Source organism: Rhinopithecus roxellana, chromosome 8 (genome assembly GCF_007565055.1).
Source record: "Rhinopithecus roxellana isolate Shanxi Qingling chromosome 8, ASM756505v1, whole genome shotgun sequence".
Lineage (NCBI taxonomy): Eukaryota > Metazoa > Chordata > Mammalia > Primates > Cercopithecidae > Rhinopithecus > Rhinopithecus roxellana.
This window is the reverse complement of record NC_044556.1, coordinates 5528071-5671038: the sequence shown is the minus strand read 5'-3', so window position 1 is coordinate 5671038 and position 142968 is coordinate 5528071. Positions and strand designations below refer to the sequence as shown.

The 142968-nt window shown below is 46.6% G+C and overlaps 3 protein-coding genes and 2 pseudogenes across 12 annotated transcripts; all 5 read right to left on the bottom strand.

Moving 5' to 3' along the window:
- Nucleotides 1-27981: 27981 nt before the first annotated feature.
- On the bottom strand, nucleotides 27982-54859 carry ZNF562 (zinc finger protein 562). Of its 3 annotated transcripts, XM_030936613.1 has the most exons (7): nucleotides 54366-54858; nucleotides 53983-54068; nucleotides 37166-37319; nucleotides 35837-35925; nucleotides 33837-33963; nucleotides 32380-32486; nucleotides 27982-29084 (listed from the first exon to the last, which is right to left on the bottom strand). In XM_030936613.1, the coding sequence occupies exons 3-7, from the start codon at nucleotides 37188-37190 to the stop codon at nucleotides 28152-28154; spliced, it is 1281 nt and encodes a 426-aa protein (XP_030792473.1). In that variant the 5' UTR covers nucleotides 37191-37319; nucleotides 53983-54068; nucleotides 54366-54858; the 3' UTR covers nucleotides 27982-28151. The 3 variants fall into 3 exon arrangements, with proteins under 3 accessions (XP_030792473.1, XP_010372107.1, XP_010372105.1); XM_010373805.2 differs by lacking the exon at nucleotides 53983-54068 and having other exon boundaries at nucleotides 37166-37267; nucleotides 54366-54859; XM_010373803.2 differs by lacking the exon at nucleotides 53983-54068.
- A 6857-nt stretch (nucleotides 54860-61716) lies between these two features.
- On the bottom strand, nucleotides 61717-63068 carry LOC104670525 (annotated as a pseudogene).
- Nucleotides 63069-68195: 5127 nt separating this feature from the next.
- On the bottom strand, nucleotides 68196-69679 carry LOC115899191 (putative zinc finger protein 812; the record flags this gene model as incomplete). Its single annotated transcript, XM_030936611.1, is given in 2 exon segments — nucleotides 68196-69414; nucleotides 69416-69679. Coding segments are annotated over 2 exon segments (654 nt in total), but the record flags the coding sequence as incomplete, so codon positions are not given.
- Nucleotides 69680-69805: 126 nt separating this feature from the next.
- LOC104670524 lies at nucleotides 69806-78923 on the bottom strand (annotated as a pseudogene).
- Nucleotides 78924-98556: 19633 nt separating this feature from the next.
- On the bottom strand, nucleotides 98557-122480 carry ZNF846 (zinc finger protein 846). 8 transcript variants are annotated; one of them, XM_030936859.1, is made up of 8 exons: nucleotides 122230-122480; nucleotides 109536-109711; nucleotides 109075-109153; nucleotides 105839-105928; nucleotides 105084-105168; nucleotides 103897-103980; nucleotides 101309-101391; nucleotides 98570-100155 (listed from the first exon to the last, which is right to left on the bottom strand). In XM_030936859.1, exons 2-8 carry the CDS (start codon nucleotides 109682-109684, stop codon nucleotides 98866-98868), a joined length of 1860 nt encoding a protein of 619 aa, XP_030792719.1. In that variant the 5' UTR covers nucleotides 109685-109711; nucleotides 122230-122480; the 3' UTR covers nucleotides 98570-98865. The 8 variants fall into 8 exon arrangements, with proteins under 8 accessions (XP_030792722.1, XP_030792719.1, XP_030792718.1 ...); XM_030936858.1 differs by having other exon boundaries at nucleotides 98571-100155; nucleotides 103897-103983; nucleotides 122230-122479; XM_030936857.1 differs by having other exon boundaries at nucleotides 98572-100155; nucleotides 105084-105210; nucleotides 122230-122478.
- Between the last annotated feature and the right edge of the window lie 20488 nt (nucleotides 122481-142968).

Genomic DNA, 142968 nt, shown 5'->3' with positions numbered 1-142968 from the left:
TTTAATTGGGCATAAGGACAGCAATGAGGTGTAGCTGTAGTCCAGGAATAGTCAGGGAAGCAGATAATTTAGTTAAAATGTCTCATCCTAATAAGGGAACTGGGCAGGTAGGGATAACTAAAAAAGAGTGCAAAAAAGAGTATTGTCCAAGTTGGCACCAGAGTTGGGGAGTTTTAAGGGGTCTAGAAGCCTAGTTGTCAATACCCACAAAAGTCACAGGGGCAAGGGCCCTTGAAAAGAAGGTCATTTGGAGTGGGTAGCCCCCATATCGATTAAACAGGGGGTAGACTTACTCTCCACCGTAAGAGTTACCGGAAGCGCAGCGTCCGTGATGGTCCAGGGGGCTTCTGAGACTATCTGGCAGCATCAGTCTTCAACTGCTAAGCCCAGGAGATCTGGAAAGGAGTCAGCCAAAGAACGCAAAGAAGGTTGGGTTTGAGCTCCAGGAGCTTTTTTTTTTTTTTTTTTTTTTTTTGAGGCGGAGTCTCGCTCTGTCCTCCAGGCTGGAGTGCACTGGCCGGATCTGGACTCACTGCAAGCTCCCCTTCCCGGGTTTACGCCATTCTCCCGCCTCAGCCTCCCGAGTAGCTGGGACTACAGGCGCCCGCCACCTCGCCCGGCTAGTTTTTTGTACTTTTTAGTAGCGACGGGGTTTCACCGTGTTAGCCAGGATGGTCTCGATCTCCTGACCTCGTGATCCGCCCGTCTCGGCCTCCCAAAGTGCTGGGATTACAGGCTTGAGCCACCGCACCCGGCCAGCTCCAGGAGCTTTAAGAGCGGTAGCAATGTGAGTCAGAGTCCAACTTCCAGTGGGGGGCCCAGACAGACAGAGCATGGCTTAGGAGGAATCCCAAGATACGTTGCCACTTGGCGGCTTCTTCTCAGTTACTGAACACCTTGAAGGCGAGGTTGATTAAATCCTGCTGTGGGGGTTGAGGGCCAGAATCCAACTTTGTTTTTTTTTTTTGAGACTGAGTCTCACTCTGTCGCCCAGGCTGGAGCTCAGTGGCCGGCTCACTGCAAGCTCCACCTCCCGGGTTTACGCCATTCTCCTGCCTCAGCCTCCCGAGTAGCTGGGACTACAGGCGCCGCCACCACGCCCGGCTAGTTTTTTTTTTTTTTTTTTTTTTTTTTTTTTTTTGAGACGGAGTCTTGCTCTGTCGCCCGGTCTGGAGTGCAGTGGCCGGATCTCAGCTCACTGCAAGCTCCGCCTCCCGGGTTTACGCCATTCTCCTGCCTCAGCCTCCGGAGTAGCTGGGACTACAGGCGCCCGCCACCTCGCCCGGCTAGTTTTTTGCATTTAGTAGAGACGGGGTTTCACCGTGTTAGCCAGGATGGTCTCGATCTCCTGACCTCGTGATCCACCTGTCTCGGCCTCCCAAAGTGCTGGGATTACAGGCTTGAGCCACCGCGCCCGGCAGAATCCAACTTTTGGAGTCTTTTTTTTTTTTTTTTTTTGAGACGGAGTCTCGCTCTGTCGCCCAGGCTGGAGTGCAGTGGCCGGATCTCAGCTCACTGCAAGCTCCACCTCCCAGGTTCCCGCCATTCTCCCGCCTCAGCCTCGGAGTAGCTGGGACTACAGGCGCTGCCACCACCCCCGGCTAGTTTTTTGTACTTTTAGTAGAGACGGGGTTTCACCATGTTAGCCAGGAGGGTCTCGATCTCCTGACCTCATGATCCGCCCGCCTCGGCCTCCCAAAGTGCTGGGATTACAGGCTTGAGCCACCGCGCCCGGCCTGGAGTCTTTTTTCTAATATCAGGAGTGGTTTGGGTGATAAAATGCATATTAAGGATAAGGCGGCCTTTTGGCCCACATGGGTTTAGGGCTGTAAAGCCTCTAAGGGCAGCTGCTAAGCGGGCCATGAACTGGGCTGGGTTTTCGTCTTTACCTTGGGTAGTTTCCTTTAGCTTGTCCTAATTAACAGCGCTGCATGCTGCTTTTCTGAGCCCCTTGAATAGTCAGGAGACCATGTAATCTCGCCTAGCTACACCTGGGGGGTCCGTCTGGTATCGCCATGGGGATCCTCTCGGGCAACTGCCCTGGTGCCCTCTTGGAGGTCTAGCTCATGAAGATGGCAGGTGTCTGCATAGGACTGAGCTAGAAAATAAACTCTTTTTCGTTCATTTGGGGACAGGGTAGAGGTCAGGATGACATTTAAGTCACACCAGGTTAAATTGTAGGACTGAGTTAGATATTGGAATTCCTGTATATATTTAGTGGGGTCTGATGAGAAAGAGCCTAATGCTGGCTCATTTGGGAAAGGTCTGATAGAGAAAAAGGCACATGTACCCTGACTATGCCTTCAGCTCCAGCCACCTCTCTAAGAGGAAATTGTTGGGAAGGTTGGGAAGAGATAGTCGTAGAACAAAACTGTAAGCCAGACCAGGTGTGAGGAGGGGAGGTAGTAGAAGGGTTATAGGGTGGGGGAGTGGAGGCTGCAGAAGAATTGGGACCCCATTTAGCCTGACATGGAGCAGTTGGGGGAGGAGGAGAGTGATCAGAGGGGTCAGTGGAAAAGTAGGGTTTGGAGGACTCTGAGCTTGGGGTGGAGACCAAAGGAGCAGATGGGAGAGAAAGAAGGAAAATCTGGGACAAGTTGCATTGGGAGCAGAGACTAGGGAGGGAGTGAAGTGTAAAAAATACCTGGACATAAGGCACCTCAGACCATTTGCCCAATTTTCGACAAAAATTATCTAGGTCTTGTAGGATAGACAAATCGAAAGTGCCTTTCTCTGGCTTCTTGGAACTATTGTCGAGTTTGTATTGGGGCCAAGCAGTATTACAGAAGAAAATAAGACGTTTAGGTTTTAGGTCAAGTGTTAAAGGGGTTTTAGGTTTCTAAGAACACAGGCCAAGGGGGAAGAGGGAGGAATGGATGGCAGAAGGTTTCCCATAGTTGAGAAGGTAAGTAAGTTTAAAGAGGAAGTTAGAGACACGGAGAAATGGATGTGGGCAGCTACCAGGCTTCCAGTAGGCATCCCTGACTGAGTCCTGGACTTTAATGTGGGTAAGCAGCCAAAGCAGGTGTCCCCACAATTGACCTGCCACCAAGGGAATGTGAGTGAGTGATCGAGGCAGGCATCCGCGCGGTGATCAAACACCAAGGGAAGACTGTCTTCCCAAGTCTGTGACCAATGTCAGAGTCTTTGGATGCATGGAGAAAGTGTGTCTCCTTTTTGTCTCTACCAGGTGAAAGAGATGAAATGAAAAAAAAAACAAAAAACAAAAAAAACTAAAAGGCAGAAATGAAGTCCACAGGCAAACAGCCTAGGCGGCGCCCTGACAGCCTGGGCGGCGCCCTGAGCCTAGTTAAAGATCGACCCCGGACCTAACCGATTAGGTTATCTATAGACTCCAGACATTGTAAGGACAAACGTTGTGAAAGTCTCTGTCCTGCTCTAATTACCGGTGTCTGCCACATATCTTAGTTCTGGGCCCGGTACAAACACAATCCTCTATTTTGTCCCAACTTCCTGAGCCCAACACAAACACATCCCCCCCCCACACATCTCAGAAACACCACCTAGAGAGCCCCTGATAAGGTCACAACCGTTTGTAGTTTTACTAAATGCGCGGGAACAAATAGAAAACTGTTAATTGTATTAACCAATTACCAGTTGTAATGCTGCAACCAAAAGAATTCCTTTGTACCTCTGTAACCTTACATATCCTGTATGCATCGGGCTATAAAAAGCAGGCACATGCATCATTCGAGGCCCTCTTGTATGTTGTAGAACGGAGGGACCAAGTTCGAACTTGCATTAAAGATCCTTGCCGCTTGGCTTTGACTCTGGACTCTGGTGGTCTTCTTCGGGGAACAAACGGTCTGGGCATAACACAGGAAGGGAGAGAAACTGAAATTGAAAGGAGAGAAATTGAAGGGAGGCGAGAGAGGTTAGGTAGAGAGCAAAGAAAGCGCTTACCGAGTGCAAAAAACCGCTTACTGATTCGAAATTAGTGAGACGGTCCTTGGGCTGGCTGGTCTGATGACCCGAGGTCGTAGGTGGATATCCTCATGGAGGAAGTGTAAGGACAGGGGACGGGTCTCCTGAGGAGTTCTGCTCTCCTCTGTTTCAGCACAAAATGTTACACACGTCTGAGTAAAGATACCACCAAGCAGGCTATGTGTGAGCAACAATGTCTGTGTATTACATCCGGGTGCAGATGGGCTGAGTCCCACAAAACAGTCAACAATGGGTGGTGGGATTATCATTAGTTCTCATCGGTTTGGGATAGGTGGTGGAGTTAAGAGCAATTTTTTTGCAGGCAGGGGGGTGGATGTTACAAAGTACATTCTCAAGGGCAGGGAGGATGTTACAAAGTACATTCACAAGCACAAGGGCGGGGATTATCACAAAGTACATTATCACAAGGGCAGGGGCATATCACGATGACTTGACCGTGATATGGCCAGCTCAGGGGACCTTACAGTTCTGATGTTTAAAATCACATTCTTTTTTTTCCTTTAAAACAAAACAAAACAAAAAAACAGGGCTTCACTCTGTCACACAGGCTGGAGTGTAGTGGCGTTATTATGGCTCACTGAAGCCTTTACCGTCATGTGCATCCATGTGAAGAGACCACCAAACAGGCTTTGTGTGAGCAATAAAGCTTTTTAATCACCTGGGTGCAGGCAGGCTCAGTCCAAAAACAGAGTCAGCCAAGGGAGATAAGGGTGGGGCCGTTTTATAGGATTTGGGTAGGTAAAGGAAAATTACAGTCAAAGGGGGGTTGTTCTCTGGCAGGCAGGAGTGGGGGGGTCACAAGGTGCTGGGGGGGGAGCTTTTTGAGCCAGGATAAGCCAGGAAAAGGAATTTCATAAGGTAATGTCATCGCTTAAGGCAAGGACCGGCCATTTTCACTTCTTTTGTGGTGGAATGTCATCAGTTAAGGAGAGGCAGGGCATTTGCACTTCTTTCGTGATTCTTCAGTTACTTCAGGCCATCTGGATGTATTGGTTCAGAGGCCTGACATTTACCTCCTGGGCTCAAGCAATTCTCCTGTCTGAGTACCGGGGACTACATATGTACACCACCACATCCAGCTAATTTTTAAAAATATTTTTTGTAGAGAAGAGATCTCTGTATGTTCCCCAGGCTGCTCTCGAACTCCTGGGCTCAAGCGATCGTCCCTCCTTGGCCTCCCACATTTTTGGGATTACAAATGTGAGCCACTGTGCTTGGCCCTTTATTCTTTGACATATTTAATTTTTTAAAAAATCAACAAAGATAGAGGGAAAACCCAAACTAGAATATGAATAGGAACAATCAATCTGAACTCTGTATCAAATAGGTAATAAGACCATGTAACAGCAACAACACAGCAACAGTTTCTGCCTAGACATTAGAAATAGAGGCCAGGCACAGTGACTCACCCCTGTCATCCTAGCATTTTGGGATGCTGATGCAGAAGCATAACTTAAACAGGATTTCAAGACCAGCCTGGGCAATGTAGTGAGACACAGCCTTGACCAAAAAAAAATTTTTTTTTTTTTTTTTTTTTTTGAGACAGAGTCTCGCTCTGTCGCCCAGGCTGGAGTGCAGTGGCTGGATCTCAGCTCACTGCAAGCTCTGCCTCCCAGGTTTATGCCTTTCTCCTGCCTCAGCCTCCCAAGCAGCTGGGACTACAGGCGCCCGCCACCTCGCCCGGCTAGTTTTTTGTATTTTTTAGTAGAGATGGGGTTTCACCGGGTTAGACAGGATGGTCTCGATCTCCTGACCTCGTGATCCGCCCATCTCGGCCTCCCAAAGTGCTGGGATTACAGGCTTGAGCCACCGCACCCGGCCAACAAAAATTAAAAAAAAAAAAAAAAAATTAGCTGGGCATGGTGGCACATGCCTGTATTCCCAGTTACTCAGAAGGCTGAGGTGAGAGAATTGCTTGAGTCCAGGAGGTTGAGGCTGCAGCTATTGTTTTAACCAAGCGAGTTAGAGAGAAAACGCCACACTTTGAGATGAATTCAGGAGTCCTTTATTCCAAATTCTCTGGGCCCCAAAGAAGGGGCTAGATTTTCTTTTATACTTTGGTTTAGAGAGGGGAGGAGGATTCTAGCTGTAGCAGTCTTACAGAAGTGTAACAGACCAAAAAGTTAAAAAGACAAATGGTTACAGGAAAACAAACAGTTCCAGGTGCAGGGCCTTTAAATTCATCACAAGGTGATAAGCATGGGGTCTCTGGGTGTTATGTGCCGGACAGAAACGTGGAGGCTTTATGGTGCTATCTCTCAAGTGAATTCCTGGGAACTGCGGACATTGCTTGCCTTGGTGCCTTATCAGTTAATTGCACCCTTTGATATTTTGAGAGTCAGCTTGCACAAGTTAAGTCCTTGAGGAAGGGGATGGGTAAGGAGCCCCTGATGTCTTGTAAATGAAGGAGTCTAATGGAGTCCGTCCGTCCGGTTTTCTCAGCTAAGGGAGAGTCTATTCATTTTAAAACAAGGTGAGGTATCTAAGGGAGAGTCTATTCACGTTAAAACAAGGTTGGGTAATTACATTCCCCACTTGTGCTTTTGGGGAATCAAATCATTGATTCCTCAGTTATAACAAGGGGGTCACTATTGGGTTTTAAGATACACAAGTTTGACGGAAGCTATGCGTTGCTTTACAAAGGTAAGAAACCAGTTTAATATACATGGCCTAAAGAGTGAGCCTAACAGCAGGAAGAGAAGGGGTCCAGCTAACCTAGTGACTAGTTAGCCATGGATTCCAGTTAAACATGCTTTGATACCAGGGAACGTTATTTTCTCATTCTTGTTGGCGTCTATCTAGATTTTCTCGAACCTTTTGGAGGGTACCCTTTATGACCCCAGACTGATTGGCAGAGAAGCGACAACTTTCTCCTAGAGTTGCACATAAACCTCCTTGGAAGAGGAAAAGCAGATTTAAACCTCGGCGGTGTTGAAGAACTACTTCAGCCAGAGACTCTACCTGGGTATGCAGTATATCTACGGCTGACTGGAGGTTGCTCAAATCAGCATCTACCTGTTGAGACAGGGACATTAGTCTAGTTCCTCCCTGAACCAGGGCAGCCATGCCGATGGCTGATCTGGCTACGTTAAGGCCGGCCAGGAGGGATACAAGGAGTGGGGTGGCTCAGCGAAATCTGGGATGTAATTCAGGGGAAGCGATGAGAAGTTGTCCTTCTGGCCTACTGTACATGTATACCTGGGGAAGCACGTGAACTAACAGGCACAGGAGAGGTCCTGGTTCAGTCCTATTGATGCAGCAAGTGAGACCTGAAGTGCAGGCTAGCCAGGTATTGTTAGGTGCCTGGTAGGAGACTGAGGTGCTTAAGGAAGTAAGCAATGACTGATTACAAGTAGTCTGAAAGGGAGAAGCAGGTAAGTTATATCCGGTGCTAATTAGACAAGAAGCGTTCCCAGACACGTCTCCTAGTGTGAGGGTACGGGGTCGTGCATGACAAGAAAGAGGGCCACTTTTAAGTATGGCTTCTACTGCTAATCCCACATAATAAGGGGGCTTGGCCTTTAGACATAGCCAACAATCTTGAGCTAGTTTAGGCTGGGTGAGATTAAGGAGGTGATCCACGCCGCCTAGAATGGACATCAGGCTGGGTTGGAAATGTTGTCGTTGTAGCTGGGGTTTAGGAACTAGGAATGGCGGTGGAACAGTTAAATCAACCTTGTCTGGGTGTTTTTGCAACAAAGGGTCACCTAGATCAGTTAAAGGCCTAATTGGCTTAGGAGGGCTCCATGAGACCAAGATTTTCTTCTGGATGGTGAATATAGTTCCAACATCAAATCCTGGGATATAAAGCCTTAATCCTCATGACATGCCGTATACCATTGAGCTAAATTAGGGTTATGACGGTTATAGTAAGAGGATTACATTTTTTTTCCAGTACACAGTCTAGGACGGGAAGCACGAGCTATGGAAAGAGTCAAAGATCAGGTTGAAACGCCGGGCGCGGTGGCTCAAGCCTGTAATCCCAGCACTTTGGGAGGCCGAGACGGGCGGATCATGAGGTCAGGAGATCGAGACCATCCTGGCTAACACGGTGAAACCCCGTCTCTACTAAAAAATACAAAAAACTAGCCGGGCGAGGTGGTGGCGCCTGTAGTCCCAGCTACTCGGGAGGCTGAGGCAGGAGAATGGCGGGAACCCGGGAGGCGGAGCTTGCAGTGAGCTGAGATCCGGCCACTGCACTCCAGCCTGGGTGACAGAGCAAGACTCCGTCTCAAAAAAAAAAAAAAAAAAAAAAAAAAAAAAGATCAGGTTGATCCCCCAGAGTAAGTAGCTAAAGTTACACATGTCCAGTCAGGGCAGAAAAACTGGTAAGTATCTCGACAACTAGAGTCAGGGTGATTTCCAGGACAGAGTAAAATTCAACATTTTGGAGTCCTTTTTCTGCACCTTTGGAGCTCCCACATACAGTCTGGCTCCCGGAGTGTCTAAATCCTGCAGCAAGGTTGATGTTCCCTGCTCCCATGACCGGCAGATTGCGTTGTTCCTCTTGGGTATGGGCAGGTTCTGAGAACAAAGCACATACATTGACTGCAAAAGAGACTTCCTTGGAGGTTCCTGTCTTCCAAGTAGTGTTTGCAAGCGCACGTCCTGTCGTGAAAGAAGTGAGGAGAAAGAAATAGGAAGGCACAAAGGGCATAACAGGTGGAAACAAACAAGAGAGGTAAATAAAAAGATTAATCTAATGGCTTCACTTGACTTAGGTGCAGTTTTAAGGGACCTGGCCCAGGCTTGGGGACCTATGTTTCCTGCTGGGCTTTGTTGGCCTTTTGATACGGGAGTGATGAATCGAAGCAGGAATACCGTCCACCTTCAGAGCCGTCGGCGTGGTGAGGATGACAGTATGAGGTCCTTTCCAAGCAGGAGTGAGTCCTTCTTTCTGGAACTTTTTTTTTTTTTTTTTTTTTTTTGAGACGGAGTCTTACTCTGTCGCCCAGGCTGGAGTGCTGTGGCCGGCTCTCAGCTCACTGCAAGCTCCGCCTCCCGGGTTCACACCATTCTCCTGTCTCAGCCTCCCGAGCAGCTGGGACTACAGGCGCCCGCCTCGTCGCCCGGCTAGTTTTTTTGTATTTTTTAGTAGAGACGGGGTTTCAGCGTATTAGCCAGAATGGTCTCGATCTCCTGACCTCGTGATCCGCCCGTCTCGGCCTCCCAAAGTGCTGGGATTACAGGCTTGAGCCACCGCGCCCGGCCTCTTTCTGGAACTTTTTTTTTTTTTTTTTTTTTTTTTGAGACGGAGTCTTGCTCTGCCGCCCAGGCTGGAGTGCAGTGGCCGGATCTCAGCTCACTGCAAGCTCCGCCTCCCGGGTTCACGCCATTCTCCTGTCTCAGCCTCCCGAGTAGCTGGGACTACAGGCGCCCGCCTCGTCGCCCGGCTAGTTTTTTGTATTTTTTAGTAGAGACAGGGTTTCACCGTATTAGCCAGGATGGTCTCGATCTCCTGACCTCGTGATCCGCCCGTCTCGGCCTCCCAAAGTGCTGGGATTACAGGCTTGAGCCACCGCGCCCGGCTTTCTGGAACTTTTTAACAAACACCAGGTCACCTAGCTGGAACAAGTGGCAGGGCCCTTTCTAGTCAGGAACTGGATTGGGATGAGCTCCCCAGATACATGGCTGGATGATATCTATTACTTGTTGGAGAGACTGCAGGTTACTGTAATAAATTCGCTTGTGATATTTCTGCTAAATGGATATCCCTTAGCTTAGGCAAGATAGGCGGCACCATCCCTTACATGATTTCAAAAGGTGAAAACCTAGCCCGGTAAGGAGTGCATCTTACTCTAAGAAGGGCTGAAGAAAGGAGTCTTACCCAATTCTCACTGGCCTCTAAGATCAGTTTTGTAAGAGTGCTTTTTAGGGTGCGGTTCATGCGTTCTACCTGCCTAGAGCCCTGGGGTCGATAGGCACTATGGAGCTTCCATTGAATGTTTAATGCCTTACTGACTGACTGAGCTACGGACGAGGTGAAGGCTGGTCCATTATCAGACCCTATGGCAGCAGGCAGCCTATGTCAAGGGGTGATTTCATTGAGTAAAACCTTAACTACCATGGTGGCAGTCTCATTTTTGGTGGCAAATGCCTCAGTCTATCCAGAAAAAAGCCAACTAGTACCACAAGGTATTTGTACCTAGCCCAGTGTGGTTTTATTTCTGTGAAGTCAATTTCCCACCTTTCTCCTGATGAATCTCCTCGGAGGCGGTGGCTTGAGCTGGGTTTAGGACCTTGCTTGGCGTTTACCTGAGCACAAGCCGTACACCGGAGAGCTGCTTGGTTCGCTAAGTTCTGAAGGTGGGGGATCTTGAAACGTCCCCTTAGGAGCTGGGCCAGTTTTACTCCTCCTAAATGGGTGGTAGAATGTAGGTGACCAATTAAGGTTTCCCTGAGAGCTCAGGGTATGAAGATTCAAGAGTCAGGAAGAATCCACCAACCTTCCTGATTTTTACTGACCTGGAGATCCGAAGCCAGTTTTACTTCCTCTGCTGAGTATACTGGATGATCTGGCAAGTCTGACTGTGGAGAGGACACTGCAGGCAGTAAGGTTAGAGGCGCGACTGGAAGCCACGCTGCCTCCTGGGCTGCAGAGTCTGCCCTCTGGTTACCACGGGCAACGTGTCTTTTGCAGTGAATTAGAGCGACCTGCAGAGGGAGCCACCTGGCTTCAAGTGGGGCTAGAATTTCTTCTTTGTTTTGGATAGTCTTTCCTGCTGAGGCGAGTAGCCCACGCTCTTGATAGATGGCTCCGTGTACATGCACAGCAGCGAAGGCATACCTAATGTCACTGTAAATGTTAGTAGGTGTGTCCTTGCCTCATCAGAGAGCCTGTGTGAGGGCAACCAACTCAGCTCTCGGAGCTGGGGTGCCAGCTGGTAGCGCTTGGGCCCACAGAATATCCATCTCCATAGTGATGGTCGCACCAGCCTTTCAAACTCCCTGCTCAAGGAAGCTGCTACCGTCTGTAAACACGGTGGCCTTTAAAGGCACATCTTGGAGATCAGGTCGGCAGTTTCGGTGGTCTCTAACAATTCCTGGCAGCCATGGACAGGTGTGGTGAAGTCTGGATCTGGGAGTAAAGTTGCTGGATTTAAACACCTTGTGGGAGAGAAAGTTAAATGAGGCTGATCTAATAGTAAACCGATACTGTAAAATGGGAGCATTTGACATCCATTTGTCAGAAGCACTTTCCAGTAAAGTCTCTATGGCATGAGGAGCTGTAAGGGTTAAGTTTTCACCTAGAGCCAGTTTATCAGCCTCCTGAACTAGGCTTGCTGTGGTTGCTACTGCTGGCAGGCAACTGTGGCACCCGGAGGCCACAGCGTCTAGTCTCTTGGTCAAATAGGTCACTGGGCATCGCCATGGCCCCAAGGTCTGAATGAGTGTATCCCTTTAGCAACTCCCTGGTTTTCATGGGCAAAAAGGTGGAATGGCTTTGACATATTTGGTAGGACTAGAGCAGGGGCTTCAGTTAATGCCTTTTTCAGGTTTTGGAATGCCTGTTCCTCTGTGTCAGCCTAAATTAACAGGCCACTCCTTCCTGTAGCAGTATACAGGGGCTTGGCAATCTCCGCGAACCCCGATACCCACAGGCGACAGTATCCCATGGCCCCCAGGAACTCAAGTACCTGTCTCTTGGTGGTGGGAGTCGGGATTCGCAGGATGGCTTTCTTCCGGGCACTGGTGAGTGCCCTTTTTCCTTGGTTTATCTCGTACCCTAGGTAGGACACTCTGGGAAGACAAAGCTGGGCCTTCTTGGTGGAGACCCGATACCCGAGCTCCTGAAGGAGGTAAAGGAGGTCCCTAGTATGTTGCAAGCAGTTGTCAGTAGTTTCAGTAGCTAATAAAAGATCATCCATGGCCGGGTGCGGTAGCTCAAGGCTGTAATCCCAGCACTTTGGGAGGCCGAGACGGGCGGATCACGAGGTCAGGAGATCGAGACCATCCTGGCTAACACGGTGAAACCCCGTCTCTACTAAAAAAATACAAAAAAATTAGCCGGGCGAGGTGGCGGGCGCCTGTAGTCCCAGCTACTTGGGAGGCTGAGGCAGGAGAATGGCGTGAACCCAGGAGGTGGAGCTTGCAGTGAGCCGAGATCCAGCCACTGTACTCCAATCTGGGGGACACAGCGAGACTCTGTCTCAAAAAAAAAAAAAAAAAAAGATCATCCATGTACTGAAGAAGTGTGCGGTTACGGTGACTGGCTCGGAACGGTATAGGATCCTGCTGGAGGGTTTCCCCAAAGAGGGTGGGGGAATTTTTAAACCCTTGAGGCAAACGAGTCCAGGTCAGTTGGGTGGTGTCTCCTAAGCCAGGATCTGTCCATTCAAAACCAAAGACTGGTTGGCTCTTGGGGGTCAGAGGAATAGCAAAGAAGGCATCCTTTAGGTCAAGGACAGTGTGTACTGTATGTTCTGGTGGGAGCAGGCTGAGTAGAGTATAAGGGTTAGGGACAGTTGGATGGATTGTAACTGTTCACTTGTTAACCTCCCTTAAGTCCTGTGCCAGCCAGTAATCATTTGTAATCATTTGTTCTGGGTTTCTGGATCAGCAAAAATGGAGTATTCCAGGCGGACTGACATGGTGTGAGTATGCCAGCTGGTAACAGTCACTGAATATGGGGATCCATCCCCTGCCTAGCCCACTGATTCATAGGATATTGCTTTACCTGGACTGGCAAGGAAGTGGCCAGGAGTTCTACAACCACTGGTAGATGGGGCTTAGCCAGTCCTGGGGGGTTTGACTCAGCCTAAACTCAGGGAAAGAGTGTCTGTAAGTCCAATAGGAGAGGATTAGTGTTATTCTCCAGTGGTTGTGATGGTGAAACTAAAAAACGTTCCTCCAACAGAGGGATAGTTAGCAGAAGTTGAGCAGTGGGGGACGCTGTGCTTCCCAGTGTAAGGTGAGCCCAAACTCACTTCTCATGAGTATGTGACACGATATTCCTGAATAGTTCCAGCAGCCCCTTGTACAGTCACTCTTTTATTAGAGACACTGCCTAAGGGTGTCTGCAGTACCGAGTGTTCTGCCCCGGTATCTATTAGGAAGCGTACAGGCTGGCTCCCCACTGTAGTGGTCACCATGGACTTCCCTATTTAAGGGCACGGGAAAAGTTACAGGATGACAGAAGAGGTGAGCAAGGAGGTCTGCAGGGTGGCTATTTTGAATTCACCACTGGTCTAATGTGGAGGTGGTCCAGTCACTTGAATGTGGGGTGTGACAATCTAAACATCAGCAACTTTTATGGTGCCAGGAATCCTAAACAGGCAAACGTTTCCCACACTCATTCCCTTAACAACACCTGATTTGTTTCTGACAGAAAAGGCAGGACTGGGATGGCCAGCCCAAATGACTCAAGAGAAATTTAACCTCCTGTGATAGAAAACCAGCACTGAGGACCTTGAAGAAGTCCTTGCCCAGATGCCTTAGGCAGTATTGACAACCTGACATATGAAACTTTGACAAACACTAACAGGATAATAAATGCCAAACCGGACAATAGACAAAACAAAAACAAACAAACAAAAAAAACAAGCAATAGACCCTAGGGTATATAAACGATTATGGCAACTTTTTCAGAGTTGGGGGGGGGAGATGGGATCAGTCAGATGCCTGCCTGGCTGCTCCCCCTAAGGCGACTTAGGCTCTTCTTAGCATTGACAGGCCAGTATAAACCCCCGGTTTATAAATCGAGCTATGCCCGATGCTGCCTTAAGCCTTATGAGGTCACCACTGAACTGCAGGCGAGGGCCCACTCGAACTCCGTAGCTTTCGCCGTGGAGTTACAAACTGGAGATTCAAGCACAAGCCCTTGAACTCCCCATTCATGCACACATTCACACAGTTTATGACAATTTTTCTTATTCTCGTTCTAAACAGAGGTCTCCGGGAGACCTGAACGAGAGGAGAAGAGATAGAGAAAAAAGTGGGAGGCAGACAGAGAAAAAAAGAGGGGGAGAGAGTGACAGACTAGTCTTAATGGAGAGGCCGGCCTGCCAGAAACCAAGACTCTGTCCTCCAGCATTCTGGAATATGGACAGAGTCAGAGAGAGATGCCCTCATCAGGGACAGTCCCCTCTCACCACACCAGAACCAAAGACGCCTAACGGAAAACCAAGGCTCTGTCCTCCAGCGTCCTGGAATGCGGGCAGAGTCAAAGAGAGACACCCTTGTCAGGGGCAGTCCCCTCTCACCAAACCAAAGTCAGATCTGACTTACCTTCCCGGGACCAGAAGTTGAGGACTCAGAAGCTGAATTTTGTGGGCACACACTGGTAGTCGATCCGTTCTCCTCCGGAAGACGGTCGCCTATGGGGACCTGGAACATTTTCAGGTGGCGCCCCCCCCCATAAGCCGTCCATCCATCCAGGGTAGCCTGGAGCGAGCCTGGCCCTCACCCAGTGGCAAATATCTCGCTGCGGCCTCCAAATATTGTAACCAAGCAAGTTACAGAGAAAACGCCACACTTTGAGACAAATTCAGGAGTCCTTTATTAACCGGGGACTGAGAGATGGCTAAAGCATGAAATTCTCTCAGCCCCAAAGAAGGGGCTAGATTTTCTTTTATACTTTGGTTTAGAGAGGGGAGGGGAATTCTAGCTGTAGCAGTCTTACAGAAGTGTAACAGACCAAAAAGTTAAAAAGACAAATGGTTACAGGAAAACAAACAGTTCCAGGTGCAGAGCCTTTAAATTCATCACAAGGTGATAGGCGTGGGGTCTCTGGGTGTTATCTGCCGGACACAAACACGGGGGCTTTATGGTGCTATCTCTCAAGTGAATTCCTGGGAAATGCAGACATTGCTTGTCTTGGTACCTTATCAGTTAATTCCACCCTTTGATATGTTGAGAGTCAGCTTGCACAAGTTAAGTCCTTGAGGAAGAGGGTGGGTAAGGAGCCCCTGATGTCTTGTAAATAAAGAAGCCAAATGGAGTCCGTCCGGTTTTCTTAGCTAAGGGAGAGTCTACTCATATTAAAACAAGGTGAAGTATCTAAGGGAGAGTCTATTCATGTTATTACAAGGTTGGGGGGGGGGTCTCCTGTCTTGGGTTTGGAGCCCCCCACCCTCTCTCTCTGTAAAGGGGAGCTTCTGCCTTCTTTCTTGCCTATTAAACTCTCTGCTCCTTAAAACCAAAAAAAAAAAAAAAAAAAAAAAAAAAAAAAAAACAAGGTTGGGTATTACAGTATGATTGCACCACTGCACTCCAGTCTGGGTGACATGGCAAGACACTGTCTCTGGAAAAAAAAAAAAAAAAAAAAAAAAAAAAAAAAAAAACACCACACCCAATCAGCTAGCTGCCACACCCTCTCTCCTCTCTGCCTCTCATCTGTGCCTTGAGTGACCCACGGATGGAGGACTGTTCTCCCAACTCATTTTGCCCTCCTTTCTCAGGACCTGTAAGCAATAAATCTTTGAAATTATGTCCTATTGTGGTGGTGTTTTGAGTTTGCACCTACCATCTGAAGAACCAGGGGCTGCCCCTGGCTGAGATTTCCCCAGGGAGCTGGTGGGAACACAAGGTCACGTTTCCAGTGCCAGAGCAATGATCAGGCAGGCATAAACCGAACAGATTAGACAAAGGCAGCTAGGTCGCTGGGCGTGGTGGCTCCGCCTGTAATCCCAGCATTTTGGGAGGCCGAGGCAGGTGGATCACCTGAGGTCAAGAGTTTGAGACCAGCCTGGCCAACATGGTGAAACCTCGTCTCTACTAAAAATACACAAAATATTAGCTGGGAGTGGTGGTGTGCGCCTGTAGTCCCAGGTACTTGGAGAGGCAGAGGCAGGAGAATTGCTTGAACCCAGGAGGCAGAGGTTGCAGTGAGCCAAGATCGCGCCACTGCACTCCAGTCTGGATGACAGACGGAGACTCCACACAAAGGAAAAAAAAAAAGAGCAGCTAAGTCATCTGTCAGTATAAACAAGTTTCCCAGGTAAGGGACCCGCTGGGCATAGAACAGCCTAAGTTTAGGCTGTCAACCAGCTTTTTAAAATGTATCCCTGGCCGGGTGCTGTGGTTCATTCCTGTAATCCCAGCACTTTGGGAGGCTGAATCAGGCTGAATCAGGTGGTCTCAGGAGTTTGAGAACAGCCTGGCCAACATGGCAAAACCCTGAATCTACTAAAAACACAAAAATTAGCTGGTGCACACCTGTATTCCCAGCTACTTGGGAGGCTGAGGCAGGAGAATCGCTTAAACCCAGGAATTGGAGGTTGCAGTGAGCCGAGATCATGCCACTGTACTCCAGCCTGGGTACACAGAGCGAGACTCTGTCATTCATAATAAATAAAAAAATAAGTTTAGAAAAAAATATGTCTGAAAGGGTCTTGAGCATCCCTGTGAGCAAACTCCAGGCATCATCCATAATGGTGAATGCACAAATACAAAGATACAAATGAGCCAGAGCCAACCTTGCATTCCTGGAGTAAATGCCACTGGGTTTACTATTTTCTTATCATGGGTTGGAATTTGTTTGCTAATTCCTTCCTTGCTAGCTAGCTAGCTAGCTAGATTCCTTCCTTCCTTCCCCCCAACCCACCTTTTTTTTTTTTTTTTTTTTTTAAATGGAGTTTTGCTCTGTTGTCCAGGCTGGAATGCAGTGGCATGATGTTGGCTCACTGCATTTTTTAAGTTTTTCATAGAGAGTGGGGCTTGCTATCTTGTCCAGGCAGGTCTCAAACTCCTGGGTTCAAGTAATCCTTTCACCTACTTTTTTTTTTTTATTATTATACTTCAAGTTCTAGGGTACATGTGCACAACATGCAGGTTTGTTACATATGTATACATGTGCCATGTTGGTGTGCTGCACCCATCAACTCGTCAACACCCATCAACTCGTCATTTACATCAGGTATAACTCCCAATGCCATCCCTCCCCCCTCCCCCCTCCCCATAATAGGCCCCGGTGTGTGATGTTCCCCTTCCCATGTCCAAGTGATCTCATTTTTCAATTCCCATCTATGAGTGAGAACACGCGGTGTTTGGTTTTCTGTTCTTGCAATAGTTTGCTGAGAATGATGGCTTCCAGCTGCATCCATGTCCCTACAAAGGACATGAACTCATCCTTTTTTATGGCTGCATAGTATTCTCACCTCCTTTCAAAGTGTTGAGACTCTAGGAGTGAGTCACTTTGCCCGGCCACTACTATTGTACTTAGTGCATTTTTCTGTTTGTTTGTTTTTTGAGAAAGTCTCCCAGGCTGGAGTGCAGTGGTGCGATCTCGGTTCACTGTAGCCTCCTGCCTCAGCCTCCTGAGTAGCTGGGACTACAGGCGCATGCCAGCATGCCCACTAAAACTTTTTTAGTTTTAGTGGAGACAAGATTTCACCATTTTAGCCAGGATGGTCTCAATCTCCTGACCTCGTGGTCCACCTGCCTTGGCCTCCCAAAGTGCTGGGATTACAGGTGTGAGCCACCGTGCCTGGTTTACTTAGTGCATTTGTACTAATACTCATTACCAATATGATTCTGTAGTTTTTAATGACTGTATAGTTTTTATAGCATCATATAAAGATTTAGCAAGATTTGCTTCATTTTTAATACTCTGAAAGGATTTATGGAGAATTAGGAACAATTGGACCTTGAAAATTTCATGTAATATAAAAATGTCTGGCTGGGCATGGTGGCCCAGAAGAGAGGATCACTCTAGCTCAGGAGTTTGAGAACAGCCTGGGCAATGGAGTGAGATACCTTCTCTACAAAAAAAAAAAGTCTGAGCTTAGGTGCTATATTCCTTACCTTTGTTACAGCGTGAGCCACCACGCCCAGCCAAGGCTGGGTAATTTATGAAGAAAAAGAGGTTTAATGGACTCACAGTTCCACATGGCTGAGGAGGCCTCAAAATCATGGCAGAAGGTGAAGGAGGAGCAAAGGCACATTTTACCTGGCAGAAGGCAAGAGAGCCTGTCCAGGGGAACAGCTGCTTATAAAACTGACAGATCTCATGAAACTAATTCACTGTTAAAAGAACACCATGCATCTATTATCCTCGCTACTCGACTGACTGAGGCATGAGAATTACTTGAACAGCACAGGAAAACCTGGCCCCATGATTCAATTACCTCCCACCTGGTCTCTCCCACAACACCGTGGGGATTATGGGAGCTATAATTCGAGATTTGGGTGGGGACACAGCCAAACCATATCAGCTGGCAACTTGCTTGCATCTCGTAACATCAACCTTTCTTTGGGCCTTCAGTCCTGCTGACTTCAGGCCTGCTGAGTCACTAAGCAGAGGAATATGAATTCAAATCTTGATTTTCTCATCACAGGTCATAGTGGGAGATGCCCAGTCCCTCTGTGAATGCTGACAGAATTCTTTTTTTTTTTTGAGATGGCGTCTCACTCTGTCACCAGGCTGGAGTGCCATGGCGCGATCTGGGCTTACTGCAACCTCCGACTCCGAGGTTCAAGTGATTCTCTTACCTCAGCCTGCAAGTAGCTGGGACTACAGGGAAGTGCCACCACATTTAGCTAATTTTTGTATTTAGTAGAGACAGGGGGTTCACTTTGTTGCCCAAAATGGTCTCAATCTCTTGACCTTGTGATCCACCTGCCTCAGCCTCCCAAAGTGCTGGGTTTAAAGGCATGAGCCACTATGCCTGGCCCAGAATTCTTTTTTTTTTTTTTTCCGATGGAGTCTCGCTGTGTCGCCCAGGCTGGAGTGCAGTGGCACAATCTCAGCTCACTGCAAGGTCCACCGCCCAGGTTCACGCCATTCTCCTGCCTCAGCCTCCCGAGTAGCTGGGACTACAGGTGACAGCCACCATGCCCGGCTCATTTTTTTGTATTTTTAGTAGAGACGGGGTTTCACCGTGTTAACCATGATGGTCTCGATCTCCTGACCTTGTGATCCACCCTCCTCGACCTCTCAAAGTGCTGGGATTACAGGCGTGAGCCACTGCGCCCAGCCTCAGAATTCTTTACTGCTAACACGAGTGGGCCTTGTTCTGGAGGATTTCCCAATGTGTCCTGAAGAACCACAGTTTATTGGCTTGTGGGCAAAGGGGTATGTGTATCAGTTGGCCTTTACTGTGTAATAAACAGCCACAAAATTACTAGCTGAAAACAGCAGCTACTTAATTAGCAGAGGCCTCCTGAGGGTGGACTTGCAAACCTAAGTTGTGCTGGTTTCTACTGGTCAAAGCAAGGACTGACTGGTTCACATAAAAAGGAAAGAAGAGAGATTCCATCTTCAGATAGTAATCTCAAAGACTTGTGGCCATCTGTAACCTACCACAGGGTGTCATTGGGCCTCTGTCAAAGGGCTTATTCTTTCTGCCACCAGATCTCTCTAGTGGCTTGTGTGACAATGCACTTCCTTCTGGGTCTCTCTCCAAGTGTAGTAAGTGTATACGGGAATCACTTTATTCTAACAGCCTAGTGCACTTAGTTGGAAAGTAAAGGTATTAACAAAGATTTTAATTTAAAATTGTTATTTATGGGAGGCTGGGCGTGGTGGCTCACACCTGTAATCCCAGCACTTTGGGAGGCTGAGGCGGGCGGATCACGAGGTCAGGAAATTGAGACCATCCTGGCTGACACGGTGAAACCCCGTCTCTACTAAAAATACAAAAAATTCTCCGGGCGTGGTGGTGGGCGTCTGTAGTCCCAGCTAATCTGGAGGCTGAGGCAGGAGAATGGCGTGAACCTGGGAGGTGGAGCTTGCAGTGAGCTGAGATCTGGCCACTGCACTCCAGCCTGGGTAACAGAGTGAGACTCTGTCTCAAAAAAAAAAAAAAAAAAAAAAAAAAAAATTGTTGTTTATGGTAACAGTGAAAAGTAACAACTTTCTTTTTTTTTTTTTTTTTTTTTTGTTGAGACGGAGTCTTGCTCTGTCACCCAGGCTGGAGTGCAGTGGCTGGATCTCCGCTCACTGCAAGCTCCGCCTCCCGGGTTTACGCCATTCTCCTGCCTCAGCCTCCCTAGTAGCTGGGACTACAGGCGCCCACCACCTCGCCCGGCTAGTTTTTTGTATTTTTTAGTAGAGACGGGGTTTCACCGGGTTAGCCAGGATGGTCTCGATCTCCTGACCTTGTGATCCGCCCGTCTCGGCCTCCCAAAGTGCTGGGATTACAGGCTTGAGCCACCGCGCCCGGCACAACTTTCAAACATCAAGAATAAGTATGATCAGGCCGGGCGCGGTGGCTCAAGCCTGTAATCCCAGCACTTTGGGAGGCCGAGACGGGTGGATCACAAGGTCAGGAGATCGAGACCATCCTGGCTAACACGGTGAAACCCCGTCTCTACTAAAAATACAAAAACTAGCCGGGCGAGGTGGCGGGCGCCTGTAGTCCCAGCTACTCGAGAGGCTGAGGCAGGAGAATGGCGTAAATCCGGGAGGCTGAGCTTGCAGTGAGCTGAGATCTGGCCACTGCACTCCAGTCCAGGTGACAGAGTGAGACTCCGCCTCAAAAAAAAAAAAAAAAAAAAAAAAAAAAAAAAAAAAAAAAGAGGCCGGGCGCGGTGGCTCAAGCCTGTAATCCCAGCACTTTGGGAGGCCGAGACGGGCGGATCACGAGGTCAGGAGATCAAGACCATCCTGGCTAACCCGGTGAAACCCCGTCTCTACTAAAAAATACAAAAAACTAGCCGGGCGAGGTGGCGGGCGCCTGTAGTCCCAGCTACTCGGGAGGCTGAGGCAGGAGAATGGCGTAAACCCGGGAGGCGGAGCTTGCAGTGAGCTGAGATCCGGCCACTGCACTCAGCCCGGGAGACAGAGCGAGACTCCGTCTCAAAAAAAAAAAAAAAAAAAAAAAAAAAAAAAAAAAAAAAAGAATAAGTATGATCAATACAGAGAGGGGAACACAATGAGACAGAAAAAAATAAGATGCTAGAAATTAATGCAAATTATTACTAAAGTGTATGTAAGGTACTAAATGTTCAACACAAAATAATTGCTAATTGGTATTATCCAAGTATTTTTTTCTTTTTTTGTGTGCATGTGACGTGCAGTTTCGCTCTTGCTGCCCAGGCTGGAAGGCAATGGTGTGATCTCGGCTCACTGCAACCTCTGCCTCCTGGGTTCAAGTGATTCTCCTGCCTCAGCCTCCGAGTAGCTGGGATTACAGGCATGCACCACCACGCCCGGCTAATTTTGTATTTTGTATTTTTTTTTTTTTTTGAGACGTTGTCTTGCTCTGTTGCCCGGGCTGGAGTGCAGTGGCTGGATCTCAGCTCACTGCAAGCTCCGCCTCCCGGGTTTACGCCATTCTCCTGCCTCAGCCTCCCGAGTAGCTGGGACTACAGGCGCCAGCCACCTCGCCTGGCTAGCTTTTTGTATTTTTCAGTAGAGACAGGGTTTCACCGTGTTAGCCAGGATGGTCTCAAACTCCTGACCTCGTGATCCGCCTGTCTTGGCCTCCCAAGGTGCTGGGATTACAGGCTTGAGCCACCGCGCCCGGCCTAATTTTGTATTTTTAGTAGAGACAGGGTGTCTCAGTGTTGGTCAGGCTGGTCTCGAACTCCCGACCTCAGGTGATCCACCTGCCTCGGCCTCCCAAAGTGCTGTGATGACAGGTGTGAGCCACTACGCCTGGCAGTATACAGATTTTTTAAAACTCCAGCTAAAGTATGTATTAAAAAACACATTTTTTAAAAAAGGTACAGAAAGACTAAGAAGTAGAGGAAAATCAAGATGATGTAACTATAAATAACAGAATTAGTGGAATAGAAAACATGCGGGAAATAGTGTAGAGTTTTCAAGCCAAATATTATTTGAAAGAACTCACAAACCTGGGTACTTTCTACCAAGATTAACACAAGAAAAGGGAAAGAACAATTAAAAAGTCATTACAGAATGCAAAAGGAGACTGAAGTTATACAACCAGCAAAAATGAAAAATACAGAAAGTATAAATTTTTGCTACACATTTGAATATAAAAACATGCCTAGAATATTCTCAAAATGCTTATGCAAGCCCTAGTTGTCTTTTTTTCTTTTTTATGAGATGGAGTTTTGCTCTTGTAGCCCAGGCTGGAGTGCAATCTCGACTCATTGCAACCTTCACCTCCTGGACTCAAGCGATTCTCCTGCCTCAGCCTCCCGAGTGGCTGGGATTACAGGCGCCCGCCAACTCACCTAATATTATTTTTTGAATTTTTAGTCGAGACAAAGTTTCACCACGTTGCCCAGGCTGGAAGTCCTGACCTCAGGTGATCCGCCTGCCTTGACCTCCCAAAGTGCTGTGATTATAGGTGTGAACCACCATGCCCAACCTAGTTGTCTTTTTTTTTTTCTTTTCGAGACGGAGTCTCATTCTGTTGCCAGGCTGGAGTGCAGTGGTGAGATCTAGGTTCACTGAAACCTCCACCTCAGGGGTTCAAGAGATTCTCCTGCCTCAGCCTCCTGAGTAGCCGGGATTACAGGGGCGCACCACCACGCCCAGCTAATTTTTGTATTTTTAGTAAAGATGGTTTCACCATGTTGGCCAGGATGGTCTTGATCTCTTGACTTTGTGATCTGCCTGCCTCAGCCTCCCAAAGTGGTGAGATTACAGGCATGAGCCACTTATGCCTGGCCTGATAACTTTTTTTTTTTTTTTTGGAGAGATGGGGTCTATGGTGCCCAGACTGATCTTGAACTCTTGGCCTCAAGGAATCCTTCTGACTGAGCTTCCCAAAGTGCCAGGATTAAAAGTGTGAGCCACTATGACCAGCCAGAGGAGAGAATTTTCATTTTTTAAAACATTTTGTAATATTGGCCCAGCGCGGTGGCTCACGCCTGCAATCCCAGTACTTTGGGAGTCTGAGGCATGGGGATCACCTGAGGTCAGGAGTTTGAGACCAGCCTGGCCAACTTGACGAAACCGTCTCTACTAAAAATACAAAAATAGCCAGGCATGGTGGAGGCTGCCTGTGATCCCAGCTACTGGGGAGGGTGAGGCAGAAGCATCGCTGGAACCGGGGAGGTGGAGTTTGCAGTGAATTGAGATCATGCCATTGCACTCCAGCCTGAGCAACGAGTGAAACTGCATCTCAAAAACAAAGAAACAAACCAAAAAACCGAAAATATTTTGTAGTATTTTTAAATAGAGACGTGGTCTCGCTATTTTGCCCAGGCTGGTTTGAACTCCTTGGCTCACGGCATCCTTTTGTCTCAGCCTCCAAAAGTGCTGGGATTACAGGCCTGAGCCACTATTCCCAGCCTAGATGATTCTTATAGATTAAGAATTTAGAAAAAGTAGAAACATGCCCAAGTATAGTATATGACAGTCATTATATATATATATATATCACTCAGGGACCAAAAAAAAAAAAAAAAAATTGCATTGTTATTCAAGCATAGCTCCATAACTATTAGTAGAGGTAGTCAAATAAGTCTTTTTAAATGATCCATTATGTCATAGTCGAGCTTATCCAGGAATACAAGGTTGATGTAACATTAGAAAAGAAATAAATACAAAGACCACATTTAGTTAATTTATTTATTTCTGACAGAGTCTCATTCTGTCACCTAGCATGCAGTGCAGTGGTGCAATCTCAGCTCAATGCAACCTCCACCTCCCGGGTTCAAGCGATTCTCCCGCTTCAGCTTCCCAAGTACCTGGGATTACAGGTGCATGCCACCACACCCAGCTAATTCTTGTATTGTTAGTAGAGATGGGGTTTCACCATGATGGCCAAGCTGGTCTCGAACTCCTGACCTCAAGTGATCTGCCCACCCCTGCCTCCCAAATTGCTGGGATTACAGGCATGAGCCACCACACCCAGCCTGATCACATTTTAGAAAAGCGCCCGTCCATGCATTCACTTCTTCAAGTTTGTTTTTTGAGATGGGATCTTGCTATGTTGCCTAAGCTGGTCTAGAACCCCTGGGCTCAGGCCATCTTCCCAAGTAGCTAAAACTATAGGCATGCATCACCACATCGTTTCATTGAAGTATTTATTAGGTACCATCATGAGTTAGGTGCAGTTCTAGGTACTTGAGTTTTATCAGTAAATAAACATGATCATCACAGAGGATGCGCAGGAAGCATTTAACAAATTCAAGAGGAATTCAGCCCCATAAATTATGAAATATTGGGAAATCATTCATCATGTAAAAACTGGATATAACAAAGAAACCTTTCCTGCAGAAGATAACCTCTTCAAAAAATAAAAAATAAAAAGCTACAGCCAAGCCAATAAAATGGAGCACATATCTCACCAGAACTGCAAAGACAAGTATGCTGGTATTACTACTTTTAGTTGATATTGTGCTGCAGGTTGAAATCAGTCCAGTAAAGCGAGAAACTAGAGAGCTTCATCACATGAATTTTGGGCGTCATTGTTCAGTCCAAAGTACTTAATGATTCTTTTCTCTTTCCACATAGACAATCAGATAATCTGTAAATAATGACTCTTAGTTTTCCACTTCAGGAATTAGAGATATATAGTGACCCCAGTGACCCCCAAATTTCATATGAAGCTCCAAACCCCAGTGTGACTGTATGTGAAAAGAGAAGGGGGCGGGGTGGGGAGGGGAGACTGACTGACCTATTTGTTGGTCTCCATCATGTGAAGACACGAGGAAGTGGGCACTGACATGCCAGGAAGAGCATTCTCACCAGAAGCTGACCATGCTGGCACTCTGATTTCAGACTTCCAGCCTCCGGATATGTGAGAATATAAATTTGTGTTTTGGGACAGACGCAGTGGCTCAGGCCTGTAATCCCAGCACTTTGGGAGGCCGAGGCGGGTGGATCACCTGAGCTCAGGCCTGACTAACAGGGAGATCAGCCTGACCAACATGGAGAAACGCTGTCTCTACTAAAAATATAAAATTAGCCAAGATTTGGGATGCATGCCAATAATCCCAGCTACTTGGGAGGCTGAGGCAGGAGAATTGCCTGAACCCGGAAGGTGGAGGTTGCGGTGAGCTGAGGTCACGCCAGTGCACTCCAGCCTGGGCAACAAGAGTGAAACTCCATTTCAAAAAAAAAAAAAAAAGGCCGGGCGCGGTGGCTCAAGCCTGTAATCCCAGCACTTTGGGAGGCCGAGACGGGCAGATCACGAGGTCAGGAGATCGAGACCATCCTGGCTAACACGGTGAAACCCCGTCTCTACTAAAGAAATACAAAAACTTAGCCGGGCGATGTGGCGGGCGCCTGTAGTCCCAGCTACTTGGGAGGCTGAGGCGAGAGAATGGCGTAAACCCGGGAGGAGGAGCTTGCAGTGAGCTGAGATCCGGCCACTGCACTCCAGCCTGGGAGACAGAGCAAGACTCCGTCTCAAAAAAAAAAAAAAAAAAAACCCAGAAAAAATTAAAAAAATTGTTTTTTTAACCTCATTTATTTTAAATTAAACGAATTTGTAAGCCATTTGGTCTGTGGTATCCTGTTATGGACGCCCAAGCTGACTAACGCAGATTTTGGCACTGAAAAGTGAGGCACTGCAATTAAAAACAAACAAACAAAAAAACTAAAAATGTGAAGCAGCCTTGAAACTGACAAATGAGTAGAGGCTGGAAAAATTCTGATGTGTAAGCTGGAAATAAGGTTGGTAAGGGTGATTCCGGTGAGGTGTCATTGGGGAATGAGGAACATGCTATTAGGAAATGAAGAAAAGACAACCCTTGATATGAAGCGGTGAAGAACTTGGCAGACTTGTATTCTAACATTTAGTGCAAGGTAGAGCTTGAGAGAGATAAAATTGGGTATGTATCACTAAGATCTGTAATTAAAGTGTTAAAGGACACAGGAAGCTTCACTCTTCCTGACTACTTACGAGAAAATGTGCTGGGAACAGGCCTCCCAAATCTGGCCATAAACAGGCCATGAGAAACTGGCCATAAACACAATCTCTGCAGCACTGTGACATGCTCCTGATGGCTATGAGGCCCACGCTGGAGGTTGCTGGTTTACTGGAATGAGGGCAGGGAACACCTGACCCACCCAGGGCAGAAAACTGGATAACCGCTGAAGGCATTCCTAAACCACAAACAATAGCATGAGTGATTTGTGGCTTAAGGACATGTTCCTGCTGCAGATAACAAGGCACAGCCTGTCCCTTTCATTCCCGCAAGGAATACTTTTAGCTAATCTATAATCTATAGAAATAATGTTTATCACCGGCTTACTGTCAGTAAATACTCTGTTGGAGGCTCTCAGCTCTGAAGGCTGTCAGCCTTGATTCCCACTCTGCACTCTAGTTCTGTGCCTGTGTCTTAATTCCTCTAGCGCCACTGGGTTAGGGTCTCCACCACCGAGCTGGTCTCGGCAAAAATGCAAAAGAGGAGACCTGAATTGCAGAAGAAATAGTTAAGGGAAAAGGAACCAGAACTTGGAGATTTGGAAAATTCTCAGCCTATCTATACTGCAAAAATTACAAAACTTGTGCTGAAGAGAATCCTCAAAGCGTGGCTGAACAATCATTTATTTGATAAAGAGATCATGAGTGAGATTTATGGACTATATCAGCCATCTTTTTTTTTTTTTTTTTTTTTTTTGAGACAGAGTCTTGCTCTGCCGCCCAGGCTGGAGTGCAGTGGCCGGATCTCAGCTCACTGCAGGCTCTGCCTCCCGGGTTTGCGCCATTCTTCTGCCTCAGACTCCCGAGTAACTGGGACTACAGGTGCCCGCCACCTCGCCCGGCTAGTTTTTTGTATTTTTTAGTAGAGACGGGGTTTCACCATGTTAGCCAGGATGGTCTCGATCTCCTGACCTCGTGATCTGCCCGTCTCAGCCTCCCAAAGTGCTGGGATTACAGGCTTGAGCCACCGCGCCTGGCCTATATCAGCCATCTTAACAGAAGAGAGAAGAGAGACTGGATTATACTAGAAGACACACTGCCACTTACATTGTGCCACCTAAAATGGACAGAGAGGACAGAACAGAACAGGCAAGGTTGTCACACTTCTTATAAAAAGAAGGGGACACAGAAATAATCACTGTGAAAGTACACTGGCAGTTAAGGATGGTTTCATACCTGCTATGCTCTGCAGGATTCATGGGAACAGAAGAGACCCTCGGAGAAGCATCTTTTTAACAACCCACCTCTGAGGCCTACATCATCTTGGCTTCTGGTAAATTTTGACATGAATGTGCCACAACGGCAGCCACTAACCAACAGGGGCTGGGATCAATCTGCATGATGTATCTCATACAGAACTTGTTAATGCTATGATCTTAGGAATCTAATCACCAAGGTGAGACAGGGTGCAGTACTGACCTCACCATCCATGACCCTTTTTTTTTTTTTTTTTTTTTTTTTTTTTTTTTTGAGACGGAGTCTCGCTCTGTCACCCGGGCTGGAGTGCTGTGGCCGGATCTCAGCTCACTGCAAGCTCCGCCTCCCGGGTTCACGCCATTCTCCTGCCTCAGCCTCCCGGGTAGCTGGGACTACAGGCGCCACTACCTCGCCCAGCTAGTTTTTTGTAGTTTTTAGTAGAGACGGGGTTTCACGGTGTTAGCCAGGATGGTCTCGATCTCCTGACCTCGTGATCCGCCCGTCTCGGCCTCCCAAAGTGCTGGGATTACAGGCTTGAGCCACCGCGCCCGGCCCATGACCCTTCTTTACAGATGCCCAGACTCAGGCAACCATGAAGTTGTATTCAGAACCTGTAGGTTTAATTTCAGACCCTCAGGATGGCATCTAAGGCCAATCCATGAGCCATTACAACCTCCACAAGGCATTTAGGACAAATCTGATGATCTCTGCACTGCCAATAATTAAATGTGGCAACCAATGGACTAAATGGTAATTCTCATACCCTTACATACATAGGATTTCTCCCCAGTGTGAATTCTTTCATGCATACTTAGGCGTGAGGAAACAGCAAATGCTTTCCCACATTCTTTTTTTTTCTTTGGGGTGGGGAGGGGACAGAGTCTCGCTCTGTCACCCAGGCTGGAGTGCAGTGGTGCGATCTCGGCTCACTGCAAGCTCCGCCTCCTGGGTTCACGCCATTCTCCTGCCTCAGACTCCCGAGTAGCTGGGACTACAGGTGCCTGCCACCAAGCCAGGCTAATTTTTTGTATTTTTAGTAGAGACGGGGTTTCACCGTGTTAGCCAGGGTGGTCTCAATCTCCTGACCTCGTGATCCGCCCCCCTTGGCCTCCCAAAGTGCTGGGATTACGGGCGTGAGCCACTGCGCCCGGTCTGCTTTCCCACATTCTTTACATACGAGGGGTTTCTCTCTGGTATGAGTTCGCAGGTGAACATTAGGGGTAATACAGAAAAGCCTTCCCACGTATCTTGCGTTTACCTTTCTCCACTGTGAGTTTTCAAATGTTTACTACGATGGGAAGAAGTAATGAAGGTCTTCCCACATTCAACACATTCATAAGGCTTCTCTCCTGTGTGAATTCTTCTATGTTGAGTAAGGGTTGAAGATCTATTGAAGGCTTTCCCACATTCCTTACACTGATAGGGTTTCTCTCCAGTGTGATTTCGTATGTGTATAGCAAGGCCTGTGTATTGAGTGAAGGCTTGGCCACATTCCTTACATTCATAGGGTTTTATTCCAGTGTGAGTTCTTACATGTTGAGTAAGGTGAGTCGATCTAGTGAAGGCTTTCCCACATTCCGTACATTTGTGTGGTTTTATTCCAGTGTGAATCTGAATGTGAACATTAAAGGATGAGGAATTTCTAAAGGATCTTCCACATTCTTTACATTCAAAGGACTTCTCTCCTTTATGAGTTTTCGTATGTGCAGAAAGTTGAGAAAAATTACTGAAGGATTTCCCACAATTCTTAGTCTTTTCGGATTTCCTTCCAGTATGAACTGTTACACACTGCTTTAGGTGTGAGGAAGGTGTGATAGCTCTCTCACATTCCTGAAATTCACAGAGTTTCTCTCCAATGTGGATTCCCATGTGATTATCAAGGCTCGCAAAATACTTAAAGCCTTTTCCACATTCCTTACATTTGTATGGTTGTCTTCCATTGAGAATTTCAAGATGTACAGCAAGACCTGGAGTTAGGGTGAAGACTTTTCCACATGGATTAAATTTGGAAAGTTCCTGTCCAATAGAGGTTTCCTTGTGCACACTGAGGACGTCTTTTCCGTAACAATTACCCTCAGAAGTGTTCCCTCCATTCTGAGCTCTCATGTGTGTCTTAAGGCAAAACTGTTCACTGAAGACCTCTCCACAATTCTCACAAAGTTTCCATCCACTGTAGCTTCTTGTCTGCTGAGGAGGGGATAAAGGATTTAAAACATTTTCAGACATATAAAGAGATTTCACCCATCTGAACACATAAACATTATTTTGATGACAATTATTATTTTACTTTTTAATGTTTAATTTTCTTTTTTTTTTTTTTTGAGACAGAGTCTTCTTCTATCTCCCAGCCTGCAGTACAGTGGTACAATCTCTGCTAACTGCAACCTCCACCTCCCAGGCTCAAGTGATCCTGATGCCTCAGCCACTCAAGTAGCTGGAAATACAGTTGTGCACTACCGCACCGGGTAATTTTTCTATTTTTTTGTAGACATGGGTTTTGCCAAGTTGCCCAGGCTGGTCTCAAACTCCTGAGTTCAGGTGAACTGCCTGCCTCAGCCTCCCAAAGAGGTAAGATTACAGGCGTGACCCACCATGCACGGCATGTTTTACTTTGTTCAGAGTTGGGGTTTTGCTCCATTGCCTGGGCTTTAGTGCACTGCTGTGATCATGGCTCACTGTAACCTCAAATGCCTGGCTGGGTTCAAGTGACCATCCTGCCTTAGATTCCTGTGTAGCTAGGACTATAGGCATGCACCATCATGCCTGGCCAATCTTTTTATTTATTTATTTATTTATTTTTGAGATGGAGTCTCACTTTGGCTGGAGTGAACTGTCACAATTTCAGCTCACTGCAACCTCCACCTGCTGGATTCAAGTGGTTCTTCTGCCTCGGCCTCCCGAGTAGTATGTGCAACCACACCCAGCTAATTTTTGTATTTTTACTATAAATGGGATTTCACCGTGTTGGCCAGAGTGTTCTCAAACTCCTGACCTTTTTTTTTTTTTTTTTTTTTTTTTTTGAGGCGGAGTCTCGCTCTGTCGCCCGGACTGGAGTGCAGTGGCCGGATCTCAGCTCACTGCAAGCTCCGCCTCCTGGGTTTACGCCATTCTCCTGCCTCAGCCTCCCTAGTAGCTGGGACTACAGGTGCCCGCCACCTCGCCCGGCTAGTTTTTGTATTTTTAGTAGAGACGGGGTTTCACCGTGTTAGCCTGGATGGTCTCGATCTCCTGACCTCGTGATCCGCCCGTCTCGGCCTCCCAAAGTGCTGGGATTACAGGCTTGAGCCACCGCGCCCGGCCAAACTCCTGACCTTGTGATCCGCCCACCTCAGCCTCCCAAAGTGCTGGGATTATAGGCGTGAGCAACTGTGCCCGGCCTCAATTTATTTTTATAGAGACAGGGTCTTGCTATGTAGCCTTGGCTGGTCTCAAACTCTTCAAGAAACCCCCCGTCTCAGCCTCCCAAACTGCTGAGATTACAACCATGAGCTGCCAAGTCAGCCTACTTAGATAAATATAATTTTTACAATTTTTCTTCCATAGTCTCATTTTCTGCCCTCTTGATTTCTTGCCAGAATTCTATGCCACTGGCTCTAATTGTTCAACACAAACAAACAAACAAACAAAACACTGTCTTTTTTTGATTGTTGGGGGTGGCTTAAGACAAGGTCTCACTCTGTCACCCAGGCTGTGTACCATGGCACAATCACAGCTCATTGCAGCCTTAATCACCCAGGCTCAAGCCATCATCCTGCCTCAGTCCCCCGAGGAGCTTGGATTACAGACGCATGCCAACATGCCTGGCTAACTTTTTGTTTTTTTTGTAGAGACAGGGTCTCCCTGTTGCCCAGGCTGGTCTTGATCTCCTAGACTCAAGCAATTCTCCTGCCTCAGCTTCCCCAAGTGTTGGGATTACAGGCGTCAGCCATTGCAACCAGTCAAATTGTGTAGATTTTCATGAAACTGTTTAAATCGTCAATGTCTAGTTACATATGTGGGAATGTGTACTTGTGGGTATTTTGAAGTGACAAGTTATACAGGTATGGAACATCACAAAATTCACCACATTCAGACTCTCTCTCCAGAGACCCTGCTCCCTCAAGGGTGTAGGCTACTTCTCTCTCAAGTATCTCTCATTTGTGCTGTTTCTTTTTCACTGCAAACTCCACCTCCCAGGTTTAAGCAATTCTGCTACAGCCTCCCAGGTAACTGGGATTACAGGTGCCCGCCACCAAACCTGGCTAATTTTATATTTTTAGTAGAGATAGAATTTCACCATGTTGGTCAGGCTGGTCTCGAAGTGATCCACCCACCTCGGCAACCCAAAATGCTGGGATTACAGGACTCACTTTCTTTTCTGACTTCCCCCCCTTTTTTTTTTTGAGACAGAGTCTCACTCGGTCACCTGGGCTGGAATGCAGTGGTACAGTCTTGGCTCAATGCAACCTGTGCCTCTGAGTAAGTGATTGTCCTGCCTCAGCTTCTAGAGTAACTGGGATGACAGGTGCCCACCACCACATGCAGCTAATTTTGTTATTTTTAGTGGAGATGGAGTTTCACCATGCCGGCCAGGCCTGTCTCAAACTCCTGACCTCAAGTGATCCACCTACCTTTGCCTCCTAAAATATTGAGATTACAGACATGAACCACCACATCCAGGCTCTTTTTAAAATCAGAGATGGGATCTTGCTATACTGCCTAGGCTGGTCTTGAACTCCTGGGCTCAAATGATGCTCCCACCTCAGCCTCCCAAGTAGCTGGGATTACAGATGTAAACCACACCACTAACTGGGCTGATTTTCTAGAATGGAATTCTCCATCTTTTCTGAGAGAGGAAATTAAGAAATATCCCTCATGGCCTGGCACGGTGGCTCACGCCTATAATCCCAGTACTTTGGGAGGTCGAGGCAGGCGGATCACGAGGTCAGATCAAGACCATCTTGGATAACACAGTGAAACCCTGTCTCTACTAAAAATACAATAAATTAGCTGGGTGTGGTGGTGCACACCTTTAGTTCCAGCTACTTGGGAGGCTGAGGTGAGAAAATCGCTTGAACCTGGGAGTTGGAGGTTGCAGTGAGCTGAGATGGTGCCACTGCACTTCAGCCTGGCAGAGCGAGACTCCATCTCAATAAAAAAAGAAGAAAAAGGCCGGGCGCGGTGGCTCAAGCCTGTAATCCCAGCACTTTGGGAGGCCAAGACGGGCGGATCACGAGGTCAGGAGATCGAGACCATCCTGGCTAACTCGGTGAAATCCCGTCTCTACTAAAAATACAAAAAACTAGCCAGGCGATGTGGCCTGTAGTCCCAGCTACTCTGGAGGCTGAGGCAGGAGAATGGCGTGAACCCGGGAGGTGGAGCTTGCAGTGAGCTGAGATCCGGCCACTGCACTCCAGCCTGGGCAACAGAGCAAGACTCTGTCTAAAAAAAAAAAAAAAAAAAAAAGAAGAAGAAAAAAAGAAACATCACTCATGAATCTTACCATTTGTATGCCAGTGAATATTTGATTCTTCAAAAAACCCTGCTGAAGTGATGACCGTTTCGTTCTAGGTTGTATTTCCCATTCTGAAGTTAAGCAGAAAAAGAAATCTAAGGGTTTAGAGAAGAAATGTGTTAGTTTAAAATGACTCATTTGTCCTTGTTTTCAAATTAAACACAGTAAGAAAATAAAAGCCACAGGCCAGGCACGGTGGCTCACGGCTGTAATCTCAGCACTTTGGGAAGCTGAGGCGGGTGGATCACAAGGTCAAGAGATCGAGACCATCCTGACCAACATGGTGAAACCCCATCTCTACTGAAATATTAAAAAAAAAAAAAAAAAAAAAAAAAATTAGCCGGGCATGTTGGTGCGTGCCTGTAGTCCCAGCTACTCGGGAGGCTGTGGCAGGGGAACCACTTGAACCCAAGAGGTGGAAGCTGCAGTGAGCCGAAATCAAACCACTGAACTCCAGCCTGGGTAACAGAATGAGACTCCATCTCAAAAAAAAAAAAAAAGAAAAGAAAAAAGGAAAAAGAAAATAAAAGCAAAAGAACCTTGAGGATTTTGGTATGTCAAAAATTTGGCTATTAAGGATGTGGGGTTTATTACATAACTGATGTGTTTAGATAGTTTATTACAAACTGTTTCTGCGAAAACTACAACTGATGGGGAACAGGAAGAGAAGATTATGAGGAAAGGAAAGTAGGAAAGATCAGGATAAAGAGCAAATATCAAAATAATAAACTTAACAGAAAAACAGAACAGCTACGAGAGGCTGAGACAGGAGAATGGCAAGAACCCGGGAGGCGGAGCTTGCAGTGAGTAGAGATAGCGTCACTGTACTCCAGCCTGGGTGACAGAGCAAGACTCCGTCTAAAAAAAAACAAACAAAAAACAGAACAGGTAGTTTCGTTTGACTAGATGGAAAATAAAAGAGATAATCTGAAAGTCTGAGAAAAATAGCTTAAATCTTCTGAGGAAAAGTGGATCTTTAAAAATCTTTTTTTTTTTTTTTTTGAGTTGAAGTCTCACTGTCGCCCAGGCTGGAGTGCAGTGGCGCAGTTTCAGCTCACTGCAACCTCCGCCTCCCGGGTTCACGTGATTCTATTGCCTCAGCCTCCCGAGTAACTGGGACTACAGGCGTGTGCCACCGTGCCTGGCTAATTTTTTGCATTTTTAGTAGAGACAAGGTTTCACCGTGTTAGCCAGGCTGGTCTTGATTTCCTGACCTCGTGATCTGCCCACCTCGGCCTTCCAAAGTGCTGGGATTACAGGCGTGAACCACCGTGACCGGCCTAGTCTTTATTTTTAGGATTTTTTTTTTTAGAGATGAGGTTTCACAGTGTTGCCAATGCTAGTATCAAACTCCCAAGCTCCAGCGATTCTCCCACCTCAGCCTCCCAAGTATCTGGGACTACAGGTGCAGGCTACCACGCCAATCAAAATGATGTTAGTCTTACCCACAGAGGCCAGGTTCATGTAGTTCTCCAGCATCACATCTCTGTAGAGGTATTTCTGAGTTGTGTCCAGTAAAACCCACTCCTCTGGCGTGAACTCCACAGCCACATCATCAAACATCACTGAATCCTAAATCATCAAACACATGCTGGTTTGAGCCAATGAACACTTCCACCAGTGCTCAGTGGAGAATGAGGAAGGGGAACCTTATACTCACTTATACGTGGTTCTCACATCTCCCATTACCTACTCCAGGGTTTAATGTCTCAGGAGCTCTTGTGTCTAAACACTCAAGGTTGACCTACAGGCATATGCCTTGAACAGCCTTTTGTGTGTGTGTGACAGAGTTTTGTTCTTTCAGCTCAGGCTGGAGGGCAATGGCGCAATCTCGGCTCAGTAGAACCTCCACCTCCTAAGTTCAAGTGATTCTCATGCCTCAGCCTCCCAGGTAGCTGGGATTACAGGCACACAACACCATGCCTGGCTAATTTTTGTACTTTTAGCAGAGATGGGGTTGCACCACATTGGTCAGGCTGGTCTCAAACTTCTGACCTCCGGTGATCTGCCCACCTTGACCTCCCAAAATGCTGAGATTATAGGCGTGAGCCACCTTGCCCATCCGAACAGCACTTCATAAAAATTTTTTAAAATCTTTTTTGTCTGATCTATTTATTTTTAATTTTTAAATTTTAGAATTTTTATTTTTGACTAGAACACTACTTCCTAAACATAAATTTTTATCTGTCTAGCATCTATCTATCCAATCTGTTTGTTTGTTTATATATAAAGACAGGGTCCCACTGTGTTGCCGAGGCACAATTGCTGCTTACTGCAGCTTCCATCTCCTGGGCTGAAGTGCTCCTCCCACCCCAGCCTTTTGAGTAGGTGGAATTACAGGCATGAGCCACTGCACACTGCTTACACTTTATCTCAGCACAACCAGGTTAGGAGCTCTTCTGTCCCATTGGTCTCTATGCAGCACACTCCTGAGCACACTGCAGATACCTGATAAATGCTGATGAGTAAATAAATTATTTGATAAAAGGACACTTTCATCTGCCTTATCACCTGTCACCCCACCCAGCGATGTAAGAAAGATGCAGTTGGCACCATGAAAGTCATGCTTAAATCGGCCGGGCGCGGTGGCTCAAGCCTGTAATCCCAGCACTTTGGGAGGCCGAGACGGGCGGATCACAAGGTCAGGAGATCGAGACCATCCTGGCTAACACGGTGAAACCCCGTCTCTATTAAAAAAAAAAAAATACAAAAAACTAGCCGGGCGAGGTGGCGGGCGCCTGTAGTCCCAGCTACTCGGGAGGCTGAGGCAGGAGAATGGCGTAAACCCGGGAGGCGGAGCTTGCAGTGAGCTGAGATCCGGCCACTGCACTCCAGCCTGGGCGACAGAGCAAGACTCCGTCTCCCAAAAAAAAAAAAAAAAAAAAAGGCCGGGCGCGGTGGCTCAAGCCTGTAATCCCAGCACTTTGGGAGGCCGAGACGGGCGGATCACGAGGTCAGGAGATCGAGACCATCCTGGTCTACACGGTGAAACCCCGTCTCTACTAAAAAATACAAAAAACTAGCCGGGCGAGATGGCGGGCGCCTGTAGTCCCAGCTACTCGGGAGGCTGAGGCAGGAGAATGGCGTGAACCCGGGAGACGGAGCTTGCAGTGAGCTGAGATCCGGCCACTGCACTCCAGCCTGGGTGACAGAGCGAGACTCCGTCTCAAAAAAAAAAAAAAAAAAAAAAAAAAAAAAAAAAAAAAAAAAAAAAAAAAAAAAGAAAGTCATGCTTAAGTAGCAATTACTAAGTTACCAGGATGATTTTCAAGTTAACACTTTATGTATAGGAGATTTCATTTCCTGGGGAAATTCATCTGGGGACTCAGTCCTTGAGTAAGGCTTCATTTGCTTAAGACAACTCTGGAGATGAGTCTATCTAGAAGGAAATGTGTCTATTGGATGCAAGTATGTCATTTTGTACAATCGTACATTTTCTGTTTACCTGATAAGAATTTGCCAGGTAGTCCTCCACCATCCTTTCTACCTTCGTCTCTTCTTCAAAAGGGCAGACTGGTTCTCTGGAAAAAAACCCTAGTGGACAAGTAAGAAGGCATTGAGAAGCCAGAGCTGCCCATCCTTCCCACATTCTCATGCCTAGAAGTCATTCCATCCTAGCTTGAAATTCCCATATATTCCTGCACACTCGAGAAAACTGCACACACACAACACTGCCACGAAATGCCATAGTAGTCCTGTGTCAGCTAGACCCAGAAAAGCAGATGTGGGCCGAGCTGCCTGTTGGGTAAAGGGTAATAGTTTCATTTTACAAGAAAACTTACACCCTGAAAAATGTGACTCTCTATCTGCCCATAGTAGTAACACCCACGAAGCTTATGTAGCATTTCCTAAGGCACACGAACCAGGGCTGAATTCTAAAACAGCATCCTGGCTGGGCACAGTGGCTCATGCCTGTAATCCCAACATTCTGGGAGGCCAAGGCGGGCAAATCACTTGAGGTCAGGCATTCAAGAGCAGCCTGGCCAACATGGCAAAACCCCATCTCCACTAAAAAAAAAAAAAAAAAAAAAAATTACAGGAGGGTGAGGCAGAGAATTGCTTGAACCTGGGAAGTTGAGGTTGCAATGAGTTGAGATCATGCAACTGCACTTCAGCCTGGGTGACAGAGTGAGACTCCGTCTCAGAACAAACAAACAAAAAAAATTAGCTGGGCAAGGTGATGCGTGCTTGTGGTCCCAGCTACTTGAGAAGCTGAGGCAAGAGAATTGCTTGAATCCAGGAGGCGGAGGTTGCAGTGAGCCGAGATTACACCACTGCACTCCAGCCTCGGTGACAGAGCAAGATTCTGTCTCAATAAATAAATAAACATAAATAAAATAAAACAGCATTCTGTGTCTCACTTCAATTCCTTGTAAAAGAACTAGCAGCGGCCGGGCGCGGTGGCTGATGCCTGTAATCCCAATACTTTGGGAGGCCGAAGCGGGCAAATCACCTGAGGTTGGGAGTTCAAGACCAGCCTGACCAACGTGGAGAAACCCCGTCTCTACTAAAAATACAAAATTAGGCTGTAGTCCCAGTGACTTGGGCGGGTGAGGCAGGAGAACTGCTTGAACCCAGGAGGTGGAGGTTGTGGTGAGCTGAAAGATCGCGCCTTTACGCTCCAGTCTGGGCAACAAGAGCAAAATTCCATCTAGAAGAAGAAGAAAAAAAAAAAAAAGCAGCATGCCTGTTCAGGCCCAGCTCACTGGACTCTTATGTTGTAGAGGGCGACCTAAAGCAGAATCTCTGAAAAAGAGCATCAACAAGGACTTACCAAGGGACAAATCAATGGCTGACATCCTCTGAACCTGATGGTGAGGTGTGCCTCAATGCTGTCTTCCTTGATGCCAAGATCGCCTTAGGGCAGCTTACGAATCTAGGTGAATAGAGGCAATCCCATTCTTCTCTGTATAGAGTTATCTGAGGTCCTGTCCATACCAATCATCAAATAACAAGCATCAAACATCAGTCACTGAATATTAAGCATGAGATTTCTCTCTGCAGGTGACAGATGTGAAAGCCACCAAAAACCAGCCGGGCGCGGTGGCTCAAGCCTGTAATCCCAGCACTTTGGGAGGCCGAGGCGGGCGGATCACAAGGTCAGGAGATCGAGACCATCCTGGCTAACACGGTGAAACCCCGTCTCTACTAAAAAAATACAAAAAACTCGCCGGGCGCGGTGGCTCAAGCCTGTAATCCCAGCACTTTGGGAGGCCGAGACGGGCGGATCACGAGGTCAGGAGATCGAGACCATCCTGGCTAACACGCTGAAACCCCGTCTCTACTAAAAACTACAAAAAACTAGCCGGGCGATGTGGCGGCGCCTGTAGTCCCAGCTACCCGGGAGGCTGAGACAGGAGAATGGCGTGAACCCGGGAGGCGGAGCTTGCAGTGAGCTGAGATCCGGCCACAGCACTCCAGCCTGGGCGACAGAGCGAGACTCCGTCTCAAAAAAAAAAAAAAAAAAATACAAAAAACTAGCCGGGCGAGGTGGCGGGCGCCTGTAGTCCCAGCTACTCGGGAGGCTGAGGCAGGAGAATGGCGTGAACCCGGGAGGCGGAGCTTGCAGTGAGCTGAGATCTGGCCACTGCACTCCAGCTTGGGTGACAGAGCGAGACTCCGTCTCAAAAAAAAAAAAAAAAAAAAAAGAAAGCCACCAAAAACCATACACTTGGTATCACCACTCAGTAATGATAGCATTAATAACAGCAACTGATATTTACTGAGGATTAGTGTGTCAGAAGCAGCTCTGGTAGCTTTATATATACGTGCTCAATCATCATAACCATCCTTCCCAATAGCTATCATTACCTCTATCTATCTATGAACCTATCTATCGAGATAGGGTCTCACTCTGTTGCCCGGGTTTAAGTGCAATGGCACAATCACAGCACTCTGTAGCCTAGACCTTCCGGGTTCAAGTGATCGCTCCCACCTCAGCCTCCTGAATAGCTGGGACCACAGGTGTATATCATCAAGCCTTATTTTATTATTAGTATTATTATTGTTATTTTGAGACAGAGTCTTACTGTTGCCCAGGCTAAAGTGCAGTGGCATGATCTTGACTCACTGCACCCTCCGCCTCCCAGGTTCAAGCGATTATCAGGCCTCAGCCTCCTGAGTAGCTGGGATTACAGGTATGCACAACGATGCCTGGCTAATTTTTATTTATTTATTTATTTATTTTTTAGACAGAGTCTTGCTCTGTCGCCCAGGCTGGAGCGCAGTGGCATGATATCCGCTGACTGCAAGCTCCGCCCCGTGTTCATGCCATTCTCCTGCCTCAGCCTCCCGGGTAGCTGGGACTACAGGCGCCCGCCACCACGCCCGGCTAATTTTTTTGTATTTTTAGTAGAGACGGGGTTTCACCGTGTTAGCCAGGACGGTCTCGATCTCCTGACCTAGTGATCCGCCCGCCTCGGCCTCCCAACCGTGCCTGGCCAATGCCTGGCTAATTTTAGAGACAGGGTTTCGCCATGTTGGCCAGGCTGGTCTTGAACTCCCATCCTTAAGTGATTCTCCCACTTCAGCCCCCAAAGTAGCTGGGACTACAGGTGCACGCCACTGGGTCCAGCTACTTTTTTGTATTTTTAGTAGAGACAGGGTTTCACCAGGTTGCCTAACCTGGTTGCAAACTCCTGGGCTCAAACAATCCTCCCACCTTGGCCTCCCAAAGTGCTGGGATAATAAGCATGAGCCACCGTGCCTGGCCCATTACCTCTATTTAATACTGAAAAAAACCTACATTCAAATAATTCTAGTAATTGGTCTGATATTTGACCCTAGAGCCTGATCTCCTGTGGATACTGTTACCCCCTAGTATGACCAGAAGACAGTTCAGACCTGCACAGAATAATTCAGCAGTCACCAGCCATGTGTTATTGATAACTTCATTATGTACCTAAGATGACTGAAGAACAGAATTTAAAATATTCAAAAGATGGCCAAGCGCAGTGGCTCACAAGTGTAATCTCAGTACTTTGGGAGGCTGAGGCAGGCAGATCACCTGAGGTCAGGAGTTCAAGACCAGCCTGGCCAACACAGCAAAATCCCGTCTCTGCTAAAAATACAAAAATTAGCCGGGCATGGTAGCACATGACTGTAATCCCAGCTATTCAGGAGGCTGAGGCAGGAGAATTGCTTGATCCCGGGAGGCAGAGGTTGCAGTGAGCCGAGATCACGCCACTGTGTTCCAGCCTGGGACATAGAGTGAGGCTCCATCTCAGAAAAAAAGAAAATAGAGCAGGGTGCAGTGGCTCGTGCCTGTAATCCCAGCACTTTGGGAGGCTGAGGTGATGGATCACAGGTCAGGAGATCGAGACCATCCTGGCTAACACGATGAAACCCTGTCTCTACTAAAAATACAAAAAAATTAGCTGAGCTTAGGCCGGGCGCGGTGGCTCAAGCCTGTAATCCCAGCACTTTGGGAGGCCGAGACGGGCGGATCACGAGGTCAGGAGATCGAGACCATCCTGGCTAACACAGTGAAACCCCGTCTCTACTAAAAAATACAAAAAACTAGCTGGGCGTGGTGGCGGGCGCCTGTAGTCCCAGCTACTCGGGAGGCTGAGGCAGGAGAATGGCGTAAACCTGGGAGGCGGAGCTTGCAGTGAGCTGAGATCTGGCCACTGCACTCCAGCCTGGGCGACAGAGCGAGACTCCGTCTCAAAAAAAAAAAAAAAAAAAATTAGCTGAGCTTGGCAGCATGCACCTGCAGTCCCAGCTACTGGGGAGGCTGAGGCAGGAGAATCGTTTGAACCTGGGAGGTGGAGGTTGCAGTGAGCCAAGATCACGCCACTGCTCTCTAGCCTGGGAGACAGTGAGACTCCATCTCAAAAAAAAAAAAAAAAAAAAAAAAAGAAAAAAGAAAAGAAAAGAAAATATAGACAATAAACAGAGTGGCCCTGAGCTGACGCCATATTCTGGGGACCCAAAAGACCACTGTGGGCCACTACGAAAGTGGAAGCTTATGGTAGTCAGGTGGCAGATGGTGACTTAACACATTTGTACTTACTGAGGTCCCACTGGAACTATGGACCCATTCCATCATTATTTCCCCAGTTCCTGAATATATAATTGAAATACATGAATTTTTGGGTACTAGCAGCATCCCTAAAATTGGCTGAGTAGTAAGGCGAGGAACATTATGGTAGAAAATGAAAACTGAAGGCATTCGGAATTCCCCATCCCCTAAGATAATAAACTAGAAGTAAAACCTTCCTGTGGAACTGCAAAGAATAATGTCACTATAAAGGACTTGAAAGACCCCAGGGTCATGAAACTCACCACATCTTCATTATCATTAAACACACTACTCCGCCTTGTGCAGAAGTCACATGGATCTTGGAGAATGACTGGACTACCGTAAACTTAATCACATGGTCACCCCAATTGTAGCTGTTGTCCTTTTTACTTGGGGGCGGGGGGCAGAGTCTCACTCTGTTACCCAGGCTGGAGTGCAGTGGTGCAATCTTGGCTCACTGCAACCTCCACCTCCCGGGTTCAAGCGATTCTCCTGCCTTAGCCTTCCCAGTAGGTGGGACTACAGCGCATGCCACCACGAGTGGCTAAGTTTTGTATTTTTAGTAAAGATGGGGTTTCACCATATGGGCTAGGCTGGTCTTGAACTCCTGACCTCAAGTGATTTGCCCGCCTTGTCCTCCCAAGGTGCTGGGATTACAGGTGTGAGCCACCGGGCCTGGCCAGCTGTTGTTCTAAATGTAGTATCTTCACTGAAAAGAATGAGCACAACAGTTGGCACTGGGTAGACAACTAATGTAGATAATTGCCTTATCTCTATGCCAATTTGAAAAAACAGCCAGAATTGGCCGGGCGCGGTGGCTCACGCCTGTAATCCCAGCACTTTGGGAGGCCGAGGCGGGTGGATCACGAGGTCAGGAGATCGAGATCCTCCTGACTAACATGGTGAAATCTCGTCTCTACTAAAAATACAAAAAAAAGAAAAAAAAAAAGTTAGCCAGGCGTGGTGGCGGGTGCCTGTAGTCCCAGCTACTCGGGAGGCTGAGGCAGGAGAATGGCGTGAACCTTGGAGGAGGAGCTTGCAGTGAGCCAAGATTTCGCCACTGCACTCCAGCCTGGGTGACAGAGCAAGACTCTGTCTCAATAAAGAAAAAAGAAAAAATAGCTAGAATCACTCGCGGCCTCCAGACTGCATAAATTCTCCTTCCTGTTCACTTCCAAAATATAGCCCTCAATGTTCCTGACATTCCAAAAATCATCACACTGGTTGTGTAGATCTTTTTTTTTTTTTTGAGACAGAGTCTCACTCTTGTCACCCAGGCTGGAGTGCAGTAGCATGATCTCTGCTCACTGCAACCTCCACCACTGTATCTGTTGTTCTTTTTTCTTTTTTTTTTCCTGAGACGGAACATTCCAACATTATCTTGTACATTTCTTGCACTGTTTAGCTCATGAATGTAATCATATATGTGATCTAAGGACTTCTGGGTTTCTGCTGTTTTTGAAAAGTTTCTCAGGGCCGGGTGTGGTGGCTCACACCTGTAATCCCAGCACTTTGGGAGGCTGATGCAGGTGGATCACCTGAGGTCAGAAGTTCAAAACCAGTCGGGAGCAGTGGCTCACGCCTGTAACCCCAGCACTCTGGGAGGCCAAGGCGGGTGGATCACAAGGTTAGGAGATCGAGAACATCCTGGCTAACATGCTGAAACCCCATCTCTACTAAAAATACAAAAAAATTAGCTCGGTGTGGTAGCACGTGCCTGTATTCCCAGCTACTCAGGAGACCGAGGCAGGAGAATCACTTGAACCCGGGAAGCGGAGGGGTGGAGGCTGCAGTGAGTGGAGATTGTACCATTCCACTCCAGCCTGGGTGACAATGTGAGACTCCATCTCAAAAAAAAAAACAATCTCATTACTTCTTTCAGTAATTTCCCATTTGCTTTTTCTATTCTCTCATTCTCGAATGCCTTGTAGCTGGATATTGAAACTTTTTGCTTAACTCATGTTATTTAATTTACATCATTTCCAGCACTCTTCTTTTTAAACTGAATCCTGTGAAAAATTCCTCAATCTTTGAGATCTTTCTTCTTTTTGAATTTGAGTAGCTACTGCTATGAATTTCCCTCCTAGCACTGCTTTCACTGTATCTGTCCATTCAGGCTGCTATAACAGAACACCAGACTGGTGGTTAATAAACAACATAAATTTATTTCTCCCAGTTCTGGAGATTAGGTCAAAGACCAAGGTACAGTCAGATTCAGTATCAGGTGAAGGCCCTTTTCCTGGTTCACAGACAGCCATCTTCTTGAAGTAACCACATACAGAAGTGGCATGGGATCTCTTTGGGGTATCTTCCGTGAGGGGATAATCCCATTCTGCAGAGCCCTCATGACCTCATCACGTCCCCAAGTTCCCAGCTCCTAATACAATCACTTTGGGAGTTAAGGTGTCAACATATGCAAGTCTGAGGAGACAAAAATTTAGACCACAGCAACATCTCATACATTTTGGTACGCCATGTCTTCGTTTTCATTTTTCTCAAGATGTTTTCTACTTTCCCTTGTGGTTTCTTGCTTCACCCATTGGTTGGTAAGGAGTGTGCTGCTTATAATAAAACATATTTGTGGGCTGGGCTTGGTGGCTCATGCCTGTAATCCCAGCACTTTGGGAGGCCAAGGCGGGAGGATTACCTGAGGTCGGGAGTTAGAGACCAGCCTGACCAACATGGAGAAACCTTGTCTGTACTAAAAATACAAAAAATTAGCTGGGTGTGGTGGTGGCGCATGCCTGTAATCCCAGCCACTCAGGAGGCTAAGGTGGGAAAATCACTTGAACTCGGGAGGCAGAGGTTGTGGTGAGCCGAGGTCGCGGAACTGCACACCAGCCTGGGCAACAAGAGCAAAACTCCATTTCAAAAACCAATAAACAAACAAAAACAAACAAACAAACATATTTGTGAATTTTCCAGTTTTCCTTCTGCTTTTCACTTCTTGTTTCATTCTATGTGTTTGGAAATGGTACTTTGCATTTCAGTCTTTCACATTTCATTAAGACTTGTGTGGACTAACATATGGTTTCTCCTGGAAACTATTCCACATATGCTTGAGGAAAACGTGTTCTCTTCTGTTGTTGGGTGGGTTGTGCCTGTTAGAGCCAACTGGTATATAGTACTTGTCCTCTTTCCTTTTTGATATTATGGGTGGCTGTCCTACCTATTAAATTGAAAGTGGTATATTGAGGTCTCCAATTGTTATGCAGAACTGTCTATTTTTCCCTTTAATTTTGCCAATATTTACTTCATGTATTTTAGGCTCTGATGTATGATACATATGTTTATACTTTTTTTATCTTCTTGATTTTACCTTCTATCAATATATACTGTCATTCACTGTCTCTTCTATCAGCTTTTGACTTCAAGTTTACTTTGTCTGATATTAGTGCATCCAGCCAAGTTCTCTTTAGGGTACTATTTGCATGGAATTATCTTTTTCCATTATTTAACTTTCAACCTTTTTTGTCTTTAGATCTAAAGTGAAGGACAGCTGGGCGTGGTAGCTCACACCTGTAATCCCAGCACTTTGGAAAGCCTGGGCAGGTGGATCACCTGAGGTCAGGAGTTCGAGACCAGCCTGGTCAACAAGGTGAAACCCTTTCTCTACTAAAAATACAAAAATTAGCTGGGCGTCATGGTGGGCACCTGTAATCCCAGTTACTCGGGATACTGACGCAGGGAGAATTGCTTGAACTCAGAAGGTGGAGGTTGCAGTGAACCGAGATCTCACCATTGCACTCCAGCCTGGGCGACAGAGTGAGACTGCATCTCAAAAACAAATAAACAAACAAAAAACCAAAACAAAACAAACAGTGAAAGAAAATATACAGTTGGATTGTGTATTTTAATCCATTTTGCCAAATTACGACCTTAGATTGGAGAAGTTAACTCATAAACCCTTCATATAATTACCAATAAAAAAGACTTACTTTGCCACTGTTGTTTTCTGTGTGTCTTATAGCTTTTTTGTCCGTCATTTTCGAAATTACTGCTTTTTCTGTTAATTTTTTTTGTAGTGACGTATTTTTTTCTTCTCATTTTGTGTATATTCTATTGATATTTTCTCTGTATTTACCATGGGGATTAAATATAACATCCTAACATCCACTGCACGGTCCACTTTTCCAGGCCTCACTCCTCTCCCATGCTGTTCTTACTACATACAATATAGGGAAAATTCTACTTAGGGGAATTTTAAAAGCAATTAAACTTTTCAACCACAGAAATTGAGAGGCCACAAGCCGTCACGGACAGTAAGACACATGGAAAGACAATCTCATTTTCATGTCATTCATTTCAATTTCTCTGCTAGTATGAATTCTCTTGTGTGATTCAAATGATTCTCCTGCCTCAGCTTCCCAAGTAGCTGGCGGTGGCTCATACCTGTAATTGCAGCACTTTGGGAGGCTGAGGCGGGTGGATCACAAGGTCAAGAAATCAAGAACATCCTGGCCAACATGGTGAAACCCTGTTTCTACTGAAAATACAAACATTAGCTGGGTGTGGTGGCGTGTGCCTGAAGTCCCAGCTACTCAGGAGGCTAAGGTTGGAGAATCTTGAACCTGGGAGGTGGAGGTTGCAGTGAGCCAAGATCGCACCACTGCACTCCAGCCTGGGGACAGAGCAAGACTCTGTCTTATTTAAAAAAAAAAAAAAAAAAAAAAAAAAAAAAAAAAAGAGGGTTTCTGTGGCTACAAAGAAGTGAAAAAACTCCAAGGAGATGGTAAGAGAATCAAATTTCCATATCCACGACACCTTTCTCCTTAATCTGCCCAGCACCAAGAATGTGGAAAATTTCTACCAATTCACAGTTTCTACACTGGAAAAAACTGAGATCAAGGTGGACAACCACCTTCTCCACCATCCTAGGTTTCCTGGTAAAAGATCAGTCCCTCCCTGTCTCAACCTACAGGAAGCATCCCAAGTGTCTGAAGGGAGAAACATCCCTGACGACATCCAGGGACAAAGAAGGGAGGCAGGACTACCATCGCCAGCCCTGGAAACGCTGTTTTCTAACTTGGCCAAAGGAGAAGTCAAATCAGAGTGGCTGTTCAGGTACAACATACGGTAGGGGTATGCTACACAGGTCCCTGGGCAGAACACACAGCCAGCCTTCCCACATCGCTGGATATGCCCTTTGGGACTCCCCAATTCTGGATGGGCAGTATTCTTGACTGTTTGCTAGAACAGAAGCAAACATGGGTTTAAGATTCCATCTAGTGCTGAAAAGGAGGCAGTGACCTAGGGAAATTATAAAGAAAGGAAATCATTTTGGGAGGCTGACACAGGCAGATGGCTTGAACTCAGGAGTTCAAGACCAGCCTGGGCAACATGATGAAAACCTGTCTCTACTAAAAAGTACAAAAAGTAGCCAGGTGTGGTGGCATGCACCTCACCTACTCGGGAGACTGAGGTGGGAGGATTGCTTCAAGCATGGGAGGTAGAGGCTGCAGTAAGCCATGATCGTACCACTGCACTCCAGGCTAGGTGACAGAGAGAGAGAGCTTGTCTAAAAAAAAAGAAAAGAAAAGAAAAAAAAAAACCAAAAGAATTTAAGAGGCTGGGTGCTATGGCTCATGCCTGTAATCCCAACATTTTGGGAGACCAAGGCTGTGGCTCATGCCTGTAATTCCAACATTTTAGGAGGCCAAGGCAGGTGATCACCGGAGGTCAGGAGTTCGAGACCAGCCTGACCAACATGGAGAAATCCCGTCTCTACTAAAAATACAAAATTAGGCATAGTGGCACATGCCTGTAATCCCAGCTACCTGGGAGGCTGAAGCAGGAGAATCGCTTGAACCTGGGAGGCAGAGGTTGTAGTGAGCCAAGATCGCACTATTGCACTCCAGCCTGGGCAACAAGAACAAAGCTCCGTCCCCAAAAAACAAAAACATTACACAATGGAACATTGTTTTGGTTTTGGTACGTTGACAAACCAACATCTATGGGATAAAAGTAGTACTAGCGGAGAAGTTTATGGCAATAAACAGGTACAGAAAAAAGGAGAAAAATTAAAAAAAAAAAAACCAACTTAATGATACCCCTTAAGATACTAGAAAAGCAAAAACAAACCAGATTCAAAATTAGTAGAACAAAAGAATAAAGACCAGAGCCAAAATAAACAAAATTGAGAATAAAAAACAATACAGAAGATCAATACAACGTAAAGTTGATTACTTGAAAAGATAAACAAAATCAACCTTCAGCTACACTAAGAGGAAAAAAATGACCAAAAAATAAAAAATGAAAAAGAAAACAGAACAGAAACCACAGAAATACAACCAATCATTAGAAACTATTGTGAAAAACTATATGCCGACAAACTGAAAAGCCTGGAAGAAATGGACAAATTCTTGGGCGCGTACAACTACCAAGATCGAACCACGAAGAAACAGAAAACCTCAACACACCAATAACAAGATTGAAGCCATAACAAAATGAATCCCGTGAAAGAAAAGCCCAAGACCTGATGGCTTCACTGCTAAATCCTACCAAAAACTTAAAGAACTAATAGCAACACTACTTGAACTCCTCAAAAAAAATTGAAGAGGAGAGAATATTTCCAAACTTAGTCTACGAAGTGAGCATTATTCTCATATCAAAACCCAGACAAGAGCACAACAACAACAACAACAACAAAATACAGGCCAATATCACTGATGAACATACCTGCAAAAATTCTCACCAAAATACTAGCAAACCAAATTCAATGCATTAAGAAAATAATTCACCACAATCAAGTGAAATTCATCCTAGAAATACAAGGATGGTTCAACATATGCAAATCAATAAATGTGACATACCAAATTAACAGAACCAAGAACAAAAACCATATGAGATTTCCACAGATGCTGAAACACCATTCAATAAAATTCAATATCCCTTTTTGACAAAAGTCCCCAACAAACTGTGTATAGAAGGAATATACCTCAAAATAACAAGGCCATATATGACAAACCCACATCCAACATCATACTGAACAGGGAAAAACTGAAAGTTTTTCCTCTGAGATCTTGAATGAACAAGGATGTCCAGTTTTACCACTTTTATTCAACATAACACTAGAAGTTCTAGCCACAGCAATTAGGCAAGAGAAACAAATAAAGGGCATCCCAACTAAAAAAGAAGTCAAATTAGCCTTGTTTGCCAATGACATGACCTTTTTCTCCTTAGAAACAGGGTCTCCCTCTGTTGCCCAGGCTGGAGTGCAGCTGTGATCACAGCTCATTGCAGCCTTGATCTCCTGGGCTCAAGCGATACTCCTGCCTCAGCCTCCCGAATAGCTAGAACCACAGGCATGTGTGACAATGCTAACTTTTCTTTTTTTTTTCTTTTTTAGAGATTAGGGGCAGAGGGGTCCTCAATATATTACCCAGGTTGGCCTTGAACTCCTGATTTCAAGTGATCCTCTTGCTTTGACCTCCTACAGTGCTGGATTACAGGCATGAGCCACCATGCTCAGCTGACACAATCTTATCTTTAGAAAAACCTAAAGACTCCACCAAAAACCTGTTAGAACTGATAAACAAATTCAGTAAAGGTTCAGGACATAAAATCAACATATAAAAAATCAGTTGCATTTATATACGCCAATGGTGAACAATCTAAAAAAGAAATCAAAGAAGTAATCACATTTACAATAGCTGCAAAGAGTATAAAATGCCAGCACCAGGCAGGATGACTCATAATTGTAATCCCAGAATTCTGGGAGGCTGAGGTGGGAGGATTGCTTAAGCCCAGCAGTTCAAGACCAGCCTGGGCAACATGGCACGGCTCGGTCTCTATTAAAAAAAAAAAAAAAAATTAGCCAGGCATGATGGCATACACCCGTAGATCCGGCTACTCAAAAGAGGCTGAGGCAGGAGGACCCCTTGAGCCCAGGAGTTCAAGGCTGCTGCATGAGCTACGATTGCACCACTGTACTCCAGCCTGGGCAACAAAGTGAGACTCCACCTATGAAAAAAAGAGAAAATAAAAAGTAACTAAAAGTGTGAAGGAGCTATACAAGGAAAACTGTAAAACACTGATGAAACAAACTGTAAAGGATACAGAAAAAAATGGAAAGATATCCCATGCTTCTGGATTAGAAGAATATTCTTAAAATGACAATACTACCCAAAGCAATTTACAATTAAGAGAAACCCTTATCAAAATACCAATGACATTCATCACAAATATAGAAAAAAAAATCCTAAAATTTATATGCAACCACAAAAGACTTCAAACAGCCAAAGAAATACTGACCAAAAAGAACAAAGCTGGAATCATCACACTGCCTGACTTCAAAATATACTGCAAAGCTATCATAACCAAATCAGCATGATACTGACATTAAACACACACACACACACACACACACACACACACACACACACACACACACACACAAATCAATGGAGGAGAACAGAGAACCTAAATACAAATCTACACATTTACAGACAACTCATTTTCAACAAAGGCACCAAAAGCATACAATGGGAAAATAATAGTCTTTTCAATAAATGCTGCTGGGAAAACTGAATAACCATACGCAGAATAAAACTAGATGCCATCTCTCAGCATAAAAAAAATAAAGTCAAAACAGATTAAAGACTTACATTTAACACCTGAAACTATAAAACTAGTAGAGGAAGACACTGGGGAAACAATCCAGGACATTGGTCTGGATAAAGATTTCTTTGGAAGACCTCAAAAGCACAGGCAACAAGAGCAAAAATAAACATATCAGATTACATCAAGCTAAAAAGCTTCTCCACAGCAAAAGAAACAATCAACAAAGTGAACAGACAATCTACAGTATGGGAGAAAATATTTACAAACTATCCACCTCAGATTAATAATCAGAATATATAAGGAACTCAAACTTGATAACGAAAAAAAATCCAATTAAAAAAATCGGCAAAAGGACAGAATAGATGTTTCTCAAAAAAAAAAAGACATACAAATGGCCAACAGGTACATGAAAAAATGCTCAACATCACTAATCATCAGAGAAATACAAATCACACATAACCACAATGAGATATCATCTCACCTCATTTAGAGTGGCTTTTCGAAAAAAGACAGGGAATAACAAATGCTGATGAGGATGTGGTGAAAAGTTAATCCTTGTATGCAGTTAGTGGGAATGTAAATTAGTACAGCCACTACAGAGAACAATATTAAGGTGTGGTGGTTCATGCCTGTAATCCCAAAACTTGAGGCTGCGGTGGGAGATCACTTGAGCCCAGGAGTTCCAAACCAGGCTGGGCAACACAGCAAGACCTGTCTGTACACACATGCACACACAAAACCTGTCTGAACCTGGCAAGACCTGTCTGCGCGTGCACACACACACACCCCCACACACACAACCAGTCACAGACAGTGGCTCATGCCTGTAATCCCAGCTCTTTAGGAGGCCGAGGCGGGCAGATCACTTGAGGTCAGGAGTTTGAGACCAGCCTGGCCAACAAGGTGAAACTCCGTCTCTACGGAAAATACAAAAATTAGCTGGGCATGGTGGCGTGCACCTGTAGTCCCAGCTACTCCAGAGGCTGAGGTAGGAGAATTGCTTCAACGCGGGAGGCAGATGTTGCAGTGAACCAAGATCGTGCCACTGCACTCCAGTCTGAGTGAGAGTGAGATTCTGTCTCAAAAAATCAAACAAACAAACAAAAAAACTTAGCCAGGTGTATTAGTGGAGGCCTGTAATCCTGGCTACTCAGGAAGCTGAGGTGGGAGGATCACCTGAGCCCAGGAAGTCAAGGCTGCAGTGAGCCATGATTATGGCATGGCACTCTAGTCTTGCTGTGTCACCCAGACTAGAGTTGGAGGCAACATATACATTTGCAGGTGCTTTAAGGAGCCCACAGTTACCTGTAAGGATTCTAGTTTCAATTGTAGGCAAGAGCAATTTCAGGCAGCACCGCAAGCTTCCCAAGCACTTGGTCCACCTAATCCAGCAGACCCAATGATACTCAACATGTCCATGTTAAATAGCATGTTATTTATTGGAAGACTCTGGCATGCAGCAACAGAAGATGTAGAGTACAGCCCTCTGGTATTCCAGAGTCAATCCATGTCCTCTTGTGCAGATTAACTGTTTTTTGTTTTTTTTTTGAGAAAGAGGTTGTGATTTGCCACTAGTGCATGATAGAGAATGCACAACTAATCATGGGACATGAAGTAACTAAGGCAGAACTGAGTAATTTGAGACTTTCTGGTCTCCAAAGCATGAAGTACATACTGTCACCCATTATCAAACAACGGTTGTCAGCTTCTCCTCTGGACCCAATTCTAAGTTTGTAGGAAATCGCATGGCATAATGGAATATTTACACACACCATGAGAATCCAATCAGAAATATCTGATTGTATGACTTTCTAAGAGAGTGTGACTCTCTGGAAGTCAATATAATAGACAATAATAACTTCTAGGTAAAAAAGACACTGAAGACACTAACAATTGCAATGTAAAACTCTTGAATGGATCTTAGATCCAAAAACACCCAAGAGCATATGTTGAATCAATGCGCAGAACTTCACTTATTATGCAAAGCAGACATTAGAGGACATTATTTTTTATTTAAGTGAAATACTGGCATTGTGGTTTTAGTATGACAGTGCCTTTTAGGAGCTGCATTACCAAGTATTTTTAACGGTTAAGCATCGCATGTACAATTTATGCTCAATTTACACTCAAATTATTCACCATAAGATTTGCCTAAGGAGAAAGAAAAAAAGCACAATGCTAAAAAATTAAGTAAATCTACTAGACTGGGTATGTCAGATGTTTAAGCTTTCCTTAGGATCAAATTTTTCAGAAAAAAAATATAAAAACTACACTTAGTCCAAACATGCTCTTAATAATAATAAATCATATAGATACTAGATATCTTATTACAGTGATACTAGAAAAATATTCTGATTATAATAATAAATAATTCTAGTGTCAGTGTAATAAAGCCTCCATCCTTTCTTCCTGGTTCCTGGAGGCCCCTGTTTTGAAGCTGTGGGGAAGTACAGACCTAAGAACTTCAGATGAAGAGAATAGTTCAGTATTATGGCCTTCCTTTTTTCTTTTTTCTGAGACAGTTTCGCTCTTGTCGCCCAGGCTGGAGTGCAGTGGCAGGATCTCGGCTCAATGCAACCTCCGCCTCCCGGGTTCAAGCGATTCTCCTGCCTCAGCCTCTGGAAGCTGTGTAAGATACAATATATTTCTCTGAATTTCTCTTCAAAAGTTCAGCTTGTGGGCCGGGCGCGGTGGCTCAAGCCTGTAATCCCAGCACTTTGGGAGGCCGAGACGGGCGGATCACGAGGTCAGGAATCGAGACCATCCTGGTTAACACTGTGAAACCCCGTCTCTACTAAAAAATACAAAAAACAAGCCGGGCGAGGTGGCGGGCGCCTGTAGTCTCAGCTACTAGGGAGGCTGAGGCAGGAGAATGGCGGTAAACCCGGGAGGCGGAGCTTGCAGTGAGCTGAGATCCGGCCACTGCACTCCAGGCCGGGCGACAGAGCGAGACTCCATCCCAAAAAAAAAAAAAAAAAAAAAAGTTCAGCTTGTTAACTTCCTTGTTCTTTGTTCTCAAACTCAGCTTTCCGGTTCTCCATGCCTCCTTGCCTCTAGTTACTGTAAACAACCTTCCCGTCAGCTCTAAGCAATAACTCACCTCTGTTCCCTTGGCTACCCATTCTGCACCTATTCCACTCTTGGAAACCGCACATCCCACCATTGTGACTCACACATCACTCTACCCTTCCTTATTTGGGGAAAATATTCACAAATAGTCAATAGGGTCAGTTTAGATTGTGCAGTCCGACCCCAACCCATGGGGGGGCTGGTGACACAGAGGTAGGGACCCTGTGTTAGAAATAAAAATCCCTTCCCCTCCCTTATGCGGTGTACTCTTGCCATCACTCCATCCATGAGACTTACCCTTCTTTTTTTTTGAGACGGAGTCTTGCTCTGTCACCCAGGCTGGAGTGTAGTGGCCGGATCTCAGCTCACTGCAAGCTCCGCCTCCCGGGTTTACGCCATTCTCCTGCCTCAGCCTCCCGAGTAGCTGGGACTACAGGCGCCCGCCACCTCGCCCGGCTAGTTTTTTGTATTTTTAGTAGAGATGGAGTTTCACCATGTTAGCTAGGATGGTCTCGATCTCCTGACCTCGTGATCTGCCCGTCTCGGCCTCCCAAAGTGCTGGGATTACAGGCTTGAGCCACCGCGCCCGGCCGAGACTTACCCTTCTATAGAAGTAAATTGTGTTGCTGAGAAAACTTTTGCCTGAGTGCTGGTTTCACTTTGCAGCACCAAGCATTTTATTTTTTTATCTCCAACAGCTGGGATTACAGGGGCCCGCCACCACGCCCGGCTAATTTTTGTATTTTTAGTAGAGACAGGGTTTTACCATGTTGGCCAGGCTGGTCTTGACCTCCTGACCTCAGGTGATCTACCTGCCTCTGCCTCCCAAAGTGCTGCGATTATAGGTGTGAGCCAGCGCGTCTGGCTGGGCTTTCTTAAGTAGAAAGGCTTGCAGCTGGTAACAACTAGAAAAAAAAATAACCTGCAAGAAAATAAAAATAAAAAACTAAAGGCTTACAGTCTACACGTGTTCATATTTACATACAAAAATAGGCACAGCCTAAACAACTATATGTTTTTTCCAGCTGAATGTAACGTTTCAAAAATAAGTGGCAAGTGGATCACTTGAGGTCAGCAGCTCGAGACTAGCCTGGCCAACATGGTGAAACCCCGTCTCTACCAAAAATATAAAAAATTAGCTGGGTGTGGTGGTGCACGCCCAGAATCCCAGCTACTTGGAGGCTGTGGCAGGTGAATCATGTTATACATAAAGTTTCAGTGCCACAAAAAAAATAGCACTTGAATATAAAATTTTTTCTCAGCAAGGCAATTTACTTCTACAGAAGGGTGTGCCCTCACAGATGGAGCAATGGTGAACGCACACCAGGACAAGGGAGGGGAAGGGGTTCTTATTCTTGAGGAATGTGGCCCCTGCCGCTGTGTCGTTCCCCTATGGCTAGGGTTAGACCCCACAGGCTAAACTAATTCCGACTGGCTAATTTAAAGAGAGTGACGGGGTGAGTGGCTTGGTGGGAAAAATGGTTGTAACAGACCAGTAAATTGGGAAGAGTCAGGGTGGAAAATGACTCAGGGCGGAGCAGATAATAGAAATGAGTCTGGCTGGAGCAGGTAATCAGAATGAGTCAGGGTGGAGCAGGAAATCAGAATGAGTCAGGGTGGAGCAGGTGATGGAAAAGGTTGCTTTACGGGGAAGTTTAAAAGTAGATGGCAAAGAATTAAACATACTGACATATTGATTCTTTAGAAAGAAATTTAAAACTCTTATCTAACAATCACTTGAACCTGGGAGGTGAAAGTTGCAGTGAGCCAACATCGTGCCACTGCACTCCAGAGTGGGTGACAGAATAAGACTCCAAAAAATAAAAATAAAAAAAGTAAAGGACATCAAGGCAACGCTAGATTCTCAGATGAGGTATTTTTTAGCACATGAATGGAAGTCACAGCCCTCTTGAAACCATTTTTCTGCCGGTGCTCACCAGGTACACGCCGGAAGAGCCAGGTTCCGGACGCGGAAGGTTGCGGGGCCAGAGCCAACCTCACCAGAAAGGTAGAAATCCTTTTCCTTTCGGAAAGAAAAAAACACACAAAGGTTGCTTTCCAAGCTTTTCAAGAGGGGAGCACAGCGGATGAAAGCACTCAAGAAAACACCCCGCGGAGGCAGGACAAACACACTTCCGAACGGGGCTCCTGACAGGGATAGATGAAGTGTGCGGCCTCTCCGAACTGGCCAGAAGCCGCATCCCGAGGGCCGAGGGCCAGTGAAAGAAAGCGGATCCGACAGGCTCCTGGGCGACCGCGCCCAGTCCTTCCTTTGCCGCCCCCCTGCTAGCTCCAGGACCCCCAAGCAGGTGGAACTCACCACAGCCCGGGTGGATTCCACCAGAATAAAGGCGAAATGGCACTGACCATGCGGAACCACAGCCGGTAAAGATGGCGGTGGCGCGCTGACGTTACTTCCGCTCCGAGCCTCCGGCCGGGTGGGGCTCCAGAACTTGAGTTTCAGCCACGTAGGACCTGATCGAACACAGAAATTCCAGTTTCCTTCTTCGTGGGTGCGGATGGGCCTGGGGTTGGCTCAGGGAGCGGGATGCAGAAACAGGTTCAGAGAAAAAGATGAGGTTAGAACCTGGCCTCTGGAGGAAACTGTGGGCGAGGGGTGGGGCCCTTACTTGGGGGCGGTTTAGAGGTGGGATCCGGTCTAGCCCGCGTTTCAGGTGGCCAGAAGGGCTGGAAGGGCGAGGATGGGGGATAGGACGCACCCCAGAGGATGCTCCTCCAAAGCTAATCCCAGGCGGGCTCGGTGGCCTTCCAGCACTTTGGGAGGCAGGTGGATAGCTTGAGTCCAAGAGTTCCAGACCAGCCTGAGCAAAATAGCAAGACCGAGTGTCTTTCTTTTTCTTTCTTTTTTTTTTTTTTTTTTTTTTTGAGACAGAGTTTCGCTCTTGTTGCCCAGGCCCGCACTGGGCTGGACCCTGTCCCTATTAAAATATATATATATGGCCAGGCGCCGCTGCTCATGCCTGTAGTCCCCGCACTTTGGGAGGCCGAGGCGGGCGGATCACCTGAGGTCGGGAGTTTGACAACTGCCTGGCCAATGTGGTGAAACCCCGTCTCTACTAAAAATACAAAAATTAGCTGGATGTGGTGGCAGGCGCCAGTAATCCCAGCTACTCAGGAGGCTGAGGCAGGAGAATCGCTTGAACCCGGGAGGCAGAGGTTGCCGAGATTGTGCCACTGCACTCCAGTCTGGGGCACAAGAGTGAGACTTGGTCTCAAAAAATATATATGTATGTATGTGTGTGTGTGTGTGTCTATGTAAAGCTTTTTTGTATGCCACTACTCATGTCCCTGGAGCCTTTCCATGAATCTTCCATATTGATAAACCTGCCAGTGATAGACCAGTGAATGGCATGGTCTATCTCTTCCATTCAGTCATTCTTTCTGTGTGCCTTTATTTTTTCTTTTCTTTTTTTTTTTTTTTTTTTTTTTTTCAGACGGAGTCTCCCTCTGTCCCCCAGGCTGGAGTGCAATGGTGCAGTCTCGTCTCACTGCAAGCTCCCCCTCCCGGGTTCACGCCATTCTCCTGCCTCAGCCTCCCGAATACCTGGGACTACAGGCGCCCGCCACCACACCAGGCTAATTTTTTTGGGTTTTTAGTAGAGACGGGGTTTCACCGTGTTAGCCAGGATGGTCTCAATCTCCTGACCTCGTGATCCACCCGCCTTGGACTCCCAAAGTGCTGGGATTACAGGCGTGAGCCACCGCACCCAGCATATTTTTTCATTTTTTATTTTATAGAACCTCCTGTTTCCATTGTGTTTTCTTTTTACTTTTTTTTTGTTTGTTTGTTTTTGAGATGAAGTCTCACTCTGTCGCCCGGGCTGAAGTGCAGTGGCGCGATCTCAGCTCACTACAACCTCCATCTCCCGGGTGCAAGCGATTCTCCTGCCTCAGCCTCCCAAGTAGCTGGGATTACAGGTGGCTGCCACTACACTCAGCTAATATTTTCTATTTTTAGTAGAGAGGGTGTTTCACCATGTTGGCCAGGCTGGTCTCAAACTCCTGACCTTGTGATTCACCTAACTCAGCCAGGCAGGATGCTGGGAGTATAGGTGAGGGGGCCAGCCCCTCCACACCTGTGGGTGTTTCTCGTCAGGTGGGACAAGAGACTGAGAAAATAAATAAGACACAAAGTATAGAGAAAGAACAATGGGCCCAGGGGACCCGCACTGAGCATCCAGAGGACCCGCACCAGCACTGGTCTCTCAGTTCCCTCCGTATTTATTGATTACCATTTTCACTATCTCAGCAAGGGGAATACGGCAGGAGAATAGGGTGATAGTGGGGAGAAGGTCAGCAAGAAAATATGTGAGCAAAGGAATCTGTGTCACAAATAAGTTCAAGGGAAGGTACTATGCCTGGATGTGCACGTAGGCCAGATTTATGCTTCTCTCCACCCAAATATCTCAGTGTAGTAAAGAATAACAGAGCAGCGTTGACACCAGCATGTCTCGCCTCTAGCCACAAGGGAATTTTCTCCTCTCTCAAAATAGAACAAATGTACAATCGAGTTTTATACCAAGAATTCCGTTCCCAGGGGCATGCAGGAGACAGAGGCCTTCCTCTTATTTACTAATCCTCCTTAGCACAGACCCTTCATGGATGTCAGGCTGGGGGACAGTCAGGTCTTTCCCGTCCCACGAGGCCATATCTCAGGCTGTCTCAGTGGGGAGAAACGTTGGACAATACCCAGTTTTCCTGGGCAGAAGTCCCTGTGGCTTTTCGCAGTGCATTGTGCCCCTGGTTAATCGATAATGGAGAATGGCGATGACTTTTACCCAGCATACTGCCTGTAAACATACTGTTAACAAGGCACATCCTGCACAGCCCTAGAGCCCTTAAACCTTGATTCCATACAAAACATGTTTCTGTGAGCACAAGGTTGGAGCTAAAGTTACAGATTAACAGCAAAACTCAAGGCAAAACAATTGTTCAGGGTACAGATCAAAATGGGGTTTCTTATGTCTTCCTTTTCTACGTAGACACAGTAACCGTCTGATCTCTCTTTTCCCTACAATAGGCATGAGCAACTGCGCATGGCCACATTTTCAATAAAATAATACTTTTCTATATAAATCTTGATTTTTTTTGGTCTTCATCAAGTATGTATTTCTGGCTGGGCACGCTGGCTCATGCCTGTAATCCCAGCACTTTGGGAGGCCAATATGGGAGGATCGTTTGAGGCCAGGAGTTGGAGACCAGCCTGAGCAACACAGCAAAAAAAAATTTTTTTTTTTTGAGACGGAGTCTAGCTCTGTCGCCCAGGCTGGAGTGCAGTGGCCGGATCTCAGCTCACTGCAAGCTCTGCCTCCCAGGTTTATGCCATTCTCCTGCCTCAGCTTCCCGAGTAGCTAGGACTACAGGTGCCCGCCATCTCCCCCGGCTAGTTTTTTGTATTTTTTTTTAGTAGAGACGGGGTTTCACCGTGTTAGCCAGAATGGTCTCGATCTCCTGACCTCGTGATCCGCCCGTCTCGGCCTCCCAAAGTGCTGGGATTACAGGCTTGAGCCACCGCGCCCAGCCAGCAAAAACTTTTTAAAAAAAAAAAATCCTTTTTTCTTTTTTCTTTCTTTTTTTTTTTTTTTTGAGATGGAGTCTCGCTCTGTTGCCCAGGCTGGAGCGCACTGGCACAATCTTGGCTCACTGCAACCTCTGCTCCCTGGTTCAAGCGATTCTTCTCTCTCAGCCTCCCGAGTACCTGGGACTACAAGCCCACGCCACGATGCTCAGCTAATTTTTGTATTTTTAGTAGAGACATGGTTTCACCATATTGGCCTGGCTGGTCTCGAACTCCTGACCTCATGATCCGCCCACCTGGGCCTCCCAACATGCTGGGATTACAAGTGTGAGTCACTATGCCTGGCCAAAAATATGTATTTCTATTGTTATTTTTCTGATCTTACCACATGGGCCAGGACCACATTTCCTACGTTGTAAAATAGCACTAATACCAGACATTCTCCTCAAGTTTATTCAGAAATGTAACATAATCCCAATAAAAATACCAAAGTTTTTCTGGAGTTAGGTACATTGATACTAAAAGTTTATATGGAAGAAGAAAATCTGATAATAAGCAACAAAACAAAAACAAGGCCAGGCACTGTGGCTCCCACCTGTAATCACAGCACTTTGGGAGGCTGAGGCAGGCAGATCACAAGGTCAGGAGATCAAGACCATCCTGGCCAACATGGTGAAACTGTCTCTACTAAAAATACAAAAATTAGCTGGGCATCATGGCACATGCCTGTAGTCCCAACTACTCGGGAGGCTGAGGCAGGATAATCACTTGAACCCGGGAGGCGGAGGTTGCAGTGAGCTGAGATCACGCCATTGCACCCCAGCCTGGGACAGAGGGAGACTGTGTCAAAAAAAAAAAAGGAAAACTAAAACAAAAGCAATGATGAGCAACAGATATTAAAACATACTATTGACAGTTTTCACCCAAGACAAAGAATTAAATTATTTTAAAATAAATAAAAAACATACTATAGGTCGGGCGCGGTGGCTCAAGCCTGTAATCCCAGCACTTTGGGAGGCCGAGACGGGCGGATCACAAGGTCAGGCGATCGAGACCATCCTGGCTAATACGGTGAAACCCCGTCTCTACTAAAGAATACAAAAAACTAGCCGGGCGAGGTGGCGGGCGCCTGTAGTCCCAGCTACTTGGGAGGCGGAGGCAGGAGAATGACGTGAACACGGGAGGCGGAGCTTGCAGTGAGCTGAGATCCGGCCACCGCACCTCCAGCCTGGGGGACAGAGCCAGACTCCGTCTCAAAAAAAAAAAAAAAAAAAAAAAGTGTTGTTTCAGATCCATAGAGTAAAAAATGCCATTTGTAATGGAAAGTCTAAGACAGTTGGTTAGCCATCAGAGAAAAGATGAAATTAAATCTATACTTCACAGCATATACAACAATATACTTCAAATGGACTAGTGATCTAAATGTGAAAAATAAAACCATACATGTATGTAAGGTGTTCAAGTGATTTCTTGGATGAGTAAGGAAAAAGATGTACCTACAAGGCGGCAGTAGCACACAAGCTTTATTTGGGATGTGCTTTGACAGGTTAGCAGTGGGGGAGGGAGCAAACAGCAAGAGAGTATTCACAGGTTTCTCTTTTTTTTCTTTCTTTTTTTTTTTTTTTTTTTGAGGCGGAGTCTCGCTCTGTCGCCCAGACTGGAGTGCAGTGGTGCAATCTCGGCTCACTGCAAGCTCCGCCTCCCGGGTTCACGCCATTCTCCTGCCTCAGCCTCCCAAGTAGCTGGGACTACAGGCGCCCGCCACCTCGCCCGGCTAGTTTTTTGTATTTTTAGTAGAGACGGGGTTTCACCATGTTAGCCAGGATGGTCTCGATCTCCTGACCTCGTGATCCGCCCGTCTCGGCCTCCCAAAGTGCTGGGATTACAGGCTTCAGCCACCGCACCCGGCCAGTATTCACAGGCTTCTACCTGTGGGTTGCTTCTCAGAAAGGGTGGAAAGGAAGAGAGACTCCTGGAGGAGAAAGGGAATCAAAGAGGGTGCTTATAAATAACTAAATGATGATACTCACCAGACTGGCAGCATATGTTCCAGTTAAAAAGCTCTGAAGGGCCGGCGAAGTGGCTCATACCTATAATCCCAGCACTTTGGGAGAGCAGGGGGGGCGGATCACGAGGACAGGTGTTCGAGACCAGCCTGACCAACATGGTGAAACCCCATCTCTACTAAGAAATACAAAAATTAGCCGGGCATGGTGGCGTCCGCCTGTAATCCCAGCGACTCAGAAAGCTGAGGCAGGAGAATCACTCGAACCCGGGAGCCGGAAGTTGCAGTGAGTTGAGATCTTGCCACTGCACTCCAGCCTGGGCAACAGAGTGAGACTCTGTCTCAAAAAAACAAACAAAAAAACAAAAACAAAAATAATAAAAAATAAAAAGCTCTGTAGGACAGCAGGGGGATGGGGTTTTCAAAGAAGGTACACTTGAAATGGCTAAAAATAAGCTTGTTCAGGCTATGTTTCAAACAATCAAGTGTGTTAAAATTGCAGTTGGGCAGGGATTGGCTATTGTGAATACTAGTGAGATAAACATTGGTGTAGAAATATTTCTTTGAGCACCTGCTCTCAACACTTTTGGATATATATGCCAAAGTGGAATGTCTGGATCATATGGTAATTCTGTTTAATTTGTTTGTTTGTTTGTTTGTTTGAGATAGGGTCTCACTCTGTTGTCTAGGCTGGAATGCAGTGACATGATCATGGATCACTGCAGTCCTTAACCTACTGAACTCAGGTAATCCTCCCACCTTAGCCTCTCAAGTAGCAGGGATTACAAGTGAATGCCACCACCATGCTTGGCTGAATTTAAAAATTTTTTTTGTAGGCCGGGCGCGGTGGCTCAAGCCTGTAATCCCAGCACTTTGGGAGGCCGAGATGGGCGGATCACGAGGTCAGGAGATCGAGACCATCCTGGCTAACACGGTGAAACCCCGTCTCTACTAAAAATACAAAAAACTAGCCGGGCGAGGTGGCGGGCGCCTGTAGTCCCAGCTACTCCGGAGGCTGAGGCAGGAGAATGGCGTAAACCCGGGAGGCGGAGCTTGCAGTGAGCTGAGATCGGGCACTCCAGCCTGGGTGACAGAGCGAGACTCCGTCTCAAAAAAAAAAAAAAAAAAAAAAAAAAAAAAAAAAAAAAAAAAAATTTTTTTGTAAAGATGAAATCTCACCATATGCCCAGGCTGGTCTTGAACTCCTAGTCTCAAGGAATCCCCTGCCCTGAGCCTCCCAAAGTGCTGGGATTACAGGCGTGAGACATCACATCCAGCATGGTTTTGGTTTTCATTTTGATGATGTTTAGTGATGCTGAGCATCTTTTCGTGAGCATCATTTCCTGTGCTTATTGGCCATCTGTGTATCTTCTTTGGTGATATTATTCAAGTCCTTTTTCTGTATTTGAATTGGGTTTTGTTGTTGTTACTCTTGGGTTCTAGAAATTTTACAAAGAAACTCTGAATATTTGTCCCCAGTCAGACACAGGACTTGCAAATATTTTCTCCCATTTGTAGATTGTCTTTTCACTCTTTTGTTATTATGCTTTGAAGCACAAAATTTGTATTGATTAGGTTTAACTCATAATTTTTCTTGTGTTGCCTGTATGGTTGATGACATAACTAAGAAGTCATTTCCAATTCCAATATCATGAAGCTTTCTCACCTATGTTTCCTTCTAATAGTTTTCCAGCTCTAGCTCTTAAACTACACTTAGGTTTTTGATCCATTTTTTAAAAATCATGCCACATTATTGTTATTAAGACGGAGGCTTGCTCTGTTGCCCAAGCTGGAGTGCAGTGGCATGATCTCAGCTCGCTGCAACCTCTGCCTTCCAGGTTCAAGTGATTCTCCTGCCTCAGCCTCCTGAGTAGCTGGGATTACATGCGCACGCCACCACGCCCGGCTACTTTTTGTATTTATTTTTAGTAAAGACAGGGCTTCACCATGTTGGTCAGGCTGGTCTCAAACACCTGACCTCGTGATCCACCCACCTTGGCCTCTCAAAGTGCTGGGATTACAGGTGCATGCCACCACGCCCGGCTACTTTTTGTATTTCTTTTTAGTAGGGACAGGACTTCACCATGTTGGCCAGGCTGGTCTTGAACACCTGACCTCGTCATCCACCCACCTCGGCCTCCCAAAGTGCTGGGATTACAGGAGTGAGCCACTGTGCCCAGCCATGCCACATTATTTTAAATTACATATGAAGATCTAAAATGTCACTTGGGGACCATTTCATCCACTCATGACTCTGTTTGGCCACCAGTCTTTTGTCTATCTCTTCTGCAATGGTGAGGCGGATACCCTTTCCTTGGGGAAGAGAAATCCGTGGTCTGTTGCCCTTGCCAGTAACAAAAATGTTGGAAAGTAGAGTGGCAAAGCTGTTGCCATTGGCATCTTTCACGTGAACCACCTTGAAAGATCGAGGGTGCTGCTCTGTGTTGATCATGCCCATTCTTCCCAGGTTACCACTTCCAGTCACCATACACAGGTTACCAGTGTCAATCTTGATGAAATCAGTAATCTTGCCAGTCTCCAAATCAGTAATCTTGCCAGTCTCCAAATCAATCTGAATGGTATCATTCACCTTGATACAGGGATCAGGGTAGCAGATGGCATAAGCATCATGAGTCAGCAGATGAGGGATTCCTTTTGTGCCCACAAAGATACTTCTCAGTTTGCACAACTTGTACTTGACCTCCTCAGGTGTAGTATGTTGTACAGCAAAGTGACCCTTGGTGTCACAGGTCAGATGGAAATTCTCTCCCATCTTGTCAATGTTGATGACATCCATGAATCCAGCGGGGTACGTTATATCCGTTCAGACATTGCCATCGATCTTAACGAATGGCTGCAAGAAAATCTTTTTTTTTTTTTTTTTTTTTTTTGAGACGGAGTCTCGCTCTGTGGCCCGGGCTGGAGTGCAGTGGCCGGATCTCAGCTCACTGCAAGCTCCGCCTCCCAGGTTCATGCCATTTTCCTGCTTCAGTCTCCCGAGTAGCTAGGACTACAGGCGCCCGCCACCTCGCCCGGCTAGTTTTTTGTATTTTTTAGTAGAGACGGGGTTTCACCATATTAGCCAGGATGGTCTCCATCTCCTGACCTCGTGATCCGCCCGCCTCGGCCTCCCAAAGTGCTGGGATTACAGGCTTGAGCCACCGTGCCCGGCCTAAGAAAATCTTCTTTACTTCATCTCCTGTCAGGGCATACTTAAGTCTGTTCCTTAGGAAAATGATGAGGGGGAGACACTTTCTCAACTTGTGAGGACCGGTGGATGGATGAGGAGCAAACACACTGGTCAATTTATGCAACATTCAATGCTTTGGAGCTGCTATTCCCTTCAGATGCTTCTTGGGACCACAGGCCATGGCTGCGTTAGGCAAGGAGAGAGCTCTTGATCTTTTTTTTTTTTTGAGACGAAGTTTTGCTCTTGTTGCCCAGGTTGGAGTGCAAGGCGCTATCTCAGCTCACTGCAACCTCCACCTACCTGGTTCAAGCAATTCTCCTGCCTCAGCCTCAAGAGTAGCTGAGATTACAGGTGCCCTCCACCACACCCGGTTAATTTTTGTATGTTTAGTAGAGGCGGGGGTTTCACCATATTGGCCAGGCTGGTCTTGAACTCCTGACCCTGTGATTCACCTGCCTCGGCGTCTCAAACTGCTGGGATTACAGGCGTGGACCACCGTGCCCGGCCTTGATCCATTTTAAGTTCATTTTATATATGGTATAAGGTTAGGGTCTAACTCCCTTCTTATGCATGTCTATATCCAGTTTTTCTGCTAACACTTCTCCCCCACCTCCCACCACAAGATTTATTGATCCATCATTGACAAATAAAAATGTATAAAGTGTGCAATGTGATGTTTTGTATAAACATTGTGAAATGATTACCACTATCATACTAATTTATGCAACCATCACTTCACAGTTACCTTTTTTACTGTGTTGAGAACACTCAAAAACTACTTTCTTAGCAAATTCCAAGTATATGACACAGGTTTTTTTTTTTTTGTTTTTTTGTTTTTTGTTTTTTAAGTCGGAGTCTTACTCTGTCACCAGGCTGGAGTTCAATGGTGTGATCTCCGTTTACTGCAACCTCTGCCTCCCGGATTCAAGAGATTCTCCTGCCTGAGCCTCCTGAGTAGCTGGGATTACAGGTGCACACCACCACACTGGGCTAATTTTTTGTATTTTCAGTAGAGGCGGGCTTTCACCATGCTGGCCACGATGGTCTTGATCTCTTGATATCCCCCGCCTCAGCCTCCCAAAGTGCTGGGATTATAGGCGTGAGCCACTGTGCCCGGCCGTACAATACAGCTAAATAATATTCACGTGTATATATCACGTGTATATATTCACGTGTATATATCACATTTTCTTCATTTCTAAATGTCCAGGAATATTTAGGTTATTTCCATATCTTGTCTATTATGTTCTAAGATGTTTGCAATGAACGTGGGATTGCAGATCTCTTCAAGATATTGACGTCATTTCCTTTGGAAATATACTCAGTAGTGGAATTACTGGATCATGATGGTATTGTTAATGGAAAGGAGTCTGGTCTCCTTTCCTACGCGCTGCTCTATTGAGTATACCTATGGTTATTTACTGATTATATGCTAAATAAGGGGTGGGGTGTCCATAAGTTTTTCAGGAAAGGGGCAGAGATTTTCTGGAACCTAGCATCCTTCCCTTTTAGACTATCTAGGTAAACTTCCAAACATTGCCGTGACATTTGTAAAAAGTCATGGAGCTGACGGGACTGTCTTTTAGCATGCTAGTGCATTATAATTAACCTATAATTAGCAGTGAGGATGACCAGAGGTCATATTTGTCAACATCTTGTATTTGATGGAAGTTGGCCAGGTTCTTTACCACATCCTGTTTTACCACCAAGGTCTTCATGACCTGTATCTTGTGCCAATCTCCTATCTCTTCCTGTGACTAAGATTGCCTAACCTCCTGGGAATGTAGCCCAGCAAGAAAATTAAAACTGCCCTTCCTCCATTGAAGGTTGTTGGCACCACTGTGAAAGCCATTTGATTATATCTGTGAAGGTTTATTTCTGGGCTCTCTATGCTGTAACAATGGTCTCCAGTCTAGTTATGCCTATACCAAATTGTTTTGATTACTGTAGCTTTGTAGTGCTATTTTTTCTGCTTTTTTCTTGAGACAAGGTCTCACTCTGTTGCCCAGGCTGGAGTGCAATGGTGTGATCACAGCTCACTGCAGGGTCAACTTCCTGGGCTCAAGGGATCCCTCCTACCTCAGCTCCTGAGTAGCTGGGACTACAGGTATGCACCACCATGCCGAGCTATTTTTTATTTTTATTTTTTGAAGAGATGAAGTCTCCTTAAGTTGCCCAAGCTGGTCTCAAACTCCTGGACTCAAGCAGTTTTCCTGAGTCAGCCTCCCGAATTGTTGGGATTACAGGCTAGTCACTTTTGACATCACAAAGTGTGAATTCTCCAACAATCCTTTCTTTCTTTTTTTTTTTGAGACTAAGTCTCGCTGTTGCCCAGACTGGAGGGCAATGGCATGATCTCGGCTCACCACCACAACCTCCACCTCCCAGGTTCAAACGATTCTCCTGCCTCAGCCTCCCAAGTAGCTGGGATTACATAAGTCTGCCACTGTGCCCGGCTAATTTTTGTATTTTTAGTAGAGATGGGGTTTCACCATATTGGCCAAGCTGGTCTCAAACTCCTGACCTCAAATGATCCACCTGCCTTGGCTTCACAGAGTGGTGCCATTACAGGCGTGAGCCACCTTGCCCTACCCAACAAACTTCTTTTTCAAGATTGCTTTCACTGTATGGACTCCAGTGAGATTCCATATGTGTGTGGTCTTTTGTAACCTAAACTTCCGCAGTGACTTAATATGACTTTTGCCACATTCTGCTAAGCACAGAGATGAAGCCTGGTACAACGTGAGAGGACTACACAAAGGTACGAGTATTGAGAAACAGGGATTATTGGGGGACAATTTGGAGGCTGGATACTACAGAGAAGAAATTGGCAATACCTGAAAACACTACCTGTGCAATCTGGAAACTTCTTTTTTTTTTTTAATTTGAGACAGTCTCCCTCTGTTGCCCAGGTTGGTGTGCAATGGCGTGATCTCAATTCACTGCAACCTCCATTTCCTGGGTTCAAGCGACTCTTGTGCCTGTCTCCCTAGTAACTGGGACTACAGGAGCACACCACCACACTCGGTTTTTTTTTTTTTTTTTTTTGAGACGGAGTCTTGCTCTGTCGCCCGAACTGGAGTGCAGTGGCCGGATCTCAGCTCACTGCAAGCTCCCCCTCCCGGGTTCACGCCATTCTCCTGCCTCAGCCTCCGGAGTAGCTGGGACTACAGGCGCCCGCCACCTCGCCCGGCTAGTTTTTTGTATTTTTTTAGTAGAGACGGGGTTTCACCGTGTTAGCCAGGATGGTCTCGATCTCCTGACCTCGTGATCCGCCCGTCTCGGCCTCCCAAAGTGCTGGGATTACAGGCTTGAGCCACCGCACCCAGCCCCTTTTTTTTTTTTTTTTTTTTGAGATGGAGTCTTGCTTTGTCACCCAGGCTGGAGTACAGTGGCGCGATCTCGGCTCACTGCAAGCTCTGCCTCCCGGGTTCACGCCATTCTCCTGCCTCACCCTCCGGAGTAGCTGGGACTACAGGCGCCCAACACCTCACCCAGCTAATTTTTCATATTTTTAGTAGAGACGGGGCTTCACCGTGTTAGCCAGGATGGTCTCAATCTCCTGACCTCATATCCACCCACCTCGGCCTCCCAAAGTGCTGGGATTACAGGCATGAGCCACCACGCCTGGCCTAATTTCTTTTAATTTTTAGTAAAGACAGGGTTTGGCCATGTTGCCCAGCCTGGTCTCAAACTCCTGAGCTCAGGCAATCCTCCCACCCCAAAGTGTTGGGATTACAAGTGTGGGCCACCATGCCCGACCTTTTTCTTTTTTGAGAAAGTTTTGCTGTGTCCCCCAGACTGGAATATGCAGTGGCACAATCTGGGCTACCTGCAGCATCCACCTGTCAGGTTCAAGCGATGCTCCCACCTCAACCTCCAGAGTATCTGGGGACTACAGGCATGAGCCACAACACCCGGATAATTTTTGCATATTTTTTAGAGATGAGTTCACCTGTTACTCAGGCTGGTCTCAAACTAAGGAGGTTAAAGTGCTGGGGTTACAGGCATGGGCAACTATGCCTAGCCTTGCAATTCTGCCTTTTTTTTTTCGAGATGGAGTTTTGCTTTTGTTGCCCAGGCTGGAGTGCAATGGCCCGATCTTGGCTCACCCCAACCTCCGCTTCCCGGGTTCAAGGGATTCTCTTGCCTCAGCCTCCCAAGTAGCTGGGAATACAGGCATGTGTCACCACGCCCTGCTAATTTTTTGTATTTTTAGTAGAGACGGGGTTTTACCATGTTGGCCATGCTGGTCTCAAACTCCTGACCTCAAGTAATCCACCCACCTCGGCCTCCCAAGTACTGGGATTACAGGCATGAGCCACTGTGCCCAGCCACAATCCTACTTTTAAGAATTTTTTTTTAAAACCAGGTCCAGGATTCAGTCTAAACTTCTAAGAATCTGCCTTGAAGGTAAACCTTTAACAATTCAAAGAAGTTCAAGAGTATTAATTGCAGCACTGTTTGTGATTGCAATATGAATGCCTAAATGCTCTCAAGTATTAGAGTATCTGAATATATGGTACATCTACCAATGGAATATCATGCAGCCCTAGAAATGAATGAAGATCTCTATGAACTCACATGAAGTGATTTCCAAGATATATGGTTAAGTAAAAATACAAACTCCATCTCAAAAAAAAAAAAAAAAATCTGTGTTTTTAACCTCAATTATTTAAAATTAAAAGAATTTGTGTCCAGGCGCGGTGGCTCACGCTTGTAATCCCAGCATTTGGGGAGGCCGAGGCGGGTGGATCACGAGGTCAGGAGATCGAGACCACGGTGAAACCCCGTCTCTACTAAAAATACAAAAAATTAGCCGGGCGCGGTGGCAGGTGCCTGTAGTCCCAGCTACGCAGGAGGCTGAGGCAGGAGAATCGCGTGAATCTGGGAAGCGGAGCTTGCAGTGAGCCCAGGTCAAGATCATACCTCCGCACTCCAGCCTGGGCTACAGAGCAAGACTCTGTCTCAAAAAAAAAAAAAAAAAAAAAAAAAAAAAAAAAGAATTTGTAAGCCATTTGGGCCATTTGGTCTGTGGTATTCTGTTATGGTTGCCTGAGCTAACTAAGGCAGATTTTGGCACTGAAAAGTGAGGTACTGCCATTACAAACAAAAAAAAAAAAACTAAAAATGTGAAGCAGCTTTGAAATTGACAAATGAGTAGAGGCTATAAAAATTCTGATGTGCAAGCTGGAAATAATATTAGTAAGGGTGCTCCTGGTGAGGTGTCACTGGGGAATGAGGAACATGCTATTGGAAAATGAAGAAAAGACAACCCTTGATATGAAGTGAAGAACTTGGCAGAACTGTATTCTAGCATTTTGTGGAAAGTAGAGCTTGCACTCCAGCCTGGGCGACAGAGCGAGACTCCGTCTCAAAAAAAAAAAAAAAAAAAAAGAAAGTAGAGCTTGAGAGCAATAAAACTGGGTATTTATCACTAACACCTGTAATTAAAGTGTTAAAAGACACAGGAACCTTCATTATTCCTGACTGCTTACAGGAAAATACAAAAGAGAAGACCTGAACTGCAGAAGAAATATAAAAGAAAACAGAACCAGAACTTGGAGATTTGGAAAATTCTCAGGCTATCCATACTGCAAAAATTACAAAACTTGTACTGAAGAGAATCCTGAATGTGCGGCTGAACAATCATTTGATAAAGAGATCATCAGTGGGATTCATGGACTGTATCAGCCATCTTAACAGAAGTGAGGAGAGAGACTGGATTATACTAGAAGAGACACTGCTACTTACATTGTGCCACCTAAAATGGACAGAGAGGACAGAACAGGTAAGGCTGTCACACTTCATAGATTTTATAAGAAGGAGACACAGAAATAATCAGCTGTGAAAGTGCACTGGCAGTTAAGGATGGTTTCATACCTGCCATGCTCTGCAGGATCCGTAGGAACAAAAGATACCCTTGGAGGAGCACATGACTAACAGGGGCTGGGACCAACCTAGATGACTTATCTCATACAGAACTTGTTAATGCTATGATCTTAGGAATCTAATCACTAATGTGAGGCAGCCTGCAGTACTGACCTCACCATCCATGAGCCTTCTTCACAGATGCCCAGACTCAGGCCACCATGAAGTTGTATTCAGAACCTGTAAGTTTAATTTCAGACCCTCAGGATGGCATCCAAAGCCAATCCATGAGCCATTACAACCTCTGCAAGGCATTCAGGACATCTGATTATCTTTAGTGTCACTGCCAATACTTAAAGATGGCAAACTATGAGCTAAATGGTAACACTCATACCCTTACTTTCATAGGGTTTCTCCCCAATGTGAATTCTTTCATGTCTACTTAGGTGTGAGGAAACAGCAAATGCTTTCCCACATTCTTTACATATGAAGGGTTTCTCTCCGGTATGAGTTCGCAGGTGAACATTAAGGGGTGAGGAACATATAAATGCTTTACCACATATCTTGCATACAAAGGGCCTTTCTCCACTGTGAGTTTTGAAATGTTTACTACGATCAGAAGAAGTAATGAAAGTCTTCCCACATTCAACACATTCATAAGGTTTCTCTCCTGTGTGAATTCTTGTATGTTGAGTAAGCGTTGAAGATCTATTGAAGGCTTTCCCACATTCCTTACACTGATAGGGTTTCTCTCCAGTGTGATTTTCGTATGTGTATAGCAAGGCCCGTGTATTGAGTGAAGGCTTGGCCACATTCCTTACATTCATAGGGTTTTATTCCAGTGTGAGTTCTTATATGTTGAGTAAGGTGAGTTGATCTAGTGAAGGCTTTCCCACATTCCGTACATTTGTGTGGTTTTATTCCAGTGTGAATCTGAATGTGAACATTAAAGGATGAGGAATTTTTTTTTTTTTTGAGACGGAGTCTTGCTCTGTCACCCAGGCTGGAGTGCAGTGGCCGGATCTCAGCTCACTGCAAGCTCCGCCTCCTGTGTTTACCACCATTCTCCTGCCTCAGCCTCCCGAGTAGCTGGGACTATAGGCGCCCGCCACCTCGCCCGGCTAGTTTTTTGTATTTTTTAGTAGAGACGGGGTTTCACCGTGTTAGTCAGGATGGTCTTGATCTCCTGAGCTTGTTATCTGCCCGCCTCGGCCTCCCAAAGTGCTGGGATTACAGGCTTGAGCCACCGCGCCCGGCCACATTCTTTACATTCAAAGGACTTCTCTCCTTTATGAGTTTTCACATGTGCAGAAAGTTGAGAAAAATTAGTGAAGGATTTCCCACAATTCTTAGTCTTTTTAGATTTCTTTCCAGTATGAACTGTTACACACCGCTTTAGGTGTGAGGAACGTGTGATGGATCTCCCACATTCCTGAAATTCAGTTTCTCTCCAATGTGGATTCCCATGTGATTATCAAGGCTTGCAAAATACTTAAAGCCTTTTTTACAATCCTTACATTTGTATGGTTGTCTTGCATTGAGAATTCCAAGATGTACAGCAAGACCTGGAGTCAGGGTGAAGACTTTTCCACATAGATTAAATTTGGAAAGTTCCTGTCCAATAGAGGCTTCCTGGTACACACTGAGGATGTCTTTTCCATAACAATTACCCTCAGAAGTGTTCCCTCCATTCTGAGCTTTCATGTGTGTCTTAAGGCAAAACTGTTCACTGAAGACCTCTCCACAATTCTCAGAGTTTCCATCCACTGTAGTTTCTTGTCTGCTGAGGAAGGGATAAAGGATTTAAAATGTTTTCAGAAATATTAAAAGATTTCACCCATCTGAACATGGAAACATTATTTTGGTGACAATTACCATTTTACTTTTTAATATTTAATTTTTTTTCATTTCCTACCTTCTTGATTTCTTCCACATTGAATGATGGATGTTTTGCTAGAATTTTATGCCACTGGCTCTAATTATTTAAAAAACAAAAACAAAAACAAAACAAAACAAACTGTCTTCTTTTAATTGTCAGGGGTCGTTTGAGACAGGTTCTCATTCTGTCATCCAGGCTGGGTACCATGGCACAATCACAGTGCACTGTGGTCTTAATCTCCCAGGCTCAAGCCATGATCCTGCCTCAGTGCTCCAAGGAGCTTGGACTACAGTTGCATGCCAACGCACCCAGCTAATTTTTTATTTTTTGTAGAGACAGGGTCTCCCTGTTGCCCAGGCTGGTCTTGATCTCCTAGACTCAAGCAATTCTCCTGCCTCAGCTTCCCAAAGTGCTGGGATTACAGGCATCAGTCACTGTACCCAACCAAATAGTGTAGATTTTATTTTATTTTATTTTATTTATTTTTTTTTGAGATGGAGTCTCGCTCTGTCGCCCAGGCTGGAGTGTAGTGGCCGGATCTCAGCTCACTGCAAGCTCCGCCTCCCGGGTTTATGCCATTCTCCTGCCTCAGCCTCCCGAGTAGCTGGGACTACAGGCGCCTGCCACCTCGCCCGGCTAGTTTTTTGTATTTTTTAGTAGAGACGGGGTTTCACCATGTTAGCCAGGATGGTCTCGATCTCCTGACCTCGTGATCCGCCCGTCTCAGCCTCCCAAAGTGCTGGGATTACAGGCTTGAGCCACCGTGCCCGGCCAGATTTTATATTTTTAGTAGAGACGGAGTTTCACCATGTTGACCAGGCTGGTCTTAAACTCCTGACCTCAAGTGATCCACCTACCTCAACCTCCCATAGTATTGGGATTACAGGCATGAGCCACCACATCCAGCCTGTTTTTAAAATCAGAGATGGGATCTTGTTATACTGCCTAGGCTAGTCTCGAACTACTGGGCTCAAATGATCCTCTGAGCTCAGCCTCCCAAGTAGCTGGGATTACAGAAGTAAGTCATAGCTCTGACGATGCTATTTCCTAGAATGGAATTCTCAATCTTTTCTGAGAGGAAACTAAGAAATATCACTCACGAATCTTACCATTTGTATCCCACTGAATATTGGATTCTTCAGAAAACCCTGCTGAAGTGATGACCGTTTGATTCTAGGTTGTATTTCCCATTCTGAAGTTAAGCAGAAAAAGAAATGTAAGGGTTTATAGAAGAAATGTTTAAAACGATGAGTCATTTGTATTTGTTTTCAAATTAAACACAGTAATAAAAGATAAGCCAGAGAACTTTGAGGATTTTGGCATGTCAAAAATTTGGCTATAAGGACGTGGGGTTTATTACACAACTGATGTGTTTAGATAGTTTACTACAAACTGCTTCTGTGAAAAATAAAACGATGGGGAACAGGAAGAGAAGATTATCAGGAAAGGGAAGTAGGAAAGATTGGGATAAAGAATATGTATCAAAGTGATAAACTTAAAAAAAAAGAACAGGTAGTTTTGTTAGGTCATAGGAATGTTTGACTACATGGAAAATAAAAGTCAGAGATATCTGAAATTCTGAGAAAAATAGCTTAAATCTTCTGAGGTAAAGTGGATCTTTAAAAATCTTTTTTGGCCGGGCGCGGTGGCTCAAGCCTGTAATCCCAGCACTTTGGGAGGCCGAGACGGGCGGATCACAAGGTCAGGAGATTGAGACCATCCTGGCTAACACGGTGAAACCCCGTCTCTACTAAAAATACAAAAACTAGCCGGGCGAAGTGGCGGGCGCCTGTAGTCCCAGCTACTCGGGAGGCTGAGGCAGGAGAGTGGCGTAAACCCGGGAGGCGGAGCTTGCAGTGAGCTGAGATCCAGACACTGCACTCCAGCCTGGGTGACAGAGCGAGACTCCGTCCCCCCCAAAAAAAAAAAAAAAAAAAAAAAGAGGTATTTCTCAGTTGTGTCCAGTAAAGCCCACTCCTCCGGGGTGAAGTCCACAGCCACATCATCAAACGTCACTGAATCCTACGTCATCACACACATGCTGGTTTGAGCCAATGAACACTTCCACCAATGCTCACTGGAGAATGATGAAGGGGAACCTTATATTCACTTACATGTGGTTCTGAGATCTCCCAAGATCTACTCCAGGGTTTAACGTCTCAGGAACTCTTGTGCCTAAACAATCAAGGTAGACCTCCTACAGGCATATGCCTTGAACAGCACTTTAAAAAATTTTTTTTTAATCTTTTTTTGTTTGATCTATTTTTAATTTTTAAATATTTTTAGTCTTTTTTTTTTTTTTTTTTTTGAGACAGAGTCTCGCTCTGTCGCCCAGGCTGGAGTGCAGTGGCCAGATCTCAGCTCACTGCAAGCTCCGCCTCCCGGGTTTACGCCATTCTCCTGCCTCAGCCTCCCAAGTAGCTGGGACTACAGGCGCCTGCCACCTCGCCCGGCTAGTTTTTTGTATTTTTTAGTAGAGACGGGGTTTCACCGTATTAGCCAGGATGGTCTCGATCTCCTGACCTCGTGATCCACCCGTCTCGGCCTCCCAAAGTGCTGGGATTACAGGCTTGAGCCACCGCACCCAGCAATATTTTTATTCTTAAATTTAAAATTTTTATTTTGATGAGAACAGTACTTCCTAAGCATGAATTTTTATCTATCTATCTATCCAATCTGTTTATTTATATATAACGACAGGGTCCCACTCTGTCACGCAGGCACAATTGCTGCTTACTGCAGCTTCCATCTCCTGGGCTGAAGTGCTCCTCCCACCTCTGCCTCCTGAGTAGTTGGAATTGCAGGCATGAGCCACTGCACACTGCTTACACTTTATCTCAGCACAACCAGGTTAGGAGCTCTTCTGTCCCATTGGTCTCTATGCAGCACACTCCTGAGCACACTGCATATATCTGATAAATGCTGATAAGTGAATAACTTGCTGAAAGGACACTTTCATCTGCTTTATCATCTGTCACCACACCCAGCAATGTAAAAAAGATGCAGTTGGCACCATCAAGGTCAAGCTTAAGTAGTAATTACTGAGCTACTGGGATGATTTTCAAGTTAACACTTTATGTACAGGAGACTTCATTCTCTGGGGAAATTCACCTGGGGACTCAGTCCTTGAGTAAGGCTTCATTTGCTCTAAGAAAACTCTGGAGATGAGTCTGTCTAGAAGGAAATGTGTCTATTGGATATAAGTATGTCATTTTCTATAATGGTACATTGTCTGTTCACCTGATAAGAATTTGCCAGGTAGGGCCGGGCGCGGTGGCTCAAGCCTGTAATCCCAGCACTTTGGGAGGCCGAGACGGGCGGATCACGAGGTCAGGAGATCGAGACCATCCTGGCTAACACGGTGAAACCCCGTCTCTACTAAAAAATACAAAAAACTAGCCGGGCGAGGTGGCGGGTGCTTGTAGTCCCAGCTACTTGGGAGGCTGAGGCAGGAGAATGGTGTAAACCCGGAAGGCGGAGCTTGCAGTGAGCTGAGATCCGGCCACCGCACTCCAGCCTGGGCGACAGAGCGAGACTCCGTCTCAAAAAAAAAAAAAAAAAAGAATTTGCCAGGTAGTCCTCCACCATGGTTCCTACCTTTGTCTTTTCTTCAAAAGGGCAGATTGGTTCACTGGAAAAACACCTTAGTGGACAAGTAAGAAGGCATTGAGAAGCCAGAGCTGCCCATCCTTCCCACATTCTCATGCCTAGAAGTCATTCCATCCTAGCTTGAAATTCCCATATATTCCTGCACACTCGAGAAAACTGCACACACACAACACTGCCACGAAATGCCATAGTAGTCCTGTGTCAGCTAGACCCAGAAAAGCAGATGTGGGCCGAGCTGCCTGTTGGGTAAAGGGTAATAGTTTCATTTTACAAGAAAACTTACACCCTGAAAAATGTGACTCTCTATCTGCCCATAGTAGTAACACTCACGAAGCTTATGTAGCATTTCCAAAGGCACACGAACCAGGGCTGAATTCTAAAACAGCATCCTGGCTGGGCACAGTGGCTCATGCCTGCAATCCCAACACTTTGGGAGGCCAACGTGGGCAAATCACTTGAGGTCAGGCATCCAAGAGCTGCCTGGCCAACATGGCAAAACCCCATCTCTACTAAAAAAATTAAAATAAAAAAATAAAATAAAATAAAATTACAGGAGGCTGAGGTAGAGAATTGCTTGAACCAGGGAAGCAGAGGTTGCAGAGAGTTAAGGTCGTGCCACTGCACTAGAGCCTGGGTAACAGAGTGAGACTCCATTTAACTAACAAACAAACAAACAAACAATATTAGCCAGACCTGGTGACGCGTGCTTGTGGTCCCATCTGCGTGGGAGACTGAGGCAAGAGAATTGCTTCAACCCAAAAGGCAGAGGTTGCAGTGAGCTGAGATTGCATCAATGCACTCCAACCTGGGTGACAGAGCAATATTCTGTCTCCAATAAATAAATTAATTAATTAAATAAGATAAATAAATAAATAAAACAAAACAAAATAGTATTCTACATCTCACTTCGATTCCTCCTAAAAGAACCACCAGTGGCCAGGTGTGGTGGCTCACACCTGCAATCCCAACACTTTGGCAGGCCAAGGTGGGCAAATCACCTGAGGTCGGGAGTTCAAGATTAGCCTGACCAACATTGAGAAACGCGTCTCTACTAAAAACACAAAATTAGCCTGTAATCTCAGCCACTAGGGAGGCTGGGGCAGGAGAATCACTTCAACCCAGGAGGCAGAGGTTGCGTTGAGCCGAGATTGTGCCATTGCACTCCAGCCTGGGCAACAAGAAACTCTGTCTCGAAAAAACAACAAAAGAAAAACCAGTGGCATCAAGGAAGACAGCATTGAGGCACAACTCACCATCAGCTTCAGAGCATGGCATTCAAGAGCAACCTCCACTTCCCAGGTTCAAGCAATTCTCAGCCTCACCCTCCTGCAATTTTTTTTTTTTTTTTAGTGGAGATGGGGTTTTGCCATGTTGGCCAGGCTGCTCTTGAATGCCTGACCTCAAGTGATTTGCCCGCCATGGCCTCCCAAAGTGTTGGGATTACAGGCATGAGCCACTGTGCCCAGCCAGAATGCTGTTTTAGAATTCAGTCCTGGTTTGTGTGCCTTCGGAAATGCTACATAAGCTTTGTGAGTGTTACTACTACGGGCAGATAGTCACATTTTTCAGGGTGTAAGTTTTCTTGTGAAATGAAACTATTACCCTTTACCCAACAGGCAGCTCGGCCCACATCTGCTTTTCTGGGTCTAGGTGACACAGGACTACTACCTTTGTCGTTTCTTCAAAAAGGCAGATTGGTTCCTGGAAAAAAACCCTAGTGGAAAAGTAAGTCACTTCAGGGTAACTTACGAATCTAGGTCAATAGAGGCAATCTCCATTCCTCTTTGTATGGGTTATTTGAGGTCCTGTTCATATCAATCATCAAACAACAAGCATCAAACATCAGTCACATTATGCATGAACTTTCTCTCTGCAGGTGACAGATGTGAAGGCCACCAAAAACTGTACTTAGTATCATCACTCAGTAATGATAGTATTAATAACAGCAACTGACATTTACTGAGGACTAGTGTGTCGGAAGTAGCTCTAGTAGCTTTATATATACATGCTCAATTATCATAACCATCCTTCCCAATAGCTATCATTACTTCTATCTATCTATCTATCGAGACAGGGGTCACTCTGTTGCCCAGGTTGAAGTGCAACGGCACTAACACAGCTCTCTGTAGCCTAGACCTCCCAGGCTCAAGTGATCCTCCCACCTCAGTCTCCTGAATAGATGGGACCACAGGTGTGCATCACCATGCCTTATCATTATATTATTATTATTGAGACACAGTCTCACTCTGTCACCCAGGCTGGAGTGCAATGGCACAATCTCAACTCATTGTAACCTCTGCCTCCCAGGTTCAAGCGATTATCAGGGCTCAGCCTCCTGAGTAGCTGGGATTACAGGTATGCATCATGCCTGGCTAATTTTTGTATTTTTAGTAGAGACGGGGTTTCGCCATATCAGCCAGGTTGGTCTCAAACTCCTGGCCTCAAGTGATTCTCCCACTTCAGCCCCCAAAGTGACTGGGAATACAGGTGCATACCACTGTGTTGGGAAAAGAAAGAGAGATCAGATTGTTACTGTGTCTATGTAGAAAAGGAAGACATAAGAAATTCCATTTTGATCTGTACCAAGAAAAATTGTTTCTTCTTTGAGATGCTATTAACCTGTAACTTTAGCCCCAACCCTGTGCTCACAGAAACATGTGCTGTAATGAATCAAAGTTTAATGGATTTAGGGCTGTGCAGGATGTGCCTTGTTAACAATATGTTTGCAGTCAGTATGCTTGGTAAAAGTAATCGCCATTCTCCATTCTCTATTAAACAGGGGCACAATGTACTGAGGAAAGCCACAGGGACCTCTGCCCACAAAAGCCTGGGTATTGTCCAAGGTTTCCCCCCACTGAAACAGCCTGAGATACGGCCTCATGGGAAAAGAAAGACTTTACCATCCCCCAGCCCTACACCCATAAAGGGTCTGTGCTGAGGAGGAGCAGTGAAAGAGGGAGGCCTCTTTGCAGTTAAGAGGAAGGCTTCTGTCCCTGCTTCTCCCTGGGAATGGAATGTCTGGATGTAAAGCTTAGCATTCCCATTCATTCTATTCTGAGATAGGAGAAAACTGCCCTGTGGCTGGAGGTGAGATATGCTGGCAGCAATACTGCTCTGTTACTCTTTGCTACACTGAGATGTTTGGGTAAAGAGAAACATAAATCTAGCCTATGTGCACATCCAGGCACAGTACCTTTCCTTGAACTTATTCATGATACAGATTCCTTTGATCGCATGTTTCCCTGCTGACCTTCTCCCCACCTGTTGCCCTGCTACACTCCTCTTGCTAAGATAGTAAAAATAATAATCAATAAATACTGAGGGAACTCACAGGCCGGCGCCAGTGAGGGTCCTCTGTATGCTGAGTGCCAGTCCCCTGGGCCCACTGTTGTTTCTGTATACTTTGTCTCTGTGTCTTATTTCTTTTCTCAGTCTCTCATCCCACCTGATGAGAAATATCCACAGGTGTGGAGGGGCTGGCCTTTTCTGGGTCTAATTTTTTGCATTTTTAGTAGAGACAAGGTTTCACCAGATTGCCCAGGCTGGTCTCAAACTTCTGGGCTCAAACAATCCTCCTGCCTTGGCCTCCCAAAGTGCTGGGATAAGAAGCATGAGCCACCATGCCTGGCTCATTACTTCTATTTAATATTGAAAAAATCATACATTCAAATAACCCTAATAATTAGTCTGGTATTTGTCCTTACAGCCTGATGTCCTGTGGATGCTGTTACCCCCCAATATGACCAGAAGGCAGTTCAGAACTGCACAGAACAATTCAGTAGCCACCAGCCCTGTGTGTTATTGCTAACTTCATTATGTACCTAAGATGACTGAAACTGCAGGCGGGCAGATCACCTGCGATAAGGAGTTCGAGACCAGCCTGACAAACATGGCAAAACACCGTCTCTATGGCAAAATCCTGTTTCACCATTTTGGCGAGGCTGGTCTCGAACTCCTGACCTCAGGTGATCCGCCTACCTCGGCTTCCCAAAGTGTTGGGATTACGGGCGTGAGCCAGCGCGTCTGGCCTGCCTTTCTGAAGTAGAAAGGCTTGTAGCTGGTAACAACTAGAAAACAAATAACGTCCAAGAAAATAAAAATAAAAAAACTAAAGGCTTACAGTCTACACGTGTTCATATTTACATACAGAAATAGGCACACCTTCAACAACTATGTTTTTTCCATCCAAATGTAATGTGTCAAAAATAAGTAAAGGACACCAAGACAATGCCAGATTCTCAGATGAGACATTTTTTAGCAAATAAACGGAAGTCAGAGCCCTCTTGAAACCAGTTTAATGCTGGTGCTCACCAGGAACACGCCTGACGCGGGAGGATGCGGGGCCAGAGCCAACCTCACTAGAATGGCAGACATCCTTTTCCTTTCGGAAAGAAAAACATTCACAAAGGTTGCTTTCCAAGCTTTTGAAGAGGGGAGCACAGCGGATGAAAGCACTCCAGAAAACACCGCGCGGACTCGGGACAAACACTTCCCGACGCGGCTCCTGACGCGGACCGACTGAGCCTGGGCCCTCAGGGAACTGGCCGCGCTGGGAGGACCAACAACCCCTGGAGAAGCTAGTGAAACAAGCAGGATCTGAGAGGCTCCTGGGCGACCGCGCCCAATCCTTCCTTTGCCGCACCCCCCACCCACACCCCCTCTATCTCCTGGACCCCCAAGCAGGCGGAACTCACCACAGCAGGGGTGGACTCCACAGGATAAACGCGAAACAGCAGGGACCAAGGGTAGCCAGCGCGGGAAGAGATGGTGGCGGCGCGCTGACATCACTTCCGCTAGGAGCCTCTGGAGGGGCGGAGCTTCCGGGATCCAGTTTCAGCCAGGTAGGACCAGGTTGTTAGAAATGCTTGTTCCCCAGTGCCTTAAAGAAATAGCACTTGAACATAAACTTAATTTCCTCAGCAAGCCCAGAACAGGTACACTCACCAGCAGTTTTGCCACTAGAGTACACTAAAAAAAGGAAACAGGGTCATTTATAACCTGACGCGTCCACCTTGCTGCAGTGTCTGGTTTCCATTGGCTATAACAGAACATCACATTCTGTATTTGTCCCCATTGGCTACCAAGTTAGAACTTTTTTTGTTGTTGTTTGTTTTTGAGACGGAGTCTCGCTCTGTCGCCCAGGCTGGAGTGCAGTGGCGTGATCTCGACTCACTGCAAGCTCTGCCTCCCGGGTTCAGGCCATTCTCCTGCCTCAGCCTCCCGTGTAGCTGGGACTGCAGGCGCCCGCCACCGCGCCCGGCTAATTTTTTGTATTTTTAGTAGAGACGGGGTTTCACCGTGTTAACCAGGATGGTCTTGATCTCCTGACCTTGTGATCCACCCGCCTTGGCCTCCCAAAGTGCTGGGATTACAGGCGTGAGCCACCGCGCCTGGCCTGTAAGGTTGTCTTGCATTGAGAACTTCAAGATGTACAGCAAGGCCTGGAGTTAGGGTGAAGACTTTTCCACATAGATTAAATTTGGAAAGTTCCTGTCCAACAGAGGCTTCCTTGTGCACGCTGAGGACGTCTTTTCCGTAACAATTACCCTCAGAAGTGTTCCCTGATTCTGAGCTCTCATGTGTGTCTTAAGGCAAAACTATTCACTGAAGACCTCTCCACAATTCTCACAGAGTTTCCATCCACTGTAGCTTCTTGTCTGCTGAGGAGGGGATAAAGGATTTAAAACATTTTCAGACATATAAAGCAATTTCATCCATCTGAACACATAAACATTATTTTGATGACAATTATTATTTTACTTTTCAATTTTTTTTTTTTTTTTTTTTTGAAACAGAGTCTTTTTCTATCTCCCGGGCTAGATGGAGTGCAGTGGCACAATCTGGGCTAACTGCAACCTCCACCTCCCAGGCTCAAGCAATCCTCATGCTGCAGTCTCCCAAGTAGCTGGGAATACAGGTGCGTGCTACTGCACCTGGATACTTTTTCTATTTTTTTGTAAGGGCAGGGATTTGCCAAGTTGCCCAGGCTGGTCTTAAACTCCTGAGTTCAGGCAATCTGCCTGCCTCAGCCTCTCAAAGTGGTAAGACTACAGGTGTGACCCACCCTGCCCAGCATGTTTTACTTTTTTCAGAGTTGGGATTTCACTCCATTGCCTGGGTTTATAGTACACTGGTGTGATCATGGCTCACTGTAACCTCAAACTCCTGGCTGGCTTCAAGTGATCATCCTGCCTTAGCTTCCTGTGTAGCTAGGACCACTGGTATGCACCATCATGCCTGGACTGCCTGCCTGCCTATCTATCTATCTATCTATCTATCTATCTATCTATCTATGAGATTGAGTCTCACTCCATCTGGAGTGCAGTGGCACAATCTTGGCTCACTGAAATTTCCACCTCCTGTGTTCAAGCAATTCTCGTGCCTCAGCCTCATGAGTAGCTGGGATTACAGGCATGTGCCACCATGCCCAGCTAAGTTTTGTATTTTTAGTAGAGACAAGGTTTCACCATGTTGGCCAGGCTGGTCTCGAACTCCTGACCTCAAGTGATCTGTCCATCTCAGCCCCCAAAGTGCTGGGATTACAGGCGCAGGCCACTGTGCCTGGCCAGCTGTTTTTCTAAATGTAGTATGTTTACTGAAACAAAGGAGCACAACAGTTGGCACTTGGTGTACAACTAATGAAGATAATGGTCTTATCTCTATGCCAATTTGAAAAACCAGCCAGAATCACTCCACACCATTGCCTCCAGACTGCATAAATTCTCCTTCATGTTCACTGCCAAAATATAGTCCTCAGTGGTCCTGACATTGTAAAAAGCATCACACTGGTTGACTATGTGGACTTTTTTTTTTTTTTTTTTTAAGACGGAGTCTCACTCCTGTCACCCAGGGTGAAATGCAGTGGCACGAACTGTGCTCACTGCAACCTCCACCTGCCGGGTTCAAGCGATTTTCCTGCCTCATCCTCCCAAGTAGCTGGGATTACGGGTGCCCACCACCAATCCTGGCTAATTTTCATTTTGTTTCGTTTTGTTTTTGTTTTTGTTTTTTGAGACAGAGTCTCACTGTGTCGCCAGGCTGGAGTGCAGTAGTGTGATATCAGCTCACTGCAACCTCCGCCTCCTGGGTTCAAGTCATCCTCCTGCCTCAGCCTCCCAAGTAGCTGGGACTACAGGTGCACAGCACCACGCCCAGCTAACTTTTTGTATCTTTAGTGGAGACAGGGTTTCACCATGTTGGCCAGGATGGTCTCAATCACTCGACCTTATGATCTGCCCACCTTGGCCTCTGAAAGTGCTGGGATTACAGGCGTCAGCCACCGTGCCCAGCCAATTTTCTTTTGTATTTTTAGTAGAGATGGGGTTTCACCATGTTGGCCAGGCTGGTCTCAAACTCCTAACCCCAGGTGATCCACCTGTCTCGGCCTCCAAAAGTGCTGAGATTACAGGTGTGAGCCGCCGTACCTGGCCTGTGGATTTTTTTTTTTTTTTTTTTTTTGAGACGGAGTCTTGCTCTGTCGCCCAGGCTGGAGTACGGTGGCCGGATCTCAGCTCACTGCAAGCTCCGCCTCCCGGGTTTACGCCATTCTCCTGCCTCAGCCTCCCAAGTAGCTGGGACTACAGGCGCCCGCCTCGTCGCCCGGCTAGTTTTTTGTATTCTTTAGTAGAGATGGGGTTTCACCGTATTAGCCAGGGTGGTCTCGATCTCCTGACCTTGTGATCCGCCCGTCTCGGCCTCCCAAAGTGCTGGGATTACAGGCTTGAGCCACCGCGCCCAGCCTTTTTTTTTTTTTTTTTTTTTTTTTTTTTTAAGAGACAGGGTCTTGCTGTGTTGCCCAGGTTGGAACACAGTGGCACCATCATGGCTCATTGCTGCCTCCAACTTCTGGGCTCAAGTGATCCTCTTGCCTCTGCCTTCTTAGTAGCTGGGACCACAGGTGCTGCTACCATGCCCAACTACTTTGGTTTTTTAACTTTTAGTAGAGACAACAACGTCTTGTTGTTACCCAGGCTCAAACCTCCTGGGCTCAACTGATCCTTCTGCCTAGGCCTCCCAGGTAGCTAGGACTACAGGCACATGCCACTAGCACACTCAGCTATTTTTTTTTTTTTTTTTTTTTTTTTTTTTTTTTTTTTGAGGCGAAGTCTCGCTCTGTCGCCCGGACTGGAGTGCAGTGGCCGGATCTCAGCTCACTGCAAGCTCCGCCTCCCGGGTTTGCGCCATTCTCCCGCCTCAGCCTCCCGAGTAGCTGGGACTACAGGCGCCCGCCACCTCGCCCGGCTAGTTTTTTTTTGTATTTTTAGTAGAGACGGGGTTTCACTGTGTTAGTCAGGATGGTCTCGATCTCCTGACCTCGTGATCCGCCCGTCTCGGCCTCCCAAAGTGCTGGGATTACAGGCTTGAGCCACCGCGCCCGGCCTTTTTTAAGTTTTTTGTAGAGACGGGTTTCACTATGTCACACAGGCTGGTCTCAAATTCCTTACGTCAAGCAATCCTCCCACTTCAGCCTTCCAAAGTAGTGGGATTATAGGCATGAGCCACCATGCTCAGCTAATATTTTATTTTTATTTTATTTTTTTTTTTTTTGAGACGGAGTCTCACTCTGTCGCCCAGGCTGGAGTGCAGTGGCCGGATCTCAGCTCACTGCAAGCTCCGCCTCCCAGGTTTACGCCATTCTCCTGCCTCAGCCTCCCAAGTAGCTGGGACTACAGGCGCCCGCCAACTCGCCCGGCTAGTTTTTTGTATTTTTTAGTAGAGACGGGGTTTCGCCGTGTTAGCCAGGATGGTCTCGATCTCCTGACCTCGCGATCCACCCGTCTCAGCCTCCCAAAGTGCTGGGATTACAGGCTTGAGCCACCGCGCCCGGCCAATATTTTATTTTTAATGGACAAATGAAAATCACATTTGAAATGTGTGTACATTGTCGAAGGCCAAAATCCAACTAATTAACTAATATACATTATCTCACATATTTAACTTTTTGGGGTAAGAACATTACTCTTAGCAATTTTCAATGTACAATATATTGTTATTAATTGTAGCCATTATGTCGTATAATATAGCTCTTGCCCTTATTCCTTCTATCTGAAATTTTGACCAACCTCTCCCCAACCCATCCATACCCCTAAGCCCCTGGTAACTACCATTCTATCTCTCCTTCTATAAATTCAGCTTTTTTTATTTTTTATTTTTTTTTTTTATTTTTTATTTTTTTTTATTTTTTGAGACGGAGTCTCGCTCTGTCGCCCAGGCTGGAGTGCAGTGGCGCGATCTCGGCTCACTGCAAGCTCCGCCTCCCGGGTTCCCGCCATTCTCCCGCCTCAGCCTCCGAGTAGCTGGGACTACAGGCGCCCACCACCGCGCCCGGCTAGTTTTTTGTATTTTTAGTAGAGACGGGGTTTCACCGTGTTAGCCAGGAGGGTCTCGATCTCCTGACCTCGTGATCCACCCGCCTCGGCCTCCCAAAGTGCTGGGATTACAGGCTTGAGCCACCGCGCCCGGCCTAGCTTTTTTTGATTATACATACAAGGGAGATCATCTGGTATTTGTTTTCTATACCTGGCTTATTTCAGTTAACATATTTTCCTCCAGGTCCATCCATGTTGTTGCAAATGACAATGTTTCCTTTTAAAACATATACCACTTTTGAATATGCTTTATTCAGTCTACAGAGTCACCTATGAGACCTTCAGTTTCAAGTGGTATACAGGTGCCCATTACAACGCACAGCTAATCTTTGTATTTTTAGTAGAGACGGGGTTTCACCATCGTGGACAGGCTGGTCTTGAACTCCTGACCTCATGATTCACTCTCCTCGGCCTCCCAAAGTGCTGGGATTACAGGTGTGAGCCACCGCACTCAGCCCAACGTGGGTATTTCTAAGCCTTGTGGTTCCTTCAGAGCTTTCCAGCAGCCCATGTCAGCAGGGGAATCTTCTGGTTTCATTTACCCATGGAGTGAGTAGATGTGTCGGTCACATAGGAGTCTCACACAGGACTAGTTACTCTGTGCATTTCTTCTCAGAAATGGAGTCCTACTCTAAGTTGGACTGAACACCACAAAGAGCCTTGCCTCTCCATATATGAACACATATTTGCTAAGATTGATAATTAAGTGGATTTTCATGTGGAACTTATTTTCAAGTGCTCAGTTAGCCACTCATTCTGATTCTTTCCATTAATTTCCTACTCATGAAAATAAAGCATATTCATGCTTTCTTCTATATTCTCTTGGTTTACATCATTCGATTAGACATCACTTATTTTTTCTGTAGTTATAATGTTGAAGATTAGATTCATCCCTCATTTTAAGCCCCAAAGAAAATTCTATCAAACCTAAGAAAAACCCTTGATGTACTCACCTCTCACTGTATATATGTAATCAGCCAATTTATACGATGCTTTCCTTACCTCCTACTCCCTTTCCTTTCAATATGGCTAATTTAGACACCATCTTTTTGGTCTCACCTTAAATAGAACTCACTTTTCTTACATTCATCTACTCCCATATATACACATAGAAAACAATACTGTCCTCTACTTCCAAAACTCTCATCAATTTGTAATAATAAGTCAGGCGCAGTGGCTCACGCCTCTAATCCCAGCAGTTTGGGAGGCTGAGGCAGGCAGATCACCTGAGGTCAGGAGTTCAAGACAGACCTGACCAACATGGTGAAACCTCCATCTCTACGAAAAATACAAAAATTAGACAGGCGTGGTGGCACACACCTTGTCATCCCAGCTACTTGGGAGGCTGAGACATGAGACTTGCTTGAATCTGGGAGACGGAGGTTGCAGTGAGCAGAGATGGCACCACGGCACTCCAGCCTGGGTGACAGAGGGAGACCCTGTCTCAATAAAATAAATAAATAAATAAAATTGTAATGAAACATTTATTTGCTTGGTTAGACGTCTGCCCCTCCACTAGTTTACAAGTTCCCTAAGAGCAGCCCTAAGTTAGATTTTTTTTTCATTATGCTTTAATGAACCATTAGCATTCATCACTTTGTAAGAAATACAAAAAATAAAAGAAACATTTAAATACATCATAAGACTACAATCAGAAATATTAAAATGTATGTCTTTCTGAAATAATATGTGACTCTTCAAAAAGTTGATGTGACAGAGAAACAATAGTAACTGGTCTAGGTTCAAAGATACTAAAAGCCATAAATTTTAAATAGATCTTAGCTCCCAAGGGCCGATTTTGGAACCATGTGGAGAATTTTGTTTTTTACAAAGTAGCAATCTCGGCTCACTGCAAGCTCTGCCTCCTGGGTTCACACCATTCTCCTGCCTCAGCCTCCAGTGTAGCTGGGACTACAGGCGCCCGCCACTGCACCGGGCTAATTTTTTGCATTTTTAGTAGAGACGGGGTTTCACCGTGTTAGCCAGGATGGTCTCGATCTCCTGACCTCGTGATCCGCCCGTCTCGGCCTCCCAAAGTGCTGGGATTACAGGCTTAAGCCACTGCGCCCGGCCTTTTTTTTTTTTTTTTTTTTTTTGAGACACAGTCTCCTTCTGCTGCCCAGGCTGGAATACAGAGGCGCGATCTCAGCTCACTGCAAGCTCCACCTCCCGAGTTCATGTGATTCTCCCGTCTCAGCTGGTGGGATTACAGGTGCCAGTTTTATTTATTTATTTATTTTATAGTAGAGATGGCGTTTTGGCATGTTGGCCAGGCTGGTCTCGAACTCCTGGCTTCAAGTGAGCCGCCCACCTCGGCCTTCCAAAGTGCTGGAATTACAGGTGAGAGCCACTGTGCCCGGCCTAAATGACTTTTTTTTTTTAATTTTCTTGGTTGAAATACAAACATTGTGGTTTTAGTAGACCAGTATCCTTTATCTTTAGAAAATGCATTACCAACGACTTGAAAGTCAAGTATCAATTTCCTACAATTTTCAACTTACTCTCAAATAGTTCGCCATAAAAGGTATTTTAGTTTTCTAGGGATAGGGCGAATGGTAAATTTGATTCTTAATACTAGTGCAACAAAGCCTCCATCCTTTCCTCCTGGGTGCCCATTTTTGTCTTTTTGTTTAAGAGGCGAGGTCTTGCTCTGTAGCCCAGGCTGGAGTACAATGGTGCGATCATAGCTCAGTTTAGTCTCGAACTCTCCGTCTCAAGTGATCCTCCCACCTCAGCCTTTCGAGCAGCTGGCATACACCACGTCTGGCTGGTTTTTATTTTTATTTTATTTTTGTAAGGATGGGGTCTTGCTATTGTTGCCCGGGTTGGTCTCGTATCCCCAGGTGGGCCGCTGGTTTGTTTGTTTGCTTGGGGTTTTGTGTGTGTTGTGTTTTTGTTTGTTTTGGTTTTTTCAGACAGAGTCTCGCTCTGTCACCCAGGCTGGAGTGCAGTGGCACGATCTTGGCTCACTGTAACTTTCTCCTCCTCGGTGCAAGCGATTCTCCTGCCTCAGCCTCCCGAGTAAATGGGATTACAGATGTGTGCCACCACGTACAGCTAATTTTTCTGTATTTTTAGTAGCCACGAGGTTTTGCCATGTTGGCCAGGCTTGTCTCAAACTCCTGACCTCAGGTGATTTGCCCGCTTCGATCTCCCTAAGTGCTGGGATTACAGGCGTGAGCCACCGCACCTGGCCGGCCCCTGCTTTTAAAGTCTGTGGGGAGGTCCACGCTTACGAAGTTGCAGATCAAAATAGATTAGCATTCTTATTTTTCTTCAGTAGAAAGACCTGTTTGTGATCTACGTAATTTTATATTTCCGTAGAGAAATATGCACTCCCTAGACACCTATTAAAGTGTCTTTATAACAGAATGTAAGGCGTAAAAAGTACATTTATGATGCATAAACAAAGGAACATTGTCAGGTGAAACATTTGTTCGCATAACAAGATTCCCCTTTGAACCATCCCTCACCCATTGCTCACCGGAATGCGTGGGAATCGCAGGGTCTGTAAGGCAGGACGATGCTGGGGGACGAGTTAACATGGCTCAAGCGGAGGAAATTCTCTTCCTCACAGAAAAAACGCACAATGGGCTTTTTGGAGGCTTTTGAAGGGAGCACCGTGGGTGTGCGCTGCAATTATCGACCCTGACCTTCGCGAGGACCGACAGCCCAAGCAGTCTCCCAGACCTACCTGATGCGAGCAGAGCAGGTCAAGCCTCTCTAAGAAGGCCCCTCGGCAGCCTCGGATAAACTTGAACTCTCATCACCCATTCCACTACCAGTCCACTTACTCTACCACCCCTCCGGGATACCTCAGCCCCCCTCCTTTTCCTACACATCAAGTTAAAGGATTTGCCCCAACCAAGACTGTCAGATTGACTTTACCCATATGTCCCGAGTCAAAACACTAAGATACCTTTTGGTCTGGGTAGATACATTCACTGGATGCATAGAGGTCTTTCCCACAAGATCTGAGAAGGCCACCATGGTCATTTCTTCCCTTCTGTCAGAAGTAATTCCTCCGTTTGGCCTTCCCACCTCTAAACAGTCCGATAATGGACCGGCCTTCATTGGTCAGGTTACTCAAGCAGTCTCCCAGGCCCTTGGCATCCAGTGGAACCTTCATGCCCCTACCGTCCTCAATCTTCGGGAAAGGTAGAAAGAACTAATGGTCTTTTAAAAACATACCTTGGCCGGGCGCGGTGGCTCAAGCCTGTAATCCCAGCACTTTGGGAGGCCGAGACGGGTGGATCACGAGGTCCGGAGATCGAGACCATCCTGGCTAACACGGTGAAACCCCGTCTCTACTAAAAATACAAAAACTAGCCAGGCGAGGTGGCGGGCGCCTGTAGTCCCGGCTACTCGGGAGGCTGAGGCAGGAGAATGGCATAAACCCGGGAGGCGGAGCTTGCAGTGAGCTGAGATCTGGCCACTGCACTCCAGTCCGGGCGACAGAGCGAGACTCCGCCTCAAAAAAAAAAAAAAAAAATACCTCACCAAGCTCAGCCTTCAACTTAAAAAAGACTGGACAGTACTTCTACCTTTTGCCCTCCTTAGAATTAGAGCCTGTCCTCGAGAAGCTACAGGGTATAGTCCATTTGACTATATGGATGTACCTTCTTGTTGGGCCGCTGCCTCGTGCCAGACACCCATCCTCTAGGTGACTATCTTCCAATCTTCCAGCAGGCTAGACAGGAAATTCGCCAGGCTGCTAATCTTCTCTTGCCTACTCCAGATTCCCAGCCATATGACGACACCCTAGCTGGATGATCAGTTCTTGTTAAGAATCTGACCCCTCAAACTCTATAACCCTGATGGACTGGACCCTACTTAGTCATCTATAGTACCCCAACTCCTGTCCACCTGCAGGACCCTCCCCATTGGGGTCACCATTCTAGAATAAATCTGTGTCTGTCAGACAGCCAGGCTGATCTCTCCTCTTCCTCCTGAAAGTCGCAAGTACTCTCCCCTACTTCCCTTAAACTCACTCGCAGTAGAACAGTAACAACCCTTATGAGCCTAATACATCTCTTCATTCTATTCGGTCTATTCCTCCTTACCCTACCTTTTGCAACAGGGCTTTACAAAGTCACCCCCACTACTTGGACTGCACCCCAAAAACTTGTCATCCCTACTATCTTCTGTCTAATCATACACGTATTCACCATTCTCAACTACTCATAAATGCCCTGCCCTTGTTTGCTGCCAGTTTACACTTTTCCTCCAAATCATCATAACTGATATCTCCTGGTTTTACCTCAAATCGCCACCCTTAACTCTATCTTGGAGTGAACAGAAGATTTTCAGTGGCAAGATATACTCCAATTCTTCTATCCTGATGAAGCCCTTTTTTTTTTTTTTTTTTTTTTTTTACTTTTTTACTCACCTTATCCTTGCCCCCATTCTCCACTCACTCTCTACCTCTCCCTAGTTACCTCCAGCATGGTATCAATCTCACCCACTCTCTCCTCACTGCCTCCAATCCTTCTCTAGCAAAGAATTGTTACCTATGCGTTTCCTTTTCTTCCTGCTCTTACACAGCTGTCCCCACTCTACAGGCTGACTGAGCTACCTCTCCTCTCTCCCTGCACCTCCGAACTGCTTTTAATAGCCCTCATCTTTACCTGCCTGAGGAACTTCTTTACTTTCTAGACAGATTTGGTGAGAACTCCCCAGAGATTTCGCACCAAAAAGCTGCCACACTTCTCCGCATCAACTTACGGCACCTTTCTACTTATGTCAATTCCCCCCACGTCCCCCATATTTGGACCCCTAACCACACAACAACTATCCCTGTTGCCGCTCCTTTATGCTTCTCCCGGCAACAGCCTACTGGAATCCCTTTAGGAAACCTTCCACCCTCCAAATATTCCTTTACTCTTTGTCTCCAGAACCAAGCCACACACATTACCAAACAGATGGGAGCATTCCAACATCACATTACTGATAAGCCCTCTATCATTACTGACAAACTAAAAAACATTGGCAGTCACTATTGTTTAGGAAGGCACCTACCCTGCATCTCACTCCATCCTTGGCTACCCTCCCCCTGCTCATTTGACTCTCCTCCTGGCCCCTCCTCTTGCTTGCTTATACCCAGCCCCATGAATAGTAGTGAAAGGCTACTCATAGATACTACGCGCTTTCTTATACACCATGAGAACCGAACGTCTCCCTCTACGCAGCTACACCATCCATCCCCATTACAACCTCTAACAGCTGCTGCCCTTGCTGGGGCTCTAGGATTTTGGGTGCAGGACCCTCTCACCTTTTCACTTCACATTTCCAGTTATGCCTGACACAAGGTCTCTTTTCTGTGCTACTTCCACCTACATGTGCCTACCTGCCAACTGGACGGGCACATGTACTCTAGTCTTCCTTACCCCCAAAATCCAGTTTGCAGATGGGAATGAACAACTGCCTGTCCCCCTCATGACACCAACATGACAAAAAAGAGTCATCCCACTAATCCCTTCACTTGTGGGTCTAGGACTTTCTGCCTCCACTATTGCACTTAGAACTGGAATAGCAGGCGTCTCAAGCTCTGTCACAACATTCTGCAGCCTCTCTAATGACTTCTCTGCTAGCATTACAGATATATCACAGACTTTATCTGTCTTCCAAGCCCAGGTTGACACTTTAGTTGCAGGTGTCCTCCAGAACCGCCAAGGCCTCGATTTACTTACTGCTGAAAAAGGAGGACTCTGTCTATTTCTTAATGAAGAGTGTTGTTTTTACTTCAATCAGTCTGGCCTAGTATATGATAACATCAAAAAACTCAAACACAGAGCTCAAAAACTTGCTAGTCAGGCAACTAATTACGCTGGACCCTCCTGGCCACTCTCTAACTGGGTATCCTGGCTTATTCCAATCGTTAGTCCTCTAATACCTGTCTTCCTCCTTCTCTTATTCAGGCTTTGGGTCTTCCGATTCATCTCTCAATTCCTACAAAACTGCATCCAGGCTATCACAAATCACTCTATATAACAAATGCTGCTTTTAACAACCCCAAAATCTTACTTCGGTCTAATCTCTCCCACTGCAGGTTCCCACACCACCTCTAATCCCGCTCGAAGCAGCCCTGAGAAACATCGCCCATCAGCCCTCCACACCGCCCCCAAAATTTTCACCCCAAGGTTTCACTATTCTTTCTCATTTTATTTTTTGAGACGGAGTCTGGCTCTGTCGCCCAGGCTGGAGTGCAGTGGCCGGATCTCAGCTCACTGAAAGCTCCGCCTCCTGGGCTTAGGCCATTCTCCTGCCTCAGCCTCCCGAGTAGCTGGGACTACAGGTGCCCGCCACCTTGCCCAGCTAGTTTTTTGTCTTTTTTAGTAGAGACGGGGTTTCACTGTGTTAGCCAGGATGGTCTTAATCTCCTGACCTCGTGATCCGCCCGTCTCGGCCTCCCAAAGTGCTGGGATTACAGGCTTGAGCCACCGCGCCCAGCCTTATTTCTTATTAAGAAAATAATAATGTTTTTAAAAGACCATTAGTTCTTCCTTAAACAAGGTAAGTCCTTTAGGGAAGGTAAGGACCTTCCCTAAAACAGGAAGGTAAGGTCCTCTGAGCTGGCCGCACCATGGTCAAACCATGGTGACATTCCCCAACCTTGAGACAATGTACTTCGTGATATTCCCTGTCCTTGTGAATGTGCTTTGTAACATTCCTCCCCACCCTTGCGAATGTACTTTGCAACACCCTCCCTGCTCTTGTGAATGTACTTTGTAACATTCCTCCCAGGCTTTGTGACAATACACCCTCCCTGCCCTTGTGAATGTACTTTGTAACATCCTCCCCACCCTTGAGAATGTACTTCATAACATCCACCCCTGCCCACAAAAAAAATTGCCCCTAACTCCACTGCCTACCCCAAACCTATAAGAACCAATGATAATCCCATCACCCTTCACGGACCCCTTTCTTGGACTCAGCCTACTTGCACCCAAGTGAATAAACAGCCTTGCTCACACTAAGCCTGCTCAGGTGGTCTCTTATATGGACACACGTAACGTTACTGTAAAATGTGATCTTGTGGGGTGCAGTGGCTCATGCCTGTAATCCCAGCACTTTGGAGGCCGAGGGGGGTGGATCACCTCCCAAAGTGCTGGGATTACATGCATGAGTCACCATGACCAGCCAGGTATTTCTTTTTTTTTTTTTTTTTTTTTTTTTGAGACGGAGTCTTGCTCTGCCACCCAGGCTGGAGTGCAGTGGCCGGCTCTCAGCTCACTGCAAGCTCCGCCTCCCGGGTTTACGCCATTCTCCTGCCTCAGCCTCCCGAGTAGCTGGGACTACAGGTGCCCGCCTCGTCGCCCGGCTAGTTTTTTGTATTTTTAAGTAGAGACAGGGTTTCACCGTATTAGCCAGGATGGTCTCGATCTCCTGACCTCGTGATCCGCCCGTCTCGGCCTCCCAAAGTGCTGGGATTACAGGCTTGAGCCACCGCGCCCGGCCAAGTGTTATTCATAAACTTTCAATTTATTTAACATGTTTTTAGTGTATTCCTTGTGTATGATAGTGAGCCCTTATGTACTTTATTATTTTTTTTTTTTTGAGGCGGAGTCTCGCTCTGTCACCCGGACTGGAGTGCAGTGGCCAGATCTCAGCTCACTGCAAGCTCCGCCTCCCGGGTTTACGCCATTCTCCTACCTCAGCCTCCCGAGTAGCTGGGACTACAGGCGCCCGCCACCTCACCCGGCTAGTTTTTTTGTATTTTTAGTAGAGACGGGGTTTCACCATGTTAGCCAGGATGGTCTCGATCTCCTGACCTCGTGATCCGCCCGTCTCGGCCTCCCAAAGTGCTGGGATTACAGGCTTGAGCCACCGCGCCCGGCCTCAGCCAGGTATTTCTTTACAGCAATTCAAGAACAGACTAAAACACATGACTATTTCCAGGCTCTTTTGTACCAACAGTTTAGTTGTCTGTGTACAATGCAATGGTATCTTAATTACTATAGTTTTAATCTTGATATTCATTAGGGCAAGTTCTTCCACCTTTATTATCAGCTGGGTCTTGATTATCCTTGTCTATTGTTCTTCCATATACCTTTTAGAAACAGTATTTCTTTTTTTTTTTTTTTTTTTGAGACGGAGTCTCGCTCTGTCACCCGGGCTGGAGTGCTGTGGCCAGATCTCAGCTCACTGCAAGCTCCGCCTCCCGGGTTTACGCCATTCTCCTGCCTCAGCCTCCCGAGTAGCTGGGACTACAGGCGCCGCTACCTCGCCCGGCTAGTTTTTTGTATTTTTTAGTAGAGACGGGGTTTCACTGTGTTAGCCAGGATGGTCTCGATCTCCTGACCTTGTGATCCACCCGTCTCGGCCTCCCAAAGTGCTGGGATTACAGGCTTGAGCCACCACGCCCGGCCTAGAAACAGTATTTCAAGGGCGGGCGTGGTGGCTCACGTCTGTAATCCCAGCACTTTGGGAGGCCAGAGGTGGGTGGATCACCTGAAGTCAGGAGTTGAGCCTGGCCAACATGACGAAACCTTGTCTCTACAAAAAAAATACAAAAAATTTAGCCGGGTGTGGTGGTGCATGCCTGTGATCCCAGCTACTTGGGAGGCTGAGGCAGGAGAATCACTTGAACTTGGGAGGTGGAGGCTGCAGTGAGTGGAGATTGTGCCAGTGTTCCAGGCAACAAATTGAGACTCCGTCCCCCCCCCAAAAAAAAATATTATTATTGCTTCTTTCAGTAATTTCCCATTTCTTTTTCTATTCTCTCATTCTAGAATGCCTTGTAGCTGGATATTAAAACTTTTTGCTTATCTCATACATTATTTAGTTTATATGCTTTGCAGCACTTTTCTTTTTAAACTGAATTCTGTGAAACATTCCTTGACTCAATCTTTGAGATCTTTCTTCTTTTTGAATTTGAGTAGCTACTGCTATGAATTTCCCTCTTTTCACTGCTTTCACTGTATCTGTCCATTCAGGCTGCTATAACAAAATACCACAGACTGGTGGTTAATAAACAACATAAATTTATTTCTCCCAGTTCTGGAGATTAGGTCAAAGATCAAGATACAGTCAGATTCAGTGTCAGGTGAGGACCCTTTTCCTGGTTCACAGACAGCCATCTTCTTGAAGTAACCAAATACAAAAGTGGCATGAAATATCTTTGGGGTGTCTTCCATGAGGGGGGTAATCCCGTTCTGCAGACCCTCATGACTTCATCATGTCCCAAAGTTCCCAGCTCCTAATACAATCACTTTGGGAGTTAAGATGTCAACATATGCAAGATGGAGTCCCACTCTGTCCCCTAGGCTGGAGTTCAGTGGCACAATCTTGGCTCACTGCGAGCTCCGCCTCCCAGGTTCACACCATTCTTCTGCCTCAGCCTCCAGAGTAGCTGGGACTACAAGTGTCCGCCACCATGCCCAACTAATGTTTTGTATTTTTTTTTTTTTTTAGTAGAGACAGGGTTTCACCATGTTAACCAGGATGGTCTCAATCTCCTGACCTTGTGACCCACCCACCTCAGCCTCCCAAAGTGCTGGGATTACAGGTGTTAGCCACCGTGCCTGGCCAAGGAGACAAAATTTAGACCACAGCAACATCTCATAAATTTTGGTACGCCATGTCTTTGTTTTCATTTTTCTCAAGATGTTTTCTAATTTCCCTTGTGAATTCTTCCTTCACCCTTTGGTAGATCAGGAGTGTGCTGCTTACAATAAAAAGTATTTGTGAATTTTCCAGTTTTCCTTGTTTTTCATTTCTTGTTTCATTCTATGTGACTTGAAATGGTACTTTGTATTTCAGTCTTTTACATTGCATTAAGATTTGTTTTGTGGCCTAACATATGTTTCTCCTGGAAACTATTCCACATATGCTCGAGAAAAATGTGTTCTCTTCTGTTGTTGGGTGGGTTGTGCCTGTTAGAGCCAACTGGTATATGGTACTTCTCCTCTTTCCTTCTTGATATTATGGGTGGCTGTCCTACCTATTAAATTGAAAGTGGTATATTGAAGTCTCCAATTGTTATGCAGAATTGTCTATTTTTCCCTTAATTTTGCCAATATTTACTTCATGTATTTTAGACTCTGATATTTGATACATACAATTTTTTTATCTTCTTGATGAATTTTACCTTTTTTTTTTTGAGATGGAGTCTCGCTCTGTCGCCCAGGCTGGAGTGCAGTGGCCAGATCTCAGCTCACTGCAAGCTCCACCCCCCGGGTTTACGCCATTCTCCTGCCTCAGCCTCCCGAGTAGCTGGGACTACAGGCGCCTGCCACCTCGCCTGGCTAGTTTTTTGTATTTTTTAGTAGAGACGGGGTTTCACCGTATTAGCCAGGATGGTCTCGATCTCCTGACCTCGTGATCCGCCCGTCTCGGCCTCCCAAAGTGCTGGGATTACAGGCTTGAGCCACCGCGCCCGGCCGATTTTTACCTTCTATCAATATATACTGTCATTCATTGTCTCTTCTATCAGTTTTTTGACTTCAAGTTTACCTTGTTTGATAGTAGTATACCCAGCCAAATTCTCTTTAGGTTACTATTTACATGGAATTATCTTTTTCCATTATTTAACTTTCAAACTTTTTTGTCTTTAGATCTAAAGTGAAGGACGGCCGGGTGTGGCGGTTCACATCTGTAATCCCAGCACTTTGGGGGGCCGAGGTGGGCAGATCACCTGAGGTCAGGAGTTTGAGACCAGCCTGGTCAACATGGTAAAATCCTGTCTCTAATAAGACTACAAAAATTAGCTGGGCATGGTGGTGGGTGCCTGTAATCTCAACTACTCAGGAGGCTGAGGCAGGGAGAACTGCTGGAACCCAGGAGGTGGAGGTTGCAGTGAGCCAGGATCTTGCCATTGCACTCCAGCCTGGGCGACAGAGCGAGACTTCATCTTAAAAAAAAAAAAAAAAAGGCTGGGCGTGGTGGCTCATGCCTGTAATCCCAGCACTTTGGGAGGCCGAGGCGGGTGAATCACGAGGTCAGGAGATCAAGACCATCCTGGCTAACGTGGTGAAACCCTGTCTCTACTAAAAAACACACAAAAAAGCCGGGCGTGGTGGTGGACGCCTGTGGTCCCAGCTACTCGGGAGACTGAGGCAGGAGAATGGCGTGAAGCTGGGAGGCGGAGCTTTCAGTGAGCCGAGATCGTGCCACTGCACTCCAGCCTGGGCGACAGAGCGAGACTTCATCTAACATACAGTTGGATTGTCTATTTTTTTTTTTTTTTTTTTTTTTTTTTTTGAGACGGAGTCTCGCTCTGTCGCCCAGGCTGGAGTGCAGTGGCCGGATCTCAGCTCACTGCAAGCCCCGCCTCCCGGGTTTAAGCCATTCTCCTGCCTCAGCCTCCCGAGTAGCTGGGACTACAGGCACCGCCACCACGCCCGGCTAGTTTTTTGTATTTTTTAGTAGAGACGGGGTTTCACTGTGTTAGCCAGGATGGTCTCGATCTCCTGACCTCGTGATCCGCCCGTCTCGGCCTCCCAAAGTGCTGGGATTACAGGCTTGAGCCACCGCGCCCGGCCGGATTGTGTATTTTAATCCATTTTGCCAAATTATGCCATTAGATTGGAGACGTTATCTCATTTATCTTTCATATAATTAACAATAAAAAAGACTTATTTTGCCACTTTGTTACTCTTTTTCTGTATGTCTTACAGCTTTTTGGTCCCTCATTTCCTACATCACTGCCTTTCTTGTTAATTTGTTTTTTGTAGTGACATCTTTTTTTCTTCTCATTTTGTATATATTCCATTGGTATTTTCTCTGTAGTTACCATGGCAATTTTTTTTTTTTTTTCTATTTTTGAGATGGAGTATCACTCTTGTTGTCCAGCCTGAAGTCCAATGGTGTGATCTTGGCTCACTGCAACCTCCACCTCCTGCGTTCAAGCGATCCTCCTGCCTCAGCATCTCGAGTAGCTGGGACTACAGGCACGCACCACCACACCCAGCTAATTTTTGTATTTTTAGTAGAAATGGGTTTCATCATGTTGGCCAGGCGGGTCTCGATCTCTTGACCTTGTGATCCACCCACCTTAGCCTCCCAAAGTGCTGGAATTAGAGGCATGGCCTGGTCACCATGGGGATTAAATACAACATCCTAACATCCACTGCACAGTTCACTGCTCCAGTCCTCACTCCCCCCACATGCTCTTCTTACTACAACATAGAAAAAATTCTACTTAGGGGGAATTTTAAAAGCAATTAAACTTTTCAACCACAGAAAATTTACTGTCCATGACAAGTCACCATGAACAGTGAGACATATAGAAAGGCAATCTCATTTTCATGTCATTTATTTCAATTTCTCCTCTAGTATGAATTATCTTGTGTACAGTAACAGTAGTACCGGAAAGCTTCCCATAACTCCTCAGATTCATAGTTTATTCTTCCAGTGAGTATTTTCAGAGGCACTTAAGGAATATGTACTGCTAAAAATATTACTTTTTGTTTTTGAGATGGAGTTTTGCTCTGTCACCCAGGCTGCAGTGCAGTGGAGATATCTCGGCTCACTGCAACTTCCGTCTCCTGGGTTCACTCAATTCTCCTGCGTCAGCCTCCCAAGCAGCTGGGGTTACAGGCACCTGCCACCATGCTTGGCTAATTTTTGTATTTTTAGTAGAGATAAGGTTTAACGATGTTGGCAGGCTGGTCTCAAACTCCTGACCTCAAGTGATCTGCCCACCTCAACCTCCCAAAAGTGCTGGGATTACAGGCATGAGCCACCCACACCCAGCATATACCCATATTTTCACATTTATATAGCTTCTTTGCAGTGTGGGTTTTCACATGTATAGTAAGACTTGTAAAATGGATGCAACATTTCCCTCATTCTGTATTATAAAGATTTCTCTCCAGTATGAATTATCGTTTATATTAAAGGATGAAATAATACATATGTGTATGTGTGTGCATATGTGTGTGTGTATATGAAGGCATTCCCATATTTCTTGCATTCATAATGTTTCTGGCTTCTTTGAGATTACCATATATTGACACATGAGGCAGAAGTAAAGATTTCCCACATCTTACCTTCATCGAGTTTCTCTCTAATGCAAGTTGACTGACTTAGTAACACTGGAAGAATTCTTTTTTTTTTTTTTTTTTTTTTTTTTTTTTTTTTTTTTTTTTTTTTTTTTTTTTTTTTTTTTTTTTTTTTTGAGACGGAGTCTTGCTCTGCCACCAAGGCTGGAGTGCAGTGGCCGGCTCTCAGCTCACTGCAAGCTCCGCCTCCCGGGTTCACGCCATTCTCCTGTCTCAGCCTCCCGAGTAGTTGGGACTACAGGCGCCCGCCTCGTCGCCCGGCTAGTTTTTTGTATTTTTTAGTAGAGACGGGGTTTCACCGTGTTAGCCAGGATGGTCTCGATCTCCTGACCTCGTGATCCGCCCGTCTCGGCCTCCCAAAGTGCTGGGATTACAGGCTTGAGCCACCGCGCCCGGCCACTGGAAGAATTCTTAACATGCCTTAAATTGATGAGGTTTCTTACACATGAAACTGTCAGAAATTTCTGAAGGCTGTCCCAGATTTCTTATATACATAGGCTATCTGCCCATTGTGAGTTCTTTAATGTTGAGTTATTAAGAGGTATAAGTGAAGATCTTATAGCCTTTACATTTGTAGGGTTTTATACCACTGTGAATTCTCATGTGGATACTAAGTCCTGAGCACTAGGTAAATGTTTTATCACATTCCTTACATACAGAGGGTTTTTCTCCAGTATTGGTTATGAAGTGCTCTGAAGGCTTGTGAAGTATTTTAAGGCTATCTCTCATTCTTACTTTCAATTGGCTTTTATGGTAATTTTTGGTACGAAAAATAAACAATATGCTGGGTGTGATGGCTCATGCCTATAATCCCAGCACTTTGGGAGGCCAAGGCGAGCAGATCATGAGGTCAGGAGATTGAGACCATTCTGGCTAACATGGTGAAACCCCGTCTCTACTAAAAATACAAAAAATTAGCTGGGCATGGTGGCACACGCCTGTAGTCCCAGCTACTCGAGAGTCTGAGGCAGGAGAATTCCTTGAACCCAGCAGGCAGAGGTTGCAGTGGGCCAAGGTCACACCACTGCACTCCAGCCTGGGTGACAGAGAGAGACTCGGTCTCAAAAAAAAAGAAAAAGAAAAAAAAAAAAAGAAAAAGAAACAATAGTGGAAGAAACAGGCTTTACCACGTCTTAGAACCATTTTTTTCTCCCAAAGGTGAGTTCTTACACTTTATAAGGTGTGAAGAACTACTACTCTCGCCTATTCCTTGTATCACTGGGACTTGTGTCCATGTTAAATTCATTCATATTATATAAGAAATGGAAATTCAGTGAAGGTTCTTCATATTCTTTACCTTCATATGATTTGTTTCCAGATGAGTTTAGATGTAAATACTAAGATCTGAGGAACACTTCAGGTTTTTTCACATGCCTTAGTTCTTAGATGTTTAGCAAGTGCTGAAGATTGAGTGAAGTTTTTCCCACATTTCTTACATTCATATGGTTTTGCTCCAGTGTGAGTTCGCATATGAACGTTAAGGCATGTGGAATACCTGAAGGCTTTCCCACATTCTTTACATGCGTAAGGCTTTTCTCCTGTGTGTGTTCGCATGTGCATATTAAGATTTGTGGAACGAGCAAATGCTTTACCGCATTCCTTACATCCATAGCCCTTTTCTCCAGTGTGAGTTCTTAAATGGGTACTAAGGCCCGAGGATTGAACGAAAGCTTTCCCACATTCTTTGCATTCATATGGCTTCTCTCCAGTGTGAATCCTTACATGTTGACTAAGCATTGAGGAATTATTAAAGGCTTTCCCACATTCTTTACATTCATAGGGCTTTTCTCCAGTGTGTGTTCTCATATGTAAAACAAGTCCTGAGGAATGAGTAAAAGCTTTCCCACATTCCTTACATAAATATGGCTTCTCTCCACTGTGAATCCTTACATGTTTTGTAAGGTATGAGGAATGAATAAAAACTTTTCCACACTCCTTACATTCATATGGCTTTTCTCCAGTGTGAATTCGTATGTGTAAAATAAGTCCTGTGGATCTAGTGAAGGCTTTTCCACATTCCATACATACATAGGGCTTTTTTCCACTGTGAATTCTTGTATGATCAGTAAGGTATGAAGGATGGGTGAAGGCTTTCCCACACTCTTTACATTTATATGGTTTTTCTCCAGTGTGAGTTCTGATGTGTAATTTAAGTCCTGTGGATTGAATGAAAGCTTTACCACATTCTTTACAGACATAGGGCTTTTCTCCACTGTGAATTCTTCCATGTCCTATAAGGTGTGAGGAATTACTGAAGGCTTTCCCACATTCCTTACATATATAATGTTTGTCTCTATTGTGAGATCTTACATGTACCTTAAGGGATGACTGATAAAGAAAAGTTCTCCAACAATCTGTGCATTCACACAACTTCTCTTGTGTGTGAGTTTTATTCTGCCTAGTAAGATTTGAAAACTTGTTGAAGGCTTTTTCATGTTTAACACACTTAGGCGTTTTCCCCTCAGCATGACTTTTCTTGTAAAAACTATGAGGAAAGTTCTTTCTTAAGGTTTTTCCACTCTGATTATCCTTAGAAGTTTTCTCTCCAATGTGAGTTCTCATGTGAGTCATAAGAAATGTGTGTTCACTGAAGACTTTTCCACAATGGTTAGAGTCATAGAGTTTCTCTGCAGTATTGCTTCTGTTCTGTTCAGATATAAAAGATGAACAAAGAATTTCTCACATTCAGTATGGTAACAGAATTTTTCCTCAGTTACAACATTTATGCATTGGAAATACATTTAAACATTTTAACATATCCATTATATGTACAGAGTTCCAGCCCCATTTTTGAGTTAAGTTGAATAATAGGACAATGAGGCCACCAGCCTGCCTATATTCTCTGTGTTCACAGAGCTTCTTAGACAATCTGTCTGATATATATATATTTTATTTTTTATTACTTTTTCTTTTTTTTGAGAAAGATTCTCACTCTGTTGCCCAGACTGAAGTGCAGTGGCATGATCTCGACTCACAGCAACCTCTGCCTCCCGGTTCAAGGGATTCTCATGCCTCAGCCTCCCAAGTAGCTGGGATTACAGGCATGTGCCACTATGCCCAGCTAATTTTTGTATTTTTAGTAAAAACAGATTTTTGCCATGTTGGCCAGGCTGGTCTCCAAATCCTGGCCTCAAGTCATCTGCCCGCTTTGGCCTCCCAAAGTGCTGGGATTACAGGCATGAGCCACAATACATCTGAGAAATATTTAGACTAAATTATGGGCTGGGCACAGTGGCTCATGCCTGTAATCCCAGCACTTTGGGAGGCCAAAGCAAGTGGATGGCTTTGAGCTCAGGAGTTTTGAGACCAGCCTGGACAAAATGGTGAAACCCCATCTCTACGAAATAAATAAATAAATAAATAAATAAATAAATAAATAAATAAAATCAGCCATCAGCCAGGCATGGTGGCTCACGCCTGTAGTCTCAGCTATTCAGGAGGCTGAGGCTGGAGGATCATTTGAGCCCAGGAAATAGAGGTTGCAATGAGCCAAGACTGCACCACTGCACACCAGCCTGAGCAACAGAGTAAGACCTTGTCTCAAAAATAATAATAAAGTAAAATAAATTATGCACCAAAAACTGAATAGCTGAGTTGTATGTTTGTGGATGTTTATTTGTGAGATCTCTGAGAAGAAACATGTTTATAATAAGTTTAGAGTGCTTCCCATATTCATGATATTCAGAGAATCTCTTCAGACTCTGCTTTCTTTGGGTAAATGCCATTTTCCTCATATAATTTTCATGAATATTGTGCTTCTTGTCCTAGTGTGGAAGATTTCATCCCTTGGAAATCTTACCAATTGTATTCCATTTGGTGATCTTTCTGCAGAAATATCTTGCAGCAGTGGGGAGCCTTTGGTTTTGAGTTGCAAATCCAATTCTGAAATAAAGTGAAAAATGCAGCTTGGGAGAAAAATTGTGGAATAAAGTCATTTAAAAGCCTATGGGGCTGGGCGTGGTGGCTCATGCCTGTAATCCTAGCACCTTGGGAGGCCTAGACAGGCAGATCACCTGAGGTTAGGAGTTCAAGACCAGCCTGGCCAACATGGTGAAACACTGTCTCTACTAAAAATACAAATAATTAGCCAGGTGCAGTGGCGTGTGCCTATAATCCCAACCACTCGGGAGGCTGAGGCAGGAGAATCACTTGAACCCAGGAGGCAGAGGTTGCAGTGAGCTGAGATCCGCCACTGTACTTCAGCCCGGGCTACAGAGCAAGACTTTGTCTCAAAAAAAAAAAAGAAAAAAAAAAGCCTAAAGAACAGAAATAGCATAATCAAATGTGGCAGAGTGAAGAACTCCAGAGCTCTTTCCTACCACAATATAACTAATGAGTTCAGAAAAGCTATCAGAATCAACTGTGCTGGGCTGGGTGCAGTGACTCATGCCTATAATCCCAGCACTTTGGGAGGTCAAGACAGGCGGATCACTTGAGGCCAGGAATTCAAGACTAGCCTGGCCAACATGGTGAAGCACTGTCTCTACTAAAAATACAAAAATTGGCCAGGTGTGGTGATGTGCACCCGTAATCCCAGCTACTCAGGTGACTGAGTCACGAGAATCACTTGAACCCAGGAGGCAGAGGTTGCAGTGAGCCAAGATCATGCCACTGAACTCCAGCTGGGGTGACAGAGTGAGACTCCGTGTCAAAAAAAGATATACACACACACACACATACACACATATATACACACACACATATAAACACACACACACACACACATATATATATAGCTAAGTGAAAGAAGCTAGACAGAAAAGGTTACGTTGTATGATTCCATTTACATAAGATATACAAAAAGGGTAAATCCATAGAGAGAGAAAGCAAATCAGTCTTTGCAGGGTGACTGGGGAGTGCCTGCTTGATGGGTACATGGTTTCCTTTTGGTGTGATGGTAATGCTTTAAAACTAGGCCAAGCACACTGGCTCATGCCTGTAATCCCAACACTTTGGGAGGCGGAGGCAGGAGGATCACTTGAGGTCAGGAGTTTGAGACTAGCCTGGCCAACATGGTGAAACTCCATCTCTACCAAAAAACACAAAAATTAGCCAGGTGTGGTGGCGCACGCCTGTAGTCCCAACTACTCAGAAGGCTGAGGCAAGAGAATCACTCGAACCCAGGAAGCTGAGGGAGGTTGCAGTGAGCTGAGATGGTGACACTAGACTCTATCCTGGGCAACAGAGAGAGATTCTGTCTCAAAACAAAAAAAAAAAAAGAAGGCCGGACGCGGTGGCTCAAGCCTGTAATCCCAGCACTTTGGGAGGCCGAGACGGGCGGATCACGAGGTCAGGAGATCGAGACCATCCTGGCTAACACAGTGAAACCCCGTCTCTACTAAAAAATACAAAAAACTAGCCGGGCGTGGTGGCGGGCGCCTGCAGTCCCAGCTACTCAGGAGGCTGAGGCAGGAGAATGGCATAAACCCAGGAGGCGGAGCTTGCAGTGAGCTGAGATCCGGCCACTGCACTCCAGCCTGTCTCAAAAAAAAAAAAAAAAAAAAAAGAAAAGGAAAAGAAAGAAAGAAATGCTTTGAAAGTAAAAAGAGCTGATAGCTGCACAACACTAAAATGGTAAAATTGTGTATATTTTACCTAAAAAAAGTATATGGCGCACTTGTAAATCTTTCCAAACATGCATAAAACATGATTAAAAAAAAAAAAAGAGTGAAGCAAATGGAAAGATGGACTATATAGAGTTTGGCTATGTCAGAAGTTTTGTAATGATAAAGATGTGGTGTCAAAACTGTATTACTACACCTGTAATCCCAGCACTTTGCGAGGCTGAGGCGGGTGTATCACAAGGTCAGGAGTTCGAGGACAGCCTGGCCAACATAGTGAAATCCCATCTCTACCAAAAATACAAAAAATTAGTTTGGCGTGGTGGCAGGCGCTTGTAATCCTAGCTACTTGGGAGGCCGAGGCAGGTGAACTGCTTGAACCCAGGAGGTGGAGGTTGCAGCGAGCCAAGATTGGGTCACTGCACACCAGCGGGGGCAACAGTGTGAGACTCCATGTCAAAAACAAAAAAACTGTATTACTTACTATCCAAGTAATAATAGGCAGAAAACTGAGGCTGACAGCAAGCAAAAAGATGGGAGAAACAAGAAAGCAACATAAGAAAGTCTTGGCAAAGGACCTACATGCATAAGATGGAACTTTCAAATAAGGCACACTAACCTTTCTGAGAACAGAAAAAAGGTTGAGAAGATCAATGGAAATTTAAAGATGAGGGGAGTTGAAGTTATCTAAGGAAATCAAATGGCCTCAGCCTTCTCAGAAGGAAAAGCATACCCTGAGAAGTTTGTAAAGTAACATTTCCAATGTACTGCATTTCTCGCAGGCCAGCACTGATCTTCATAATACCGTATCTGCTAATGAACTCACCCTGCAGGACTCCTGTCACTCCTGTCCTCAGCTCTTCCATTTGTTCCAATCCAGACATGAGACTGGGTTTGCATAATTCAGACCCTGCTGGAGGGAAAAATGCACAAAAGAAGAGCCCCATGCAAGACATAACACCATGTCCTCGAATGGGAAACAAATACTTTTGCCTTCAGGGATTCTGAAGACGGTCAAGTGTAACTTTACAAACAGCAAACTAATCATACAGCATTTCCAATACGTGCACTACAACGATTTTAAAAATAGCAAAAATGTTGGCCAGGCATAATGGCCCATGCCTGTTACCTCAGCATTTTGGGAAGCTGAGGCAGGCAGATCACTTGAGGCTGGCCAACATGGTGAAACCTCATCTCTACTAAAAATGCAAAAATTAGCAGGGCATGGTGGCATGGGTCTGTGGTCCCAGCTACTCGGGAAGTTGAGGCAGGTGAATTGCTTGAGCCTGGAAAACCAAGTCCAACTTCACATACACATTTAAAGTCTTAAAGTTTTTAATCCATACAGGAAATAAACTCATTTACTTAAATCTTTATTTTCATGGGGAATCCTCTATGCCAGGGGTGTCCAATCTTTTGGCTTGCCTGGGCCACACTGGAAGAAGAATGGTCTTGGCCACATATAAAACACACTAACACTAACAATAGCTGATGAGCTACAATGAAAAAACAGGTCTGTGCATAAATATCATAATGCTTTAAGAAAGTTTACAAGCTTGTTCTGTAAAGTAATGCCCAGGCCATGCACGTGGCTCACGCCTGTAATCCTAGCACTTTGGGAGGGTGAGGCAGGTGGATCACCTGAGGTCAGAGTTTGAGACCAGCCTGGGCAACACGGTGCAACCCCGTCTCCACTAAAACTACAAAAATTAGCTGGCCATGATGGTGGACGCCTGTAATCCCAGCTACCTGGGAGGCTGAGGCAGGAGAATCACTTGAACCCAGGAGGGGGAGGTTGCAGTGAGCAGACTGGGCCACTGCACTCCAGCCTAAGCGCTAGAGCCAGACTGTGTCTCAAAAAAAAAAAAAAAAAAAAAAACAAAACAAAACAGGAATGCCCACTGGCCTATGTCTACGCTTGTCTTGCTTATTACAGTACCCCTATTTGACAGCAAACATTTAAGAAACATTGATTTCCTAAAAGGGTCAGTGAAGAAATGATGCCAGTTTTACCTAGTATAATGAGATTCTTGTAGTTCTCCAACATCACATCTCTGTAGAGATCTCTCTGGGTTTGATCCAACAAAGTCCACTCCTCCTGGGTAAAGTCCACAGCCACATCCTCAAAGGTCACTAAGTGCTAAACCATTAAATACATGCTGCCTTCAGCTAAGTACCATCTTCTTTGACGTTCTGAGAAAAATGCATGAAGGACTAAGGAAGACTAGAAGCCTGCAGTACTCCCAGGCCTCAGGCCTCTTCTCCTCTATATAGATATTGTCTTGCAACTGCATCCAGTCACATGGACTCATCAGCATCACTGAAACATGACTAACCTGATCTTGCTACAGCTTTACAATGGGTTCTGGCCTCAGTCCTCCTCTATTTATAGCTGCAGTCTGCACTGAATATGTTGCAGCACTATGTAAAATCTAATAAAAATTGAAGTATCTCCACAGTGATGCAGAAATTCCTTCAGATTAGACACCTCCATCCCCTTCTTACAATCTGTCATAACACTCAGCAAAACAATGAACCAACAAGCATGATTGAGGATCAGAAAGAATTAGTAAATATTGAGATAAAACAATCATTTCCATTGCAATCTCTGTACAACCTGAGATGGCATGGTTTCTAGAGAAATTCATCTGGGGAGTTATTTCCTGAGCAGGACCATCATTTCTTTAAGATGCTTGAATACATGATAAGGAGGTAAGGCTACCTGATGATGGGCATAACATTTTGAAGTTAGGTCTTTCCTAACTTGCCTGAGAAGAATCCATCAGTAATCTAGCCACCAGCCTTGCCTCCTCGATGTTCCTCTGATGAAGACAGAAAGTATCCTGGAAAAAAATGACCTTTGGGAAAATAATAATAGCATGTCAGTTGGATACAACAAACAAAAAATATTTTAGGCTGGGCACGGTGGTTCACGCCTGTAATCCCAGCACTTTGGGAGGCCAAAGGAGGTGAATCGCTTGAGGTCAGGAGTTTGAGATCAGCCTGGCCAACACGGTGAAACCCCGTCTGTACTAAAAATACAAAAAAATTAGCAGGGTGTGGTGGCACATGCCTGTAATCCTAGCTACTCGGGAGGCTGAGGTCGGGGGATCACTTGAACCTGGGAGGTGGAGACTGCAGTGAGCCAACACCATGCCACAGCACTCCAGCCTGGGTGACAGAGTGCGACTCCGTCTTAAAAAACAAACAAAAAAATAGAGCATTTCCATACCCTGCATCTCAGACGTAGTCTTTTCTATGACATGCCTCCCAATTGTAATACTATTCTGACACTTAATACTCTAGTTGGGCCAGGCGGTGGCTCATGCCTGTAATCCCAACACTTTGGGAGGTCGAAGTAGGAGGATGGCTTGAGGCCAGGAGTTACAGACCAGCCTGGGCAATATAGTGAGACCAAGTATCTTTATTTAAAAAAAAAAATATATATATATACACACACACACACACACACACACACACACACATATATGAAAACAAAGAATACAAGAAAAAATGCTCTAGTTGACTTTGCCTAGCAACTATCAGACAATAAGGATTCTTTTGTGCCTGGCTTTTTTCAGTCAGCATTATGCTTGTGAGGTGCACCCAAGTTGTTGTTTTCATCCACCTGTAATTTGGTTCATATCTTTGCTGAAGAATATGCCACAGAGGCCGGGCACGGTGGCTCACGCCTGTAATCCCAGCACTTTTTTGGGAAGCCGAGGTGGGCAGATCACTTGAGGTCAGGAGTTCAAGATCAGCCTGGTCAATGTGGTGAAACCCCATCTCTACTAAAAATACAAAGAAAAATTAGCTGGGCCTGGTGGCTCGCGCCTGTAATCCCAGCTACTCGGGAGGCTAAGGCAAGAGAATCACTTGAACCAGGAAGGTGGAAATTACAGTGAGCCAAGATTGTGCCACTGCACTCCAGCGTGGGTGACAGAGCAAGACTCTGTCACAAAAAAAAAAAAAAAAAAAAAATCCACAGAAATAAATATGCCACAATTCATCTATTCTGTGGATCCACATTTGGGTTGTTTCTATTTTAGGCTATTTCAAATAATATGATGAATAACTTCTACATTTAGCCTGGCACACATATGCATGTTGCATCACCAAGTTCATATTTAGTTGATACTGTTTAAAAATGTGGCTGGGCACCGTGGCTCACGCCTGTAATCCCAGCACTTTGGGAGGCCAAGGTGGGTGGATCACAAGGTCAAGAGATCAAGACCATCCTGGCCAACATGGTGAACCCCGTCTCTATTAAAACTACAAAAATTAGCTGGGTGTGGTAGTGCGCGCCTGTAGTCCTAGCTACTTGGGAGGCTGAGGGAGGAGAATCACTTGAACCCTGGATATGGAGGTTGCAGTGAGCCGAGATCATGCCACTTCACTCCAGCCTGGCAACAGAGCAAGAGTCTGTCTCAAAAAAAAAAAAAAAAAAAAAAGTGTTCTCATCAGCAATGCATGCACATCTTAAAGAAGACTTGATATTGTCACTGACTTTAGTTATGCTTTATTTTATATTTTTTGTAGAGATGGGGTCTCACTATGTTGCCCCCAGCTGGTCTCAAACTCAGCTTCAGGGGCTCCTCCTGCTTCTGCTACCCAAAGTGCTAGGATTACAGGGGTGAGCCACTGTGCCCGGCCTCATTTTATTTATTTATTTATTATTTATTTTTAAGACGGTGTTTTGCTCTTGTTGCGTAGGCTGGAGTGCAGTGGCACCATCTCGGCTCACCACAACCTCTGCCTCCCAGGTTCAAGCGATTCTCCTGCCTCAGCCTCCCGAGTAGCTAAGATTACAGGCATATGCCACCATGCCCGGCTAATTTTGTATTTTTAGTAGAGACAGGGTTTCTCCATGTTATTTAGGCTGGTCTGGAACTCCCGACCTCAGGTGATCCGCCCACCTCGGCCTCCCAAAGTGCTGGGATTACAGGCGTAAGTCACTGCACCCGGCCAAAACACATTTATCTACACAAGAGATGCAAAGAAACAGAAAATATGCAAAATATTAACAAATGGTCAGTCTTCAACAAGAATATATAATAGGTGTTCAATATTCTGGCCTTTCACATTTTCTTTGGTTTAGAATTGGGCAGCAAACCAAGACCCTGTCTTTAAAACATAAATAAATAGGCCGGGCGCGGTGGCTCAAGCCTGTAATCCCAGCACTTTGGGAGGCCGAGACGGGCGGATGACGAGGTCAGGAGATCGAGACCATCCTGGCTAACACGGTGAAACCCCGTCTCTACTAAAAACTACAAAAAACTAGCCGGGCGAGGTGGCGGCACCTGTAGTCCCAGCTACCCGGGAGGCTGAGGCAGGAGAATGGCGTGAACCCGGGAGGCGGAGCTTGCAGTGAGCTGAGATCCGGCCACTGCACTCCAGCCTGGGCGACAGAGCGAGACTCCGTCTCAAAAAAAAAAAAAAAAAAAACATAAATAAATAAATAATATACGAAGGGGAAGGCCAGGCGCGCTGGCTCATACCTGTAATTCCAGCACTTTGGGAGTCCGAGGCAGGTGAATCACGAGGTCAGGAATTTGAGACCAGCCCGACCAACATGGTGAAACCCCGTCTCTACTAAAAATACAAAATTAGCCAGGCGCGGTGGCGCACGCCTGTAATCCCAGTTACTATCCACACACACACACGAGGGGACAACAGCGACACAAAACATGTCTCTCACAGTTAATACAACTGTAACTTCGGATACTGGCATCATGAAGGCTGTATCCTACTTCCTGGAAGCCCCTCCGTTTCGAAGCTCTTTGGGAGGTACGGACCTAGGAAGTTCAGCTGCTTTTGATCTCAAAACCAGCGGGGTATTGCTACTTTGCTTTATAACGGTGGCAATATTTGCTTTTATTTCTATAAACCTACAACTCCTGCACACTTGAATAAGCATTTAACTGCTGAGCAATTTCTCAAATTTCAATAAGCGATGCCCGTCTCCGCCCCAACAGCCAGAGCATCTCCCCCCTCCAGGGCTCACCGTAACGCACGGCAATCGCCCGGTCGGTGACAAGAGGACGCTGGGGCCCTTTTCCAGAACAGCGGAGATGCTTTTCCCTCTGGAGAAAGGACAAAAAAGTTGAGTGGCCGATTTTAAACAGAGGGGGCGCGGCGGTTGGAGAAAAAAACGCCTCCACCGTGGACCCCGGGCCAGGACCAGACTGGTGCGGACGCAGCGGGAAGAGGCGCCCCGAGGAGGCGGTGGGGAGAACCCCCGCCTCCTGGTCCTGGTTGGGAGGAGGCGCCGCTTCCCCGGAGCAGCCACGTTAGGCCCGCGCGTCTCAGACCTAGCCAAAGCCCGGGGCGGCGCTCTCCGACCCTCACTCCGCCTCCCGCTAGGCCCTCCTGCCCGGCCCTGCCTAGGTTGAGCATGAGCGCCGGCTGAACTGAAAACCCAGCTAGGAAGCGGCAGGAGAGCGCGGAATACTTATGGCGGCGCACCGTCTCGCACTTCCGCTTCCGGTTGCGCACCACGTTAAACGTAATGGTGCCGAACCCCAACGGCTTTGGAATGAGGATGATGTGAAGCGCAGAGAAGAGCTGGGGCAGCCTCTTCGACACGCGGACAGAAAAGTCCCGTTTTCTCGCATCCGGGGTGGACCAGGATCCAGATCAATCTGTGGATATTGGGAACGACGCTGGACCAGGAAACCCAGAACCAAAGGCCGGCTTGGAGGCGGGGACCGGCGCAGAGAGCGGGGCTTGAGTGGAGGCGTCACCCAAGGCTTGGACTGCAGGCAGCGGGGTGCTCATCGAGTGCTTTTCTTTTCTTTTTTTTTTCTTTTTCTTTTTAGGTTTTTGAGATAAGGCACCGGTCTGTCGCCTAGGCTGGAGTACAGTGGCGGGGTCATAGATCATTGCAGTCCGGAACTCCTGCGCTGAAGCGATCCCTCCGCCTCAGCCCCCGGAGTAGCTTGGACCATGGACCACATTTGCGCCCATCGCGCCCAGCTGATTTATCTTTTTCTAGACACTCGGGTCTCACCAAGTTCCCCAGGCTGATCTCGAACTCCTGAGCCTAAAGGATCCTCCCCCCACTCGGCCTCCCGACTAGCTTGGACCACAGGTGTGTGCCACCACACCCGGCTAAATTAATTTTATTTTTTATTTTTGTAGAGACAGGGTCTCTCTGTGTTACTCAGGCTGGTCTGGAACTCCTGAGCTCGAGTGATCCTTCCACCTTGGCCTCCCAAAGTGCTGGGATTATAGGCGTGAGCCACCACCCTAGGGAAATTCTTTTCTGCAGGATTTTCTCCTTGTTTCTTCAACCCTCTGCAGGGATATATTTACAAAGATAAGCCCGCTGTAGTCCTAGCTACTGCGGGAGAATCGCTTGAGCCCAGGAGTTCGAGACCAGCGACACCCTGTTTAAAATATTAAGCTTTTAATCTTTTAAAAGGGGGCGGTGGCTCACGCCTGTAATCCAGAACACTTTGGGAGGGCGAGGCGGGCGGAACACCTTAGGTCAGGAGTTCGAGACCAGCCTGGCCAATATACTAAAACCCCCATCTCTACTAAAAATATTTTTTAAATAGCCGGGCGTGATGGTGGGCGCCTGTAATCCCAGCTACTTGGGAGGCTGAGGCAGGAGAATTGCTTGAACCTAGGAGACGGAGGTTGCAGTGAGCCGATACGGTGCTACTGTACTCCAGCCTGGGCGACAGAGTGAGACTCCGTCTCAAAAAAAAAAAAAAAAAAAAAAAAAAAGATTAACCTGTTAATCCATAAAATGATCTATGCCTCTGATACATTCAGTTCCTTCCTTAGGCCTTTAGTTTTGTTGCGATACAATTATCACAGCATACAACTAACCTGTTTAAAGTATATTCCTATTTTTTTGTATATTCATATATTTGTGCATCAATCATCACAATCAATTTTAGAACATTTTCATGACCACAAAAATAAACCCTAGCCATGATCACCCAATCCACTCATCCAGCCCCACCACCACCCCCAGAGTCCAAAGCAACAACTAATCTTTCTGTCTGTATAGATTGCTCCTGTAGATACTGCCTGTAGAATTAAGAGTATAAAACATGTGGGGTTTGGCTTGTTTCATTTAATGTTTTCAAGGTTCATCTAAGTAGCGTGTATCAGTATTTAATTATTTTTACTAAATACGATTCCATTGTATGGCTGTATCATAACAACACTTGTTGGATATTGGGTTTTCTTCTTTCTCTCTTTTTTTTTTTTTGGCTTTTATGGCTAATACAGGACATCTTTTAAGCAGTGGTCAAAGGAAACTTCATATTCCTAAACACTTTTGTCAATAAAAATGAGAACAGCTGGGTGCAGTGGCTCACACCTGTAATCCCAGCACTTTGGGAGGCCAAGGCAAGCAGATCACCTGAGGCCAAGAGTTTAAGACCAGCCTGGCCAACATGGTGAAATCTGATCTCTACTAAAAAATAACAAAAATCAGCTGGGCGTGGTGGCATGCACCTGTAATCCCAGCTTCTCAGGAGGCTGAGGCAGGAGAATCACTTGAACCTGGGAGGCGGAGGTTGTAGTGAGCCGAGATGGCACCACAGCACTTCAGCCTGGGCAACGGAGCGAGACTGTCTCAAAAAGAAAAAAAAGAATAAAAAATAAATTCCCAGCTCAAAAAATAAAACCGAGAAAACAAATATCAATGTAAACAAAAATGGAAAAACGTTTTTTTTATTTCAATAGCCTTTGGGAAACAGGTGGTTTTGGGTTACATGGATAAGTTCTTTAGTGGTGATTTCTGAGATTTTGGTGCACCCATCATCCGAGCAGTGTACACTGTACCCAATGTGTAGTATTTTTATCCACTTTTATCCCTCACCCTCCTCCCACCCTTCCACCGAGTCCCCAAAGTCCATTCTTTCTTTCTCTCCCTTTGTTTTTTTTTTGTTTTTTTGTTTGTTTCTTTCTTTCTTTCTTTTTGAGATGGAGTCTCACTCTGTTGCCTAGGCTGGAGTGTAGTGGCATGATCTTGGCAACCTCCGCCTCACAGGTTCAAGCCGTTCTCTTGCCTCAGCCTCCTGAGTAACTGAGATTACAGACATGCACCACTATGCTTGGCTAATTTTTGTATTTTTAGTAGAGATGGGGTTTTGCCATGTTGGCCAGGCCAGTCTTGAACTACTAGCCTCAAGCGATCTGCCCATCTCAGCCTCTCAAAGTGCTGGGATTATGGGCATGAGCCACTGCACCCACCCAAAGTTCATTATATAATTTTTTTTTTTTTTTTGAGACGGAGTCTCGCTCTGTCTCCCGGACTGGAGTGCAGTGGCTGGATCTCAGCTCACTGCAAGCTCCGCCTCCCAGGTTTACGCCATTCTCCTGCCTCAGCCTCCCGAGTAGCTGGGACCACAGGTGCCCACCACCTTGCCCGGCTAGCTTTTTGTATTTTTTAGTAGAGACGGGGTTTCACCGTGTTAGCCAGGATGGTCTCGATCTCCTGACCTTGTGATCCTCCCGTCTCGGCCTCCCAAAGTGCTGGGATTACAGGCTTGAGCCACCGCGCCCGGCCCATTATATCATTCTTATGCCTTTGCATCCTCATAGCTTAGTTCCCACTTAGAAGTGAGAACATATATATGGTTTTCCATTCCTGAGTTACTTCACTTAGAATAATGGTCTCCATCCAGGTTGCTCAGAATGCTATGACTTTCTTGCTTTTTATGGCTGAACAGTATTATGTGGTGTATATACACCACATTTTCATTATCCCCTTATTAGTTGATGGGCATTGAGGCTTGTTCCATATTTTTGCAATTACAAATTGTGTGCTATAAATGTGTGTGCAAGTGTCTTTTTTTTTTTTTTTTGAGATGGAGCCTCACTCTGTTGCCAGGCTGGCGTGCAGTGCTCTATCTTGACTCACTGCAACCTCCGCCTCCCGGGTTCAAATGATTCTCCTGCCTCAGCCTCCTGAAGAGCTGGGACTACAGGTGCACACCACCACACCCAGCTAGTTTTTGTATTTTTAGTAGAGACGAGGTTTCACCATGTTTGGCCAGGATGGTCTCGATCTCTTGACCTCATGATCCACCCCCCTCAGCCTCCCAAAGTGCTGGGAATACAGGTGTGAGCCACCACGCCCGGACTGTTTCAGACATTTTTTTTTTTTTTTTTTTTTTGAGACGGAGTCTCGCTCTGTCACCCAGGCTGGAGTGCTGTGGCCAGATCTCAGCTCACTGCAAGCTCCGCCTCCCGGGTTCACGCCATTCTCCTGCCTCAGCCTCCCGAGTAGCTGGGACTACAGGCGCCGCCACCTCGCCGGGCCAGTTTTTTGTATTTTTAGTAGAGACGGGGTTTCACCGTGTTAGCCAGGATGGTCTCGATCTCCTGACCTTGTGATCCGCCCATCTCGGCCTCCCAAAGTGCTGGGATTACAGGCTTGAGCCACCGCGCCCGGTCTGTTTCAGACATTTTTAAGACTATGTCACATTCATTTAAAATACTATTTTTTCCCCATTGAATTATTTTGACACCCTTGTCAACCATCATTGAACTGTAAATGTGGGCTTAGAGGTTTTAAATGGAGAATTATACCAAACCTTCCAAGTTCAGATATTCCCAGTGCTCCATAATTTAAGAACAATGAAAATGAAGAAACACTTCCTAATTCCTTTTATGAAGAAAGTAAAACATTGATATAAAATGTGGCAGAGCCGGGCGCGGTGGCTCAAGCCTGTAATCCCAGCACTTTGGGAGGCCGAGACGGGAGGATCACGAGGTCAGGAGATCGAGACCATCCTGGCTAACAAGGTGAAACCCCGTCTCTACTAAAAAAAATACAAAAACCTAGCTGGGCGAGGTGGCGGGCGCCTGTAGTCCCAGCTACTCCGGAGGCTGAGGCAGGAGAATGGCGTAAACCCGGGAGGCGGAGCTTGCAGTGAGCTGAGATCTGGCCACAGCACTCCAGCCTGGGCGACAGAGCGAGACTCCGTCTCAAAAAAAAAAAAAAAAAAAAAAAAAAAAAATGTGGCAGAGGCTGGGCGTGGTGGCTCACGCCTATAATCCCAGCACTTTGGGAGCCCAAGGCTAGTGGATCACCTGAGGTCAGGAGTTCGATACCAGCCTGGCCAACATGATGAAACCCTGTCTCTACTAACAATACAAAAATCAGCCGGGTGTGGTGGCACGTACCTGTAATCACACCTACTCAGGAGGCTGAGGCAGGAGAATCGCTTGAACGCAGGAGGCGGAGGTTGCAGTGAGCTGAGATCATACCATTGTACTCCAATGGTGACAGAGTGAGACTCCATCTCAAAAAATGAAAAAAAGGTGGTAGAGTACAAAAAATGAAAAATTGCAAACCAACATCAATTATGAATATGGATTCAAATATGCTATATTAGCTTTTAGCAAATAAAAGACAAGACCACATTAAGAAAATAACTATCCCCACGTGAAATTTAGTCTAAAGCAGCAATATTAGTGCAGTTATTAGAAAATCCAGGCCGGGCGCGGTGGTTCAAGCCTGTAATCCCAGCACTTTGGGAGGCCGAGACGGGCGGATCACGAGGTCAGAAGATCGAGACCATCCTGGCTAACACGGTGAAACCCCGTCTCTACTAAAAAAAAATACGAAAAAAACTAGCCGGGCGACGTGGCGGGCGCCTGTAGTCCCAGCTACTCGGGAGGCTGAGGCAGGAGAATGGCGTAAACCCAGGAGGCGGGGCTTGCAGTGAGCTGAGATCCGGCCATTGCACTCCAGCCTGGGCGGCAGAGCGAGACTCCGTCTCAAAAAAAAAAAAAATTTAAAAAGCAGACTAAAACTTGAGTTTAACACTGGCAACTATTGTGAGTAATGGTACTATGAATATTGGTGTACAAATATTAAAGAAGATCTGAGAATATCTTTACATTTCAGGGTGACCCTCAGCACAAAGACAACCTATATCAACCAACCAACCAAAACAATAAATGAAAAAGCCCAGCAAACACTGGACAAAGAAGACGATCTTCTTTCCAGAGTTACCATATTATCAGATTCAAATGTCCAGTTTTTAACAAAAATCTCAAGGCACACAAACAGGAAAGTATGGCCCATTCAAAGAAAAAATAAATAAATAGAAAATTTTCCTGATGGTAGATCTACTAGACAAGGACTTTAAAACAACTGCCTTAGAGATGTTCAAAGAACTAAAGGAAGACATGGAAAAACTCAAGAAAATGATGTATGAACAGAATATAAATACCAATAAAGAGATAGAAAACCTAAAAAGAAACCAAGAAGAAATTCTAGAGCTAAAAAATAACAATAATTAGGCCAGGCACGGTGGCTCATGCTTATAATCCCAGCACTTTGGGAGACCAAGGCGGGCAGATCATGAGGTCAGGAGATCGAGACCATCCTGGCTAACATGGTGAAACCCTGTCTATACTAAAAAAAAAAATACAAAAAATTAGCCGGGTGTGGTGGCAGGCGCCTGTAGTCCCAGCTACTTGGGAGGCTGAGGCAGGAGAGTGGTATGAACCTGGGAGGCGGAGCTTGAGTGAGCTGAGATCGTGCCACTACACTCCAGCCTAGGTGATAGAGCAAGAGTCTGTCTCAAAAAAACATTAAAAATAAAAAAGAAATACAATAATTAAAATGAAAAATTCACTACAGGGATTCAAAGGAGATTTCAGCTGTTGCATCCCAGACCACTCCACAGATGATGTCACTCCTGTCACTCAGGCTGGAGTGTAGTGGAGCGATCTTCCCTCACTGCAGCCTTGACCTCCTGGTCTCAAGAGATCCTCCCACCTCAGCCTCGCAAGTAGCTAGGACTACAAGTGCACACCACCGTGCCCAGCTAATTTTGTGGGTTTTTTTTTTTTTTTTTTTTTGTAGAGGTGAGGTCTCACGATATTGCCCAGGCTGGTCTCAAACTGCTGGGCTCAAGCAATACCCCACCTCAGCCTCTTAAGTGCTGGAATTATAGGCATGAGCCACTGCACCTGGCCACTCTTTTTTCTTTCTGTTTAAAGACAGGGTCTTGCTATATAGCCCAGGCTGGAGTGCAGTGGTCATTCACAGGCATGATCATATGCACTAGAGCTTAGAACTCCCAGGCTCAAGCGATCCTCCCGCCCCTGCCTCCCCAATAGCTAGGACTACAGCCATGTGCTACCACACCCAGCAAGTTTCCCTTCCCTTAGTTCTCTGAAATGTTTTAAGACTCTACTCAAATCTTTTTTTTTTTTTTTTTTCCTGAGACAGTTTCACTGTTGTTGCCCAGGCTGGAGTGCAATGAATGGCACGATCTCAGCTGGCTGCAACCTCTGCCTCCCAGGTTCAAGCGATTCTCAAACTCCCAACCTCACGTAATCCGCCCGCCTCGGCCTCCCTAAGTGCTGGGATTGTATGCGTGAGCCACCGCACCCGGCCCCAAATCTTTTTAAACAGTCTTAAATTTTCACCGTGATATTACCTAGTGATTTTTTTTTTTTTTTTTTTTTTTTTTAAAGACAGAGCCTTGCTGTATCGCCCAGGATGGAGTGCAGTGGTGTGATCTCAGCTCACTGCAACCTCTGCCTCCTAGGTTCAAGCGATTCTCCTGTCTTAGTCTCCCGACTAGCTGGGACTACAGGTGTGCACCATCATGCCCGGCTCATTTTTGTATTTTAGTAGAGATAAAAAATACAAAATTGTATTTTGTATTTTAGTTGGCTAGGCTGGTCTTGAACTCCTGATCTCACATGATGCACCTGCCTCAGCCTCCCAAAATGCTGGAATTACAGATGTGAGCCACTGCACTCAGCCTGACCTAGTGATATTTTACTCGCAGTTCTAATGTTCCACAGTTAGAGACTCCAGACATACCAAAATCATTTAACTTTCATGAATTCACCATGGCCCTTATGCAGTGGTTTTCAACAGTGGCTGCATATTAGATTCACTGGAGGACTTTAAAAAACACTGATACCCATGACACATCCCCATAAATGCCATTTTAATTGGTCTGAGGTAGAAATCAGCCCTTAGTACATTTCTCAAGTTTGCAGGAAATTCCATAAGGATTAGGTTGAGAATTACTGACTTGGCTTCTGCATTCATATGCTCTTCTTATCCACTTGATATAGTCCTATACATATTTCAGAACTTAAGTCAATCTTGCATCCTCTGGGGAAAATATCCTATTAGGTATTTTTGTTTTTGTTTGTTTGTTTGTTTTGAGATGGACTCTCCCTCTGTAGCCCAGTGGCAGATTTTGGCTCACTGCAACCTCTGCCTCCCAGGTCCAAGCGATTCTCCTGCCCCAGCCTCCTGAGTAGCTGGAATTACAGGCATGCACCACCATGCCCCGTTAATTTTTGTATTTTTAGTAGAGATGGGGTTTCACCATGTTGACCAGGCTGGTCTTGAACTCCTGACCTCAAGTGATCTGCCCACATTGGCCTCCCAAAATGCTGGATTTACAGGCACGGGCCACCATGTCCCGCCTCCTGTTAGGTGTACTCTTATCCCTCCCCACTCCCAACACCCTATAGCCCCTTTGAAATTCCCTTATTATAAGTCTTGTCATAATGCTTTATCACTTACCCTGTTTCTTTTTCTTTCTTTTTTTTTGAGACGGAGTCTCGCTCTGTCGCCCGGGCTAGAGTGCAGTGGCCGGATCTCAGCTCACTGCAAGCTCCGCCTCCAGGGTTTACGCCATTCTCCTGCCTCAGCCTCCCGAGTAGCTGGGACTACAGGCACCCGCCACCTCGCCCGGCTAGTTTTTTTTTTGGTATTTTTTAGTAGAGAAGGGGTTTCACCGTGTTAGCCAGGATGGTCTCGATCTCCTGACCTTGTGATCCGCCCGTCTCGGCTTCCCAAAGTGCTGGGATTACAGGATTGAGCCACTGCGCCCGGCCGACTACCCTGTTTATTTTTCATGCTGTCTGATGAACTCCAGGAAAGTAGAAACTAATTTTAGTCTAGACACCTGCTTGTGGAAATTTGGCACACAGTCTTCCGAAAGACTGTCCTGATTTAAAATCCCAGATCCCACAAAAAAACTTTTTTCTTTACAGCCAAGCAAGTGGAAAAAACAAAAACAAAAACAAAAACAAAAAACCTTTTTTTCATTGCTCTACCAACGAAAAAGAAAATAAAGAGAAATTTCCCAAAGGCAAACAATTTTTTTTTTTTTTGAGACGGAGTTTCACTCTTGTTGCCCAGGATAGAGTGCAATGGCACAATCGTAGCTCACTACAACCTCCGCCTCTGGGTTCAAGTGATTCTCCTGTCTCAACCTCCAGAGTAACTGGGATTACAGATGCACGTCACCACGCCCCACTAATTTTGTATTTTTAGTACAGATGGGGTTTCACCATGTTGGCCAGGCTGGTCTCAAACTCCTGACCCCAGATGATCCACCCGCCTCAGCCTCCCAAAGTGCTGGGATTACATGTGTGAGCCACCGTACCCGGCCTAATAAAGTTTTTAAGTTAGCAGAATCCAGAGATAGGAGAACTTTCCCTCAATATTTTTCTTCCCTTCTAGAATACAAAGTGATTGCTGAAAAATAGCTGCCCCACCAGGAATGGCACTAGCACTTGTGACTAGTTTTCACCACAAAATATTAAAGGAAAAAAATGTGTCATGTTAGCCAAAGAGCAATGTGCTTTCTCCTTTTTATGAGACAGGGTCTCGATCTGTCATCCAGGCTAGAGTGCAGTGGCGCTGCACAGCTCACTGCAGCCTCAAACTTCTGGGCTCAATCAATCCTCCAGCCTCCCAAGTAGCTGGAACTTCAGGTGTGCACTACCACGCCTGGCTAGTTTTTAATATTTTGTTCCAGAGATGGGGTCTTGCTAGGTTGCCCAGGCTTGTCTCCAACTCCTGGCCTCAGGCAGTCCTCCCCACTCAGCCTCCCAAAGCACTGGGATTGTAGGCATGAGTCACCTCCCAAGTTCAAGCGATTCTCCTGCCTCAGCCTCCCTAGTAGCAGGGATTACAGGCCCGCACCACCATGCCCAGCTAATTTTGTATTTTTAGTAAGACAGGGTTTTGCCACGTTGGCCAGGAGTTCAAGGCTTCAGTGTGCTATGATTCCCACTATGAATAGCCACTGCCCTCCAGCCTGGGCAACATAGTGAGACTCTCATCACTTAAAAAAAAAAAAAGTATTTTCTTCTTTAAAAGTTTATTTTGTATAAATAATAAGTTTATTTTGTATAAATAATAATGAGACATAATTTCACCAGGTTGGTCTCCAACTCCTGAGCTCAAGTGCTGGGATTACAGGTGTGAGTCACCGTGTTTTTTTTTTTTTTTAATTTCAGACAGGGTCTCACTCTGTCGCCTGGATGGAGTACAGTGGCACAATCACTGCTCACCACCACCTCAATCTCCTGGACTCAGGTGATCCTCCCGCCTCAGCCCCTCAAGTAGCTGGAACTACAGGCATGGCGCCACTATGCTTGGCTAATTTTTATTTTTATGTATTTTTATTTTTGTAGATATTGGGTTTTGCCATATTGCCCAGGCTGGTCTTGAACTCCTGAGGTCAAGCGGTCTGCCCGCTTCGGCCTCCCAAAGTGTTGGGACTGCAGGCACTAGCCATCGCACCTGGCCAGATAATGGTGATTTTTCTAAAGAAAAACAGTCCAGGCCCATGTACATTTTTTTTGTACTGAAGGGGGCCTGCCCCTCCACACCTGTGGGTATTTCTCGCAAGGTGGAGACGAGAGACTGAAAAGGAAATAAGACACAGAGACAAAGTATAGAGGAAGAAAAGTGGGCCCAGGGGACCAGTGCTCAGCAAGTGAGGACCTGCCCTGGCACTGGTCTCTGAGTTCCCTCAGTATTTACTGATTACTATCTCTACTATCTCTACTATCTGGGCTAGAGGGATGTGGCAGGACTACAGGGTAATGGTAGGGAGAGGGTCAGCAGGAAAACATGTGAGCAAAGGACTCTACGTCATAAATAAGTTTAAGGAAAGACGCTGTGCCTGGATGTGCACGTAGACCAGCTTTATGTTTGCCTTTACACAAACATCTCAGTGCAGTATTGACGCCAGCATGTCTCACCTCCCGCCATAAGGCGGTTTTCTGACATAAGGTGGTTTTCTCCTATCTCAGTAAACAGAATGTACTATCCGGTTTCACACCAAGACATTCCATTCCCAGGGACAAGCAGGGGACAGATGCTTTCCTCTTATCTCAACTGCAAAGAGGCCTCCCTCTTTCACTAATCCTCCTCAGCACAGACCCTTTACGGGTGTCGGGCTGGAGGACGGTAAGGTCGTTCCCTTCCCAGGAGGCCATATCTCAGGCTGTCTCAGTGGGGGGAAACCTTGGACAATAACCAGGCTTTTTTGGGCAGAGGTCCCTGCCGCTTTCCACAATGCATTGTGTCCCTGGGTAACCGAGAATGGAGAGTGGTGATGACTTTTACCAAGCATACTACCTGCAAACACATTTTAAGCAAAGCACATCCTGTACAGCCCTAAATCCATTAAATCTTAAGTCAATACAGCACATGTTTCTGCCAGCACAGGGTTGGGGTTATGGTTACAGATTAACAGCATCTCAAAGCAGAAGAATTTTTCTTAGTACAGATCAAAATGGAGTTTCCTATGTCTTCCTTTTTCTACATAGACACAGTAACAGTCTAATGTCTCTTTCTTTTCCCCACAAGTAACAGTCTGATCTTTCTTTCCCCCACACGTATACTGACCTAACCCTAAGAAGTCAGTGAGACTGGGAAATATGCATCATTGATGCAGCCTCAGGATACCCCGCCCCCATCTGCTCCCTCATTACTGAGACCCCACCCCGTCTCCCCCTTCACCCAGATCTTTTTTTTTTGAGAGGGAGTCTCGCTCTGTCGCCAGGCTGGAGTGGTCTCGGCTCACTGCAACTTCCGCCTCCCGGGTTCAAGCGATTCTCCTGCCTCAGCCTCCCGAGTAGCTGGGACTACAGGTGCGCGCCACCACGCCCACCTAATTTTTGTATTTTTAGTAGAGACGGGGTTTCACCACGTTGGCCAGTATGGTCTTAATCGATTGACCTCGTGATCCGCCCGCCTCAGCCTCCCAAAGTGCTGGGATTACAGGCGGGAGCCACTGCGCCCGGCGAGATCTTGTTCCTGTGTGTCCTCTCACCGAGTAGGAGTCCGGTGCTCACTACTCTCTTTCAGGGAGACCCCATCCCCATCTCTCCCTTCACGGACTCTCCGCCCCCATCTCTCCCTTCACTGACTCTCCGCCCCCATCTCTCGCTCACTGAGTTGCCGCCCCTGTCTCAACCGTCACGGAGTCCCCGCCCCCCTCTCTCCCTCCCCGAGTCCCCGCCCCATCTCCCCCTCACCGAGACCCCGCCCCCATATTCCCCTCACTGAGACTCCGGCCCATCTCCCCTTCCCCGAGTCCCCGCCCCCATCTCCCCCTCACCGAGTCCCCGCCTCCATCGCCCCCTCGCCGAGACCCTGCCCCCGTCTCCCCCTCACCGAGTCCCCGCCCCCACCTCCCCCTCACCGAGTCCCCGCCCCCATCGCCCCCTCGCAGAGACCCTGCCCCCGTCTCCCCCTCACCGAGACTCCGCCCTCGTCTCCCCCTCACCGAGTCCCCGCCCCATCTCCCCCTCACCGAGACCCCGCCCCCATATTCCCCTCACCGAGACTCCGGCCCATCTCCCCTTCCCCGAGTCCCCGCCCCCATCTCCCCCTCACCGAGTCCCCGCCTCCATCGCCCCCTCGCCGAGACCCTGCCCCCGTCTCCCCCTCACCGAGTCCCCGCCCCCACCTCCCCCTCACCGAGTCCCCGCCCCCATCGCCCCCTCGCAGAGACCCTGCCCCCGTCTCCCCCTCACCGAGACTCCGCCCTCGTCTCCCCCTCACCGAGACTCCGCCCTCGTCTCCCCCTCACCGAGACCCCGCCCCCATATTCCCCTCACCGAGACTCCGGCCCATCTCCCCTTCCCCGAGTCCCCGCCCCCATCTCCCCCTCACCGAGTCCCCGCCCCCATCGCCCCCTCGCCGAGACCCTGCCCCCGTCTCCCCCTCACCGAGACTCCGCCCTCGTCTCCCCCTCACCGAGTCCCCGCCCCCGTCTCCCCCTCACTGAGACCCTGCCCTCATCTCCCCTTCACCAAGTCCCCGTCACCATCGCTCCCTCACCGAGACCCCGCCCCCGTCTCCCGCCCTCCAGTGACTAAGCCGCACCTGAAGCCCCACCTGGTCGCAGAGGCTACTGCTGGGAAACCGTTGGGCCGCGGCAGTTAAAGGGCAGGAGGCGCCGCTCTGGCCACGCGCACTTCTGATTCCCTTCTGGGAGTTCAGAAGGAGCTGAGGGCTCTGGACCCGGCCTCAGAGGCCTGAGGAGTTGGGAGGGGCGGCGGCCGCGTCCTCCACGACTCTGGGGAGAAGTCCTAGTTTCCGCGCTGCCGAACGCGATTGGGACCCTGCCCTCCGGTTTCACTGGGGGCCGTGGGGGCGGAACCCGGCAGAACGACGGATCGGGGGCTGGACCATGATGGAGAGAGTCGGTTGGGCGGGACCTCGAAATGCCTCTGTTAGCTTTGCTCTGCCTTTATGCAGCCGTGTACGAGTATGCGCTGTTTCCGGGTGGTTTGTTATACAGCAGTATTCAACTGATACATCCCTCTTCACTATTATTTTTATTTCTTAATAAGATTTTAAAATAATTTTTTATTTTAAGCCAAAAATAATAGTGAAGAGGGGTTTTTTTAGGTCAGGATCTCCCTCTGTTGCCTAGGCTGGACTGAGTGGCGCAATCACGGCTCCCGCCCCGGTCTGTCCTTCACCGGGTGCCCGCCCCCATCTCCCCCTCACCGAGACCCTCACCACTGCAGCCTCCAACCCCTGGGCTAAAGCGACCCTCCGGCCTCAGTTCCTCCAGTAGCTGGGACTACAAGCTCGTGACACCATACCAGGCTAATTTTTTGTGGAGATAGCGGTTGCACTATATTGCCCAGCTTGGTCTTGAACTCCTGGGCTAAAGAGATTCTCTCACCTCAACCTCCCAGTTTGTAATCAATGTTCAAAGTGTTGGGATTGCAGACGTGAGCCACCGCTCCAGGCCTGGTTTTTCCACATGGATTATACTTCTCACCACGTTGAGTTGGTGCCTGTCAATTAAGGGTAACTAATCAACTGGACTTTATCACCCTTATTGCACTCATAGGGATTCTCCCCCATGGAAAGTCTATCTTGACAGGAAAGCAAGAGCATTGCTACATTAGAAGCTGCTGCCATTTAGGTTGGGTGTGGTGGCTCATGCCTATAATTCCAGCACATTTGGAGGCCAAAGTGGGCGAATCAGTTGTGGTCAGGAGTTTGAGACCAGCCTGGCCTACATGGTAAAACCCAATCTCTACTAAAAATGCAAAAATTGGCCGGGCGCGGTGGCTCACGCCTGTAATCCCAGCACTTTAGGAGGCCGAGGCGGGCGGATCATGAGGTCAGGAGATCGAGACCATCCTGGCTAACACGGTGAAACCCCGTCTCTACTAAAAAAAATACAAAAAACTAGCCGCGCGAGGTGGCGGCGCCTGTAGTCCCAGCTACTCGGGAGGCTGAGGCAGGAGAATGGCGTGAACCCGGGAGGCGGAGCTTGCAGTGAGCTGAGATCTGGCCACTGCACTCCAGTCTGGGTGACAGAGCGAGACTCCGTCTCAAAAAAAAAAAAAAAAAAATACAAAAAATTAGCCAGGCGTGGTGGTGGGCGCCTGTAGTCCCAGCTACTCAGGAGGCTGAGGCAGGAGAATGGCGTGAACCCAGGAGGCAGAGCTTGCAGTGAGCCGAGATCATGCCACTGCACTCCAGCCTGGGCAATAGAGCGAGACTCTGTCCCCAAAAAAAAAAAAAAAGAAGAAGCAAAAATTAGCTGGACGTGGTGGTGTATGCCTGTAATCCCAGTCACTTGGGAGGCTGAGGTGGGAGAATCGCTTGAACCTGGGAGGAGGAGGTTGCAGGAGCCGAGATCATGCCACTGCAACCCAGCCTGGGTGACAGAACAAGATGCACACTCTGTCACACACACAAAACCTGCTATTTTCAGAGCACCTAGAGTGCTTCTGCCTTGTCTGAATTCCTTCAAATTGAGTACGATGAATGCTCTACCATAGGTTCCATTACAGTCATGACATTCATAAGTCTTCTTATATACACATATTTTATTCTGATAGTCATCTAAACAAAAACTGAATTCTGTGTCAATATTCAACATGCGAGTCTCATTTATGGACGACGTGCCTACTTGTGAGACCTCTCTGTGAGTAAGCAAATTTTGAATAGGTTTAGAATGTTCCCCAAGTTCATAAAACTCAGAAACTCTCTCCTGAAGGGTGGCTTCTCTTGGACATAGTCAAGGAGAACTTTGTCTCCAGGTTCTTCCTGCTGTGGGGTGGCTCTTCCATCCATGGCCTCCCTGACTCCTGCTGCAGAGAACCAGCAATTATCCTCCTGCATCTTACTCTCTTCCAGCCAGCAGATTGTTTTCCCCATCTTTATTCTGCTTTGCAGCTGTCTTTTTGGTGCTACATGGTCTTCTGGTCTAAAATGAATGGGGAAAAGAAGTAAATCAGTTTTTTTTTGTTTTTGTTTTTGGATTTTGGTTTTGGGGTTTTTTTGGTTTTGCTTTTTTTTTTTTTTTTTTTTTTTTTGAGACGGAGTCTCGCTCTGTCTCCCAGGCTGGAGTGCAGTGGCCGGATCTCAGCTCACTGCAAGCTCCGCCTCCCGGGTTTACGCCATTCTCTCGCCTCAGCCTCCCGAGTAGCTGGGACTACAGGCGCCCGCCACATCGCCCGGCTAAGTTTTTGTATTTTTTTAGTAGAGACGGGGTTTCACCGTGTTAGCCAGGATGGTCTCGATCTCCTGACCTCGTGATCCACCCGTCTCGGCCTCCCAAAGTGCTGGGATTACAGGCTTGAGCCACCGCGCCCGGCCTTTTTTTTTTTATACAGTCTCACTCTATCGCCAGGCTGGAGTGCAGTGGTGCGATCTCGGCTCACTGCAACCTCCCTCTCCTGGGTTCAAGTGATTCTCCTTCCTCAGCCTCCTGAATAGCTAGGTAGCTAGGACTACAGGCACGTGCCACCACAACCAGGTGAGTTTTTGTATTTTCAGTAGAGACGGGATTTCACCATGTTGGCCAGCATGGTCTCAATCTCCTGACCTCATGATCCATCTGCCTCCCAAAGTGCTGGGATTATAGGCGTGAGCCACCTCGCCTGGCCATCAGTTTGCTTTTTTTTTTTTTTTTTTTTTGAGATGGAGTCCCGCTCTGTCGCCCAGGCTGGAATGCAGTGGCCGGATCTCAGCTCACTGCAAGCTCCGCCTCCCGGGTTCACGCCATTCTCCTGCCTCAGCCTCCCGAGTAGCTGGGACTACAGGTGCCCGCCACCTCGCCCGGCTAGTTTTTTGTATTTTTTAGTAGAGACGGGGTTTCACCGTGTTAGCCAGGATGGTCTCGATCTCCTGACCTTGTGATCCACCCGTCTCGGCCTCCCAAAGTGCTAGGATTACAGGCTTGAGCCACCGCGCCTGGCCTGCTTTTTTTTTTTTTTTTTTGAGACAGTGTCTCACTCTGTCACCCAGACTTGAGGGCAGTGGTGCGATCGCAACTCACCATAGCCTCAAACTCCTGGGCTCAAGTTATTGTCCTGCCATGGCCTCCCAGTGCTGAGAGTACAGGTACGAGTCACTGTGCCAGGCCTTCAAAATTTACATTTTTGGATAAACAAATGATGACATAATGGTATTTTGTTTTGTTTTTGACACAAGATCTAGCTTTGTCACCCAAGCTGGAGTGCATGGCTCACTGCAACTTCGACTTCCTGGGCTCAGGGGATCCTCCGACCCCAGGCCCCCAATAGCTGAGACTACAGTTGCACATCACCGTGCCCAGCTAATTTTTGTATTTTTGGTAGAGACGAGGTTTCACCATGTTGCCCAGGCTAATCTGGAATTTCTGAGCTCAAGCGATCCACCCACCTTGGCCTCCCAAAATGCTGGGATTACAGGAGTGAGCCACTCCCTCCAGTTCGATAATGGTAATTTTTTTTAATTTAAGAATTTTTTTTTTTTTTTTTTTTTTTTTGAGACAGAATTTCGCTCTTGTTGCTCAGGCTGGAGTGCAAAGGCACGATCTTGGCTCACTGTAACCTCCGCCTCCCGCATTCAAGCGATTTTCCTTCCTCAGCCTCCTGAGAAGCTGGGATTACAGGCATGTGCCACCACACTTGGCTAATTTTGTATTTTTAGTAGAGTAAAAATTTTGTATTTTTAGTTTCTCTATGTTGGCCAGGCTAGTCTTGAACTCCCGACCTCAGGTGATCTGCCTCAAAAAAAAAAGAAGTCAGTGAGACTGGGAAATATGCATCATTGTAATATGCAGCCTCACAATACGCCCTCATCTCTCCCGCCCTGAGACCTCACCCCCGTCTCTCACCTCAACGAGAACCCACCCTCATGTTTCTCTGAGACCCTGTTCCCGTCTCTCTGTCACCAAGACCCCGCTCCGTCTGTCCCTCACTGAGACCCCACCCCCATCTGTCGCCTCGCTGACTCTGCTCCGCCCACCCCTCACCGAGATCTCGCCTCTGTCTGTCCCCTCACCGAGTGAAGGGGGCCTGTCCCTCCACATGTGTGGGTGTTTCTCCTCAGGTGGTATGAGAGACTGAGATAAGAAATAAGACACAGAGACAAAGTATAGAGAAAGAACAGTGGGCCCAGGGGACTGGCACACTCAGCACGTGAGGACCTGTGCCAGCGCCGGTCTGTGAGTTCCCTCAGTATTTATTGATCATTATTTTTACTATCTTAGCGAGGGGAGTGTAGCAGGGCAACTGGTGGGGAGAAGGTCAGCAGGGAAACATGTAAACAAAGGAATCTGTATCATGAATAAGTTCAAGGAAAGGTACTGTGCCTGGATGTGCATGTAGGCCAGATTTCTGTTTCACTTTACACAAACATCTCAGTGTAGCAAAGAGTAACAGAGCAGTATTGCTGCCAGCATATCTCGCCTCTAGCCACAGGGCGATTTTCTCCTCTCTCAGAGTAGAACGAATGGGAATGGTAAGCTTTACACAGAAGACACTCCATTCCCAGGGACGAGCAGGAGACAGAAGCCTTCCTCTTACTCAACTGCAAAGAGGCTCCCTCTTTCACTACTCCTCCTCAGCACAGACCCTTTAAGGGTGTCGGGCTGGGGGATGGTAAGGTCTTTCCTTTCCCACGAGGCCATATCTCGAGCTGTCTCAGTGGGGGGAAACCTTGGACAATACCCAGGCTTTCTTGGGCAGAGGTCCCTGCGGCTTTCCGCAGTGCATTCTGTCCCTGGTTGATCAAGAATGGAGAATGGCGATGACTTTTACCAAGCATACTGCCTGCAAACATATTGTTAACAAGGCACATCCTGCACAGCCCTTAATCCATTAAACCTTGATTCAATACAGCACATATTTCTGTGAGCACAGGGTTGGGGCTAAAGTTACAGATTAACAATGTTTCAAAGCAAAACAATGTTTCTTAATATAGATCAAAATGGAATTTCTTATGTCTTCCTTTTCTACACAGACACAGTAACAATCTGATCTCTCTTTCTTTTCCCCACAACCGAGTCCCAGGTTCCCCCTCCTGTAGGGTCCAGCCCTACAGGGCTTTGCGGGTGTTCTCCCAATCCGAGTGGAATGTACGGTAGAAAAAGAAGTTGAGCCGGCCGGGCGCGGTGGCTCAAGCCTGTAATCCCAGCACTTTGGGAGGCCGAGGCGGGCGGATCACGAGGTCAGGAGATCGAGACTATCCTGGCTAACACGGTGAAACCCCGTCTCTACTAAAAAAATAAAAAAAACTAGCCGGGCGAGGTGGCGGGCGCCTGTAGTCCCAGCTACTGCGGAGGCTGAGGCAGGAGAATGGCGTAAACCCGGGAGGCGGAGTTTGCAGTGAGCTGAGATCTGGCCACTGCACTCCAGCCTGGGTGACAGAGTGAGACTCCTTCTCAAAAAAAAAAAAAAAAAAAAAAAAAAAAAAAGAAGTTGAGCAATTCGATTTCCTGCTGAAGCTTGCCAAGGAACTGCAGAACTAACAATAATATGTATTTCCCCAGAGTAATCAGAATCAATTACACCAGTATGTACCTGAACACCTTTTGAATTTAAGCTTGAGTGACTGAGCAATAAACCAACAGAGCCAGGTGGCAAGGGTCCAAAAACACCCATGGGAACAGCTATTGCTCTCCAGGCAAAAGGGAAATGTCCCTAATACAGCAGAGATCTACTGCTGCGGATCCTGTGGTGGCAGGGGACAAGCATTGAACTGAGATCCTTGTTGGGGTTGTGACATCTGTGGTTGTGGCATGAATGGTTGAAGTGAAAACTAGGTGGTTGGATGTGTCATGCGCGTCCATGTGACGAGACCACCAAACAGACTTTGTGTGAGCAATAAAGCTTTTTAATCACCTGGGTGCAGGCAGGCTGAGTCTGAAAACAGTCCGCCAAGGGAGATAAGGGTGGGGCCATTTCATAGGATTTGGGTAGGTAAAGGAAAATTAGTCAAAGGGGGGTTGTTCTCTGGTGGGCAGGAGTGGGGGGTCACAAGTTGCTCAGTGGGGGAGTTTTTGAGCCAGGATGAGCCAGGAAGAGGAATTTTACAAGGTAATATCATCGCTTAAGGCAAGGACAGGCCATTTTCACTTCTTTTGTGGTGGAATGTCATCAGTTAAGGCAAGGCAGGGCATTTGCACTTCTTTTGTGATTCTTCAGTTACTTCAGGCCATCTGGGCGTATACGTGCAAGTCACAGGGGATGCGGTGGCTTGGCTTGGGCTCCGAGGCCTGACAGGATGAATTGGTTGGGCTGGGAATGCAGCCATCCGGCTGGAAGGCTAAGCCTGGGAGTTGGGGAATGTCCCATTGTTTGGAGGGGCCTGGGGCTGGACCCTCTTCCCGTTTCCCTGGTTTTGAAATGGCTGTAAAGGGTTGCCATCAATGTCAAATTTACTGGCACTGAGCTGCCCAGTGATTGCCCTTACAGTATCTTGGGCATGGTGTGGAAGGTGGGGCTCGCTGTTGTATGGGCTTTTGGGGTTGGCGTTGTACAGGGCGGTGGCTGAGGACAGTTTTTCCTGGTATGTCCAGATTGGCCGCAGTGGAAACAATTACCAGAAAATTGTCCAGGCATTCTAATGGTGGACATGACCATAGCCTCAGCCATCATCACAGCAGTATGCAACAGCAGTATGCAAAGTTCCGCCAACACCCTCACATGCGTTAATATAGTTTGTGATTAAATCACCTACGGGTGGAATTTTACATTTTATAGGGCGAACAGCAGCCTGACAGTCTGGATTTGCTTGTTCATAAGCCATGAGTTCCACAACCAAACGTTGGCCATTTCTATCAGGAATAGCTTTTTCTGCCACGTCCTGAAGATGGGCAATGAAATCAGGATATGGTTCATTTTGCATTTGTCTAATGACTGTAAAGGATGGACATCTAGAGCCATCATCCTGAATCTTATCCCAAGCATCCAGGCAGCATTTTCAGAGTTGCTTAATGACTTCGTCAATCAATATAATTTGGTTTCTAATTGCAGCCCACTGCCCCATACTCAGTAACTGGTCAGCCATGACATTAACAGGAGGATTAGAGCCCTGATTAAGGCGGACTCGATCCTGGACAGCGTCAACCCACCAAGTCGTAAACTGTAAATATTGTGATTTTGATAAGACAGATTTTGCTAGAATTTCCCAGTCATAAGGCACCAACCATTTATCTTCCGCTAAGGATTTTAAGGTAGAACTGACGAAAGGGGAATTGGTACCACACTGTTTAACCGACTCTTTGAAATCTTTAAGGAATTTGAAAGAAAAACTTTCCCAAGTAGCAGGTCGTAAGTGGACCTGACCAGGGTGGAAAGCATCAGGTTGGACCACAGCCTGAATGGTAGGTACGCCAGGAACTGGCTGTGCTGCGACAGAGGGCCCTTGTGGCGCCGGCTAAGGACCCTGATCATGGAGCTGCTAACCTCAGGCAATCCGACAGCCTTGGCATCCCAAAGTGCTGGGATTACAGGCATGAGCCACCGCACCCGGCCGCCTTGTCTCTTTTAACAGCAGTAAAATAACTAGAAATAAATACAACAAAAAAGTATGCAATATATCTTCAGAGAAATATGTAAAATACTATTGAAAGAGGTCAAAGATAACATAGATCAATGGATAGATCTTCCTTGTTGATGGATTAGAAGGTTCAATATAAAGACTTGAATTCTCCTTCTCCTTACTTTTTTTTTTTTTTTTTGAGACGGAGTCTTGCTCTGCCGCCCAGGCTGGAGTGCAGTGGCCGGCTCTCAGCTCACTGCAAGCTCCGCCTCCCGGGTTCACGCCATTCTCCTGTCTCAGCCTCCCGAGTAGCTGGGACTACAGGCGCCCGCCTCGTCGCCCTGCTAGTTTTTTGTATTTTTGAGTAGAGACGGGGTTTCACCGTATTAGCCAGGATGGTCTCGATCTCCTGACCTCGTGATCCGCCCGTCTCGGCCTCCCAAAGTGCTGGGATTACAGGCTTGAGCCACCGCGCCCGGCTCCTTCTCCTTACTTAATATAGAAAGTTAACAGGTTTTCTGTCAAAAGAACATGTTTTGATGAAGAACCTGATCTACTTATAATAAAATGTATGTACGTGGAAGTGCAAAAGGCCAGTAAAACCCAAAAGACTCCTGAAGAACTGTTGGCACTTACCCTACAGACATTAAGAAATAGACAGGGCTGGGGGCGGTGGCTCACGCCTGTAATCCCAGCACTTTGGGAGCCCGAGGTGGGCGGATCACGAGGTCAGGAGATTGAGACCATCCTTGCTGACACGGTGAAACCCCGTCTCTACTAAAAATACAAAAAATTAGCCTGGCGTGGTGGCGGGAGCCTGTAGTCCCAGCTACTCGGGAGGCTTAGGCAGCAGAATGGCCTGAACCTGGGAGGCGGAGCTTGCAGTGAGCCGAGATCGCGCCATTGCACTCCAGCCTGGGGGACAGAGCAAGACTCTGTCTCAAAAAAAAAAAAAAAAAAAAAAAGAATAACACAATGACTGCAATGACTGTGTTAACGATGCTGCTGAAGTTCATCCTAAGTTTTTCTGGTAATTGGGGTGGCCATTTGTGTTAGCTAATTGCCTTTATCCAAATGAAAAATAAAAATTCTTCTGTCTTTTTGGCAAGCAGGCAGTTTTAGCTTAGAAGTAGGTGCCTAAGGAGATAGAAGTGTGCTATTGATGCAGGTAAGTGCCAAGATTGGGGATTTATCCAGGAAAGAATTCAACTGGTGGTGTTACACAAGGATCTTCCATTGACTCAGAGTTGCTTTTTCCAAAGTACAGCCAAAACCTAGGCAGTGTGCCTAGAATCAGCATTTTGTGCTGTTGGCTAGCTATATTTATACTCACTTTTAATTACATGCAAATTAAGGGGTATGCCATGCAGAACTTTCTAGAAAGGAGGCTGTAACTTCCAGGTCGTTATGGAAGTGAATGGTAACTTGCATGTTGTTGCCATGGTACTTATAAACTGTCATGGCTCTGGTAGGAGTGTCTTACCCTAATGAGTAAGGAGAGCAACTAGAGATGGCTTTTGGTGCCATCTGCTGGTTCCAGGTGGTTTCTTCACTTTATCCTGTAGGGACCAGGAAATAAAGCAAGTCCTGCCCAGTCTCCTACCTCACTATGGTCAGAATGTTGTATGTTGTGTGTGTCCTCCCGGCACGCCACCACCCCACAAAGCCAAATGCGTAAATCTTACCCCTGGAGGTGATGATATTAGGATGTGAGGCCTCAGGGAGGTGGTTAGATCATGAGGGCAGGACCTTCGTTAATGGATTTGCTGGCAAGCTTGTCCAAGTCGCCTTATTTTTTTGTTGTTGTCCTGTGTTGTTTTGTTTTGTTTTAGTCTTGTAGCAGCCTGAAGCCATGGTTTTTAGTTTCTGTCTCTAGTGATAAGTGGAAAAGAGGGATGAGGAAGGGACTTTACTGGCCCAACGAGAAACAAAAACTAACAACCCATAACTGTATTCTTGAACACCCCTGTATGGGATTGGCTGTGGAGACATTCTCAACCCTTCTATCACGTGATTATGAGGTATGAGGTAGGAAATGTCTTTGTGTTTAAGGAGGGACTTTTCTGAATGTCCACGGTGATTCCTACTGAAGACGTTAAAGTCTAGAGTCTGTGGGAAAAGGAAGAAGCTTAATTGAATGTCTTTCTTTTTTCTTTTCTTTCTTTCTTTTTCTTTTTCTTTTTTTTTTTTTTTTTTTTGAGACGGAGTCTGGCTCTGTCGCCCAGGCTGGAGTGCGGTGGCGCGATCTCGGCTCACTGCAACCTCCACCTCCGGGTTCAAGTGATTCTCCTGCTTCAGCCTCCCGAGTAGCTGGGATTACAGGAGCGTGCCACCACACCTGGCTAATTTTTTATTTTTAATAGAGATGGAGTTTCACCATGTTGGCCAGGCTGGTCTCAAACTCCTGACCTCATGTGATCTGCCCATCTCGGCCTCCCAAAGTGCCGGGATTACAGGCATGAGCCACCAGGCACGGCCTGAATGCCTTTTTTTTTTTTTTTTTTTTTTTTTGAGACGGAGTCTGGCTCTATCACACAGGCTGGAGTGCAGTGGCACCATATCGGCTCACTGCAACCCCAGCCTCCCAGGTTCAAGCAATTCTCCTGCATCAGCCTCCCAAGTAGTTGGGACTACATGCACCTGCCACCACACCTATTCTTTTTTTGTTTGTTTGTTTTGAGACAGAGTCTCTCTCTGCCCAGGCTGGAGTGCAAGTGGTGCGATCTCAGCTCACTGCAAGCTCCGCCTCCCGGGTTCACGCCATTCTCCTGCCTCAGCCTCCCAAGTAACTGGGACTACAGGTGCACACCACCACACCCGGCTAATTTTTTGTATTTTTTAGTAGAGACGGGGTTTCACCGTGTTAGCCAGGATGGTCTTGATCTCCTGACCTTGTGATCCACCCACGTCAGCCTCCCAAAGTGCGGGGATTAGAGGCGTGAGCCACCGCGCCTGGCAGCCTGGCGTCTTTTGTATTTTTTTTGGTAGAGATGGGGTTTCATTGTGTTAGCCAGGATGGTCTCGATCTGCTGACCTCGTGATCCGCCCACCTCAGCCTCCCAAAGTGCTGGGATTACAGGCATGAGCCACTGTGCCTGGCCGAATGTCTTTCTTAAGAGCCCTGGGTGCTAGGCTTGAAAACACTTTTGCAAAAATTATAACTGAGAAAATGATTACAGGGAAAGAGATCTGACCAACTCCAATTTGCTTCTAACCGCCACACTGTCCTTGTTCATTCCTGGATGTAGGCCAAACTAACTTTGAGATGAACTTAGTTTACAGTTTAACTTTGAAACAAAAACAATAACAATGCTTTCCCAAAACAAACCTCCTTTTCTGTGGAGACTGGACTGCCTTTGCAGGACGAACACATTAGTCACAGATAAGAAATTATGGTTTAGGAGTCATGCAGCTGGAGGGTGCAATATTCTGGACCTCCCCAAATTGCTCCTGGGGATAAAATCACTATTGCAAAATTTAAAATGAGTGCTTGAGATATTTTGCAGACCCTGTGTTTTGATGCACAAGTTGAGGCCACCTAGATGGATAAACTGGCTCATCTGGTCTTGTGGTTCCCACCCAGGAACTGACTCAGAGCAACAGGACAGCTTCCACTCCCTATGATTTCATCTCAGACTCTGCCAATCAGCACTTCCCACTTTCAGACTCCCTACCCACCAAATTATTCTCAAAAACCACTATCCCAGGCTAGGTGTGGTAGATCACGCCTGTAATTCCAGCACACTGGGAGGCCAAGGAAGGTGGATCACCTCAGGTCAGGTGTTCAAGACCAGCCTGGCCAACATGGTGAAACCCCATCTCTACTAAAAAAAATACAAAAATTAGCCGGGTGTGGTGGCAGCCACCTGTAAGCCCAGCTACTTGGGAGGCTGAGGCAGGATAATCGCTTGAACCCAGGAGGCAGAGTTTGCTGTGAGCCAAGATTGCGCCATTGCACTCCAGCTTGGGTGACAGGAGCGAAACTCTGCCTCAAAATAAACAAACAAACAAACCCCCTGATCCCAGAGTTTTCAGGGAGGCTAATCTGAATAATAGTAAAACTTTGGTCTCCTGTACGGCTAGCTGGCTCTGCATGAATGAAACTTTCTCTGTTGCAATTTCCTGTATTGGCAAATCAGCTCTAGGCAGTTAGGTGCTTACAAGCTTGGTAACTCATGCCTATAATCCCAGCACTTTGAGGATTGGTTGAGGCCAGGAGTTAGAGACAAGCTTGAGCAACATAGTGACATCCCATCTCTACAAAAAGAAGAAAAAGAAAAAAAAAAAAAAAAGCTGCATGTGGTGGTGGGCACCTGTAGTCCCAGCTACTCAGGAGGCTGAGGTGGAAGAATCACTTGAGTCCAGGAGTTCCAGGCTGCAGTGACCTATGACTGTGCCACTGCCCACCAGTCTAGGTGATAGAGTGAGACTGTCTCTAAAAAAAAAAAAAAGAAAAAGAAAAAAAGAAAGAAAATACTTCAGCAGATAGCTCTTGGATCTACCTTCACTTTAGCCTCAGACCACGCCATAATCCCTCTGTTCTCCCCTGCTACCAACTTTCCAAACCACTTTCTTCTCATCGGGATTATTGCCTTAACTTTCCAGTTATGCTCCCTGATTCTCCCTTTGATTCCCAAGAGTTGTACAAATGACAGACAGATATTCTTTTTTTTTTTCCCAGAGGCTTGGCCAACCAGAATGAAGGACCCGCCCAAGTCCCGCCCCCCAGCCTGAGCCCTTTCCTTTGCTCCGCCCACTCTGCCTGAAGCCCCCTCAACAGGACCCACTGGGTGATCGCAGTCTCCCAGCCCCGCCTTCTAGGGCTGGTCTTCATGCGAGGCCACGCCCCCAGGTCTGTCTGATTAACATTTTACAACCTATTCTCTCTAAAGTGTAGTACCTGAAGGCTTCCTCTGGAAATAAGAACTTGGGTCTCCCGCCTGGCCAACATGGTGAAACCCCGTCTCTACTAAAAATACAAAAATTAGCCGGGTGTGGTGGCACACGCCTGTAATCCTAGCTACTCAGGAGGCTGAGGTAGGAGAATTGCTTGAACCCCAGAGGCTGAGGTTGCAGTGAGCTGAGGTTGTACCACTGCACTCCAGCCTGGGTGACAGAGCGAGACTGCATCTCCGGAAAAGAAAAAAAAAAAATACAAAAATTAGCCGGGCATGGTGGCTCACGCCTGTAAGCCCAGCACTTTGGGAGGGCGAGACGGGCGGATCACCTGAGGTCGGGAGTTCCAGACCAGCCTGATGAACGTGGAGAAACCCCATCTCTACTATACAAAATTAGCCGGTGTGGTGGTGCACACCTGTAATCCTAGCTACTCAGGAGGCTGAGGCAGGAGAATTGCTTGAACCAGGAGACAGAGGTTGTGGTGAGCCGAGATCCCAGCATTGCACATGAGCCTGGGCAATAAGAGCGAAACTCTGTCTCAAAAGAAAAAAAAAAAAATTTAGCTGGGCGTGGTGGCTCGCGCCTGTAATCCCAGCTATTTGGTAGGCTGAGGCAGGAGAATCGCTTGAACCCGGGAGGCGGAGGTTGCAGTGAGCCGAGATGGTGCCATTGCACTCCAGGCTGGGCAACAAGAGCAAGACTCCATCTGAAAAAAGAAAAAAAAAAAAAGAACGTGGATCTCCACAACCTCAAAGCCTCTCAAAAAAAAAAAGAAAAAAAAAAGTTTTAATCTCCCTATAAACTGGAAGTCCCACCCCCACTCCACCCCAGCCCCCGGTTTGAGCTATCCTGCCATTCTAGACCAAATCAATGTATTTATTTTCCTTCTTTTTTCTTTGAGACGGAGTCTCACTCTGTCACCCAGCCTGGGTGCCATCTCCGCTCACTGCAACCTCCGCCTCCCTGGTTCAAGCGATTCTCCTGCCTCAGCCTCCTGAGTAGCTGGGATTACAGGCTCCTGCCACCACACCCAGCTAATTTTGTATTTTTAGTCGAGACAGGGTTTCACCATCTTGGTCAGGCTGGTCTCGACCTCCTGACCTCATGTGATCCGCCTGGCTTGGCCTCCCAAAGTGCTAGGATTACAGGTGTGAGCCACTGCGCCCAGCCAATGTATTTCTTAAATGTATTTGATTGAAGTCTGATGTCTCCCTAAAATGTATAAAACCAACTGCACCCCAATCACCTTGGGCACAGGTTCTCCGGACCTCCTGAGGGCTCTATCACGGGCCATGGTCACTAATATTTGGCTCAGAATGAATCTCTTCAAATATTTTACAGAGTTTGTTGCTTTTCATCGACATTGCTTAGTCTGGCATCGAATTCCTGAGCTCAAGCTGAAATTGCTGGAGGCGTTCTTCCTGCCCACTGCATAAAGAAAGACTGTGGCGTGGTGGTAGTAAAGGAAGAGTTTAGTGGACTAGAGGCCGGCCATGCCACGTGGGAGTCGGAGTTCCTACTCAAATCATCTCAAAGCTCCTAGGTTAGGGGTTTTCCAAAGACAGTTTGGGGGAAGGGGTGGGGATGGCCGGGTAACAGGTGCTTGCTGCTGATTGGTTGGGGCAGAGATGAAATCATAGGGGGTCGAAGCCATCCTACAGACTGAATCGATTTTGGGTGGGGCCATAGGAGCAGGGTTGGCAGGTCCGTGTGGAGTGTTAGGTGTCAGACATGCAATAAAGCCCGAACGGGTATCTCAAAAGGCCAATCTGGGGTTCAGCAGTAGTGATGTTATTTGCAGGAGTAATTGGGGAAGTTGCATATTTCATAACCTCTGGAATAGTGGCTGACATTTATGTCTGCACCTCAGCAGGAGTCAGGCTCCTCTCCTTCCCACAGCCTGATGGTCCCCCATTAGTTTTACCAAAGTGGTTGAGTTTTGGTCAAAGCTTATTATCATTTACACTATAGCCTAAATGTTTCTTAAAGTTACCTCAGCCCAATAGCCCAGGAAATATTAAGGGAAAGGGAAGATGGGGGGGTGGGTTGGCTCAGATCTCTTTCACTGTCATAATTTCCTGATACATATATTTTTGAGACAGGGTCTCACTGTTACCCAGGCTAGAGTGCAGAGGTGCAATCATGGTTCACTGCAGCTTCAACCTCCCCAGACTCAAGTGACCTGCCTATTCTAGAGTTCATTCAGCCTCACAAAATGTTGGAATTACAGGTGTGAGCCACCTCGATTGCCCTGATATTTTTGCAAAGGCAGTGGTCGACGAAGAGTCGAACTCTGTAAAACATTTGAAGAGACTGGTTTTGAGCCAAATATGAGTGACCATGGCCCACAACACAGCCCTCAGGATGTCCTGAGAACATGTGACAAGGGTGGTTAGGGTGCAGCTTGGTTTTATACATTTTAGGGAGACAGGAGACATCAATCAAATACATTTAATAAATACATTGGCCTGGTCCAGAAAAGCAGGACAACTCAAAGCGGGAAGCTTCCACGGTATAGGTAAATTTAAACTTTTCTTTTTTTTTTTTGAGACGGAGTCTCGCTCTGTCGCCAGGGCTGGAGTGCAGTGGCCGGATCTCAGCCTCCCGGGTTTACGCCATTCTCCTGCCTCAGCCTCCGGAGTAGCTGGGACTACAGGCGCCCACCACCTCGCCCGGCTAGCTTTTTGTATTTTTTAGTAGGGACGGGGTTTCACCATGTTAGCCAGGATGGTCTCGATCTCCTGACCTCGTGATCCACCTGTCTCGGCCTCCCAAAGTGCTGGGATTACAGGCTTGAGCCACCGCGCCCGGCCTTAAACTTTTCTTTTTTTTTTTTTTTTTTTTTTGAGACGGAGTCTCGCTCTGTCGCCCAGGCTGGAGTGCAGTGGCCGGATCTCAGCTCACTGCAAGCTCCGCCTCCCGGGTTCACGCCATTCTCCTGCCTCAGCCTCCCGAGTAGCTGGGACTACAGGCGCCCGCCAGGTCGCCCGGCTAGTTTTTTGTATTTTTAGTAGAGATGGGGTTTCACCATGTTAGCCAGGATGGTCTCGATCTCCTGACCTCGTGATCCGCCCGTCTCGGCCTCCCAAAGTGCTGGGATTACAGGCTTGAGCCACCGCGCCCGGCCCCTTAAACTTTTCTTTCCTTTTTTTTTTTTTTGAGATGGAGTTTCGCTCTTGTTGCCCAGGCTAGAGTGCAACGGCCCCATCTCGGTTCATAGCAACCTCCGCCCTCCTGGGTTCAAGCCATTCTCCTGCCTCAGCCTCTGGAGTAGCTGGGATTACAGGCATGCGCCACCACGCCCGGCTAATTTTGTATTTTTAGTAGAGATGGGGTTTCTCCATGTTGGTCAGGCTGGTCTCAAACTCCTGACCTCAGGTGATCTGCCTGCTTCAGCCTCCCAAAGTGCTGGAATTACAGGCGTGAGTCACCGCGCCTGGCCAATTTAAACATTTTCTAGTTGACAATTGGTTGAGTTTGTCTAAATACCTGGGATCAATGGAAAGGAATGTCTGAGGCCAGGCATGGTGGCTCATGCCTGTAATCCCAGCACTTTGGGAGGCCGAGGCAGGCGGATAACCTGAAGTTAGGAGTTCGAGACCAGCCTGGCCAACATGGTGAAACCCTGTCTCTAATAAAAATACAAAAATTAGGCAGACGTGGTGGCACCCGCCTGTAGTCCCAGCTACTCGGGAGGCTAAGGCAGAAGACTCCCTTGAACCTGGGAGGCAGAGGTTGCAGTAAGCTGAGATCATGACACTGCACTTCAGCCTGGGTGACAGAGCAATACTCCATCTAAAAAAAAAAAAAAGGGCCAGGAGTGGTGGCTCACGTCTGTAATCCCAACACTTTGGAAGGCCGAGGTGGGCAGATCATGAGGTCAAGAGATCGAGACCATCCTGGCCAACATGTTGAAACCTCGCCTCTACTAAAAATACAAAAATTAGCTGGACGTGGTGGCGGCTGCCTGTAGTCCCAGCTACTCAGGAGGCAGGAACAGGAGAATCGTTTTAACCTGGGAGGTGGAGGCTCCAGTGAGCCGAGATCGTGCTACTGCACTCTTGCCTGAGCAACAGAGCAAGATCCTGTCTCAAAAACAAAAAAGGCTGGGCGGGCACGGTGGCTCACGTCTGTAATCCCAGCACTTTGGGAGGCCGAAGCGGGCACATCACGAGGTCAGGAGATCAAGACCATCCTGGCTAACACAGTGAAACCTTGTCTCTACTAAAAATACAAAAAATTAGCCGCGTGTGGTGGCGGGCACCTGTAGTCCCAGCTACATGGGAGGCTGAGGCAGACTGGCATGAACCCAGGAGGCAGAGCTTGCAGTGAGCCGAGATGGCGCCACTGCACTCTAGCCTGGGCGACACAGCGAGATTCCTTCTCAAAAAAAGAAAAAAGAAAAAATGTCTCGGTTGTGATGATAGGAGGTAGGGGAGACCAAAATTTTACTATGCAGATGAAGCTTTTAGCTGGCACGCTTCTGAGAAAATACGTTGTAAAATGTTTCTTATCAGACTTAAAGTCTGTGTTGATGTTAATCCCAGAGAGGTAAGATGAGACATGTTCGAACCCCACTTCCCACTATGGCCTGAAACAGTCTCTCAGGTTAACTTTTTTTTTTTTTTTTCAGACAGAGTTTTGCTCTTGTTGCCCAGGCTGGAGATCTCGCCTCACCGCAACCTCTGCCTCCCAGGTTCAAGTGATTCTTCTGCCTCAGCCTCCCGAGTAGCTGGGATTACAGGCATGTGCCACCACACCTGGCTAATTTTGTATTTTTAGTAGAGAAGGGGTTTCTCCATGTTGGTCAGGCTGGTCTTGAACTCCCGACCTCAGGTGATCTGCCCACCTCAGCCTCCCAAAGTGCTGGGATTACAGGCATGAGTCACCATGCCTGGCCTTTGGGCCTTCTTTTTTTTTAATTAGAGACAGAGTCTCGCTCTGTCGCCCAGGCTGGAGTGCAGTGGCGCTACCTTGGCTCACTTCAAGCTCCACTTCCTGGGTTCATGCCATTCTCCTGCGTCAGCCTCCCAAGTAGCTGGGACTACAGGCGCCTGCCACCATGCCCGGCTAATTTTTTGTATTTTTAGTAGAGTTGGGGTTTCACTGTGTTGGCCAGGATGGTCTCCATCTCCTGACCTCGTGATCCACTCACCTCAGCTTCCCAAAGTGCTGCGATTACAGGCATGAGCCACTGTGCCCGGCCTCTCAGGTTAAATTTTAAGAGCCCTAGCTGAGGAGGAAGTTCATTCAGATGGCTTGGGGGGCCTTAGAATTTTATGTCTGAGGCTGGGCACAGTGGCTCACACCTGTAATCCCAGCACTTTGGGAAGCCGAGGCCAGCGGATCACTTGAGGTCAGGAGTTTGAGACTAGCCTGGCAAACATGGCGAAACCCCATCTCCACTAAAAACACAAAAATCTGAAGCGGGTGTGATGGCGGGCTGTAATCCCAACTACTCAGGAGGCTGAGACAAGAGAATCACTTGAATCTGGGACGCAGGTTATTACACATGTGAGCCACTATGGCTGGCCAATATGCATTCTTTTTGACATCAGAAGGTAATTTTTAATGAAAATTTCATGTCTAAACACAAATATCCATCAATGGGTGGATGAACAAATTGTGCTAGATTCATACAACAAACTACTACTCAGAGATAAAAAGGAACAACAGTTGGTTCCTAAAACAACCTGGATGAACCACAAAATCACGATGCTGAGTAAAAGACAAGCCCTCGTTGCTGGGAGTGGTGGCTCACGCCTGTAATCCCAGCAGTTTGGGAGGCCGAGGCAGGTGGACCACCTGAGGTCAGGAGTTAGAGACCAGCCTGACCAGCATAGAGAAACCTCATCGCTACTAAAAATACAAAATTAGTCAGGTGTGGTGGCGCATGCCTGTAATCCCAGCTACTCAGGAGGCTGAGGCAGGAGAATCGCTTCAACCCAGGAGGCAGGGGTTGAGGTGAGCAGCGATCATGTTATTACACTCCAGCCTGGGGAACAAGAGGGAAACTCCATCTCAAAAACACAAAAACAAACAAACAAACAAACAAAACAAAAACAAACAAAAAAGACAAGACCTCTTCCTCACCACAGAAAGTATACACTATGTGATTCCATTTACATAAAATCCAATGAAGGCCGGGCATGGGGGCTCATGCCTGTGATCCCAGAACTTTGGGAGGCCGAGGCGGGTGGATCACAAGATCAGGATATCGAGACCATCCTGGCTAACACAGTGAAACCCAGTCTGTACTAAAAACATACAAAAAAATTAGCCAGGCATGGTGGCAGGCGCCTGTAGTCCCAGCTACTTGGGAGGCTGAGGCAGGAGAATGGCGTGAATCTGGGAGGCGGAGCTTGCAGTGAGCCGAGATCGCTCCACTGCACTCCAGCCTGGGTGTTAGAGCAAGACTCTGTTTAAAAAAAAAAAAAAAAAATCCGAGGAAAAGTAAAAATAATCTGTAGCGACAGAAAGCAGATCTCCGGTTGCTTAGGGAGAGAGAGATGCCAAAGGGCACAGGAAACTCTTAGGGGTGATGGTTTCATGAGTGCCCACACATGTCAAAGCTCATCAAATTATGTACTTCAAATATGTGCAATTTTTATTTATGTATTTATTTTTCAAAATGGAGTTTACTCTTGTTGCCCAGGCTGGAGTGCAATGGCACAATCTCGGCTCACAGCAAGCTCTGCCTCCTGGGTTCAAGCGATTCTCCTGCCTCAGCCTCCCGAGTAACTGGGATTAGAGGCATGCACCACCACTGCTGGCTAATTTTGTATTTTTAGTAGAGATGGGGGTTTCTCCATGTTGGTCAGGCTGGTCTCGAACTCCCGACCTCAGGTGATCTTCCCGCCTCTGCCTCCCAAAGTGCTGGGATTATAGGCATAAGCCACTGCGCTCGGCCATATGTGCAATTTATTACATGTTAATTATACCTCAGTGAAGCTGTAGGGGGTGGGCATGATGGGTAGCTCACGCCCGTAATCCCAGCACTTTGGGAGGCTGAGGCAGGCAGATCGCTTGAGCTCAAAAGTTTGAGACCAGCCTGGGCAACATGGTGAGACCCCATCTCTACAAAAAAAGAAAAATTAGCATGGTGGCATGTGCCTACAGTCCCAGGTACTTCTGAGGCTGAGGGGGTAAGGAACACTCGAGCCCTGGAGGTCTAGGCTGAAATAAGCCACGATGCACTCTGGCCTGGGCAACAAAGCAAGACCCTGTCTCGAAAAAAAAAAAAAATTTTTTTTTTTTTTTTAAAAGAAGGTGTAGGCCAACTTAACCCTCCAGACAGGCAAGAATGTGTTATGTGTCATAGCCTATAATTTGTTCGATAACATCAAGGTCACTTTGGTCCAAGGGCAGGATCTATGGTGAGTACATATTCTTACACAAGGAACAGTAAATAAAGTAGAAATCCTGGCTGGATGCAGTGGCTCATGCCTGTAATCCCAGCACTTTGGGAGGCCAAGGTGGGCAGATGGCTTGAGCCCAAGAGTTCAAGATGAGCCTGGGCAACATGGCAAAACTCTATGTCTACCAAAAAAAAAAAAAACCCAGGCATGGTAGTGTGCAGCTGTAGTCTCAGTTACTTGGGAGGCTGAGGTGGGAGGACTGCTTGAGCCCGGGTGAGGGAGGTTGCAGTGAGTCGCAATCGGGCCAGTGCACTTCAGCCTGAGGGACAGAACAAGACTCTGTCTCAAAAAAAAAAAAAAAAAAAAAAAAAATGTAGGCGAGGCGCTGCTCATGCTTGTAATCCCAGCACTTTGGGAGGCCAAGGTGGGTGGATCACCTGAGATCAGGAGTTCAAGGCCAGCCTGACCAACGTGGTGAAACCCCATTTCTATTAAACACAAAACATTAGCTGGGTGTGGTGGCGGGCACCTGTAATCCCAGCTACTCAGGAGGCTGTGGAAGGAATCTCTTGAACCTTGGGGACAGAGGTTGCAG

Excerpts from the sequence above, each read along its gene's own strand:
- ZNF562 (XM_010373805.2), bottom strand. The coding sequence starts at position 37,190 with ATGTCAGCCATTGATTTGTCCCTTG. Across the intron at positions 32,487-33,836 it reads CATGAACCTGGCCTCTGTGG|ATTTCTTTTTCTGCTTAACT; the intron begins GTAAGACTAACA and ends CTAAACCCTTAG. Across the intron at positions 29,085-32,379 it reads TATTCACTGGCATACAAATG|CAGACAAGAAGCTACAGTGG; the intron begins GTAAGATTCATG and ends TCCCCTCCTCAG.
- ZNF846 (XM_030936856.1), bottom strand. The coding sequence starts at position 109,684 with ATGCGAGAAAACGGGACTTTTCTGTCCGCGTGTCGAAGAGGCTGCCCC. Across the intron at positions 105,211-105,838 it reads TACTGATGGATTCTTCTCAG|CACTTAGTGACCTTTGAGGA; the intron begins GCAAGTTAGGAA and ends TTAATGGTTTAG. Across the intron at positions 100,156-101,308 it reads CACCAAATGGAATACAATTG|AACAGAAGCAATACTGCAGA; the intron begins GTAAGATTTCCA and ends ATATCTGAACAG.